A 138,019-nucleotide genomic window follows, 5' to 3' on the forward strand; every position below is an offset into this window, starting at 1 on the left:
CATACTGTAGGATTCCTTTTATATAACATTCTCAAAATGATAACATCATAGAAATAGAAAATAAATTAGCAGTTTCCAAGACTTATGGATGCTAGGGCAAGGACAGAGGACTGTGACTTATAAAGGAATAGCATTGGAGAGACCTTTGCAGTGATGAAATCCTGCACATGTGGAAGCAAAAGTCCTGGCCGAAATTTTTCATTCAATTCCACTTCAGATGATTTTGTTTCCTACTGTGTGCTGAGTATCTAAATTGACTTCTCAGGTAACTTTCTAACAGTCCCATTACCTTTTATTGATTAAATCTATATTTCCCTGATAACTAAAATTGCCTCCTTTATCACAAATTAAATTATCACACATTCTAAGGCTTGAGAGTGATTATTCTGTTTTATTGATTAGCTAGTCCATTCTTTCACATGTACTAAAATATTTGATCTATTGTGGCTAAATAAAATGTTCTAGTAACTACTCTGGCCAGTTCATCCTCATTTCTGTGTTTCCACTTTTTTTTTTCTTCTTGCAATACTAAGCTTATTACTTATTCCAGGTAAAACTTTGAAATTCTTTTATGGAATGAATAATCCCCATAGTCATATTGGGTACTATCTGGAATTTCACTGAATATGAATAAATTTATAATGATTATAAGTGTCAACTTCCTATAATATTTGGCTTTCTCTATTCAGACACATTTTATCGTCATTTATTCAGCTCACACAAAGTGAATTCTAATTCCAACTTAATTTCTGAATTTGGGCTGAATGACAAAATAAAAATTAAAGATTAATTTCATGGACATGTGTGCTAAGATAAGGTGAAAGAATAATGCAGTGTATTCATGGAGAAAAATTAAAAGATATGGGCAAAAATAAAATTACAAGATAAGGAAAGACTCGAACAATATTTCTCATTTGTTGGGAGAAACCATTCAAAGATTTTAAGAAAAAGAGTTATTTTCAGAGTTGCAGTAGAGAGAATCCATTTTCTAGCAATGGTGGAAAAAGAAAGCAAGTTTTTCCTGATCTTTCTGATTTCTGATACAGTTGGTATGTGCAGAGCTGGGCTTTCTTCATGCTTCTGATAATTTAGCACACATATCTCTCTTCCACATTTAAACAATTTCACACTTTTTTTTTTTTGTCTTTTTGCTATTTCTTTGGGCCGCTCCCGCGGCATATGGAGGTTCCCAGGGTCGAATCGGAGCTGTAGCCACCGGCCTACGCCAACGCCACAGCAACTCGGGATCCGAGCTGCGTCTGCAACCTACACCACAGCCTACAGCAACGCCGGATCGTTAACCCACTGAGCAAGGGCAGGGACCGAACCCGCAACCTCATGGTTCCTAGTCGGATTCGTTAACCACTGCGCCACGACGGGAACTCCCAATTTCACACTTTAAAAAAATTATTTATTTTCCCCTCATCGATAGAGTCAGACATCTTTGAAAACCAAACCTGTTATCTTAATCATGTTTGCAGTTTGTTTACCCAGCACAGTGCTGGGAATGTAGTAGACACTCAGTAAAATAATGGAGCAACTGAATGGGTCAGTGCTGAGTGGGCATCTGCCCACAGTTAAGTAGAAAGAGAAATGGAATCACACAGGGGTTTTAGTATAGACCGGTAGAGGAAATGAGCTAGAAAGATCATTTGCACTCAAACCTGTCTTGAATTGCTTAACATTTCACAAATAATTTATTAAAAAGATTGTCATGCTTTTTTTAATTTTTTTTTTTTTTTTTTAGGGCTACATCTGTGGCATATGAAAGTTCTCAGGCGAGAGATCAAATCAGAGCTACAGCTGCAGGCCTATGCCACAGTCCACAGCCACAGCAACGCAGGATCTAAGCTGCATCTACATCCTACACCACAGCTCACAGCAATGCTGGATCTTTAACCCACTGAGTGAGGCCAGGGATCGACCTGCATCCTCATGGATATTAGTCAGGTTCTTAACCCACTGAGCCACACAGGAATTCAAGATTTTCATACTTTTTTATATGAGAAGAAGGAATGTTGGTTATTTATTATAACTTTAAGCAAAACTTGTAATTGTATACGTTTACTGAGATCTAAATGGGAAACTGACTGTCTCTGGTTTTCAAAACTAGCTGTGAGCAATCATCTAAAGGATAAGTACAAATTATCTCCTTTCTAGGTTGAATTGTGTCCCCTCAAAAAATATAGTGACATCTTAATCCCTAGTTCCAGTGAATATGACCTAATTTGGAAATATGGTAGACGTCTTTGCAGATGTAATTAAAATGTAAGTTAAAATGAGGTCATCCTTGGAGTTCCCATCATGGCACAGTGGAAACGAATCCAACTAGGAACCATGAGGTTGCGTGTTCCCTTGCTCAGTGGGTTAAGGATCCGGTGTTGCCGTGAGCTGTGGTGTTGATCACAGACTCAGCTCAGATCTGGCATTGCTGCGGCTGTGGCACAGGCCAGCAGCTACCGCTCCGATTAGACCCCTAGCCTGGGAACCTCCATATGCCATGGGTGCAGGCCCTAAAAAGACAAAAAAGACAAAAAAAAAAATTTTTTTTTAAATGAGGTCATACTGGAGTGGGATAGGCCCTTAACCCAATATGACTATTGTCCTACAGAAGAGACCACACATGGAGACAGACACACACAGCAGGAAGACACTGTCATACATGTGGTGACGCAGGCAGAGGAAGAAACACCATGCATTGCTGGCAAAGAAGCTAAGAGAAAGGCATCAAACAGATTCTCCCTTAGAACATTTGAAAGCAGGACAGCCTGACAATATCTTGATTTTGGACTTCTAGCCAACAGAACTGTGAGAGAATAAATTTCTGCTATTTTAAGCCACCAAGCTTGTAGTCCTTTGTTATGGCAATTCTAGGAGACGACCATAAAGTCCAATTAAAGTGACACATTTTCATTCACTAGTCCAGTTTACTTAGTTCATTCTTTTAAATCAGACAAATAATTGAGCAGATCCCCAATAATCAGGTGGAGCAAGAAGAATGCATACATATTTCAACACCATTTAATTTAACAATGAAAAATGTCTTTTTCCATAATTTAAAACAAACAAGCAAAATCTGACATACAGATCCAATTTCTCACCTTTGGCCCTCTGCCATTCTTGTAGCTTATCTCAAAAAAGATGAATTCCTTCTTGGTGTTAAAGTTCTCCAGGAAGAATTTATGTTTATTTATCCTGTGGTCATAAGAAAAATAAAATGATTCATAATACAAATAAATCTATGAGTCATGGATGTTGCTAGATTTCAAGGCACATGTAGGTGAAAAGGCTGATTTATAGATTTTTAATCTGTTCCGGTATATCCTTTCAAAGAATGTTTGATTAGTATTTGATACCAAGTAGAAGTATTGTTGAAGATCCTTCTTTTCTTTTTTTTTTTTTTTTTGTCTTTTTGCCATTTCTTGGGCCGCTCCCGCGGCATATGGGAGGTTCCCAGGCTAGGGGTTGAATCGGAGCTGTAGCCGCCATCCTACGCCAGAGCCACAGCAACGTGGGATCCGAGCTGCATCTGCGACCTACACCACAGCTCACGGCAACAAAGGGCAGGGATCAAACCCGCAACCTCATGGTCCCTAGTCGGATTCGTTAACCACTGCGCCACGACGGGAACTCCCCAAAGATCCTTCTTTTCTTAATTGAAGTATAATTGATGTACGTGTTAGTTTCAGGTGTACAACATAATGATTTGACATTAAATATATTACAAACTGATCACCACCATAATTCTAGTAATATCTGTTACCATACAATATGATTACAGTATTATGTTATGCTCCTTATGCTGTGTATTATATCCCAATGATTTATTAATTTTGTAATGAATTTTGTACCAATGAATCCCTTTCACCTGTTTCACCAACCTCTTAACCCATTCTCCCCCTGGCAACCACCAGTTTGCTCTTCATATCTCTGAATGTCTTCTATTTTGTTTGTCCATTTCCTTTGGTTTTAGATTCTGCACATGAGATCATACAGCCCTTGTCTTTCTCTGTCTGATTTATTTTGCTTAGCATACTACCATCAAAGTCCACCCATGTTATCAAAATGACAAGATTTTATTCTTTTTTATGTCTGAGTAATAGTCCTTTGTGTATATATACCACATCTTATTTATCCATTCTTGTATCAATGGACATTTAAATTGTTTCCATAATTGGTCAATTATTAATAATGCTGCAATGAACATTGAAGTAAATATACCTTTTCAAATTAGTGTTTTTGTTTACTTTGGATCAATACCCAGAAGTGGAATTGCTGGATCATAAGATCATTCTTTTTTTAATTTTTTTGAGGAACCGCCATCCTATTCTCCATAGTAGTTAGACCAGCACCCAGCAATAGTGTACTATGGTGGCATTTTCTCCACATCCTTGCCAACATTTGTTGTGTTTTTGAGGATAGTCATTCTGACAGGTGTGAGATGATATCTCTTTGTGGTTTTGATTTGCTTTTCTCTAATAATAAATGAGGTTGAGCATCTTTTCCTGGTGTCTCCTGTCCATTTATATGTCTCCTTTGGAGAAATGTTTATTCAGGTCTTCTGCATTTTTTAAAAAATCAGATTGTTTGTTTTTTGATATTGAGTTGTATAAAGTATAAAGAAGTCACCGTTATTTAAAAAGCAATAGTGTGAGAAATATCTTCATGTTTTTCACTTAATATTCTCAGACCACCTTTGTTATACAACTTAGGAATCAGAATTAATGAGATCATATTAAAATAAGGAATAGTCAAGGCAAAGTTCTACAAGAATTCAAGTTATTGTTGAACAAAGTGGTGCCTGAGAAAAATCTCTTCCAAGATGTAATGTTTACTTAGTCTGACAAAACAAAACTTGTCATGTCCAATAAGTGGCCTTTGATTACTCAAAGTCTGTTAATATATAAACCATACAAAAGACATTCATCATCAGCACATTTGGATAGCACTTGACCCCCTCTTAAGAATTCCCTCTTAACAGGCACTGAGTAGCTGAGTATAAAATTAGATTGCTTCTTGTTATCAGGCATAAAAAAAGAAAAGACTGAAATAAAAGAGAATGCCTTTTGTCAAATTGTGTAAAGTAAAAGAGCACTTTTTCTTTCTTTCTTTCTTTCTTTTTCTTTTCTTTCTTTTCTTTTTTTTTGGTCTTTTTGCCTTTTTTAGGGCCGCACCCGCGGCATATGGAGGTTCCCAGGCTAGGAGTCCAATCGGAGCTGTAGCCGCCAGTCTACGCCAGAACCACAGCAACACGGGATCTGAAGCCGCGTCTGCAACCTACACCACACTCACGACAACATCAGTATCCTTAACCCACTGAGGGAGGCCAGGGATCGAACACACAACCTCATGGTTCCTAGTTGGATTCGTTAACCACTGAGCCACGACAGGGAACTCCAGGAGCAATTTTTCTATGTAATATTTTATCACTAAAACTGGGAATTCAAAGATAGATATTATTAAATACGGCTTCTTATTTTGATAAATGATTGTCAAGGTATAATTTTCAAAAGGAAAATACATATTTTTTCCTTATAAGGAAAACTTACATTCTCAGACAAATACAAAATGAACAGTAGTCAAACATTTTATTTAAGCTATTAATTAATAAAGTAACCAGTAAGATGTTATAATTAGTTCACAGAGCATTCGAAAGGCTAGGATACTTAACAGACAACTGAGCAAAAAACTGGTAGGATAAGAATGATGGGTTGCAAAAAAACAACAACAAAAAAAGGAGTTCCCATGTGGCTCAAAGGGTTAAGGATCTGGCATGGTCACTTCAGCAGCTCAGGTCACTGATATGCCCCAGGTTTGATTCGCTGGCCCGGAAATTTCAGCATGCTGCGAGTGCAGCTGAAAAGGAAAAAAAGAAAAAGAAAAGGGAAAAGAAGCTGGGTTAGATAGTAAAACTGAGTAATGTAGAACATGATGTAAAATCTTTGGGGTTATCTGTTCCACTGGACAGAAATAATTTGCATGTGTGCCTGGCAAAAATTAACAAGAAACTTCACTAAGTCTGGAGCCTTAAATCTGTATTAAATTATGAGATGAACTATGTCTATTCTGCTAGACATTACTCAGGTGGTCCTTGCTCCCAGGTTGTGTTGAAAGAATGGGCTACTCCTCATTTTTACCTTATGTGAGTTTCTGATCATTTTTCTCCCCTCTTCAAAGGTTCTTCTTGAATTTTAAAAAAGGGAATGGTAGTTGTAGCAATTTTTTATAGGTTATACAGAAGGATTCATTAGCCATGTAGGCCTCCATGAGTTTGTACGCCGTATTTAAGTCTTTAAGCCACTTTGAGTTTACTTTTGTGTATAGTGTGAAGCATTGTTCTAACTTCATTGATTTACATGTGGTTGTCCAGCTTTCCCATCACCACTTGCTGAGGACACTGTCTCTTCTCCATTGTGTATTCTTGCCTCCTTTGTCGAAGATTAAGAAGATTAATTGACAGTAGGTGTGTGGGTTTATTTTTGGGTGCTCTATTCCATTCAATCCTAGTAATTCTTCTTCTGCTTGATTTTAGGTAAACATTCTTCTTTCATGAGGTATATTTGCTTCTAAAGTAAAAAGAGTCATGGAAATACTGTCTTGATACACTTTCACAGTCTGAAAATTGTCTCAAGAGTAACAGCTCAGAAAACTGAATCCAAGAGTCTGTTCTTTGCAGTAACAAAGTTCACAGTATCTAGTGGACTAGCTTCCAGAAGTCTTCAGCAAGCATCAAGAAGCAGACATCTGCTTGATAGTAAAATTAATTAACTTTTTACAGGAACAACATCACAATAAAGGAGGGTAAAGTTTTCTGCAGGCGTACAGTGCACAGCTATTTCATTGTTGTGGTCAATGTTTTCTTAAGAGAAAGAGTATAAACAAGGAAGACATTAACAAATTTCCAGAGCCCTCACATAAATGGTACAATTTCTGAAATACTTATATCAATAACATTCTACCTACGCAAAATTAACATAGGGAAGGCTAAGTGTATCTTCCAATTTGATCATTCTCCCCGTGCAGCTCTTACACCACTAATGAGCTAGATAATAAATACAGTAAAAAAATACCCTGAATTTAATTTTTTTAAATGTAGGATTCAATCTTAGAAGGAAAAGGAGACTTGCCAAGTTGCAACTGGTATCCATATTAAATAGGTGAAACAATCCTTTGTTACCTGTCGTTTAATAAAGTGATAAAATATTTTAAAAGTAACATAAAAGAAGATAACATGGTTGTGGGTGTTCTCTGGTGACATAGTGGGTTAAGGATCTGGCATCATCACTGCAGCGTCTCAGGTCACCAGTGTGATGCAGTTTTCAACCCCTGGACCAGGAACCTCCACATGCTACAGGTGCAGTCGAAAAAAAAAATTATAATATCATGATAAAGCTATAACAAAGCAGAGAAAAATATTCTGGTGCAACATTGAATAACCACTATGGATACTGCAATGGAAAATAACTAATAATCTGAACCTTTGTCAAGAGCAAAATCTACAAAGTTGAGGGTTAGATATAGCATAGAGAAATAAAAAGGACCTCTCTCAGCTTCATTGAAGATAGTAACTATTATACTCCAAATAGATGGCCACCATTTTATTTCTAAAACCAAAATGCCATTTAACAAAGAGAAACACAAAATTTAGCTTTGCATTAGTATATTTTATATTACGTTTCATGAAGTTTTAAAAATTTTGTTTTTTGCTTGCTGCTTTTATAGTTCTTCTTTTTTCTTGCTTCTTCTCTTGCTCTTTTCCCTTGTAGGAATTTTCATACTAGCTTTATAAGTGGTGAACCTACAAACTTTACTATACACTTGCCTCTACCAGTGAGATTTTTACTTACATGTTTTCCAGTTATTGGTAAATACCGTTTTTTTTTTTTTTTTTTTTTCAGCTTAAAGAAGTCCCTTTAACATTTCTTATAAAACTGGTCTAGTGGCTTTTGCTTCAGTGGAAAGTAGAGTGCTTTATTTCTCTCCTTCAATTCTAAATGCTGACCTTGCTGGATAGTTTCTTGGTTCGAAGGTTTTTTCCTTCACAATTTTGAATATATCATGCCACTCACTCTGGCCTGCAGTTTTCTGCTAAAAACTCTGGTGATAGTTTTATGAGGGTTCCTTTGGATATAATAAGTTGCTTTTCTCTTGCTGTTTTAAGATTCTCTCTTTAACTTTTGATACTTTAATTATAATGTGTCACGGTATAGATGTCTTTGAGTTCATCTTATACAAAACTTTCTGTGCTTCCTGTACCTGGATATCTGTTTCCTCCTCCAAGTTAGGGATGTTTTCAGCCATTATTTCTCAGATAAATTTTCTGCCTCTTTCTCTCTCTCTTCTCCTTCTGGGACTCCTATCATGTGAATGTTATTCTACTTGATGTTGTTCCATAGGCTCCTTAAACTATCTTTTTAATTTTTTTTTCTCTTTGCTGCTCTATTTGGGTCCATTCCACTGCCTTTTGGGCCACTGCTCTGATCTTCTGTTTCACCTAGTCTTTCCTTGATCCCCTCGAGCATATTTTCAGTTCAGTTACTTTATTCTTCAGCTCTGTGATTTCTGCTTGGTACTTTCTCATATTATCCATCTCTTTGCTGAAGTTCTCACTGTGTTTATCCATTCTTTCCTAAGTTCAGGGACCATATTCTGACTATGACTTTGAACTCTTTGTTAGATAGATTACTTATCTCCATCTTATTAGGGTATTTCTCTAAAGTTTTGTTGTCTTCTTTCCTTTGAAATATCTTCCTCTGTTTCATTTTGCTTGACTCTGTTTGAGTCTCTATGTAGTAAATGAAACTATTAACTCTCCCAGTCTTAAAGGAGTGAACTTATTGTGTAGGAGATGAAACTTATCATTGATCCTTGTCCTAGCTCTTGGTGTCTCTCAAACCTTTGTGATCGCCTAAGTAGCTGGCTTTATTCTTAATAGATCCCAGTGTTGAGAGTATTTCAAGGCTTGTCAGTGTTCCAAAAGAGTGACCTAGTTTCAGGCTCACTGAAAGCCAGGTCTTCACGCAGCAGCTTTTAAAATATGTAAATACATATAATCTTGTGGTCTGCAGTGGTAGACCCTGCTGACTTCCAGGCCAGGAGATTTGGGTCGGGGTGGGGGACAGTAATCCTCTGGGTAACAGTTGCAAAAAATGGACTTATACATAGGCGTACAAGCAAGCTGAGGCAAGGCCAGGGGAGAATGCAAAGATGGTGTCTTCCCACCCAAGTTCCCTACGAGTATATCTGTAGTCCTAGATGAAGGGCTGAAGCCTGTCTCTCAGGTTGAAGCTCCTGGACAAGAGAATCTCTTTTTCACAGGCAGACTGGAATTATGTTTCATTCTGCTTTCTGTGCACCACCTAGATGTGGTAGCCTGCCTAGAACTGTCTTTCCAATTGTTAGAGACCTGGGGGGAGGAGGGGACTGGGAATGTTAGTCCCTCTGGCCACCAAACCAGGTGCGTGGTAAGTGCAGACTGTGCTTACCTCCCAACCTTAGCAAGGCTGCAGGAGAACATGGGGGACGGGGAGCATCTGCAGCTTTAATGACACAGAGGGAAAGTGCTGCAAGTAGGGCTTGCCTGCAGCTTGAGCAAGGCCAGGAGAGAGTGCTGGAGGTAAGGCACACCTGCAATTTTAGCGAAGCATAGGCACTTTTTTTGAATTACCTTCTCTCAGGGCCTCTTACTCAATCCACTGTCAAGAAGTCCCCCTAAAGTTATACCTCACTCGGTCCCAGAAATGAATCTGCCTTCAAGAAGTTACCGCGTAGTGACATGTTCTGTGACCTTTAAAGGCAACTTTCTTTGAAACCTGCTGATAAGAATTTTGAAGGAGTTAAAGAAAGGTGAGTTAAAAGTCCCTCATCAGGAGCTCTGCTGTCAAAGTCAAAGAAAGGTCATTCTTACTAGAATGTAAATGTTATCCTCTGGAAATTCTTCAGAGCCTGTCAGAGTTTAGCCTTGAGGGTAATAAGGCAATCACTGAGAGCATCAACCCTTTCAGGAGAATCTGTGCCCAGCTGTGAACTCTATTTTGGGTGGAGCTTGTTTGCAAATAGCAGCCACATATAACACCTGGTAAATCTGAAATGTCTCAGAGAGCAGGCAGCAGGCAGGGAGAAACGATACCTGCGATTTACTCCTCGCCATGGAGAGAGACAGATTTCTTCATTCGCGTCTCATGCTGTTTCTCCTCTCCCTATTTTCTGCCAATGTCTCAGATTCTGCAAAACCGTAAGTCTCCCTCCAAGTCCCTTGCTCAAGAATCTGTTTTTTATTTCAGTCTCTCCCTGATATCTTTGCCTTGCCCTTCCTATTAAATGCTACCCTTCCATTCCTTAAGGTAAGTTACAGTTATAATAGATTAATACATTTTTTCATTCATGTACCCTACATTCTTGAAATAGTGTTTTTCATTGAGTCAATAACAGTCATAAATACAATAAGTAGTCACTAAGAAGCATGATTTGATTAGACACTGAAACCACAGACCTCACTTTCACAGAATTGTTCTTTCAGATGGAAGGTGCTGACTATAAAAATACTTAAGATGTACAGTTTGGAGTCATTTGAACTCATACTGTAGATTCTATGTGTACAGAAAGTAATAAAAGTGTTGTTATATCATGAGCATATAATTTACAAAATTCCTACTGTGGAAAACTGACAAGCAATTCAATTTCTCTAACAAATAACTGTCTCAGAAAGAGAGGAGAGCAAGCCTACGGAATTAAAGAGATTGAAAAAGTATGTCAATCAATCATAATGTATAAACCTAATTTTGATCTTGATTCCAAAGACAGTTTTTTGAAAAACATCACGACATTTTCACAAAAAAGTTATAAATGTGCACTGGCTGGATATTTGAATATTCATGATATTAAAATACTTTTGCTAAATGTTTATGTATAATAAAATAATGTGTGTGTTTTCTTTTCTTTTGGAAATACATACTGAAATATTTATTTGCTTCAAAATGATAATAGGAAAGGTGAATTGGTGAAGAAAGTAGATGGGAATGTGGATGGGATGTAGGTAAGGCAAGAGTGGACACAGATTGTCGGCCATTAGAACTGGGTATTGTGACTCTAGTAGTTTATTATGTTCGTATAACACTGTGGATATATTTGGATTCATTACATTACTTTGTCTAATTTTATGTACGTTTGAAATTCTCCATCATAAAAACTTAAAAAAAAAAAAACAATGAAAGTTACCAATAATTTACTATGGAATAACAATTGAAACGTAATATATCAAAATACCTAGTTCATTTGTTTAAATATCTGATACACACAGAAGTATTTTACAAACCTTAACTAACTATATGAATTGAAAAATCAAGACTGTTAAATGGTTGGAATGCATGAGAAAAAACCTAGAAAAATGGAAAAAAAAAGAAAACATTGACAGAGAAATTGTGAAAAACAGAAATTAATAAAACAGAAGCCAACAAAATGATATAATTACAAAAACAAAAAGTCAGTATTCTAAACATTAATAACGTAGTAAATTGAAAGCCTAGCCGAAAAAAAGACAGTACCCTAGAAGAATGAAAATTGTACAAATTATCAAAACTAACATTAGATTATTTTGAAAAATTGAATAAACCAGTGACCTTAAAAGAAAGTGAATTAGGAGTAAAGAGTATTCCTTCACTTACAAAAGACTTGTAAAAATAATTTTGTATTTTACCGAAAAGCTTTACCAAGCTTTCAAGGAAATGATAATCCCTATCCTAAAAAGGCTATTGAGAAAGCAGAAGAAGAATACCCATACAATCACTTTAGAGTTTAATATCAGAGATGCTATTTGGGAAAGATCCTTAGCATTCTCCTTACTTGCTGCAAATAATAATAAATCCTTCCTTTTTCCAAAAAAAAAAGAGTTTAATATCATAAGGATTATAATAAAGAGAAGAAAATTAAATATCAGTCTCACTTATGAACATAAAAGTAAAATGCAAAAGAAAATATTGCCAATTTTTTCCAGTTGTGTATTTAGTTGATTTTACATGAGCTGCTATAACAGCTCTAAACTCAGTGAAACTCTAAAACTCAGTGAAAAAGCACAGTAACCCAAGCAGATGGAGGCTTTGTCATTTTCAGGGTGTCACTTCTAAAGCATACTCATCCAGCAAGCAAAGAATAAAAGAAAGTGGAGTTCCCGTCGTGGCACAGTGGTTAACGAATCCGACTAGGAACTATGAGGTTGCGGGTTCAGTCCCTGCCCTTGCTCAGTGGGTTGACGATCCGGCGTTGCCGTGAGCTGTGGTGTAGGTTGCAGACGCACTCGGATCCCGAGTTGCTGTGGCTCTGGCGTAGGCCAGTGGCTCAGCTCCGATTCAACCCCTAGCCTGGGAACCTCCATATGCCGCAGGGAGCGGCCCAAGAAATAGCAACAACAGCAACAACAACAAAGACAAAAAAAAAAGAATAAAAGAAAGTGAAGGCGCCCATAGGAAGTTTAAATATGCCAAACCTGGATGTGATGTACATCACATTTACTTATACTCCATTAGCCAGAATTCAGTCACATGATGAGACAGTCAGTCTATCAGTGTATTCAGGAGGAAAGGGAAAGAAATTTGGTGTAGAACTAGCCAGTCTCTACTACAAGTCAAGTAGCTATGTGTTCCAGTTATATGTCTAGAATGCAATGAATTAAAACAACCATTTATTGTTTTTCTTTTAGGGTTCTATGGTTTGGCTGGGTTCACTCTACAGGGCAGTATTCGCTTTGGTTCTCCCTTGCAGTTGATGTTAGATGTTGACTAGCGCTATGGTCCTCTGAAGATTCAGTTGGACTAGGTGTCCAAAATAGCTCCCCATGGAGCACATAGTTCATGCTGGCCATCCCCTGGTGGCTTATCTAGAAATGTTGACCAGAGTGTCAACACACATCCTTTCCAGATAGTTCAGGAGCCTCACAGCATGGCAGCAGGATTCCGAAACAGAGGGTCCCAAGTACAAGCATTCCAGGGAACTAAGGCAGAAACTGAAAAGTCTCCTAGGACCTAGCCTTGGAAGTCACTTAGTATCACTTCCATTGTTGACCTGTTTCCAAAAGCAAGTAATAGGGCAAGGTCGAATTCAAGGGGAGGGAATTATATAAGGCCATGAATACGGGAAGGCATGGTTTATTGAGGAATCACCTCTACCCATGCTGCCTTCCAATATTTGATGCTTGGCATATAATGACAATAGCCTCAGGCTTAAAATCCAGGATCTTGCCATGTAAATTAGGTCCAAGTACAGATGAGACTCGCTGGGGTCATCTACCTTAACTGCGGTTCCTCAAGCATAGTTTATATCCATCTGAAGACCTGTATATAGATCACTGCCCCTGGTTCCTGTCACAGAGCTCCCAACCCTTGTAATATCCTAAGTGATAAGAGTACTAGGCGTTATCTTTTGTTCAAATATTTGGTCTTTGACCCTAGTTCCTGATACAAAGTTCCTAAATCCATTGCAATCTTTTAGGTGATAGGAGGTCTTTTGTTCTAATGAGGCAACGTTTGGTGGGCTCCTGGATAGCTTCAGGGTGCAGGCTGGTCACCAGAAAGAGCAAGCCATGAGTAGAATCTATTCTGCCCAAAACAATGGCTTCAAGCTTTACACCTCAATGTTCTGGGCTGCTGTGCCCTCTGCTGTTTCAACCTCATGTCTGTATAATTCTTCATTCAGTTGGGTTGATTTACAAAAAACATCTCCATCAACCTGATGGCGTCATCTCTCATTTACAGTCTTACTGTGGATCTCCGTCTCTGTTTTCAGCATCCTGTAAACGGGCCATTAGGAAAAGGAAAGGAGCAAAATTGACATTCGCTTGATTCAGTAGCCCACTTTTGTTTCAAGTCTGTACTTTTGGTCAGAGACTTCTCAACATACTTGTGAAGGAATTTTGTCCATTCATTTTTTAATTTTACATGGGTTTTCTCTTCTTCTCTCTTTTTTTTAGTAGGAAAATCAAATACTGATGTGATTTTATATTTGCATGGCATTTTTTTTTTGTCTTTTTGTTGTTGTTGTTATTGTTGTTGTTGTTGTTGCTATTTCTTGGGCCGCTCCCGCGGCATGTGGAGCCTAGCTCCCCAGGCTAGGGGTTGAATCGGAGCTGTAGCCACCGGCCTACGCCAGGGCCACAGCAACGCGGGATCCGAGCCGCGTCTGCAACCTACACCACAGCTCACGGCAACGCCGGATCCTTAACCCACTGAGCAAGGGCAGGGACCGAACCCGCAACCTCATGGTTCCTAGTCGGATTCGTTAACCACTGCGCCACGACGGGAACTCCTTGCATGGCATTTTAAACATCTCAGGGATTTTTCCATACATCTCACTTTATCTAAAATGTTCCAGAAAAAAAGCCAGAAGCCATGTGAGAAACCATTCTCTTTGGCCTTACTGTAGCCCACTATCACAAGGCACAGTGTTTCACAAGGGGAAACTTGGAAAAAATCTTTGAAGATGATCCAACAGATCTGAATTAGAATGTGAGAAAGAATTTTGTACAAAACAAGAGATTTCTCAATCACAGGAATTACACAGGCCAACAGGATGGAAGGCAGGAGGTCAGGCCAGCCAGAAGTCTAAGAATTCTCTTCCTAATCCAGACCACTTTTCGATTCCATCTTCATGTTTTCCAAAGAGAGAAGAAACTGCGTACTAATCACTTCCCTCAAATGATGCATATAGTACTACTTATTACTATGCATTTTGATCCCTTTCTCATGATATCAAGTATTGCTGACTCATTTTTTTTCATAAGGGATGGTGGAAATAGAAAACAGAGATCAGCACATTTTCCCAACATCTCACTGCTCCAAGAAAGCAAGTTTAGTTTCAATGCTGGTACTCTTTACTGAATCCTCGGATTAAAATTCCAGATTTCCTTTACTTAAAAAACTAAATACACAACTACGTGTGATCCAGCAATCCCACTCCTGAGAAAGCCATAATTCCAAAAGATATATGTACCCCAATGTTCACTGAAGGACTGTTCACAATAGCCAAGACATGGAAACAACCTAAATGTCTGACAGAGGAATAGATATAGAAGGTGTTGCGTGTGTGTGTATATACACACACATATACATACATATATATACACACATATATATGTATATATACACACTATGGATTATAACTCAGCCATAAAAAAGAATGAAATAAAGTCATTTGCAGCAATGTGGATGGAACTAGAGATTGTCATATTGAGTGAAGTACATCAAACAGAGGAAGACAAACATCATATGGCATCACTTATTGTGGGATCTAATAAAAAAGATACGAAGGAACTTACTTATAAAACAAACTCACAGATTTCAAAACCAGTCTTATGGTTACCATAGAGGAAACCATGGGAGAGAGAGAGGAATTAGGAAAATGGGAATAATACATACACACTACTGTATAAAATTGATGATTAATAAGACCCTACGGTAATTTGAGGGAAACCTACTCAATAGTTTGTAATAACCTATATAGGAAAAAAAAGAATGGACATATGTATGTGCATACTGATTCAGTTTGTTGTGCACCTGAAACTAAGGCAACAGTGTAAGTCAACTATACTCCAATAAAAATTTTTTTAATTAAAAATAATTTCCAGATTTCCAGAACTATATTTTTGCTTGTAAAAACAGAATATTTATATGTGTGGGTAGGAATGGCATTATTGAATAAGGACCAAAGAAGAAATTGGGAGATGAGTAATTTTATTCACTGTTGTATAAGAAAATCCTAACCTAGGTGCCTAGCAACAGAAGTCTCTACATGTTTTTATTCAATTATGTGAGGTTATGGAGATATGGAGATTCCCATGTGAAAATGGAAATTTCCCAAATAATATCAAGACCAGCCTGCTCTTCCCCCTCCATCTTTTTTCTTTATTCCCCAAAAAAGTTCACACAAACAAACCTTAACTGAACCTACACATGCTCACTTTTCTTTTCCCCCAAAAACAAGATACCTCTGTTTTCCCAGCACTTTCCCTTTCCTAATATGGAAGAATAATTTACTAAAATATTAACAAGTGTTTTGGTTTCACTGCTGCAAAGGATTTAGAAGGAATGTGATCTGTGCTGATTCTTATCCTCTGGTATTTTCTCTTCCCTTTTTCAAAAGTGGAGCCAAGTTCTTGTGTCCTTTTTGCCTTAAGAATTTTCAAGGTTAGAAACAGAGGGTGCTTAACGATAACTTTGTGAAAGCCCTGGTTACTTGGGCAAATTACACGCTCCTGAGGAAAAGGAAAAAGAAGCCTTTTGCAGGGAGGTTAGAGGAGAAGCCCCACTGGAAGGAAATATTCGAAACCAGGAGGTGGGTGGAGGTTTATGGGACCCAGGACAGTGGGTACCTGGGGTCCCCTGCATCATTATATCCAGGGTAAAAGGCAGTATCTCTAAATGACTGTGTGAGGTAGACTTTAGGTCACAGAGCTCCCAGTCTCAGGAAATAGTCTTTTGTCCAAATACAGCATCGAAGCAGCCAAGCAGCCAGGCCTCCAAGTGGCTGAGAAGTTGGACAATGGCATGGCCATATCAGGAGTGATCAGGTTCAAGCAAAGACTAAAGCAACTTCCCAAATATTTCGCTCCACAGACCCTCACGTGGGGAAAGCTCTAACAAAAACTAAGATTAATTCTCACTAGGAATCTTAGAAGAATGGGAACAGAGTCAGATTTAAGTCAAACTAAAGAAAATGAAGCAATGTTATATTGAATTGAAGTATAAATGACCTATAATACTATGTTGGTTCCAGATGCACAACCTACTGACTTGATATTTCTATGTCTCACAAAATGATCGCCATGATAAGTCCACTTACCACCTGCCACCACAAAAAGTTATTACCATATTATTGATGATATTCCCTATGTTTTACATTTAACCTTCATGACCCATTTCATTTTCTAAGTAGAAGAGTGTACTTCCTAATCTCCCACACCTATTTCACTAATTCCCCACACCCTTCCCCCACGGCAGTCATCTGTTCTCTATATCTATGAATCTGTTTCCAATTTGTTATATTTGTTCCTTGTTTTTCAGATTCCACATGAAAGTGAAATCACATGGTATTTGCTTCTCTCTGTCTGCCTTATTTCACTTAGCTTAATATCCTCTAGGTCCATGCATGCTGTGACAAATGGCAAGATTTCATTCTTTTGTATGGCTGAGTAATATTCTATTGTACATGTATACCACATCCTCTTTATCCATCCATTTGTCAATGGACACCTAGGTCGCTTCCATATCTTGGCTACTGTAAATAGTGCTACAATAAACAGAGGGGTGCATATATCTTTCCAAATTAGTATTCTTGTTTTCTTCAGATAAATACCCAGGAATGGAATTGCTGGATCTTATGGTAATTCTATTTTTAATTTTTTGAAGAATCGCCACACTATCTTCCATAGTGGCTGTACCAGTTTACATTCCTGTCAGTCCCAGAAGATTCCCTCTTCTCCACATCCTCACCAAGACTTGTAATTTTCCTTTTGATAATTGCCATTTTGACAGGTGGAAGATGATAGCTCACTGTGAGCGCCTCCATCCCCACCATGTATTCTCTAAAGTAACCATCTTTAAAGTGATCCTCTAAATATTTAAAATAGTACTTATCTCAGTCATAACAAGAGACAAAACTTTGCAATAGCCTAGGGGCCCTACCTGATCTGTGTCCCATCCTCCTCCTCCTACCCTCTGACTTATAACCTGCTCTCTTCCCCTCAGTCATTCCGTTCCAGCCTTACTACCTTCCTTACTCTTTCTCAAACACACCTGGACACACTTCCATTTATGCAATTTGCATGTTTCACACCTTCACTTCCTTGAAGTCTTTGTTTAAGTGTCATCTTTAAGGAGGATGCTCTAACCACACCACATACATTTTATATATATATGTATATGTATGTATATGTATACACACACGTTTGCATGCACGCATGTGCACACACAGGCACACCCACTCCTTATCCACTTTATCCTGTTTTATTTTTCTCTACTGCATTAACCACCATACACACACACACACATATATATATCCAGTTTACAATTTTTCTCTCTCCACAAGAATAAAGTGCCGTAAGAATAGGGATTTTGTTTTACTTACTGATGTATCTTCAGACTCAGAACAACCCCTGGGACATAGTAGGCACCCAATAAATACATGCTGAAGTTAATACTGCTTGAGTTCGAATACTGACTTTAATACGTATAACCCGCGTGATTGTCAACTCAGGTAGTTCAATTTTCTCATCTAAAAAGTAGAGGTAGTAACGGTAGGAACTTTGTGGTGCTGTTTTTTAAAAATTACATAATTCACATAAGGAATTTAGCACAGGAAGTCTCAGTAAATTTAGCTTAAATTAATTAAAACAAAAGAAAATGCACACACACACAAACCCATTTATCATTATATTCACGCCCCCTGGCAGGGGCAGTATCTATGCCCCACTAAGAAACATAGGGTGTGCCTTAGGCATTTAGGTGGAAAAGGCTGGATTCTGTAAAATCCCGAAAATGGATTGATTTGACTATTTGATTTCTACCTGTTAGAACAAACGACACAATGAAGACTGCCACCACCAAATATACATGGCCTCGTGAAATGCCCAATTAAAATTACAAATAGCAGAAAAATATGTGGAAAACAAAATAAGGAAAAAGAAAAGGGCGCAAATATAAGACTGTAAAAATTGTGACAGATATTAAATCAATTATATCAATAATTATATTAAAAGTCAATAGTCTAGAAGTTCCCGTCGTGGCGCAGTGGTTGACAAATCCGACTAGGAACCATGAGGTTGCGGGTTCGGTCCCTGCCCTTGCTCAGTGGGTTAACGATCCGGCGTTGCCGTGAGCTGTGGTGTAGGTCGCAGACGAGGCTCGGATCCCACATTGCTGTGGCTCTGGTGTAGGTCAGTGGCTACAGCTCCGATTCAACCCCTAGCCTGGGAACCTCCATATGCCGCGGGAGCGGCCCAAAGAAATAGCAAAAAGACAAAAAAAAATAAAAATAGAGGGAAAATTATAGCCTTGAGTGCATACATTAAAAAGGAATAAACGGGAGTTCCCATCGTGGCGCAGTGGTTAACGAATCCGACTAGGAACCATGAGGTTGCGGGTTCGGTCCCTGCCCTTGCTCAGTGGGTTAACGATCCGGATCCGGCGTTGCCATGAGCTGTGGTGTAGGTTGCAGACGCGGCTCGGATCCTGCGTTGCTGTGGCTCTGGTGTAGGCCGGTGGCTACAGCTCTGATTCAACCCCTAGCCTGGGAACCTCCATATGCCACGGGAGAGGCCCAAGAAATAGCAACAACAACAACAACAACAACAAAAAAGACAAAAGACAAAAAATAAATAAATAAATAAATAAAATTTAAAAAATAAAAAGGAATAAACGTCTAAAATCAATAATCTAAGCTTTTATACTAGGGAACTAGAAAAAGAAGAATGGATTAAATCCAAAGCAAGCATAAGAAAAATATTTTTTAAATTAGGGCAGAAATCAATGAAATTGAAAAGAGAAGGAGTTCCCATCGTGGCTTATTTTATAATAACTATAAATGAAGTATAACCTTTAAAATTTTTGAATCACTATAATGTAGACCTGTGATTTATACAACATTGTACAGCAACTATACTTTAATTTAAAAGAAATCTGGAGTTCCCATCATGGCTCAATGTTAAGGAGCCTGACTAGTATCCATGAGGATGCAGTTTCAATTCCTGGCCTCACTCAGTGGGTTAAGGATCCGGCATTGCCGTGAGCTGTGGTGTAGGTTGCAGATGCAGCACGGATCTGGCATGTTGCTGTGGCTGTGGCATAGGTCAGTGGCTACAGTTCCAATTCAACCTCTAGGCTGGGAACTTCCATATGCCACAGTATATGGAATTTTCTACAATCTCTTCCAAAAGATAGAAGAGGAAATACTTTCTAACTCATTTTATGAAACCAGCATTAACCAAATACTAAAACTGTACCAAGACAACATGGGAAAAGAAAACTACAAACCAATATCTCCATGAGCATAAAAATCTTGAAGAAAAAAAAAAAAAAAGGAGTGAAGCAGATCCAATAATGTATAAAAGAATGGTACACTATGACCATGTGGGATTTATCCCATTTATGCAAGTCTGTTTCAATATTTGAAACCCAATTAATGTAATCCATCATATCAACAGGCTAAAGAATAAATTGATATTATATGATTATATCGATAGATGCAGAAAAAACATTTGACAAAATCCAACATCTACTCATAAGAAAAAAAAAAAAAAAAACCTCTCAGCAAACTATGCATAGAGGAGAACTTCCCCAACATGATATTTTAAAAAGCTTACTAAAAACCTGCAACTAACATCACACTTAATGGTGAGAAACTAGAACTATCCCACTAAGAACAGGAACAAGGGAAGAATATCCCTATTCATCATCCATTTCCAACATCACGCTAGAAGTCCTAACGCAATAAGACAATAAAAGAAGATAAAATCACACCAATTGGGAAAGAATAAATAAAATTTGCTTCGTTCAGGAGTTCCCATCGTGGCTCAGTGGTTAACGAATCCGACTAGGAACCATGAGGTTTCGGGTTTGGTCCCTGGCCTTGCTCAGTGGGTTAACGATCCGGCGTTGCCGTGAGCTGTGGTGTAGGTTGCAGACGCGGCTCGGATCCCAAGTTGCTGTGGCTCTGGTGTAGGCCGGTGGCTACAGCTCCGATTGGACCCCTAGCCTGGGAACCTCCACATGCTGCCGGAGCGGCCCAAGAAATGGCAAAAAGACAAAAAAAAAAAAAAGTAAGGGATCTAGACACAGACCTTACATGCTTCATAAAAATTAACTCGAAATGTAGCATAGACTTAAATGTAAAGTACAAACCTATAAAAACCTAAAAGACAACATAAGAGAAAATCTAGATGATGTTGGTCATGGTGATGACTTTTTAATTTTATTTTTAGTGTTATAATTGTATGTTATTTAACTAACAATAAATCAAGTGAAAAATATAAAAATAAAGCATCCCTTCAACAGAGCTGGTAATGACTTTTTTAGACACAACACCAAAGGCACTATCTATGAAAGAAATAATTGATAAGCTGACCTCCGATACCATTAAAAAACTGTTTTGTGAACAACTTTATCAAGAAAATGAGACGACAAGCCACAGACTGGCTGTTCTATTTATTTTAACTAGATACTAATTAAGCAACCTCTGAAGGAATTGAACTTAATTCCCTCACAGAATGAATAGCATTTTACCAAGATAATCTTATCTCTCTAGGCTTGTCAGTTTATTTTTCCTTAATTCCTTAATTTTGCTTATTTTACAAACAGTACATGTGTGCTAAAGTAAATTTGGGAAATGTCACAACCACATAAGTAAAAATCAGCTCTCCCTACCCCTTTCCTTCATTTTCTGAGTAATTCAATCTAATTCACCACTAGATGGGGCTAGATCAGATGTATGTCACATTGAGTTGAAGACAATTAAGACAGTAGACAGTGGGGTGTACCACTCTGACAAAGGAGGGTAGCCTACTCAGAAGGTAGCCTTTGCTCTGTCAGCCAGAGCAAAATGAGGAGGGGGTTCTTACAGAGGGGCAGTTTATGTGTGGGACATCAGGAGCCAAATGGAATATGTATGAATTTATATATATATATACATATGTATACATATATATATCTATGTTTAAACATAACTCTCTAGCTCTATTTGCACATAGGAGTAGTGACACCCCCAAAATAATGGGCATGTCCACAGCCCAGTTCTTGATTTCTAAGGTCAGTTGCTAAAAAAAATTAAAAAAAAATCCTCAGAGAAATATTGATTTCAGGTCTAGAGAAGGAAAATTATTAGATGAGCCTGAAATATTTTGGACCAGAAGATAAATAATTGCTCAGGAATGATCAGGATATGTCAAAAGGACTCAGAAGCCAATTTAAACGGAATTTTATTGGCCAAAGCTGGGATAATTTGAGCCTCACAATAAAGAATGGAATACAGATGATAATCCATTCAATAAAATAGGAAAACATGACTCTATACTGGCAAAAACAAATAAGTGCATTGAAATTTTGATGAGAAGTAGGACATTTAAATGGTCCGAGCACCTCTCCGTAAAATATTTATTAGTTACAAAGGAAAATAATAAACTTATAGATCAGAAGTCTGGCACATATCACCTTAATCAAGTGATCGGATTTAACATCACCAAAAATGGAAGAAAATGAAACGTATGCCAACTGATAGGTTACAATAAGAACACAGCATCACCCTGGGGTATTCCTCCTGAAGATGTAGATGCCTTCTGGACATCTCTACCTGCATATCTTATAAACACATGAAACTCTGTGCCCTCCTCCTCACTTTGCCTCATAGTTCATAGAAATATGAACTATCTTGGCAATGGGATTATCAACAATCAGCTAAGTTTCCTCCCCCTTCATTCTAAACCCTAATCTGAAGCATCATGATCTCCCACCACGGCAAGAACAATCTTTCTGTGTGACAGCAGCATCACAGTGGTGTGAGATGCTCTCTTTGTCTCTCTCCTTCACTCTACAACCAGGAAAACATACACAACTCAACAAAGATACCTCTGCCCAACATACCAGGACTTCAGAAAATTCCAAACATCTGAACACCTAAAGGTGAGTGGACTGGGACAGGTAGAGGAGGAAGAGCCAGGAGAAGCCTGGAGGCAGTGCCTGCTAGCCTGGACCAACAACCTGAGTGGCTGAGCCCAAAGCCCCAGACAACCTGGTAACATCAGGGGAGGAAGTGCACAGGACACTGGCCTTCATGCTGCAGGGGTGGCCACAGCCACAGGAATTGGACAGCAAGGGCAGCAGGGCCTGTCACCCTGTCCCTCCAGCCACAGACATGCCTGAAACTCTAGCCCTCCCCCACCAGAGTTTCAGTGTGCATGAACCCAACAAACTCATTCATGGCAGAGACACATATGACCCTGGATCCTCCCCCTCCTCCTCCCCTTACAGCACCAGAGCCTACAACCCAGGAGGCTCTGGATATGGCAGAGGCACCTGCCGTCCTGGTGCTCCAGGTGGTGATACTAGTGACACCACCAGCAGCAAGGCACAATGATCCTGGAGGCACAATCGATGGCAACTAGGACCCAGGGCAGCACCTCTGACAAAGGCAATGCGGGTGGAAAGTGCCGATTCTCAAATATAAATGGAAGTAGTTCCGGCAAGAAGACCCAAACACTTGTGCTATCGTGCACCCATTCAATCTGTTGAATGTTTCTAATCAAGTTAAAAATAAAAAGTTTTACCTAGAGAAGAAAGGCGTTTGCTACTTCAAATATGCTGGCAGAGGAACAGCTCATCCAGAACCATGAATAACCACGGTAACATATCACAAAATGAAAACTATCTGACAGAGAATTCAAAATAGCTGTTATGAAGAAGCTCAAGGAGCTACAAAGAAATTCAGAAAGGCAGTTCCATGAGCCCAGGAATAACATTAATGAACAGGGGGAACACTTTACCAAACAGATTGAAATTCTATAACTCTATAGGCAAAGAGAAACTAGAGACAACTCAATAAATAAGATGACGAATGCATTAGAAAGCATTGAAAATAGAGCAGACCATATGCAAGAGAGAATCAGTAAGTTAGAAGATAGAAATCTAGATATGGTACAAGGGGAAGAGAAGAGAGAAGTAAGATCTTTAAAAAAAAAAAAAAAAGAAAGAAAGAAAGAGTTCCCGTTATGGCGCAGTGGTTAACGAATCCAACTAGGAACCATGAGGTTGCGGGTTCGGTCCCTGCCCTTGCTCAGTGGGTTAAGGATCCGGCGTTGCCGTGAGCTGTGGTGTAGGTTGCAGACGCGGCTCGGATCCCACGTTGCTGTGGCTCTGGCGTAGGCTGGCGGCTACAGCTCCGATTCAACCCCTAGCCTGGGAACCTCCATATGCTGCAGGAGTGGCCCAAGAAATGGCGAAAGGCAAAAAATAATAATAATAAAAAAATAAAGAAATTTTATGAGAATTACCCAACTCTGGTTCTCCTGTATTTTCCAAGTATGAAATTATCTCCTGTTCGAATACTGATTTTACTTTTTCCTCTTATAATCAATACGTATTTTATTTTATTTGTATTGGCTGAAATCTATAGAAAAAACTTGAGTAGTAGAGATCGCCTTTTTGTCTTATTTCTGACTCACTGTAAGTACTTTAATGTTTTCTTATTAAGCATGGCACACCTCTCTGGGGATTGTCAAATGCCCTTCCTACGTTTATGGGAATAAAATGCATTTGATCATGGCATAATATTAGTAATTCTTGGATGTGCTGCTGGATTACATTTACTAACTTTTCATTTAAGACATTTTATCAGTATTCATAAGTGACATTAGTCTCTTTGTGTTACCTTTGCAAGGTCTAGATACCAATGCTATACTCAGTTCATGAAAAGAACTTTGAGTTCCTTGTTTTCCTGGTACTCAGAAACAATTTTGATTTTATTGGAATTGTCACTGGTAATTTGCCGTAAGAAATTGCTCCAGCAGTGCCGACTGTCATGTTTGTTGAAGTCGTGTTCAGGCTCCAATGGTCAGTGCTTTGTTTAGTCAATATTTTACACCCACTCGAGTTCACAAAGAAAGAATCCATTGCATTTCTGGGAAGAGTTATTCACTGTGAATTCAGTGTGTGTGCAATAAATATTATGGATGGAGAGATGGAAATAAAGGAAAGGAATAAATTACTGATAGCATGGGAGGATGAGGTGGCCATTGTCTAATGTAATATAGGTAAAGAATCTAAAGAAATCACATCTTTATTTTTAAAAATATAGGGAAATGTGAGTCATGTAGTTGTCAGTAGATTCATAGCTTAGTTTACAATCAAATTACTACGCCTAGGATGGTGATAAATACATCTTAACTTGGAAAATGTTCTCTAATAAAACACTTCAAGTTCTTACTACTTAGTTTTTTCAGCTCTATGTGTTCTGTCAGTGACTAAACACACAAAAGGAAGTGCTTATCAGTTTTGCAAATAACAGTGCTGGGAAAGACAACTCTGTGGACACTGGAATCACACTTGAAAAACTGAAAATAAAGACCAACATTTGCCAACAGAGTATTATTTTATATTTAAATTTTAGTCATTTATTCTTTCAGCAGTTATTTATTGAGCACCTAATATGAAGATCTGGGCATTGATATGTATATATATGATATAAATTGTGTGTGTATGTGTAATATCACATAGGTACGTGTAATATCACATAGGTACATGCAATATCTTATGTCATACAATCATTTATATTTATATATAATGTTATATGGTCACACATATATATATGTAACAGAATATGTGTAGCAGAAAATATTTACTTGAGAAGATACATGCACCCCAATGTTCACTGAAGCACTATTTACAGTAGCCGAGACATGGAAACAACCTAAATGCCCATGGATAGAGGAATGGATAAAGAAAATGTGGTACATATATAGAATGGAATATTACTCGGCCATAACAAAGAATGAAATAATGCCCTTTGCAGCAACACGGATGGACCTAGAAATTATCCTACTAAGTGAAGTTAGTCAGACAGTGAAAAACAAACATCATATGATATCACTGTTTTGCAAGTAAGAAAAACAGAAACAGACTCACAGACTGAAAACAAATGTATGGTTACCAAAGTGGAGAGGTGGGGGGCAGGGGCAGGGATGGACTGGGAGTTTGGGATTGGCATACGCACAGTGCACACCGTGGTAGAGGGAATGATTGGCCAGTGGGGACTTGCTGTACTGCACAGAGAACTCTGCCCAATGTTCTGTGATAATCTATATGAGAAAAGAATCTGAAAGAGAATGGATGCATGTATATGTATAACAATCACTTTGCGGTGCAGCAGAAATTGTTGCAATGTTGTAAATCAGCTCTACTTCAATAAAACTCTTTAAAAAAAAGAAATGTGCTATGAAGATAAAAAGCAGGGTAAGGAAACAGAGGACAATATGTAGGGGACTACTATTCTGGCAGAGTGGTCAAGAAGGGCCTTTGTGAGAAGGCCGTGGAACAGAGAAATGAATGAAGTGGAACAGAAAGCCATATGCACATCCCAAGTGCCCAGGAAGAGAAAACAGGGAGTGCAAAGTCCTGAGGCAAAAACGGGAATAGGAAAGAGACCGGTGTGACCACAGCAAACTGATTAGGGCAGAGCCAAGCCATGAAAGACGAGATCAGGAGTTCCCACTGTGGAACAGTGGGTTAAGGATCTGGTGTCTCTGTGGTGGCACGGGTTCGATCCACGACCCATCTCAGTGGGTGAAGGAATCTGGTGTTGCTGCAGTTGTGGCGTAGGTAGCAGCTGCGGCTCAGATTCAGTCCCTGGCCTGGGAACTTCCATATGCTGCAGATGATGGCATTAAAAAAAAAAAAAAAAGGATGAAATCAGACCATGAGGGAATAGCAAAGTCCTGTAGGGTCTTGTAGGCTTTGGTAAACATTTTGGAATTATTTTCAGGATCATGGAGCACTGTTAGAAAAGTTTCCCAGGGGATGGCATAATTAGATTTTTATTTTGGAGGATTTATTTTGGCTTTTGTGAGAGAATGTATTAAAAGAGATCAGTGGAGTTCCCATCGTGGCGCAGAGGTTAACGAATCCGACTAGGAACCATGAGGTTGCAGGTTCGATCCCTGGCCTTGCTCAGTGGGTTAACGATCCAGCGTTGCTGTGAGCTGTGGTGTAGGTTGCAGACGTGGCTTGGATCCCACGTTGCTGTCGCTCTGGTGTAGGCTGGCAGCTACAGCTCCGATGAGACCCCTAGCCTGGGAACCTCCGTATGCCGCTGGAGTGGCCCAAGAAATGGCAAAAAGACAAAAAAAAAAAAAGAGAGAGAGATCAGTGGTAAAATGTGGAGCAAGTTAGGAGACTTGCACTAGTAGAGGCAAATGTGTTTTAGACTAGAATTTTGGTAGATAAAACAGAGGAAAGTGAGCCTATTAAAAATATATTTTGACTTGCTGCTAAACTTTAGGCTGGAAGTCGCAGAAAGGGAGAAACCAAAGATGAATCCACATGTTTTGGCCTCAGCAACGGGTTTAATGGAGACACCAGTTACTGAGAGGAAAGGTACTGGAAAGAGAAGAGGAATCAGATGTTTACTTTTGAACATGTTGAATCTGAGGTGCCTGGGTGACTTCGGTAGAGAATCAAAGTAAGCCATTATAAATATGATTCTGAATCAGAAGAGAGCAGTTAGGGATCATTTGCAATGAGAAATTGTTTGACAGGGAGATTTTAAATATTGTCTAAATAGCATATTTAGATCCCTGAGGCAAGGCGAGATCCCTTTGGAGAGAATGTGACTTGAGAAGAGAGGAAGTCAGAGGACCCAACTTTGAGACACAGGTAGGTTTAAGTGTCAGGAAAACAAATAGTAAAGGATTCTGAAAATGATTGCCAGAATCAAAGACGTGTGGGGTATTGAAATTCAAGTGACAAAATTGCTTCAGGAAGGAGTTCAAGAACAGAGTGGGCAACTATGTCAGCTGCTTCTGAAAGACAGAATAAAATGAGAACGGAGAATTGGCCACTGAGGTCGGCAACGTGGAGATCACGGATAACTGACAAGTGGAGATAAAACCTGTTGGGAGTGGGTTTTATGAAATATGAGGAAAAGAAGAAATGGAAGTCATAAGTTTGGACAAATAGTGAGAGATTTGTGGAAAGGGGAACCCAAAAATGGGGTGGTAGATAGACCGCTATGCATAGTCAAGATTTTTGGGGTTTTTTGCAGAAGAAATATATATTTATATGCTGGTGAGAAAAATGAAATTGAAAGGAGAAATTTTATGGTGTAGTAGAGAGAAGAAAATAAATTTAGTAATGAAGTTTTTAAGTGTGCAAAAAAGAATAAATTCAGGTTTTTTTAAATTTTTTTCAATTATAAAAAATAAAAGAGTTCCCTTTGTGGTGCAGTGGAAATGAGTCCGACTAGTATCCATGAGGATGTGGGTTCAATCCTTGCCCTCACTCAGTGGGTCAGGGATCCAGTATTGCCATGAGCTGTGGTGTAGGTCGTAGACGTGGCTTGGATCCCACGTTGCTGTGTCTGTGGTGTAGGCTGGCAGCTGTCGCTCCAATTCAACCACTAGCCTGGGAACTTCTCTATGCAAAGGGTGTGGACCTAAAAAGCAAAGATAAAAATGAAAAAATTAAATGATGGCTTGGATTTAGATGCACACACATTCATCCAGTGCAACACAGGAGAAGACAGAGTACACAGGTACAGATGCTGAGGAGCTGGTAGCTTCAGTATTGAGGGAAGATGATGAGAAATTTCACTTTTGATCACTTCCATTCTTTCTCAGTGAAATAAGAAGCAATATCATCAGTTTAAAGAAAAGGAAAAGAGCATTGATTACAAAAACAATGACCTGGGAGAGAAGGATATGGCAGCCCTGCATGGAGGCTGTGTTTGTACCAGACTGTCCTCAGGAATTCAAAGTGAGATCTGTCAGTGTGCTCACATGTTTTTCACCAGCCACATTTTTAATTTTGATGCCAATGAAGGTAAACTCCCCAATGGCAGACACATATGGTTTTTGTTAGCCACAGAACAGTGTCTGGTACAAAGTATGCATTAAAATATATGTGGGCTGACTAAATAGTATCCATCCTCTCCACTTGACTGCTTTGCTTGCCGAAATACGCTCACTACTCAATGCAAAGTCTGGTTCATAATAGGCTTAAATATTGACTGAAATGGATGAAAGACTCAATTAATCAATCTCTATTTTTCCTTAACTTGTGAAATTTATACCCAACTCCCTACTGAAAAGCTTCACTGAATATCTCAAGAGAGCCTCAAACTCAACATATCTAAGACTCTACCTCATGGTTCCCCAACATCTCTTATTGCAAGACCATCCATACATTTGCCCTAGTGAGAAACCTGTAGTCATCCTCTATTTATCACCTCTAAAATGGAAAAATCCATAACTATTTCATAAATATTTGAGTAAAAACAAGTAAATCAATCAAAGTAATGTGCTTAGCACAATGCCTAGAATATAGTGCCTTTAAATATTAGCTATTATCAGATTTCAATGATTCTAAGATACACATCTTTTCACATCTCTTACAATCTATAGTGTATCATAATTTAATTAGATGAGTTTTATCCTTTAAGAAAAAAAGATAAATGTATTAGATAATGGTGTATTTTATCAATAGTGTATCAGTCAAGATAAAATGCAGTAATATAATCCTTCTCTCCAATATGCTCATCAAATATTAAGCTAATAATCAAGTCATGTCCAGTATGCTTCAAATCCAAATTTATCTCCCTCTTCACATTGTTGCAACATTACTTTAAGTCTTCGTTTTCTCTGTCTATTGAGAATGCATTGTGCGTTTGTCTGTGTATAATCTAGGAATCCCTCTGGCAATAAATAACAGAAAAACAACTAGCAATTGCTAAATAAACAGGGAAGAAGGCCATAGGTTGACATTCCAAGGTTGACACAATTATGCAATAATACTGGCAGAGACCAAGGCCCTTTCTATCTTTTGGACTTGCTTAGCATGCAGACCTTGATCCTACTGCTCGTTGCTTTGTCAACTCAAGAAGCCATTGAAACCTCCAGCATTACGTCCATTTTCCATGCAGGAAGAATAAATAAGAACATTCAGTGATGTGCCAATTTAAACTTTCTCTTTTTATTAAGAAAGCAAAAGTTTTCCATAAACCTTACCCAGAAGTTTTCCCTTTATATGTCACTCGCTAGACTAGATCAAATAGTCACCCACCGTTTGAGAGTGGCTAAGGAGGAGGATGCTGTGTGAGTAGTTAAGCCACTGAGAATCATCTGCCATAGTTTGGCAAATATCCTCTCAATTTTTGAGACTTAGTTCAAGAGGTACATCTTGAGAGTTCCTGTTGTGGCTCAGTGATAATGAATCTGACTAGCATCCATGAGGACACAGGTTCAATCCCTGGTCTTGTTCAGTGGGTTAACAATCCAGCATTGCCATGAGCTGAGGTGGGTTGCAGAGGCAGCGTGGATCCCACATTGCTGTGGCTGTGGCATAGGCTGGCAACTATAGCTCCAATTCAACTCTGAGCCTGGGAGCTTCTCTATGCCACAGGTGCAGCCCCAAAAAGACAAAAAAAAAAAGTTACATCTTATCTATTTACTTTTGTTGGGTTCATTATATGTTTATCATTTATTTAGCGCCTAGTACATACCAGGTATGGCTGTGGGCACCAGGGATTCAACAATGAGCAAAATCCTTTTCCTTGTGAAACTTCTATCCCAGCCTTGAGACTCTGAACCAATATTTTTATTTCCAGTAATTTATCTTAAAAACTACTCTTCAAAGATAGACTTGCCCATTGAAGCAATCAATAGAAAACAAAAGTTGATTATTGATAGGGTATTGATTAATTATAATATGTATATATAAAGTAGTGATTTCAAAAAATATATCTCAACATAGATATTTATGCTGAAGTGGGAGGTTATCTCCAATATATATAGTAATAGAAAAAAACTGCACACCAAAATTCATAGTATAGTAAAAATCACAATTTTTAAATAAAATCCATCCTAAAATTCATTTGGAATCTTGAGGGACTCTGAATAATCAAACAATTTTGAGAAAAAAAATGAAGTTGGAGGATTCACACTTCTTGTTTTCAGGACATTCCAAAGCTACAGTTACCAAAATCGTGTGGTACTGGCATAAAAACAGAAAAATAGATCAGTGCGAGAGAATAAGAGAGCCCAGAAACAATCCTCACATATATGATCATATATCTTCAACAGCAGTGGCAAGACCATTCAATGGTGAAAACATAGTCTCGTCAACCAATGGTGCTGGGAAAATTGGATAGCCACATGCAAAAGAGTTATTCTGGACCCTTATCTTACACCATGAGCAAAAATTAACTCAAAATGGATTTTAAAAAACACATGTATGACCTAAAAGTATAAAATTCCCAGAAGAAGGAGTTCCCTATAGTGTTGTGGGTTAAGGATGTGACAGTGTCAATGGCCCAGATCACTATTGTGGCCAGGGTTTGCTCCCTGGCCTGGGAAACTTGCACACACTATGGACACAGCCAAAAAAAAAAAAAAAAAAAAAGCAACCTCCCAGAAGAAAACAGAGGACATAAGCTTTATGGCATTGGATGATTGGATGCACCAAAGATTTCTATGCTACCATAAGGACAGGCAACAAAAGCAAAAATACATGATTGGGACGACATCAAACTTAAAAACTATTGTATATCAAAGAATACAATTAACAGAGTGAAAATACAACCTATGGAATGTGAGATAATATTTGCAAATCATATATATGATTAGGGGTTAATATCCACAATATATAAAGAACTCCTACAACTCATCAGCAAATAATCAAATAACCAGATTTTTTTTAATGAGCAAAGGACTTGAATAGGCATCTTTCCCAAAGATGATATACGAATAGCCAATAAGCATATGAAAGGATGTTCAGCATCACTAATCATCAGATAAATGCAAATTAAAACCACAGTGAGGAGTTCCCGTCGTGGCGCAGTGGTTAACGAATCCGACTAGGAACCATGAGGTTGCGGGTTCGATCCCTGCCCTTGCTCAGTGGGTTAACAATCCGGCATTGCCGTGAGCTGTGGTGTAGGTCGCAGACGCGGCTCGGATACTGCGCTACTGTGGCTCTGGCGTAGGCCGGTGGCTACAGCTCCGATTCGACCCCTAGCCTGGGAACCTCCACATGCCGCCCAAGCGGCCCAAGAAATGGAAGAAAGACAAAAAGAATAAAAAAAAGTTTAAAAAAAAAAAAAACCACACCAAGATATTATGTCACACTCAATAGGCTAGCTACTACCAAAAAAAAAAAAAAAAAAAACAAGATATGGAAAAATCACTATGCATGCACGATTGGTGGGAATGTAAAACAGTGCAACTGCTGTGGAAAACTAGTTTTCACTTAAGAGACTCACCAGATGAAATAACATTCTTATTTTGGAAAACAAAATCAGTGAAATATTAAATGCCTGTGGCTAATAATAATCTCTAAAATCCTCACACATATTTGCTCCTAACAGTCAGGCTTACATGCTTACTCAGAATCATTGTGGTATATTGCCAAATCTGTTTTTCATTACTACAATTACAAATTAAATAGTAAGAAATTGCATAATCTGGAGTTCTAGTAAGATACTTTATAATCTGGAGTCCCCCTTGCGGCTCAGTGTGTTAAGAACCCAAATAGTATATGTGAGGATGCAGGTTTAGTCCCTGCCCTCACTCAGTAGGTTAAGGATCTGGCATTGCTGTGAGCTGTGGTGTAGGCCGTGGATGTGTCTCGGATCCCGTGTTGCTGTGGCTGTGGTATAGACAAGCAGCTGCAACTCCCATTTGACCCCTAGCCTGAGAACTTTCATATGCCTCAGGTGTGGCTCTTAAAAAAAAAAAAAAAATTACAAGAAAAAAAAATGGAGTTCACACTGTGGCACAGTGGAAACAAATTGGACTAGTAACCATGAGGTTTCTGGTTCGATCCCTGGCTTTGCTCAGTAGGTTAAGGATCAGGCGTTGCCGTGAGCTGCGGCGTAAGTCACAGATATGGCTTGGATCCTGCATCGCTGTGGCTGTGATATAGGCTGGCAGCTACATCTCTGATTCGACCCCTAGCTTGGGGACCTCCATATGCCGTGAGTGCAGCCCAACACACACACACACACACACACACACACATACACACACACATTACATAATCTAATAAAATATAAATATGAAAAATCTCGGTTTTTATCTAAAAATTAGGTTGAAGTCATTAGAAAGACTCAAATGAAGTTAATATTTTAAAATGCCATTGATTAGCCCCAGAGAAATTAACTATACATTTTAAAGAAAAAGGTGAAGAATTTAAGAAGATTCATAAATCCAGTTGCTTCACAAAAAGAGAGAGACTGAAACAAGAAACATGATGTATAGACGTGTGATTTATACAAGACAGATATACTCAAGATGTAATCAGGTCATTTAAGCTCCATTTATAAAATTAAGTCACAAAACATTTATACCAAAACCAAGAAACAATCAATTTATTTCATCTAATAAAAATGAACATTTTTTTACTTTCTAATAAAAAATAAAATGTGTGAGTGACATCACAAGACGGTGGGATAGGAAGTCCCCAGTCTCACAGAAATAACCATGCACAAATAAAAATGTCTTTGCAGAGGAGAGCTCCAGGATCCAGGTGGAAAGCTCTAACACACAGCAGTGGCGTCCAAGGGAAAAGCTCCTTAGAGAAGGCAGGCCCATACCCAGGCAGCAGACCCACTGACTGTGGACCTGGCTATAGATCTAGATAGGCAACTAAGTGAAATTCCAAAAATAAAACATGAACAAAATAAGATGTTCAATAAAGAAACAGGAACTATTTTTAAAAGAACCAAACAAAAATCTTGGAATCTAATGAATACAAAGAGTATAATAACCAAACTGAAAGTTCGAGATAACTTCAAAGGTAAAAATTAATCAGGCAAAAGACCGAATCAGCAAATTCAAAAACACGTCATTTGAAAATACCCAGTAAGTGGAGTTCCTGTGGTGGTGCAGCAGAAACAAACCTGACTAGGAACTGTGAGGTTGCAGGTTCGATCCCTGGCCGCGCTCAGTGGGTTAAGGATCCTATGCCGCTGTGGCTGTGGTGTAGGCCGGCAGCTACAGCTCCAATTCAATTCAACCCCTAGCCTGGGAACTTCCATATGCCGCAGATGTGACCCTAAAAAGCAAAGAAAAAAAAAGAAAAAGAAAGAAAGAAATTACCCAGGAAGGGGAACAAGAAGAGAAAAAGAGTAGAAAAGAGTGAAGAAAGGCTATGTGACTTATAGAAGCTTATAAAGCAAAACAATATACTCATGATGAGAATCCCAGGAGAAGAGAAAGAGAAAGGGGCTTTAAAGAAATAATGACAGGAGTTCCCATCATGGCTCAGCAATAACGAACCCAACTAGTATCCACGAGGACTTGGGTTTGATCCCTGGCCTCACTCAGTGGGTCAGGGACCTGGATGCCATGAGCTGTGGTATAGGTCCCAGACACAGCTCAGATCCCATGTTGTTGTGACTGTGGTATAGGCCAGCAGCTGCAGCTCCAATTCAACCCCTAGCCTGGGAACTTCCATATAGCACATGTGCAGCCCTAACTGAAAGAAAAAAAGAAAAATAAAGAACGACAGACATTTTTCCTAATCTAGGGAGGGAGAAGTATATCCAGATTTATGGAGCCCCCCCAAATCCCTCATGGGTTGACTCCAAAGAGATGTACACAGAAATATAATTACATTGTCAAAAGTCAAAGACAAAGATCTTGAAAACAGTAAGAAAAAAGTGACTTGTCGCATACCAGGAGGACTGTCATCAATTTCTCAGCAGAAACTTTGGTGACCAGGAGAGAGAAGGGTGACATATTCAAAGTACTGGGGGGAAAAAAAATGCCTGCAAAGAAGACTTTACCCAGAAAAACTGTCTAAAACTAAGAATAAAGGATAAATAAAAACTTTCCCAGACAAAAAAATAAATAAATAATCTGAGGGAGTTCATCATCATTAGACCTGCCTTATAAGAAGTACGAGAGTTCAAGTTCAAATAAAAAGATGCTCAGCAGCAACATACAAGTTATGAAAATATAAATGTCATCACTAAAGGTAAATATGAAGTCAGAGAGTACTGCAATGCTGTAAGAGGGGCACCTAAATCACTTTTAATGCTAGTGTATATATACTAAAAGAAGAAGTAATAGAGTAACTATAACCAGAGATTTCTTAATAGAAACACAATAAGAAAGAAGTAAAACCTATCAACTGCATAATGTGTGAATGGGATTCAAGTATAGAGCCTGTGATTGCAGTTAAGTTGTTATTAGGGTAAAACAGACTGCTCTAACTCTAAAACGTTTAATGCAAGCCCCATGGTAACAACAACAACAGAAACATATATAGTGGGTATAAAGAGAGAAAGAGAAATGAATCCAAATATCCCACCACAAATAAATCATCAAACCACAAAGACAACAAGAGAGGAACAAGAAACCTACATAATATAATAAACAAAATGGCCAGAGTATGTCCTTACCTATCAGTGATTACTTTATATGTAAATGAACTAAGTTCTTCAATCAAAAGCCATAGAGTGGTTGAATGGGGAAGACCATTCTGTATACTGTCTACAAAAGACTCACGTGAGATTTAAGGTGATACAAAGGCTAAAGTTAAGGGGTGGAGAAAGTTGCATGCAAATAGGAATCAAAACACAGCAGAGTTGGCTGTATGTCAGACAAAATGGATTTTAAGTTAAAACCATCTCAAGAGACAAGGAAGGTCATTATAAAATGATGAGTGTCAACTCACAGTGCAAGGAGACAATTATAAATATATGTGCATCCAACATCAGAGCACCTAAATACATAAAGCAACATTGAATTCTACGGTCTGCAGTAAATTGCTTTAAGTCAGAAACTAATTTCTCTGCATCACAACATAGTAAAATAGATTGTGAATATAGAAACCTAGAAGAACTAGTGGATTTTAATTTAAAAAATAAAACACTAGGAGTTCCCATCATGGCGCAGTGGAAATGAATCCAACTAGGAGCCATGAGGCTTCGGGTTCAATCCCTGGCCTCGCTCAGTGGGTTAAGGATCCAGTGTTGCCGTGAGCCGTGGTGTAGGCGGCAGACGCAGCTTGGATCTGGCGTTGCTGTGGCTGTGATGTAGGCTGGCAGCTGTAGCTCTGATTCCACCCGTAGCCTGGGAACCCCCATATGCCACAGGTGTGGCCCTAAAAAGCAAAAAAATAAAAATTGAAAAATTATAAGTAAAAAAATTAAAACACTAATATTTTGATAATTTTGAGAAACTATGGCAAGCACATTGTTTAGAAACAACCTGAAGATATACTTTCAAATATTTCCCTCGTTAAAAATTAGAAGAGGCATTAATGAAATAGCACAAATGAAACACTCTGATCTTTGAGAACATCTCAGTAGCGTCATGTTGCCTCAACTCCAAGTTTGCCCAAGATATTTCTGCACAGGTAAAGCAAGTATGCTGTCTGATAGAGGGAATGTGGCATGCCAGTAACTGAGCTTCCTGCTTCTGAAAGTGGTTAATATGTAACCAGCTAAAAATGTTCTTCATTATCATTTATCAGGAACTATTGGTATCCTCTGTGCAACAAGTGGTGCCATTAGAGAAGCTACATTCAATCTCTGATAAACACTACAGCAACATAGGGGAAAATTTTTTCTATTCATTTTTATTAAGACCCATATACTTCCTAATCATGGAGTTCCCGTCATGGCTCAGTGGTTAACGAACCCGACTAGTATTCATAGGACGAGGGTTCGATCCCTGGCATGTCACAGTGGGTTAAGGATCTGGCGTTGCTGTGAACTGCAGCAACGGATCCCACGGTTGCTGGGCTGTGGTGTAGGCTGGCAGCTATAGTCTCGATTCAACCCTTAGCCTGGGAACTTCCATATGCTGAGGGTGTGACCCTTAAAAAAGACAAAAGAAAAAAAAATCCAGAGCATATACTTCCTAATCTTATTTATTTTCTCAACTCCCAAATGATATTCTTTTGTTCTAAATGGCTTTTTCCTGCATTTTGCTCCCTTACTTTCTTTTTCATAAACAGCCTTCTTTCCTTCCCTTACCTTCTTCTTTTCTCTTACCCCTTTACCTCTGCTTTCTAGCAGTAATTATTTACTAAAAATATCAAAATTGTATAGAGCTTGTCAAAGGTGTGTGTGATCATTTCCATCAAGAGCTTGTTATGCAGGAAACCTAACTTCCTTTTGATGGATGCTGTCCTATATCAAAACCCAGGCCAGAGAGATGAACCCAGACCTCTTCCTCAGTCATTAAGATTCAAAATGCACATATTAATTTTGACCGGTATCGTAAGTTTTATAGTTTTTAAAACCCTGGCATAGAGCATCTTGTGTAAAAATACCCCCTTGGAACTTATGGCACAGATATTACTAATCCCATATTTACTGGTGAGGAGGCTGAGGCTCAGAGCAGATAAATGAGTCATCCAGGACCATGTAATGAGTCAGAACTAAGACTCACGGGTCCTGACCACTGATAGTAGTAAGGAAAGAAATTATATTAGGATACAAGTTTTACTGCTCAAACAAGGATATCTCACAATGGGAAGGCTTTTAAATAGGAGAAAGTTTTTTTTTTCTTTTCTTACATGAAAGTCCAAGCCAAAATGTCTTTTGGATAATTCAGGGACCCAGTCTGTGCCTTGCTTGTCATTCTTCCTCCTTTTTCACATGGCTTTCATCTACCTACAACTGACACTGTGACCACAGTCACCAGGTCCACATTCCAGCCAGTGGTAAGGAAGAAAAGGGAAGCCCTGAACCTAACCCTTCCTTTTTAAGTCATGAACTGAGAGTTGTATATATCACTTCCACCCACACTCCAACTGCCAGAACTTAGCCATGTACCATTCCTCAAAGGAGAAGGAAGTAGAAGTTTTCAGGGAAGCAGTGTGTGCCCAGTGAACACTTTGGTGCTCTTTTATTAAAGACAGAGTTGGAGAAGGGGGTAATAGGTCACAACCAAAAGTTTCTGCTGTGTGTATGTGAAACAGATGTTTCCAAAATCAATAATGTCACTTATTCTGTTTGCTATACTCTTTTCTGTTTTATTATAACCTATTACATTTTTTTCAATCTTGATCATGGCTCACAGATCATAATATTGTTACTCACCATAGATGGTGACCCCCAATTTGAGAAACATTGCTTTGGCACTCCCTTCATGGCTCAGCGTTAAGAAACCTGACTAGTATCCATGAGGATTCAGGTTCAATCCTTGGCCTCACTCAGTGGGTTAAGGATCTGGTGTTGCCATGAGCTGTAGCGTAGGTCACAGATGTGGCTCGGATCTGGCATTGCTGTGGCTGTGGTGTAGGCCGGAGGCTACAGCTGATTCTACCCCTAGCCTGGGAACCTCTGTATGCTGCATGCGCAGCCCTAGAAAGACCCCCCCCCCAAAAAAAAAGAAAGAAAGAGAGAAAGGAAGGGAGGAAGGAAAGAAGGAAAGGAGGGAGGGAGGAGAAAAGAAAAACATTGCTTTAAGCCTGATATGTCTAATATGGTAACCAGCCACCATATAGGCTACTGAGCCTTTGAAAGGTGGCTGATCTAAATTTACATTTGTTGTTAAGTATAAAATCCACACCGTATTTCGAAAACTTAGTAATAAAAAAAGTAAAGTATCTCATTAACAATTTTTATAGTTATTAAATGTTGAATGATAATATGTTGGCAATACTGAAGTAAGAAAATTATATTATTAAAATAATTTACTCTTTTTCTTTTTGTTTTTTAATATAGGTACTGGAAAATGTAAAGTTACATAGGCGGCTCACCTCATATTTCCCTTAGACCACACTGCTCTAAGCTCTACATGCAAATATTAAACTCTCTATGAATAGTACTACTTGAATATCCCACAAACACTTTCTAAAACTAGAGTTTTTGGAGTTCCCGTCATGGCGCAGCAGAAATGAATCCCACTAGGAACCATGAGGTTGCAGGTTTGATCCCTGGCCTTGCTCAGTGGGTTAAGGATTGAGCATTGCCATGAGCTTGGATTGGCAGATGCGGCTTGGATCTGGTATTGCTGTGACTCTGGTGTAGACCAGCAGCTGTAGCTCCTCTGATGAGACCCCTAGCCTGGGAACTTCCATATGCCTCAGATGTGGCCCTAAAAAGACAAAAGACAAAAAAATAAAATAAAATAAAACTAGACTCTTTATCTTCCCAATCCTCAGCCCTCTGTCCTCCTTCTGTTTCACCCTGTTTCCTCTGTTTTACCTAATCAGATAAAGGCAACACAAGTCACTCAGTAACCAGCCATGAAAATTAAAAAGCACATTCTCCTTGGAGTTCCCACTGTGGCTCAGTGGTTAGTGAATCCGACTAGTATCCACAAGGACATGGGTTCAATCCTTGGCCTTGCTCAGTGGGTTAAGTATCTGGCGTTGCTGTGAGCTGTGGTGTAGGTCACAGATGCAGCTCAGATCCCAAATTGCTGTGGCTGTGGCATAGGCCGGCAGCGACAGCTCTGATTCAACCCCTAGCCTGGGAACCTCCATGTGTCTCGGGTGTGGCCCTAAAAAGACAAAAGACCAAAAAAAAAAAAATCTGTCAACATTTTTCTAATCTCACTAAGAACACCCTATCTCAAAATACCATCATTTCTCACCATTTTAATTGTGCCTGCCGCACACCTCCTTCTAATCAGTCTTCCAAATTTCAGTAAGAGTGATCTTTCCAAGAAACAAATCTGGGGAAGTCACTTCATTGATTACTCCCCAAATACCCTATAGTGAGGCCAACAAGTTATTTTTATTTGAAGTAAGCTTGCCTCACCACTTTTTAAGTGTACAGGTATTTTTTGCCATACCAAACATTTCATTTTACTGAATGTGTCATGATTGTTTTTGCTACCTGTGCCTTTGATTATCTCATTCCTTATGTGTTTAGAATGTACTTCGCATCCCCTTTTTTCCTCTGGCTAACCACTACTCACACTCTAGAACTTAATTTATATATTACCTTCCCTTAGATTTTCTTTCCAAGGCCCAAGTTTTAATTGCGTGCCCCTCTCATGTGCTCCTGGAGCATCCTGAACTTCTCCAACAATAATAACGTTTGGCTACTGTATTTGTATTGCTTATTTGTCTGCTTTCACACCCAGAAAAATGTGTAATCTGTTTCTACATATTTCATCATCCCATCTCCATGATTTTGCATGGTATCTATACTAATGAGGCTCAATAAGTACTTATAAAACAATCATATAGTTGCATGAATGAATGAATAGATGGATGGATGAATATATGTATGGATGGATGCATGGATAAAATTGCTAGTATGATTAAAGATTGGAAGGGAGTTGCATATTTACAAGGCAGTAACAAAATCCGGTTATGGAGTAGACGGCAAAGGCAACGAAGATCTTTGTTATGCAAGTACGTCAAAGCTTGTTTTTTAAGGTCCTTCTAGTTCTCCTTTCATCTTTTCATTTTCTTAATACAGGAAAATATTTCTGTTATCATTCTTCCAGAGCCGGGCTCTTCATCTGCAATCCAGTAATATCCCCAAGGTCAAAAAGCTTTTCTTTTAATCCAATATCATTTCCGTAGAGGGCTACGAAATTCTGAAATCAGTTCAACATTTGAGGTAGACGTATCTGATGGAGGACTTGCAGGCAGACAGACTTGCCATGACAGACTTGCCATCTATTTTGAGGCTGTCCAGTGTTGCTTAAATTATAGCCTTCCCCACAAACGATTCATGCAAGAGATGCGAGGGAAGCCATAAAAGGCATGATGGGGAAGTAGAAGGAGGGAGTAAGAGAGAGAAGGGGTTGACAAGCCGATTAGCTGCTTTACGCTAAAATCCAGAGAAAGTGAGCACTAATGGGAATGTGGATTTTATCCCTCCAGGAATCCTATTTAGCCTGCTAGGAATTAACCTTGACTGTAATTAGGTCCCTGAGAGCAGTGACCCTTCCAGAGAATGTTCAGAGACCTCTATTTTGTTTAGACACCTTGTGTGGGTGGAACTTCCTGTTTACACAGAGGGCAGCATAAAGCCTAGTTGCTCTGAGGAATGTTTGGGACCAGATCAACTGCAGGGAATAAGGTACAATACAGTCTGGTCTCCTCCGGTTGCCTTCTCCCTGCAGCATGGAGAGGAACAAACTCCTCCATCCAAGTCTTACTCTCCTTCTTCTGCTCTTCCTGCCTACAGATGCCTCAGTCTCTGGAAAACCGTGAGTGTCACATAAAGTTCCTTTCCTTTATTTCAGAGTCTCTTTAAATTATTCATTTGTCTTTCCTATGAAACTGTGACCTTCTCATTTCTAAGGTCTCTTCCCACAGTGAGATTTTATAAATCTAGTTTATTCAATCTTCTCTTATTTGTAACCATTTTTCTCCAACTCTCTGGATCTCCGAATCTCTGGATCTCCGAATTTTCTGGGAATGTATGAAGACATTCAAAAGGGCATTGGAAATTGTCACTTGTAAAGGAATCCCTTTTCAGATCCTCATATCCATCCTGATCTGCTCGAGATCATGCTATTTACTCTTTCTTATGCCCTCTTTCTAACTGCCCATCTTCCACTTTGAAAGAGAAAGACAGACCTCTCCCCCAGTCAGACGTTATCATAGAGCATTGTCCTGGAGGATAAAAATCTCTAGGGCACCAAAGAAAGGAGCAATTTGAAATATTGATGTTGGTGTGGAGAAAGCAAAGGCCTCTTATGACAGGGGAGAAGATCTTTTTGCAGAAAAAGATTCTTTGCTTCAACAAAATTGAAGGACAATCTAAGGGGAACACCAGCCGATAGATGATTAGAAGCAATTCTTGATCATAAAACACTGGGTGATTTTTTCAGAAGGAGTTACAAGGACTGGTAAAAATGATATAATTGTTTCATCTGTCACTGATTTACTTTTATGTGAACAGTTTTTCATGGCACATATAGCTACACAAACCAGAAATGGCAACAGAGTTCATGTTAGACCTTGTTTAACTCTTGCGATAAGAATAACCATCCATGGATACATAGAAACAGCTCATCATTTTCATTAATATTATGTGCTTCAAAAGTATTTTGATTTTATATATCTGCATCATAATTTGTAATATATTTATTTGGTTTTGCTCAGCTGTACACTAGTAAGACTTTTGAAAATAATTCAATCCAGAAGAAAATGTTTAACATTTACAACTTTACATTAAATTTAAAAATAGAGTCAAAGCTAAATGTATCTACTCATATACGATAGTACATATTTGTGTGTAGGTGTGGGTGCATATATACATATATATGTAAATAAAGAAGAGTGATCCATAAAATATTTTGAAACATAAAAATCTTGGTATAAATGTATGTAGCAAGAGGCATGAAAATTCAAATCCAAGGAGGAAAAGGGGGAAAAGAGGCTAAATTTCGAATCATTACAAAAAGAACATTTTGGAGTATTTTTTACATAAACCATGCTGAGTATCTTATCACTATGACATTTAAGATTCACAGATTTATAAAAGAGTAATGTAAGTTTTAACTTAAAATATCATCAAAAAATACATTTTGTTTTCGTTTAAATTCATATTTTAAAAAGGAGATGTTTACTTGAAAATATGTAAGGAGTGGATAGAGTCTAAAAATTATTTTAGGAATTCTGTGAGCAAAAATGTTTTGAAACTGCAGGGTCCATAAATATGTATGAGGATATTGGGAAAGTTTCTCTTCTGCTCATGAGTTACCAGGACCCCAGATTCAATCTCCAGAAGACCATTCTTGAGCCCACCGTTTTTTGTCTAAAGCATGTGTTGAAAGGCAAATATTTAATATGCAAACATCCAGGGTTAGGCAACACACTAGGATTTCATGAGTTGCTCAACCCACTGAGACTTTAAACCGAGGATTCCCTTAAAGCTGCAGATTCCATATCTTTAAAGTAGAAAGCAAATATTTGCCACACCCTTTTCACTGGCTTGTTGAGTGAAAAGTTCTGTAAAGCAATTGGTTTTTGTAGTGTCCCACAGGAGAACTCATTTGTTTTTTCCAGCTGCCCTCATGGGAAACTGATGTATGGCATGAATAAATATAATTAGCATATTTTTATTTGAATTCAGATGCTCACTTATCTGGGTTCCTTCGGGGGGGGTTGGGGGGGAATACTTGCAAGTGTTAGTCTCTCCAAGGCTCACTTCAATTAAATGTTCGCTGCCATGGCACTGACAATAGAAAAGGGGCTAATTCTCAGGCCTGCCATTCAACGGCAGAGATCAATTTCATGCTAATCAATATGTCTTCTCTTGGCATAGAACTAAGGATAGTAACAAGAGCTTCGGTGGGAAATAGTGCAGCTAATAAGAGTGACTTGCCAGAGTTCCTGTGGTGGCTCAGTGGTTAACAAATCCGACTAGGAACCATGAGGTTGTGGGTTCGATCCCTGGCCTTGCTCAGTGGGTTAAAGGATCCGGTGTTGCCGTGAGCTGTGGTTTAGTTTGCATATGTGGCATGGATCCTGTGTTGCTGTGGCTATGGTGTAGGCCAGCGGCTACAGCTCCGATTCGACCCCTAGCCTGGGAACCTCCATGTGCCACAGGAGTGGCCCAAGAAATGGCAAAAAGACCGGAAAAAAAAAAAAAAGAGTGCCTTGCCTCCTCTACTCTTCTCTAACTGGGCTCACCCATTCCCAGGCAATACCTGGTGCTGGTCCCCTCCCTGCTCCACACTGGGACCCCTGAGAAGGGCTGCCTCCTTCTGAGCCATCTGAATGAGACAGTCACTGTAAGCGCCTCCTTGGAGTCGGTCAGAGAGAACAGGAGCCTCTTCACCAACATAGAGGCCGAGAAGGACTTATTCAACTGTGTCTCCTTCACAGTAAGTATGGATGTTTGATCTAACATACTAGGTCTTACCGGTTAGGAATATAGGGATTCAGCCAAGGCTTTGAGAGGCTGGCAAGGACTTCAGGAGGGAATCTAAATGGAGTGACACAGTGTAGGAATTAAGAAGCCATTCCTGGAGTTCCCATCATGGCACAGCAGAAACAAATCCGACTATGAACCATGAAATTTCAGGTTCAGTCCCTGGCCTTGATCACTGGGTTAAGGATCTGGCCATGAGTTGTTGTGTAGGTTGCAGACGCAGCTCGGATCCCACGTTGCTGTGGCTGTGGCGTAGGCCGGCAGCCGTAGCTCCCTTTAGACCCTAGTCTGGGAACCTCCATATGCCGTGGATGCGGCCCTAAAAAACAAACCAAAAAAAAGCAAAAATAAATTAAAAAAAAAAGCCATTCATGAATTTCCAACCATGGTAGACAAATATTTATAGAGATATTAATAATCAACTTAATTATCAGAAAAAATTCCTATTAGCCAGAAGAAAAAAGAAATCAGTATGCACTAGACAAAGGGAAAACATGACTTCTCCAAATTAAAATGAAAGAAATACTAATAAAGCAAACTAGGCCGATATTCAACATATGCTCCAGTGATAGACTGATGGAAACACATTATCCCATTCTCTTTCTAAGAATGAAACTGTAGAAATCCCCAGGAGTGAATATCCAGTATCTTTTCAGAGTTGCCCATACATAAAATGCTTACAGTCTGCAGCCAGCAAAATAGGGCAATTTTCTTTCCCATAGCCTTGAAAGATGTGTCTGCTGTGTTACTTCAGCACATACCGTCAGTTTGGTAAAGTTCAGTGTATAACTGAATCAAAATTGCATTGGCAGAGTTCCTATTGTGGCTCGGCGGGTTAAGAACCCAACTCGTATCCATGAGGATGCAGGTTTGATCTCGGGTCTTGCTCAGTGGGTTAAGGATCTGGTGCTGCCACAAGCTGTGCGTAGGTCACAGATGTGACTTGGATCCGTTCTTGCCACAGCTGTGGTGTAGGCCAACATCTACAACTTGGATTCAACCCCTAGCCTGGAAACTTTCATATGCCGTGGGTGTGGCCCTAGAAAGAAAAAAAAAAAAAAAAAGCTGCACCTGCACTGGCTAATCTGTAAGGAGATGTCACTTATGACTTCTCTTTTTTGGGGGGAGGGGGCTTTTTTTCAGGGCCACACCCATGGCATATGGAGGTTCACGGGCTAGGAGTCCAATCGGAACTACAGCTGCCGACCTACACCACAGCCACAGCAACGCCAGATTCAAGCCGCGTCTGTGACCTACACCACAGCTCATGTCAATGCCAGATCCTTAACCCACTGAGCAAGGCCAGGGGACGAACCCGCAATCTCATGGTTCCTAGTCCAATTCGTTTCCACTGCGCCACGACAGGAACTCCTGTGATCTCTCTTTCTGATGCATTTTCCTTCATCGTATGTTCCGTCTTAATATCATAAATAATAGAAGTCCTTCTGTCCATAAATTCCTGTCCCTGCCAACTTTCGCTGGTGAGAAAGAGAGAGGGAAATTAAGGAAAAAGGACAAGATCCCCAGAGAGAAGCAGGACAGGGGATGGAGAGGAAACTTCGGAAACAAGGTTCTCAGGATCTCTCCTACGTTTCAGGTCCCAAGATCTTCATCCAATGAGGAAGTCATGTTCCTCACTGTCCAGGTGAAAGGAGCAACCCAAGAATTCAAGAAGCGGACCACAGTGTTGGTGAAAAATGAAGAGAGTCTGGCCTTTGTCCAGACAGACAAACCCATCTACAAACCGGAGCAGACAGGTACCAAGAGGCCTGTAATCCCGACAGCATCAAAAAAGAAAAATCTTGGGAGTTCCCGTCGTGGCGCAGGCAAAACAAATCCGACTAGGAATCATGAGGTTTTGGTTTGGACCCCTTGGCCTTGCTCAGTGGGTTAAGAATCCGTGTTGCCGGGAGCTGTGGTGTAGGTCACAGACGTGGCTCGGATGTGGCATTGCTGTGGCGGTGTCATAGGCCAGCAGCTGTAGCTCTGATTTGACCCCTAGCCTGGGAACCTCCATATGCTGCCGGTGTGGCCCTAAAAAAAGAAAGAAAGAAAGATTTTCCTCCCCCTCATAGCCCCCAAAGGAATGCTGGTTCCTTAATAGCTTGTAGGCCTGGCTTAAGGTTTCTGAGACTCATAGGAAACATTTCTGTTTCAGTGATGTTTCGTGTTGTCTTGTTGGATGAAAATTTTCACCCCCTGAATAAATTGGTAAGTATATATATATATATTTTTGGGGAGGGGGTACCTTTTCTAAAGCCACACTCGCGGCGTGTGGAGAGTCCCAGGCTAGGGGTCTAATCGGAGCTATAGCCGCCAGCCTACACCAGAGCCACAGCAACGCCGGATCCTTAACCCACTGAGCAAGGCCAGGGATCGAAGCCACAACTTCATGGTTCCTAGTTGGATTCGTTAACCACTGAGCCACAACAGGAACTTCAGTAAGTCTCTTAATATCTATTTTGAATTATAACTTATCTATATAAACAGGCTAGGAGCAGGTTTTTGGTGTTGGAGGAGGACCAGGGAGAGGAAGAATCTGATACTGATAACAGTATTTTCAGCCATCACCAAAGTGCAAGACCATCCTTTAAAACAGTATCCTGGAACAAGAGAGTAGTTCATTCTTTCTTGGTAATGGCACTCAATCGGCTGTCACACAATTAATCTTCCACTTCTGAAAATTCTTAATTAATTAATTAATTGGGCAAATTAGAAAGATATACTAAAAAATAAATAAACTACCAAAAAAAAAAAAACCAACCTGTTCAGGGAGTTCCTGTTGTGGCTCAGCAGAAACGAATCCAACTAGGATCCATGAGGATGCAGATTTGATCCCTGGCCTTGCTCAGTGGGTTAAGGATCTGGCATAGCCATGAGCTGTGCTGTAGGTTACAGAGGTGGCTCAGATCCCGTGTTCCTGTGGCTGTGGCATAGGCTGGCAGCTGTAGCTCTGATTCACCCCTAGCCTGGGAACCTCTGTATGCCACAAGTGCAGCCCTAAAAAGCACGCACACACACACACACACACACACACAGTGTTCAAATAACTTCTCAAAGATTTAACAGTTTTGTAAACACACTACCAACACCTCTCCTATAAGAGAAGAATGTAATCAGTGTTTGTTTTTCAAGACTGACACCTGATTAACACCTTTCAAGATTAATGCAGGACTAATGAAACCAAAGTCCTAATTTTTCTCCCCAAATTCTATTCTTCCTCCACATTTTCTTATCTTAAAAAGAGGAAAATTTCAATGAAAAGCCAGGGCCTCTGTTTACTATAGCCCTCCCATCTTCCTTTTCCCCCTCTTAAAAATGGTCTGCTTCCCATGCCCTGGGGGCAGCAAGATGGGGGTTGCATCAAGACTGCAGACACCAAGTTGCAATTCTGGCCTGATCCTGATTAAACCCATCTTTGCTAGGTGGGGGAGGGGAAGAGGACATTTTTTCCTGCAGCTCCTAAAGCAGAAGATTAAGGCATAATCCTTGTTTTGTCTCTTTCTCTCACATACATACCCTTTCATCAGAAAATCCTGTTAGCTTAAAATATATCCAGACTATGTTTTACTACCTCAATTACTACAGTCTTGCCCTGCCCAATATCACCTCTAAACAAAACTGTTGCAATAGCCTTGAAATTGGTCTCCTGGTTCCTACTTACACTCTTCTACCTAAAATCAAATACCCCATCCATTACTCCACCACCTTAACTCTACTTCATTTTTTTTTTTTTTTGGCTGCACCTGCAGTATGTGGAAGTTCCTCGTCCAGGTATCGAACCTGTGCCACCGCAGGGAACTGAGCCCCTTCAGGGATGACACCGGATCTTTAACCCACTGTACCACAAGGGAACTCCAACTCTGCTTAATTTTCATTTCTTAACATTTACCACTACCTAATATACATCTCAAATATATGTATATATCAAATATATAAATACATGTGTCTCAAAAATATGTCAAACATATCTCAAATACATATTGATATATATCAAAAACATGTATCTCATATGTGTATGTATCCCATGTATCCATCCCTATTAGGATGTAAGCTCCATGACAACAGATATATTGTTCTTTTGTGCTTTGCTGTATTCGTAGCACCTACAATGATACATAGCACATGGCAAGCACTTAATAAATATTAGTTATAAAAATGAATAAGTGTTGATAGTAGAAGAGCCATTCCCATTCCTCCCTATTCTTAGAACTACCTAAGACTTCTGTGACCCACCTTAATATTTGGAAGTGAACCTGGTTAAATAGTTCCTTAAGTGTTTATTTCTCAATCTGTGAAATAGCATGGCCACAGGAATGTTCTTCACTGGGATGCTGTAAGCATATCATATTAATAAATCCCATTCCTAAAGAATGGCACGTATGCATTTGCAGCTGACAACACAGTAAATACTTAACATTATTTATCAATTGCTTGTAATAGATTAATTAAAAGTTCTGTAAAACTTTATCTGGAATCCATCTATGTCTTACTACAGATAAAGTTATTCTTCATAAAGCTGGCTTGCTTCTCAATCAGAAAACAAAACTCCTTTCTCTCTCTTTTGTCTTTCAGATTCCGCTAGTGTATGTGGAGGTAAGCAACATGAACCATTGAATCATCAGACATAATGTAATACATTTAGGGGAAGTGTTCTTATGTGAGTCATTCTTACACTATTTCAAAAATTCATTATTAAGGGAGAAGCCTTCAAATTCATATAACACGAGATGGTTCTAAATCCTCTCCCTTCCCCACGCCTCACCTCATCTTCGCAGATAACACAGGAGTCCCCATCCATTCCCTTTATTGTCTCTAATATTCAAGGGTATTTTGTAAATTACAATTACTCTGTCTCTAGGACCCCAAAGGAAATCGCATCATGCAATGGCAGAACCTCCAAGTAGAGAATGGCCTCAAGCAACTGAGCTTCCCCCTGTCCTCAGAGCCCTTTCAGGGCTCCTACAAGGTGGTGGTACAGCAGGAATCAGGTGAAATGGCAGAGCATCCCTTCACCGTGGAGGAATTCGGTATGGATTATGAAAAATCATAGAATGTTTTTCCTATTTAAACTTCCAGGGCCTAGAATTTGAGGATATTTGGAACCTTTCTGTTTCCTATGGGTAAAACTGGGCTTGGAGTGGAACCAATTATATCTAAATTCATGCAGACCATCAGTGATTCGTGAAAAGGACTTCACATAGCTTTTTTGTAGCAATTATTAATCTCCAAAAAAAAATACAAGACATTCGTATTCTAATGGCGTCTTTCATCATTCGTTAAGGTTACACTGATCCATCTTTCAAGCAGGATCTCCTTTTGAGCAAAAGTGGATATATTGGAAAGGAGGGCTACTGTTTCAGAGCCCTAAAATATTAATAGGGAGTTGTTACTGAGAACCTGGAAATACCAGTTCCCCCAAAGTTGGAACCCTATCACCAGCTTTCTTTATCTCCAATCAACAGTGCTTCCTAAGTTTGAAGTACAAGTGAGAACACCACAGATAATCACCATCTTGGAAAAAGCGGTGGATGTGTCAGTGTGTGGCCTGTGAGTTCATACTTTTAAAAAAATCTTTGGTGGGGAGGGGATTATTTGAAGGAGCCTCACCACTTAGGATATTTTGCCTTGGTTAAGAGCAGTGCAGCCCAAATACCTTACATACCTGGGAACATCCCCATCTCTAGAACTTTCCTCTCCTATTGCTTTTCTGTTTTCCTTCTTATTTTCTTTCATGTCCTGACCAACATAATGATTATGGAGCAGGCAATTCTTCCTAGAGAGGCTATGTTACTCGGATTGATTTTGAAAGTAATAAAACTGCACTTGTGGACACGTGTGCACACACACGTACACACACAAATGAGATAGTGTTGGAGGGCAGTGACTGTCCTTCACCGGGTTATAGAGAAAATCCAGTCATCAACAGATCATTTATCCAACCTTGCAGACACAGTGGAAAAGTAGCTGAGATTCAGAATTTGTAGAGATAGGCATATTACAGAAATCTTCTCTAACTCATCCATCTTCCTAAGGCATGGCACGTAGCTCTGTGCCCTGCCATTTCATGGGGGAAAGTGGGCATGGTCTCTCAGATTGTTCCTTTCCAACCTTGACAATTCATGGTTCTAGGATTTTATGCTCCCATCTCCAGTGGCCCAGCAGTAGCAGTAACAGAAAGAACAGGCAGAGTGAAGAAACTAGTTCTGCCTAAAGACCACATGTGTCACGCACCCACTGTTCTGCTGGTCGTGACCCGAGCACTGTCTCAGAGTAAGGCCACCAAGCTCTTGATCCCAAGTAGCTAGTAAACCAATACTCTTGAAAATAGAGATATAGAGGATATTTTAATAGGGAAAGACAGTGATATTCTTAAAAACACAGGAATGATCAATGACATATTTATGGCACAATCCCAGTTTTGTAAAAAGTAAACAAAATTCTACACACACAGCTACACATAGGGAGAGGAAGATGGAAGGAGAGACGCCATCACATCAGTAGTTTATACTCCAAGGTAGAATTGAGAGCACTTGTTTCTTCTCTTTGTTTTGTTTTGTTGGTATTGTTTTTCCTCTCTTTAAGAGCTGGGGTAGCTTTGTCAGTAAGCAAAATATTCTTTAAAAGATGAAACTGGGAGTTCCCATTGTGGCTCAGCAGGTTAAGAACCTGACATAGTCTCCATGAGAATGCAGGTTCGAGCTCTGGCCTTGCTCAGTGGGTTAAAGATCCAGAGTTGCTACAAGCTGTGGCACAGCAGATGTGGCTCGGATCTGGCGTTGCTATGGCTGTGGCATAGGCCTGCAGCATCAGCTCCAATTCAACCTCTAGTCCGGGAATTTCCATATGCCGCCCATGCGGCTGTAAAAATAAATAAATTACTTAAATAATCACACTGACACTGAAAGATTAAGAAAAAAGAAGCAGTAAAAGAAGACTATAGGAAATTTCAGCAGGTAACTTTGGAAATTTCTAAAAGAGAAGTGTCATTACTTAATTTACCTGCCCTTAATATGGCATGAGCCCTGCAGAAATTAGAGAAAAGTACAGAGCGTAGAACTCTATTATGGCTAAAGGGGGGCTGTAGACCAGTAGAAAATGAGTATGTCCAGGGTCTGATTTGATTCATTTGGCAATGGTCTTTGACAGATACACTTATGGGAAGCCTGTCCCAGGACATGTGACTATAAGCATCTGCAGAAAGTACAGCAACCCTTCTACCTGCTTTGGTGGAGAGTCTCAAGCTATCTGCGAGAAGTTCAGTGGGGAGGTATGTGGGAAACTCTTCCTTCCAGGGACTAACCACCAAGGCACTTTTGATGACCAGCAAGTTACATGCAACAGAGAACTAACTCAGAAGGAGACCAATCCATAAGAGAATTCTATGCTAGCTATAGTAGGTTTGTTAGTTTGTTTGTTTGTTTTAAAATCAGTTACTTAGCACAATAGGAATTATTTCTTGTCATTGCCCATTGTGGGTGTTCCTGATGCACCAAGCACCCATAATGGTGGACGTTAAACCATCTCTAGAACCTCATATCCAAAGCTGCCTTGGGTATCCAATGGCATAAAGGAAGGAGAAAAATATATATACATCTTAACCACCTTGGCTGGGAAGGGTATCAGTTTTTCTTTTTATGAAAAAGGGCTTGTCGCTTCTACAAACAAGAGCTTGTCACGTGGTCCTGCCTAGATGCCAGGGTGGTAGGAAACACAGTTCCCAGATGGGCAAGCTGCTTCCCAGCTACAGCTGTGAACTCTGGCAGGGGAGCCAGACTTCAGTGAAGAGTTGGCTGCCTGCTATACCAAGACTACCCCCAATTTTTAAGGCATTTCTATCTCAGAAAAAAAAAAGAGAGAGAGAGGGCACACCAGACACTAAGGAATGCACCTGTGAATTATAAGCCAGATACTGTTATGAGATGTCATGACAATCACTCCCTAGAGAATATTCACTGTGTTCTTATCATAGAAAATGCCTAGGTTATGTTGCCTCAAAAAAAAAAAAAAAATCCCACCAGATTAGCTGACCACTGATTTGTCCATTGTTACGTTTTTGTATTTTATTTCCTCCCTTCCTAGCTAAACAGCCAGGGATGCTTCTCTCAGAGTGTGGAAACCAAGGTCTTCCAGATGAAGAGACAAGAGTTTGAAATGAAACTCGAAGTGGAGGCGAAGATCAAAGAGGAAGGAACAGGTTGTGTACCTCACGGGCAAGGAAGGAAGAGCAGTGGACACTGATTTATTTCCTTTAGCAACTTCGGAATGGAAAGAAAAAAGTGGTAAAAGTGCAGAGAGAGCATCCTTCCAAAAAGATTTGTATTTTTTCCTTCTTTTTCAGAGGTGGAATTAACCGGCAAGGGGTCCACTGAAATAACAAGAACCATAACCAAACTCTCGTTTGTGAAAGTGGACTCATATGTTAGACGAGGAATTCCCTTCTTTGGGCAGGTGAAGCATTTTTCAATTCACAAATCAAACTGTACTCTCAGCTGAGATGCACAGCATATTCTGCGAAAACCATACCTGGTTAATCTTATCTGATGATCAATATAATCAAAGGTATAAAACCGCAAAAAAATTGATTTGTCCCTCTGCAAATTTATACATCAAATCCATAAAATCATCTTAAAGCACTATCAAAATCAGAGGGGTTTTGGAACAGCACTGCTGAAGGCACTCGATCTTTTTCCTAAGGTTTACCAGGCAGTCTCAGATTCCCGTACCATGTTCTCACAAGAATCTCAAAATTCATGGAGTCCAATTGTATTATCCTTCCAATATTAACTTTGTCTGGAAAGGAGTAAGTAGGTGGCCTTAATTTTTATTTGAAAATATAAATGATTCTCCTGAGTTTCTTTCACGGATATATATTTACGTTGCTTTTTCTTTAACAAAAAGTATATTTTAAAAACAATACCATAAGGGTAAAAGACTGCTATTTAAGGTTCCCAGATTTTAAAGATAGAAATTTTCTCACAGAGCTACAAAAAAATTCTTCTTTTGTTCTGCTTCTATTATTTATAAGCAGATGTGCAAAAGGATCTTTCGGACTCCAGAAGTCTAAGATAACAGTTGTATGCACCTCCAGATGTAATTGCTGTGCATCCTGGTTTGTTTGTTCCCTGCCCCCGACCCCGTTTTAGGGCTGCACCTGTGGCATACAGAAGTTCTCGGGCGAGGGAGCCAAACTGGAGCTACAGCTGAGACCTGTGTCACAGCCATGGCCACACTGGGATCTGAGCCACCTCTGCAACCTACATCACAGCTTGCAGCAATGCCAGATCCTTACCCCACTAAGCAAGGCCAGGGATCAAACCTGCATCCTTCCAGAGACAACGCTGGGTTCTTAACCTGCTGAGCCACAATGGGAACTCTTCTGCATCCTGTTTTTAATGGAACATCATAAGATGTCAGCTGTGAAGCGTGTGAAAGACAGAGAAATTAGACCCCACAAAAGAGTGGTGGGATAAATTTTAAAATGTTTCGATTGTGTTATGACAGCAAACATATTCAGAAACTTTGGTCACTTTCTAAAATGAAAGTGTATAGTTCACTTTTTTAAATTTCTCAGAGGTATACTGCACTTTTTTTGAGATTTTATTCCTGCATCTTGTCCTATTTGTCATAAGACTCTCATCAAATGAGAAAAAAAATCAGAATATTGTGCCTATTCTGATCGTCACATGCAGCTGACATTTCATTGGTAAACTTAGTTTTTCGTTAATCAATGACAAACACTAATCCAAGTCTGCTGGCTGTGCTTCCTTCTACCCAAAGTAGCTTATACTAGGAGAAAAAAAATTACCATCTTTGCAATCTAAACTGAACTACTCATCTTCTGAGTTGGATAGTAGCAGTAATTTGACTTTAGGCCTTCATTTAATTTTTTGTGATTCTTCTCAATGTTACATTTTTCAAATGTGAAGTGTCTCCTAAAATCTGCCTACCTTGCAAAATTCCATCAATCTGGGTTGAGAAGCAGATATCACCTATAAAACTACTACAGAAACACACAGGACAATCTATCAGCAATTGCTTACGTATGCACGTATGAAACCTCAGAACACAAATCCATAGAAAGTGGATGGTCTGCCAAAAAACAATGTTTGAGATGCAATGAAATTTGGCTAATGGGTTAAAAATTTTCATTGCTATAGGGCTCTTGTGGTCTGTGACTCTCCAAAAGTTACACATAACAGATGGCATTTTAGGTCGCCTCTATTGTCATCTCCAACATTCTCTATCCCTTTACACCAGTTTTCATTTTAGCACTGATTACCACTAAATAAGTGTATGGTACTGATGCATTTCCCCAGCATCTCTCCCTTTTACTGGACTATGCATTCTGTGCGGCAAGGAACTTTTGGGTTCACTGCTGTGGCCTCAATGCCTGGAACCATGTCCAACAGAGTATACACATTCCATAAATATTTGTGACAAAAGGAATGTTTGCTGTTAATTGGATATTTAGCCATGTAACTGACCTGCCGTTTTTACTCTTCAGGTACGCCTGGTGGATGGGAAAGGTGTTCCTGTGCCAGACAAAGTCATCTTCATCACCGCAAACGAAGCCAAATATGAGTCTAATGCCACGACTGATGAGCACGGCCTGGTGCAATTCTCCATCAACACCACCGAGATCACGGGCACCTCGCTCACTATCAGGGTACGTTTGGAAGGAAATTACCAATCACGTGAAGTAGCCTCGGAGCAAACAACTAGGTTGTAAGTTGCAACCTACAACTGATGACATTTCCAACTTGTATTTTCTCCTATGGAGAGGGGGAAAAAAATGAGAAACTAGAAAGCCATGTAAGGTCAATTTGGGAAAAGGATTAAAAAGGAGGCAGTGTTGTAGTAAAAAGGGAGGGTTCTACCTGTGAGCTCTTGCCGGGAATATAAAATGGTGTGACTGCTATGGAAACCAGTCTGGCAGTCCCCCAAAACTTAAAAATAGAGCTCCCATATGATCCAGCAGTCTCACCTCTGAGTACATGTTCAAAAGAACTAAGGAGGTCCTTTCATGGCTCAGTGGGTAATAAACCGGACTAGGATCGATGATGAGGATGTGGGTTTGATCCCTGGCCTCGCTCAGTGGGGGGTTAAGGATCTGGCGTTGCCGTGAGCTGTGGTGTAGGTTGCAGGCGCAATTCGGATCTGGCGTTGCTGTGGCTCTGGCGTAGACTGGTGGCTACAGCTCCGATTAGACCCCTAGCCTGGGTACCTCCATATGCCGTGGGTGCGGCCCTAAAATTACAAAAATACAAAAATAATAATAATAATAATCACCTTGACAGCCTAGGAAAGGTAGACTTCAACTGTTTCACTAACTCAATTCATGAACCAATACTGTTTACAGAAAGTGTTCTCAGACCCCGTTTGCAATATGACATTTATTCATATTACCCACTTGAAACCCATCACAAATGAGCATCTACTCTCTGAAATGTAAGTCTTCAGTCTCTGAAGATTAGTTGGTCTCCTCAAAGAGGTTTCCTAGCTCCAGTGTCTCGGTGGGAATAGGTAAAGCAGCCAAAGAAATGTAGAGCAAGCTGATCAGAGCAAAGGAGGCCTCCTTTTATGTTCTTCAGAAATGTAAATACCAACCCAAGGAGCCTTTGACTTGCAAAGGCCTGCAATACAGACAAACAAAATAAAGGACCCCCTCTCTCACTTTTTAGTGTGGAACAGATTTCTAGGTTAAAGTAGCATAGTGAACTAATGCAGTTCTGTGAGGACAGTGATTCTCTATGCTTATAGATTACAGTACGATCAATAAGATCGTATTGTCTTTCTATTTCATTAGGTCAAACACAAAGATCACAGTCCCTGTTACGGCTACCAGTGGCTCTCAGAAGAACATGAAGAAGCGTATCACACTGCGAATCTCGTATTCTCCCAAAGCAAGAGCTTTGTCCACTTGGAGCCGGTGCCTCAAGAATTGCCCTGTGGCCAAACTCAGACAGTCCAAGCACATTATGTACTGAATGGCCAGGTCCTGCGGGAGCTGAAGGAGCTCGTGTTCTATTACCTGGTGAGAAGGAAGACCCCTGCTTTGACTCCTCTGTAGATAAAAGCACTGGGTGGGCAAAGATTTAGGAAGCTCTTTAGATATCCCTCCTTTGACCTCCTATCCATGCTCCTTTTGAAGGTTTGACTTCTCTCAGGGCTAATTATTGCCAGCAGGGGCTCAATAAAACAAGTATATCATGTGGAGGACCAGACTTGGGGTATAAGATCTTCATCAGGCAAATTAAATCCCTTTTCATTTCCTTTTTGGCAGATAATGTCAAAGGGAGGCATTGTCCGAGCTGGGACTCATACACTGCCCGTGGAGCAGGGAGACAGTGAGTATTTCCATTATTTCCCATTTCTGCCCTACTCCACCATCATGCAAGGCCTTACACTGCAGACATATCAGGAACAGTTTTCAACAGTTTTCTTCGCCTTCAGGTTATCCTGTTCTGATTATTTATTTAAAATGTTGAGTCGTTTCATAATCTATGCTTATTCCACATTTTCAGACCATAAATAAATCGTCATGGACCTTCTTCTCAAAATGCCATTTCAAAACTGTTTTAGACACTGGAGAGAAGGTAAAACTTAGGAGTGTCTTCTATATATTGTCTTGGGCTGAGTCATTTATATTTTTATGTCATATTTCCCCTTTGAAGATAGTTATGATTTATGAAGTGGTAAACTAGATATTCCCACCATTGAACTGGACTCTCCCCAGGAACAAATGTGGAACAGTATAAACCTCTGAAGGTTTCTCCTATCCTAAGGGAGTCTAAAAGACCCCTTATAAGAAAACTATCGGTGAACTTCTCTTTGGTTCCTTCTTTGTAGCAACAGAAAAGCTCAGTGGTAGACTCAGAGACATTTCAGGCAACTTCCAAAGAATCTACACAGACATCAAAAAAGAACTTTCAAAGGAGCACAGAACTCCTCTTAGGAAGAAAGACTAGGATATTTGGTTCATAGATAGTTAAAGGGGACATGAAGGTTACACTCTTACTATCCTATTTCAAAACTTCAAGTTCTCCTTCCCTCCAGTGTGAAGTCTAGATCAAATGGTAGCCACGTGGGCATCTCCACATCCTTAGATAACATCAGTACTGTATAGATGAACTCAAACTGAACATTGGGGATTATCATTATGTGATTTGGAGAGAAGAGAGGATAGTGATAAGGTTGGTGTTTTGCTTTTTTGGTTTTTTATTTTTTGTCTTTTTGCCTTTTCTAGGGCCGCTTCCTGCGGCATGTGGAGGTTCCCAGGCTGGGAGTTGAATCAAAGCTGTAGCTGCTGACCTACATCACAGCCACAGCAACACCAGATCCTTAACCCACTGGACAAGGCCAAGGATCAAACCCACAACCTCATGGTTCCTAGTAGGATTTGTTTCCACTGTGCCACGATGGGAAATCCAAGTTGTTTTTTTTTAAGCCAGGGTTCTTAGAGATAGAACATTTACTACAGCTTTTTCTTTTTCTTTTTCTTTTTCTTTTTTTTGTCTTTTAGGGCCACACCTGTGGCATATGGAGCTTCCCAGGCTAGGGCTCCATTCACAGCTGCAGCCACCAGCCTGCACCACAGCCAGAGCAACTCTGGATCTGAGCCGCGTCTGCGACCTACACCACAGCTCACAGCAATGCCAGATCCTTAACCCACTGAGCAAGGCCAGGGATCGAACCCGAGTCCTCATGGATGCTAGTTGGGTTCGTTAACCGCTAAGCCACGATGGGAACTCCGGCAGCTACTTTTTCTTATATCTGTTATACCTACTAATAGAAACAAGCATTAATGACACCAGGCTCCCCACGTGGCTTTGTACAACACAAAAACGTCATTTCAACCCTGAACAGTCTAACTCACGACCACTTCCTCAATCTCTCTCCAGTGAAAGGCTATTTTTCTTTGTCATTCCCCGTGGAGGCAGACCTCGCTCCCATCGCTCGGCTGCTCATCTATGCCATTTTACCCGATGGGGAAGTTGTTGGGGATTCTGCAAAATATGAGGTTGAAAACTGTCTGCCCAACAAGGTGGGTGTTTTATCTCATACGATTTTCAACATTTCAAATGAGAAGTTACTCTTCCTATCAATTATTTTCTACTTGAGAGCATTGAGGCCCAAAGACGTAAATTCCCCGGAGATTTTTCAGCAAAGTGATGGCAGAGTCACCCTAAGAGGCCATGTCACTTGACTCCTAGGGCAAAATTCTCATGAGTTGTCTCTTACCACATGGTACAGTTCAGAGCACCTTCTTCTATGATGATATGTTGGGAAATATGTAACCAAGTTCATAAGACTGTAGAAGAGCCAAAAGAAAAATACAAGAGCCTCTAGAGTCATTTGCATTCCACCCAGTTAATGAACACCTCATCAAGTAGCCAAGGTAAAAGACGGTGCCTTAAATTTAATAATTTATAAAAATAGATATCGTTCTCATGGCTCGACTGATTCCTCCGAATCAGAGGGGTGCGGAGGGGGCAAAAAGTCTCAAGACTCATCTGGCGCCAACTACCACGAAGTCAGAAAAGTGATTATACGTTGAACATGAGGAACACTCAGGAGATACTGGTGAATGCACGGGTAAATCAGGAAATTTGTTCCTCTGACTTGGTCCCCAATTCCACAGGTGGGTTTGCACTTCAACCCAGCACAAGGTCTCCCGGGGTCCCACGCCCACCTGCAAGTCACCGCTTCCCCTAAGTCCCTCTGCGGCCTCCGCGCTGTGGACCAGAGTGTGCTGCTCCTGAAACCCGAGGCCGAGCTCTCCCCCACCACGGTGAGTTCTGTCAGCCCCAGGCATCAGGAAGGGCCACGCAGGGGACTCAGAGCAAGGAGAAACCTGAGTGGAATAGGACTTGTTAAAATTATATTTATCTAGGAGTTAGTAGTAATGAGCTCTTTCATGTGCACTTTTGTTTGGTGAGGAAGATGTTACATACGCATACATATGTATAAATCATGCACCATCCAAAATCCCTGAAATCTTAGAGCTTCATGAAACCAATAATGGGCTTTTTGGGGGGTCTTTTTAGGGCTGTACCCGGGGCATATGGAGGTTCCCAGGCTAGGGGCAGAATTGCAGCTATAGCTGCTGGCCTACACCACAGCCACAGCAAAGTGGGATCTGAGCACATCTGTGACACACCACAGCTCACAGGAATGCCAGATCCTTAACCCAAGGCCAGGGATTGAACCTCTGTCCTCATGGGTGCTAGTCAGATTCATTTCTGCTGAGCCACGATGGGGACTCCCGTAATAGGCATTTTCCAACTAGCTCAATATTTCAAAAAGTTTAACAAAAGTGGTACATACACCTGCACTAAGACTGCACAAGCCAGGCAAAATATGAAATTTTTATTTTTATAGGAACTATACCAGTTGAAACACTGCATTCCCAAGATGAACACAGTTTCTGAAGGCAGAGCTGTATTGTCTCTGATGAATAAAAATTAGGAAAATTTAATTACTAGATGATAAATGAAACCTTTTAAAAATACCAGGTTGGGAGTTCCCATTGTGGCACAGTGGTTACGAATCTGACTGGGAACCATGAGGTTGCAGGTTTGATCCCTGGCCTTGTTCAGTGGTTTAAGGATCCAGCATTGCCGTGAGCTGTGGTGTAGGTCGCAGACACGGCTCGGATCCCACATTGCTGTGGCTCTGGCGTAGGCCGGTGGCTACAGCTCTGATTAGACCCCTAGCCTGGGAACCTCCACATGCCGCAGGAAGCGGCCCTAGAAAAGGCAAAAAGACAAAAAAAAAAAAATGCCGGGTTAATAGGGAAAATAGCAGAAGGTATGCTGAGTGTAACAACGAGAAACTTCTTAAATTGTGCTAATAGTAGTTTGCTCATTTCTTCAAATTTTTAATGAGGCCAATTGGAATAATCTCTTACTGAGGTTATTTTTGACTATCAAAATTTTATGAAGGGAAAGGTATGTTTTTACTTCCCTAAAAGAGACATTTATAAGAAAATATCTCTTACTTTTTGTCCTTCCAATGGTTTTTTAATTAGCAATATTCAAACACTTTTAAAGGAAATATTAAGAACATAGAGGAAGGAAGGGCATATGTGGGAAACTAACATTAATGTTTTATGTTTGTATAATATAATTGTATAGTTCTCAAATTTTTTTAATTATAACAACCTTGACGGATGAATAAGGCAGAGAATTTTATCAATTTATTAATAATAAAGGAGACGCTCTCAGGTATTACCCTTGATAATATTTCACTAATGAAATGCTTTGCATCTAGTAGTGTGTCAGTCATTCAGTGCATGCTTATTTAGTGCTTACTGTGTTCTGGGGAATCTCGTAGTGAACTACTAGAAAGACAAAAATCCATGCATTTTCCATGAGTGGGTAAAACACAGAATAATTATGCTTTGGACAAGAATGAAGCAGAGGAGATGGAAATGGCAAGAGGAAGCTGTCTTTGAGAAAGTGATTTCATCGTGCTACTCATTTTTCTGATCTATTCTTGTCAAATTTTGAACCCCTATAAATAAAATACAGTGCACCTATGAGATTTTTTTGTTCGTCTTGTTCTTCCTGTGTAAGTGAATTTGAAAGTCTTATTTTTAGTATTCTACAGTTAAAGTTTTACTTATTTTATAAAGATTTGGAGCATTTTGTTCCTATGAATAATACCTAAGAAAATACTATACTGACCTTGACAGAGGATGCATACTTCTCCCTGTGCCTGCTTTTTTTTTAAGGTTTATTGAAGTATAGTTGATTTACAATGTTGTGACAGTTTCTGCTGTATAACAAAGTGATTCAGCTATACATAAATACACATCCATTCTTTTCAGATTCTTTTCCCCTATAGATGATCACAGAATATTGGGAAGATTTCCCTGCGCTATACAGCAGGTCCCTGTTGGCCAGTCATTCCACATACTACAGTGTGCATATCACGTGCCTGTTTTGAACATGCATCCATTTACTTTGTTAGACGCTAAGTCAGTTGCTAACCACAATGCAGAGATGAAACTATTCGTTCTATCATCCCAAAGCATTACACCATGTCTCCAATATAGCAGACCTCAATTACTCTTAATTAAGGTGTTTGTTTTTTCATTTCAGAGTCAGGGGTTTGCCTCTGAACTGTATAACAAAGTATTATGATCCTCGAGTACTTAGATTGGAACGTTTTATTTATTTCTTTCCTAAAGTTATTAAACTTCTTCAAAATCATCTTCTCTATAAATTATCCGATGGAGCCACTCAAAGAAAGACTGGTAGTGACTATTCTTTTCCTTTCTCTTTGCACTTAAGAAAAATAAGCCACAAATAAGTGTATCCTTTCATCCTTTGCATTTGCACAGGTTTATAACCTGCTACCAGTAAAGGACCTCAACAGTTTCCCTGAGAGTTTAAATCATCAGGAGGAAGATAATGAAGATTGCATCAGTCAACATAATGTCTATATCAATGGGATCATGTATTCCCCAGTATCAAATACGAATGAAAAAGATGTCTATAGCTTCCTACAGGTAAGTCCTTTATGCTGTTGATGGTCAGTTCTTAAGGTTCACAAAGTATTATATATGAAAAAAATACTTCTATATCATAGTTGAGGATAATGGGACATAGAGAGGGCAAGTGACATCTCCAAGGTCACCAACAGTAGCAGATCTGCTAATAGCAACAGAGCTAAGACCAGAACTTTAGAGACTAGTAGGCAAGTTTTTTTCCTTTCTTTTTACCAAAATTCATTGCCTTGTGATATTTATAAATATCACATATATAAAATAATCACTGCTGAAAGATTCCTTAAAACAGAATGAAATTACCCCTCTATCAATTTCCTTTCTAGTCATGTGAACATTAAAAGTTTTATATTAACCTAATGGGATTATTTGTTAGACTCAATGAAAAGTATGTGTCTAGACAGATTTTATAATACTTATGCACTGATTCAGTGACAATTTCTTTACAGGATATGGGCTTAAGGGTATTTACCAACACCAAGATTCATAAACCCAAAATATGTTCACCACTTCCATTATATGAAATGCAGACATCTCGAAGGCTACTAGCTTCTCCAGGTAAAAATAAAATAATAATAATAATAATAACTAGTTGTCTAATATCTTGAACCAAATAAAATAATTCTTTTTTAAAATATGATTAAAATTAACCAAAAACAACTTATGATTCAGATATATTAAGGTTCTTGCTCAAGGACACATAACGAGACAAACCAAAAAATTCTGATCGTGTCCAGTTCCCACATCTGCAAAGCTGGAAAGAACACGGGGCAGATTGTAAAAAGTGCTATGAGACAGTGCAGATCTGAAGAATAAAAGAAAGGACTGATTCTGATTGAGGAATCAAGAAAGTCATTCATAAAGAATCTGCTTCCAGTAAATGGAGATGGGTGGAGTTTAAAAGGGAAGAGAAAGTTTCCAGGCATAGGATCAGTGCAAACAGAAATAGAAATGTTCACGAATTGGGACTCTCTTCTCTACAGTCAAGTACAGAAGCTCTTTAACTTCCCCAACACATCAGCCAATATTCGTATTGAAATCACACTCATTTCGGGAGTTCCTGTCGTGCCTCAGCAGTAATGGCCCCAAATAGTGTCCATGAGGACGTGGGTTCCATCCCTCGCTTCACTCAGTGGGTTAAGGATCCAGCGTAGCCGTGAGCTGTGGTGTAGGTCACGGGTGAAGCTCAGATCTGGCGTTGCTGTGGCTGTGGTGGGCAGCTGTAGCTCTGATTCAACCCCCAGCCTGGGAACTTCCCTATGCTGCGCCTGTGGCCCCAACAAGAGAAAAATAAAAAGAAATCACACTCATTTGTCAATGATATGGGTTGCTTCTTTGATGAATCACGTAACAATCAAGCATTTATGTAGTTATAGTCTGATATTGCCAAAACATGGATGAATAAGGGTTGCATAAGCAAAAAACAATTAATCAAAAAGCACGGAAAATATTCAATGAGAATCAATTGACTGTATGGAACTCAAATAAAGAACATGCATATTTTTATGATTATTTATAAATTACATTCTTTAATCCTCTATCAGTAAGATTTGTAGTGCATTTATGTATGTGCAAGTGTTGAGATGCCCCAGATTTTTCCCAAGATGCTGGTTGTTAAATATTTACCAGTACACCATTAACAGAAGGTAAAGAGGGTGAGAGATCCTAACTGATCTTCTGACACCTTTGGGAATAAAGACGTTTTTTTACTTCTTTGTCCTTTCACACCTATAGATTGTTTCTCAAAGGCACTGTCATAATGTCTGGGTACAGTTTTTCTTTGCCCCCCAGAGGGGAAGGGACCACATCCCAACCCCACCTCATAACACGCACCGCTCCGTATTCTGTGCGGTGGACCCGAGCCTCCTTTCTGCTCCACTGTCAACTCAAGACCCTTTCTGTCTCTAGGTCTCCATGGCTCGGCTGGGGCTTCTCCTCCCCCAGCTCACTCCTAATTGTTATTCTAATACTTCATTATTCTAATTGTTATTATTATTCTATTCTAACTATTATTCTAATACTTCAGAATTTACCTAAAATATCACCTCCTCAAAGACCCTTTCCCTGGAAAGCTTCCTACCACAGTGTCCTCTCCTGGTTCCCATCTATTCCATCACCCTATTTCTTTTGTAGCACTTCTTATACAATCTCTCATAAGCTTAATCTTTATTGTTTCTGTCTCCTCCATAGCCTTAGCGGAAATGGATAGAGGAGGCCATGCCCTCATCAACATGGTACGCGTGTCAGAGCCTCTCGCCACGGAGACTGTGCGCAAGTACTTCCCTGAGACGTGGATTTGGGAGTTGGTGCCCGTAAAGTGAGTAACTTCTCTTTCATATAAGAGGCAACAATATAGATTCCTCACAATTTTCAATTCTTAGCTGATTTTTCAATACACAAATATGCCTGTTAGGCACGTTGCTGTATTCGGAAGCGGTTGAACATCATACCCCTATAATGACATCTCACTAATCTAATTGTAGCAGAAATTTTGCACAAATTTAATTCTGAGATTTCCAGAAGATGCTCGTAGGGACTAAATATAACCAAGCACTGTAGAGTAACAGCTATAGGAGCTCCTTCCTTGATCAGCAGTCCTGAATTAAGCACAGAATCAGTCAAGCCACCTATACACAATAACAGTAGAATTAAAAAGGATAAACCTGGAGTTCCCGTCGTGGTGCAGCAGAAACGAATCCTACTAGGAACCATGAGGTTGTGAGTTTGATCCCTGGCCTTTCTCAGTGGGTTAAGGATCCAGTGCTGCCATGAGCTGTGGTGTAGATCACAGATGAGGCTCCGATCTAGCGTTGGCTGTGGCTGTGTCGCAGGCGGGCAGCTACACACAGCTCTGATTGTACCCCTATCCTAGGAACCTCCCTATGCCATGGGTGTGGCCCTAAAAAGTAAAAAAAAAAAAAAAGATAAACATTCCCTCTGGAACAGTACCTTAGAGAGAAAAATTTAAGAACAATCTAAAATTACATATTTTGTTTACAATTACATTGTCTATAACAGATTTTACTACAACCATATATGTATAGGAGATTCTGATACAGACTAGAAATGAAAACAGAGTTGGAAAAAAAGGACTTGCACATTTGCATTTCAAACCTTGATTATACTCTCCATTATTGGGATTTCTACTGAGTGCATTCAAGTCGTGACAATAGAATTTATAGGGGTTCTCTTCCTAGAAAAAATTTACAGACACACCTCAAAGATGTTGCAGATTTTGTTGCAGACCATCCTAATAAAAGGAGTATCACAATAAAACAAGCCATACGAATTTTTTTACGACCCAGTACGTAGAAAAGTTACATTTACACTGTAGTCTATTAAGTGTGCAGCAGCATTATGTTTTTCCAAAACATACATACCTTAATCCAAAAAAATACTTTATTGTTATAAAATGCTAACCGTCATCTGAGCCTTCAGCAAGTCATAATCTTTTTGCTAGTAGAGGATCTTCTTCCACGTTGATGGCTGCTGACAGACTGGGGTGGTGGTTGCTGAAAGTTGGGGTGGCAGTGGTAATTTCTTAAAACAAGATAGCAATGAAGTTTGCCACATTGGTGTAATTTTTCCTTTCACGAACAATTATCCATAGCAATCAGTGGGTTTTGATAGCATTTTACCCAGGAGAACTTCTTTCAAAATTGGATTTAATCCTCTTAAACTTTGCTACTACTTTGTCAACTAAGTTTATGTAATGTTCTAAATCCTTTGTTGTCTTTCCAATAATCTTCAGAGCATCTTCACCAGGAATAGATTCCATCTCAGGGAACCACTTAGTTTGCTCAACCATAAGAAACAACTCTTCATCCATGAAAGTTTTATCATGAGATTGCAGCAATTCAGTCATATCTTCAGGCTTCGCTTCTAATTCTAGTTTTCTTGCTATTTCCACCGTATGTTGTTACTTCCTCCACTAAAGTCTTGAACCCCTCAAAGTCATCCATGAGGGTTGAGATCAGCTTCTTCCAAACTTCTATTAATCTTGATGTTTTGACCTCCTCCCATGAATCATGAATGTTCTTAATGACATCTAGAATGGTAAATCCTTTCCAGAAGGTTTACAATTTATGTGCCCAGATCTATCAGAAGAATTGCTGTCTATGGCAGCTATAACCTTACAAAATGTACTTCTCAAATAATAAGACTTGAAAGTCAAAATTACTCCTTGTTCTGTGGGCTGCAGAATGGCTCTGTGTTGGCAGGCATGAAAACAATATTAATCTCATTGTATGCCTCCATCAGAGCTCTCAGGTAACCAGGTGCATTGTCAATGAGCAGCAATATTTGGAAAGGAATCTTTTCTTTCTGAGTAGTAGGTCTCAGCAGTGGACTTAAAATATTCAGTAAACCATGCTGTAAACAGATGTGCGGTCATCTAAGCTCTGTTCCATTTATAGAGCCCAGGCAGAGTAGATGATGCACAGGCACAGCTCTGAAGTAGGGCAGTCAAAACACACACAACATTTATCTGTCAAATTTGCCGTCTTATACATGCACAGTTCATGGCACCCCAAAACAATTAGAGTAATAACACCAAATATTATTGATCACAGATCACCATAACAAATAGAATAATAATTTAAAAGTTTGATATTGGGGAATTGCCAAAATGCAACATCAAGACATGAAGTAAGCAAGTCTTGGAAAATGGATTTGGAAAAATGTCACTGGAGTGCCCACCATGGTGCAGTGGGTTAAGAATCCATCAGCAGCGGGTGGAGTCGCTGCAAAGGTGTGAGTTCAATCCCCAGGCCAGTGCAGTGGATTAAAGGATCTCTTGTTGACAGAGCTGCCACAGCTGCCACTGTGGTAGGTCACAGCTGTGGCATGGGTTTGATCCCTGGCCCAGGGAATTTCCATATGCCATGTGTGTGACCATAAAGAAAGGGAAAGAAAAGAAGAGAAAGGGGGAAAAATGGCACAAAAGACCTGTTCGATGCAAGGGTGCCACAAACCTTCAATCTGTAAAATATGCAGTACCATTAAAGCACAATAAACCCAAGTGCCATGAAATGGGTATGCCTGTCTTTAACTGCTTACTCTTTGTTCATCACACTGCCATCCTCTGCAGCGCCTCAGGTGTGGCTGAAATAGAAGTGACCATCCCTGATACCATCACTGAGTGGAAGGCAGGGGCCCTCTGCCTGGCCAGTGACATTGGACTTGGTCTCTCTCCGACTGCCTCTCTCCAAGCCTTCCAGCCATTCTTTGTGGAGCTCACAATGCCCTACTCAGTGATCCGTGGAGAGGGCTTCACGCTCAAGGCCACTGTGTTCAACTACCTTCCCAAATGCATCCGGGTAAGGACCTCTCTTTACTAAACTGAGCACACCGTAATAGTCAAGGAAAATAAATGTTGCATTCCTGGGGATACTGACCAACTCCTATGTATAAAACGGGCTCACCAGGGGAGTAGCAGCATCAGAGATATTCATATGTTGTATGATTATGGTTGCTGATATCTCCAAATACTGTATTGTAACTTAACACAAGTTTCTGACCCTTATCATAAGCCTTTAAAGTTAGGAAGTTTGTGTAGTAGGAAGATTTCTGACAGGAACAGCAAAAACCAACATGCTGATGCTCATGTCTTATCCTAAGGTTTCAACCTCTACATTCCCATACTTTTAACTTTTCATATATGATTAATTATATTAAACTTTATTTTTAAAGTTGTTTAGGTACATCTTACTTCTGCTGAAACATAACTGGTTATAAGTCTTGTAGACTCTGCTGGGAGTCAAGACCCTAGGCCAAGGAGCAGAGCTCCCACAGGCAACAAAGATATCATCATGACATCTCCTTACCTCTGTCCCTGCCACACACAAAAAGCAAATTATCCCAAGACACTAATATTCGGATGCCAGATCCACCTAAGGTGATATAAGATGAGGTCTTTGTTTACATCACCTTCTATATGAGGCAACCTGAAATCTAACCAATCCCCCAATGTGCTTTATTTCAAGCCATTCTCCCATTGGTCCCCTCTCCCTCTGGTCTATTTGTCTCTTTGTATCGCCTGTGTTTTCAGGTCAGTGTGCACCTGACGGCCTCTCCTGCATTCCTAGCTGTCCCAGAAGAGAAGGAAGAAGAGGCCCACTGTATCTGTGGGAATGGCCGGCAAACTGTGTCCTGGGCAGTAACCCCAAAATCATTAGGTGAGAGACAGTCTCTTAGAAGCAGTTCTCTATTCAAAGATTGTATCTCTTTCTAACTTACTTCACTTAGTATAAGAGTGTCTAGTTCCATCCATGTTGCTGGAAATGGCATTATTTTGTTCTTTTTATGGCTGAGTAGTATTCCATTGTGTATATATACCACATCTTCTTAATTCAATCATCTGTCGCTGTACAGTAGAAAACTGACAGAACACTGTAAACTAGCTATAATGGAAAAAATAAAAATCATTCTAGAAAAAAAACAATGTCTTGAAATTCCCAAGAATTATTCTATATGAGATAATAATCATAAACATATAAAAGGGAGTCCCCTATAGCTCAGTGCATCCATTTCTTGTGGGTTTCCTAACTATATTAATTACAAATCTAAGGTTGCCTTTTGTTGGCACTAAAAAAAATATAGAGATAATAATAATGAAAGCCTCTATGTTATTATTAAAAACCTCAAATTATTTAAAAAAAAAGATTTATCTATCTATTGAATCCTTATCCAGGCAAAGATTCTCCCCATCAGAGGGTAGAATTGTTTTCCTTTGTCTTTCATTCTAGGATCTTGGATTCTCAGAATCATTAGCCTCTAGATTACGTTGCTTTCATTCATGGTCCTATGTTTTTATAGAACAACCACCAAAAAAAAAAAAAAAACACAGGTCACAAAGATTTACATATTTATAAATTGTCGGGTTTGGCGGCATTGAGAAAGAGGGAGATGATGCTCATCCCTGTTGGCCCCTTTTTTCAGAGAAGGTGAATTTCACAGTGACTGCAGAGGCACTGTCGTCTCAAGAGCTGTGTGGGACTGAGGTGGCTATGGTCCCCGAATATGGAAGGAAGGACACAATCATCAAGCCCCTGTTGGTTGAAGTAAGTAAGCCTTCCCATTTGATGGGTCACAATGAGTCAAGAAAACAGTAGTGAATCTAATCGGGGCTCCAACTTTTAGGTAAAAATGCCTAAATAACATATGGTCATGGTATATTTCACAATATGATTCTCTCCACCCCCACTTAACTTCCTAATTTTCCCCTCCCTTTCTCATTCATGAACCTCTCTCCTTCCTATTGCCTACACTTCGAGAATTTTTTTATATAACACATTTGAAAATCAGTTCCAATTCTTGTCTTCACTGTCAAGAATCCTATAGTTCCCCTATCAACACACATGTCTTGAAAGTCAGTCCTTTCTCTCTATTAACTTTTCTGTTTTTCCCACCTAAAGCCTGAAGGACTAGAGAAGGAAGTAACATTCAACTCTCTGCTTTGTCCATCAGGTAAGACTCACCTCTCATAATTAGTAATTAAAATAACATTAACCAAAGTTGGTATAATATTTGAAGTTCAAAGAATTTTATGTATACTTTGCCTATAAGGTAAGTTAGGACCCGGAGAATCATCAATCCTCTTGGTAAGTGAGGAAACTGGTTCTTAGAGAAGGCAAGTAATTTGATTAAGAGACCATCCCTAGATCTTTATTTCTTTGGGGTCGGTGCAAACATCAAAATGTCTTTCTGAACAGTGTATGATGTGGTTATAGGTAGAAAGTGGGTAGAATCAAAACGAATATTGCCAGAGAAGCGCATTTCTTGGATATTTAAAACAACACATGGGTAGCTGGATTCAGGCCATCCCAGCACTGAGTTTTGCATAGCTAACCGTATTTGATGACAGGACTGTGATTTCCCTAAGAAAAAGTTGCCATAGCTGCAACATTGTCATAGCAATATTCATTTGGTGCCAATCCTGTACCTAAAACCCGATTGGGCATTCTAGAAGGGGCTAAAGAAGCTTACAGTAAAAGGTGTAACTTTATCTTTGTGGAGAGTTGTCTAGTCTAAATATTTAATATTGTAAGTATTTTTCTTCCATTTGGTAACTTGTCCTTTTGCTTTGCTTATGTCATGTGTTTTCTTACAAAGTTTTTTTAAGGTAAGAGAGTTTTTTGACATACAGATAATGTGTACATAATTCACATAACTATGTACGTATTTTACATAATTATGTATTATACTACATGATAAAAGGTAATTACATGACTTATGTAGTCAATATAATTAATAATGCATACATAATTAATATATATGACTTAATGAGTTTGGAGATAAGTATACACCTATGAAACCATCCCCACGATCTATACCATAAACCTATAGATCACTTCCAAAGTTTCCTCCCACTCTATTATTATTATATTTTTATAAGAGAAGATCAATCCTACTAGCAAATATTTCAGTATACAATACGGTGTGGTTAACTGTAAGCACTGTGCTGCACAGTAGACCTCTTGAATTTACTCATCTTGCATAACTGAAACTTCATTCCCTTTGACAACTGTTGTATTATTAACCTTATGAGGATGGGATGCAATTGGAAAATAAATATTACATTTCTCTTTTTCATCTTCATGTAATTCACCAATATTAAAATCCCAGAAAATGTATGCTTATCAAAAGCAATCCATTTCTTTTCAATGAGTCAAACACTGTTCATCATCATCACTAGGCCCATGTCTAGAGCTTCCATAAAAATACTGTCTTCAGGGAGTTTCCTTGTGGTGCAGCAGGTTAAGGATCCAGCATTGTCACCGCTGTGGCTCAGATCACTGCTGTGATACAGGTTTAATCCCTGGCTGGGAACCTTCACATGCCATGCGCATGGCCAAAAAAATACTATTTTTCTATCTGATAAAATTTGATGGAAGTAAAGACAGAGCATTATTATAGAATTCTGGAACTTTTTGAAGATTTTTCCTTTGCTTATATATACATAGGGGGTTTTTTTCATACAACTGTTTAGTAAGGTGATTGGGAATGGACACTAAATATATGATCTTGTGATAACCATCTTGTGTTAGCCATAGGATGACTACAACAGAATCACAGCATCACAGGCACCTGTCAGTATGTAGCCTTCTTTCGGAGTGCAACTCTATGTACAAGGAGAAAAGATGGTTGGGGAAGGAAAAGTTGTGGAAATCTCAGAATCCCATTCATATATGTTGAGGATATTTTAAAAAGCTGGAATACTAAAAGAGGGGCAACTTTTCCAAAAGAGTTCAGGTTGCAGGGCATAGCTCTGGCCTCTAGGTCTTGGAGTTCTTCGGGAAGATACACAGCAGAAATCATTTTCATTATGGCTGATCTGTTTCTCTCTCTAGATGCTGGGGCGTCTGAACAATTATCTCTGAAGCTACCCCCAAATGTGGTAGAAGACTCTGCTCGTGCCTTCTTCTCAGTTTTGGGTGAGTCTGCAGCCCTCGTGGACTATCACACTATGTTGACCAGGCCTACTACATTTTTTTCCATATATACTTTCTCAAAATAACAACTATAATTTTAGCTTCTTTCTTCTCTTCTTTTTTGGACTGGTTTAGTGCTTCCCATCATACTTATGTCTCTAGAAGACTCACCCTTCTTAAAAATATTCATGTCCTTACCTAGGTTAATTATTCACTTCTTAATGATCCTGGTGGGTTACAATCTGTAAGCTTTTATGACTTCCCATCTTTCTCATTTCCTAGGAGACTTATTAGGCTCTGCCATGAGAAACACACAAAACCTCCTCCAAATGCCCTACGGCTGTGGAGAACAGAATATGGTCCTCTTTGCTCCTAACATCTATGTTCTGGATTACCTGAATGAAACACAGCAGCTGACTGCAGAGATCAAGTCCAAGGCCATTCACTACCTCAACACCGGTGAGTATTGAATAAGTGAGTGAAAACTTCCCAGTGCTATTTTCACCATAGAAGGGATTTCCCCATAGGCTTGAGTTACTTGTCGATTCCATGATATGTAAATGTCTCATTCTATGATGGTCACAAGAATGAGGATACTATGACCATTAATTTCATGTGACCTATCCAGTGTCCAACCTCTAACAAAATGTGTAAGACTCAACCTCCTTACATATGACAGAAATCTGTAGGAAATATCACAAGATGCCAAGGCATTTTAGTAATGTCTCTAGCCACAGAATGTGCAGTCTGTCATGTTGCTTCTCGAACCTTCCATTCCAGGTTACCAGAGACAGCTTCTCTACAAGCACTACGATGGCTCCTATAGCACCTTTGGGGAGCACTATGGCAGAAGTGAGGGCAATACCTGGTAAGGACAAGATAGGTTCTTTGAGCTCCTATTTTTGTGTCAACTCTTTTATGTGTATTATCAAAATTATATTCCCAATAACCCAAATACATATTATTAAGCCTATAGTTGATTATACAAGACTAGCAAGGTAGCAAGCAGAAAGGCTGAGATTCAAGTACACATGTGTGAAACATGTCCCCAGGAGTTCCCATTGTGCCTCAGTGGGTTAAGAACCTGACTAGGTCCATGAGACTGCAGGTTCGATCCCTGGCCTCATTTAATGGGTTAAGGATCTGGTGTTACCACAAGCTGCGATCCACAAGTATGGATCGCAGATGCAGCTCAGATCTGGCATTGCTATGGCTGTGGCACAGGCCAGGAGCTGCAGCTCCAGTTCGCCCCCTATCCTGGCAACTTCCATATGCCATGGGTATGGCCCTACAAAAAAAGAAAAATGTGTCCCCAAAATTCATCCTGTTAATAACGCACCAAGTTATTTTTCCTGAAATAGCTCTTTTTTCTAAAATAGCTCCCATAACCATGAGTTTTTTCATAGGTAGCCAGTGAACATCATATAACTTCCAGATAAACCATGTTAACTTCAGCGTGTATTGTTTTTTTAACTCATATTCATCTTGACTGAGAACATATTCACTAATAGGAGGGAAGAAAGGAGATGGACTCAGTGATATGAAACCTTGTTTTAAAATCCCTAATGGAGTTCCCTTCATGGCTCAGTGGTTAACGAACCCGACTAGCATCCATGAGGATGGAGGTTCGATCCCTGGCCTCGCTCAGTGGGCTAAGGATCCAGCGTTGCCATGAGCTGTGGTGTCGGTCGAAGATGTGGCTCTGTTCCCATGTTGCTGTGGCTGTGGCGTAGGCAGCTGCAGCTCTGATTCAACCCCTAGCCTGGGTACCTCCATATGCCTCAGGTGCAGCCCTAAAAAGATAAAAAAGAAAAAAAAAATCCCGAAGACGAGACAGTGTTAGAAGTCACGGCATGTAAGGACTGCCTGTGTGAAGATTCTGCCATCTACAGAAGAAAATCACTAAAGAAAAAAAAGATTTAAAGACTTACTGAAATAAATAGGAAAAAATAAGTAACATCAGAAGTACAGTTGTGCCTTGAAAAACATGCAGGTTAGGGTGCTGACCTCCAGGAGATGAAAATCCACATAACACAATCCACATTCACCCCTCTGAATCCCCAGTTGTGCATCCACAGACTCAACCAAGTGGGGATCATGTACTCGTGTAGTACATATCTAGTGAAAAAAGCCATGTCGAGGAGTTCTCTGGTGGCTCAGGGGGTTAAGGATCCAGTGTTGTCCCTGCTGTGGCTCAGATCACTGCTGTGCTGTGGGTTCCAGATCCCTGGCCCCATGAAATTCCACATGCTATGGGTACAGCCAAAAAAGAAAAAAGAAAAGAAAAACAAAACAGAAAGCCACGTATAAGTGGATCCGCACAGTTCAGACCATGTTGATCAAGGGTCACCTGCACTAGATCTAGCAGATTCATCAAATTAAGGGGGTAGGAGCTCTAAGTACCCAAGAATTCCTGTCAGATGATGCACACCAAAATACATGTCCTAGGAAGCCTGTTGCTGTGAGGTGGTTATAAAACCATTATAGCAACATAAGTATCATCATGTCTTCCTCTCCTCTCAGGCTCACAGCCTTTGTAATGAAGACTTTTGCCCAGGCTCGAACCTACATCTTCATTGATGAAACGCATATTACCGAAGCCCTCACCTGGCTCTCCCAAAAGCAGAAGGACAATGGCTGTTTCAGGAGTTCTGGGTCACTGCTCAACAATGCCATTAAGGTGAAGTGTTCTCGGAGCTAGTTTTGGTTTCTCCATTATATCTACAAGGGTGAGGACAGGTAGTGATACCATAAGAATTCCTTCAGGGGAGTTCCCCACCGTGGTGCAGCAGGTTAAGGATCCACCTGCAGCAGCTCCAGTCACTGTGGAGGCCCAGGTTTGATCCCTGGTCCAGCGCAGTGAGTTAAGGATCTCGTGTTGCCACAGGTGTGGCAGGTGGAAGCTGCAGCTCGAATTCAGCCCCTGGCCTGGAAACTTCCAGATGCCTCAAGTGTGACTGCCCCCTCCTAATCCCCCCAGAAAAGAATTCCTTCAGGAAGGTTATTGGAAGAAAATAAAACCTGAGTAGTACCAAGAAAGAGAGTGGATGGAATGTAGGGTGATGGTACTGTTTTTCCCATGGGGATGAATATGCATAATGAGAAATTCCATGACAGCAGAACACCAGGAGATGATAAGAGTGTTCTCAGAAGTTAAATTACTCACATATCTCTCTCTCTCTCTCTCTCTCTCTCTCTCCTCTCTCTCATATTTACAGGGTGGAGTGGATGATGAAGTAACCCTCTCTGCCTATGTCACCATTGCGCTCCTGGAGATTCCTCTCGCTGTCACTGTAGGTACCCTTGCTGAAGCCTAGTTCTAGATGCAGTGAAACTGTGGACCTGCTGTCTGAAACATCACCCCACTAAAGCCACTTGTCAGCTTTCCTTCTGTGCCCTGCCAGTGCTTCCCACCTCAATAGGGACTTTGGTCAATCCATTACGGAAGATGTACATTTTCCCACCGAGGCCCCGAGGCTCTTTCTCCCCCGGCAACCTCACCACCACCATCACACACATATGAAATGAATTCTAAAGATATGGCCTGTATTTCTGCCTTAGGAATGTGAGAATGACAGATGGTTATAGAAGCGAGGGAGGGAGGAAGTGGGATGGACAGGGAGTTTGGGGTTGGTCGATGCAAGTTTTTATATTTAGGAGGCCAATGCCTTATCCATCAGGCTACGGGGGCTGCTGCGTGTTTTTATATTTAGAATGGATAAGCAATGAGGTCCTTCTGTACAGCACAGGGAACTATATCCAGTATTTTGGGATAGAACAGGATGGAAGATAGTACAAGAAAAAGAATGTGTATATATATATATATATATATATATATATATATGTATGTATGACTGGAGCATTGTGCTGTATAGCAGAAATTGACACAGCCCTGTAAATCAACTATACTCTGAAAAAAAAAGAAAAGAAAGTCCTAGGAGTTTCTGCTGTGGTTTAGTGGATAATGAACCCGACTAGTATCCATGAGGATGAGGGTTCGATGCCTGGCCTCCCTCAGTGGGTTAAGGATCCAGCGTTGCGGTGAGCTGTAGTGCAGGTTGCAGATGAGCCCAGATCCTGTGTTGCTGTGGCTGTGGGGTAGGGCAACGGCTGCAGCTCCCATTTGACCCCTAACCTGGGAACTTCCATATGCCACAGGTGCAGCCCTAAAAAAAAAAAATCTATATTATTCTTTCTATCCATAAGAATGAGACTAGAGGGACCAATGCCTTCGGTAAACTTCTTTGCCTCTGCGCTGTGGTCTGCGCACTGACCTGGGAGCGCCAGCCCCCCTGTGACGCAACTCATCCACTTCCCGTTCTCCTTTCGCAGCACCCTGTCGTCCGCAGTGCCCTGTTCTGCCTGGAGACAGCCTGGAAGTCAGCCCAGGAGGGATCCCAAGGCAGCCATGTCTACACCAAGGCACTGCTGGCCTACGCCTTTGCCCTGGCGGGTAACCAGGAAAAGAAGAAAGAAGTGCTCCAGTCACTAGATGCGGAAGCCGTGAAGGAAGGTGAGAGCACCCTAGGTCTCCTTCCCATCTCACATTCACTGGACCAACCACTCCACGGCAGAAAGCCCCCGTGACAACCTCTAGGGATCCCTTTCCCCTCCATTCTTGTGTTTATATCTTTCCAGATTCTAGGATTTCTCACTCCCGTCACACATCCACAGATAAAAGGCAATAGACTGTTATAGTGAGAAGCTCAGCCTCTGAAGACCAGCTCCAAAACGTATTGCCTATGTGGGCTTGGACAAGTCACTTAACTTGTCTGTTTCAGTGACTTCATTAGTAAAATGAGACTGATAATAGTATTTATCGCAGAGTAAATAGTATTTAACTCCCAGAATTAAATGAGTTAATGCATGTAAAGCATTAACTGGAATATATAGCACAGAGCAGATGCTATAAAGTATTAGTTACTATGATTAAGATATCAGTTCTTGGGAGTTCCCGTCGTGGCGCAGTGGTTAACGAATCCGATTAGGAACCATGAGGTTGCGGGTTCGGTCCCTGTCCTTGCTCAGTGGGTTAACGATCTGGCGTTGCTGTGAACTGTGGTGTAGGTTGCAGACGCGGCTCGGATCCCGCGTTGCTGTGGCTCTGGCGTAGGCCGGTAGCTACAGCTCCGATTCAACCCCTAGCCTGGGAACCTCCATATGCCTCGGGAGCGGCCCAAGAAATAGCAACAACAACAACAACAACCAAAAAAAAGACAAAAGACAAAAAAAAAGATATCAGTTCTTAATATTTACCCAGCCCTTACCTAGGGCATCGTATCATCTTAAACATAAGACAAAACTGAAGGGATAATCTGATGAACAGGTTCTTATATTTTAGGCTCATTTCACAAGACTGATGATGTTGACAAATCTATTCATTATTCATACAACACTTCTGTGTGTACTGTGGCCTGTGTAAGGGGTCTAAAAGTAGAAAATAAAATGCAAATGATAATAAGGTATCCAGGGAGTTCCCACTGTGCAGCAGAAATGAGTCCAACTAGGAACCATGGAGTTGAGGGTTCGATCCCTGGCCTCACTCAGTGGGTTAAGGATCCAGCATTGCCGTAAGCTGTGGTGTAGGTCACAGACGCATCTCAGATCCCACATTGTTGTAGTTGTGGCGTAGGCCAGTAGCTGTAGCTCCAATTGGACCCCTAGCCTGGGAACCTCCATATGCTGCAGGTGCGGCACTAAAAAGAAAGAAAAAAAAAAGCAATAATAAGGCATCCAATAAAACACAGTCTACCTTAAAAAAAAAAAAAAAAAAAAAGGTGTTCTACCTTTCTCCCTTGACAGTATCAGTAATTGTTTATCCTTAAAGAGTATTGGGAAATATTTCAGATATACAAGAAAGCATACAGAATAATTAGCAAATACCTTTAATACCTCCCTTCCAGTTTAAGAAACAAAATATTACTAATGCTGGAAAAATCCCTGTGTACCACTCCCACCCACAAAAGCTATCATCCTGAATTTGTCATTACAATGTCCATGAATTTCTTTTCCTTTTTACTGCATACATATCCCTAAATAATATTCAGAATATTTACATTTTTCATCTTCAGATAAGAAGTATTGCACATCTGAGTATTTCTGCCTGTTTGCTTGTCAGTTTATTTGCCTTTCATTTTTTTAAGTTCAGCATGATGAAGATAGGAGTCCCCTGTACTCCTTGCTCATTAATTTTTTTCTGCTGCATAATACATTACAACATATAAAAAGGTTATAATTTACAAAGAGTCTCTCCCCTCATGGATCTTTTCTTGTTTCTTATTTGTTGCCATTGCAAACTGTGCTCCAAGGAATACTCCTCATATACGTGTCTCCTTGAGGGTTTAGGTGAATTTCTCTAACTTGCACTTAGAAAGCATGACTGCTGGTTAGTGGACTAAGCACATCCCCCACTTTGCTGGGTATCACCAAATCACTCATCAAAAGGGTTATACTTCTAGGAGTTCCCATCATGATGCAGCAGAAACAAATCCGACTAGGAACCATAAGGTTGCGGGTTCAATCCCTGGCCTCGTTCAGTGAGTTAAGGATCTGGCGTTCTGTGAGCTGTGGTGCAGGTTGCAGACGCAGCTCGGATCTGGCATTGCTGTGGCTCTGGTGTAGGCCAGCAGCAACAGCTCCAATGAGACCCCTAGCCTGGGAACCTCCATATGCCGCGGGTACAGCCCTAAAAAGACAAAAAAAAAAAAAAAAGAGGGCTATACTTCTGGAGTTCCTGTTGTGGCTCAGCAGGTTAAGAACCTGACATCGTGTCCGTGAGGATGCAGGTTTAATCCCTGGCCTCAATCAGTGGCTTAAGCTGCGGCATAGATGGCAAATGCAGTTTGGATCCAGCGTGGCTGTGGCTGTGGCATAGGCCAGGAGCAGCAGGTCCAATTTGACCCCTAGCCTGGGAACTTCCATATGCCACAAGTGTGGCACACACACACACACACAAAAAAGAACTTTACTTCCCACAACAGTATAAATCGCTTCCCATTATTTCACCTCCTGTCAGCCTTTGGTATTTTGAGGATTACTCTTTTTTCCTGATCTACTGAGTGTAAACTCCATTATCTCATTTGATGGGATCTTCATAAGAAATCTCTAAGGATAGTCTTTATAGAAAATTTAACTAAACCTGGATAACATCAGAAATAGGAAATCATCACAGCCAGTCAGAGAACGTGCTCTGTTATTTGTCTCTGCCACCAATACAACTATAGCCACCTTTGGAAAACTTAGATGCCTGTAGGTTTCAGACTCCAGCAACACGACCGCCTTAGCCCAGCTGAAACAAACCAAGTTCAGCTTTACCTAGAAGGAAAAACAGCTAGGTAAGGCTTAAGAGATTATCACTGAAACCCAACCCTCACTTCAGCTCCGGCTTGTGTGTTTTTTTGTTTGTTTTGTCTTTTAGGACCACACCCATGGCATATGGAGGTTCCCAGGCTAGGGGTCGAATCAGAGCTGTAGCTGCCGGCCTACACCACAGCCACAGCAACGCGGGATCTGAGCTGTGTCTGCAACCTACACCACCACTCACAGCCACGCTGGATCCTTAACCCACTGAGCAAGGCCAGGGATCGAACCCGCAACCTCCTGGTTCCTAGTCAGATTCATTTCCGCTCTGCCACGATGGGAACTCCAGGCTTGTGTACATTCACCTGAAATTAAGTATGACTGTGTCATCATTTACAAATCTTTTTCTCACCTCCAGATGATTCCATCCACTGGACGCGACCTCAGAAACCTGAGGCACCAGTGCAGCATTTTTACAAACCCCGGGCGCCCTCAGCTGAGGTGGAGATGACGGCCTACGTGCTCCTCGCTTGCCTCACAGCCCAGTCCGCCCTGAGCTCGGAGGACCTGAACCTCGCTACGTCAATCATGAAGTGGATCACAAAGCAGCAGAATTCCCAAGGGGGCTTCTCCTCCACGCAGGTCTGTGGCTGACCAGAGCCTTTTACTTCCCCTTCGGGTGGCAAAAGGTTTGAACAAGAGACAGGAAGGAAAAAATGAAGAGGAGAATAACTTGAAACGAGGGAAGTGTTATTCGTATTCGAGGATGGTGAGACATAAGGAGAAAGGAGAGTCAAAGAGGGCTGAAAAGAAAATGTCTAGAATTGGAGTTCCCGTCATGGTACAGTGAAAACGAAACCGACTAGGAACCATGAGGTTGCGGGTTCAATCCCATGGGTTAAGGATCTGGTGTTCCCATGAGCTGTGGTGTAGGTTGCAGACCTGGCTGTGGCGTAGGCTGTGGCGTAGGCTAGCGGCAATAGCTCCAATTAGACCTCTAGCCTGGGAACCTCTACATGCCGAGGGTGTGGCCCTAAAAAGACAAAAGGCAAAAAAAAAAGCCTATAATTCTGGTCCCCCCCACCCCATATTATTATCACAGGCTCCTATTCCCAATAACAACCCTACATCCCTAAAGCAACAACGGGGGACCAGGACCCTGTACACAAGGGCCACGGCAGAATGAATTTTAAAATCTACCATTCTTCTGGAAGTTCTGAGTTCCTTTCAAATTGGCCCCAGAAACATGACTCGGAACGCAACAATCTCTTTTTGCAAATCCCTCCTTTTCTAGGTCCACCTTTACTGGCTTCTTTTAAAGATCAAATCATTTCATGCTTATTCTTCCCACCTGTTAATATGCAGGCATTTGTTCATCAAAGCATAAAGAACTATCTTTATTCATCCAACCTCCTGAGACTAACTGTATAATCTTAAATCTAAAAGTTTCACCAATCTAGACAGAGCAAGGAGTTTCCACTCCAGAGAATTCAGAGGTTAGGCTAGATACACCCTAAAAGAGAAGGAGAATATGACAAAATGACATCCCATCCTTTTTCCATTGTATTTAATCTCTTATTTTTCAATAAGAATGGAGAAAACAGTTTTGTGAGAACAGCGACCATTCGCTTCTTAGAAATCTATTATTTAGAAGATGGTTCAGTTGAGACTGTGGCATGCCAGTGGGGAGCCAAACTTCTGATAAAAGAGAGAGTGCCAAGTAAAAATGTCAATAAATCAAAATATAATTGTAATTATTCATCTCATATGTCCTCTGGAGAAAGTGTAGCATGACTCTGATCATGACTGCAAAAGACCCTGGATTTTCTCAGGCACCGATCTCAGCAGCAGAGAAGAGTTTAGTTCAGGGTGAGAGCCAGTCCAGTCCAGACTTAGTTGGGAGGTGACAGATATGACCGCAGGTGTCTAGAAAGACATCGTAGGCAAATAGCTAATGCTCATAAATGATTCCCATTCAGATATGTCCTCCACAGTGCATATTCCAGATGTAAGAGAAAGGATCGATTTTCTGAGAAATATAATAAATGTCTAAGGCATGTAGTCCAAGGCAGATATGTGAAAGTTTATGTTTCTGTCATCTGTCAAAGGATTAAAGTCAATCCTGAAATTAGGATGCCATATTTAAATAGTGAGGGAAACAGGAAATCAAAGCCCCTTTGGGGGCAGCTTGCATGGGCCATTGGGTGTTCAAAGGGTTTTCATGCTTCAGCGGGTTCTCTCAACTGTCTCTTCCAGGACACAGTGGTGGCTCTCCACGCTTTGTCCAAATACGGAGCAGCCACTTTCACCAGGACCGGGAAGGCTGCAGAGGTGACCATCCAATCCTCAGGGACATTCTCCAAAAAATTCCAAGTGAACAACGACAACCTCCTGTTACTACAGCAGATACCATTGCCAGCAGTGCCTGGCGAATACAGCATAACAGCAACAGGAAAAGGATGTGTTTACCTCCAGGTGAGATTTTTGGGGACAGGTGGGGGCAGGTGGCGGCAAGTTGGGGCAGACGGTTCAGAGGACCCCTTCTCGCTGAACAGTCCTGACTCAGCAGATGATGGGGCAGGTCAGAGAAAGAGTTGAAGAAGTTGGGAAGAATCCTGGGGAAGGACAAAATCACCAAATTTTTGTCTCTGATGTTCCACAGACATCTCTGAAGTACAATATTCTCCCGAAAAAGGAAGACTTCCCATTTGCTTTGGAGGTGCAGACTCTGCCGCCAACGTGTGAACCCAAAGCCCACACCAGCTTCCAGATCTCAGTGAATGTCAGGTAAGACCTCCCACTGTATCACTGGATTCTGGGTGATCTTCCTACTGGAATCAGCCAATCTGATTCCTACAGCCAAGCTTCCTACCAAAACTCCTCGTTAAGCAGAGCAGCGGAACAGTGAATGTTTGTGCTACATTTACTGAAAAAGCAACATGGAGTTCCTGTTGTGGCCCAGTGGAAAAAAATCCAACTAGTACCCATGAGGATGCGGGTTCAATCCCTGGCCTCGCTCAGTGGCTAAAGGGTCTGGCATTGCCGTGGGTTGTGGTGTAGGTGGCAGATGTGGCTTGGATCTGGCATTGCTGTGACTGTGGCATAGGCTGGCAGCTGTAGTTCCAATTAGACCCCTAGCCTGGGAACATCCACATGCCACAGGTGTCCTAAAAGGACAGGGAAAAAAAAAGGAAAAAGCAACGTGTCCTCACTTGACACAGAACTTCTCAGTGAAGGAAGGGGCTTACATGGTACGTCTCCGGACTCCAAAATCTATTAGTGTCAAATCTCGTTATTTAATTCCCTTCCATCATAATTAAATAAAGAATATTGCCCCTTGGCTCTAACCTGAATTCCTGGCTTTTTTCTAATGTAATGATGCATGCTAATTTCATTCTATTATAATGAAATCCTATATTATTCTTGCTCGATCCAGGACAGAGGTAAAGACTTCTTGAAAATGTGTGACTAGAAGGATGTATGACTCTCTAGTTAGAATTCCTACAGGCAAAAATTAAATCTCAGATTGTATATAAAATAATCCATTTAGAGGGAAATACATTCCTATGCAATCATATTCAAAATCTGTCCACAAGAATATTATAACCTGGTTGGGGATATTATTCAGGAAAAAAAGAGAAAGTCTACAAAACAGCTGAGATAGGTTTGCTGTCTCAAGCCCAAGCTATGTATGCCTCACTTAGAGAACTTTCTTAAAATGCAGATCATCAGAGCTCACACACATGAAGCTCTGACTCACCTGGTCTAGAGTAGGGCCTGGTCTCTGTGGCTTTAACAGCCTCTCCCTACAGATTCTCAGGCACAGCAAGGTTTCTGAGCTACTTGGGTGGGAGATTTAGGAAGACTTCCGTGTACCTTTTAGGGCTGTTGAGTGCTTACTGTGGACATAGAAAAAAGAGAATATTTAATAACACAGAAAAGCCTAATTCCTTTCTTCCCTGGGTCTTCAGTTACACCGGAAGCCGTCCAGCCTCCAACATGGCGATTGTTGATGTAAAGATGGTATCTGGCTTCATTCCTTTGAAACCAACAGTGAAAATGGTAGGTTTATTATAAGCCCAGGAGACCCTGTTTTATTGGATGTTTTGTGTAAAGAATACAATATTAATATGAAACAATATTAATATGAAAATACTGTTAAATCAACTTCTACCAAAGACATTTTACTTTCTTCAAACTCAGAAATATAATTTAGGGAGTTCCCGTCAAGGCTCAGCAGTTAGCAAATCTGACTAGCATTCATGAGGACGTGCAGTTCGATTCCTGGCCTTGCTCAGTGGGTGAAGGATTTGGGGTTGCCATGAGCTGTGGCGTAGGTCACAGATGCGGCTTGGATCCTGTGTGGCTGTGGTGTAGGCCAGCAACTGCAGCTCAGATTCGACCCCTAGCCTGGGAACCTCCATATGCTGCGAGTGCAGCCCTAAAAAGCAAAAAAAAGAAGAAGAAAAAAAAAGAAATATAATTTAGCATGTTTGCATGGGGGGTTGTTGTTTTTCTTATTTAACTTTGTTTTAATGGACCTCAAAATTCTGTGATGATTTTTGGTCAAGTTGCCATTAAAATATGAATTAAAAATGCCCATTTTAAAAACTGATAACTCAAAACTGCCACACACAGAAAAACAAACGAGCCATAAAACATTTTCCTCTCCTTCTGGTTTTATGATGTGCTGTTATCATTAACCAGTCTTTCACGACTAACTTTAGACAGTTTTGAGACTGTCCTTCAAGCTGGGGTGGCAGGTGTGCATTTAACCTTCTAAGCTTTCTGGGCAGACTTGGTGACCTTGCCACCTCCAGCAGCCTTCCCATCTACTGCTTTGGTGAGACCCACAGTGACCTCTTGTCTGTTGTCATGAACAGCACTCTGCCAGGTGGCACATCTACTAGAAGAAAATGTCAGCAGGCTCCTGCTATATTGGAGCTTAGACTCTTCAGAAGATAAAGCATATGCACATGAACTACTGAAAAAATATGAAAAAGATTGATAGACATAAACTAAAACTAGTATAGAAGTGCGGGGGGAAAGAGATTGCTACAAGTTAGAAAAAACACCAAAAAATGTAAAAAAAAAACAAAAATCTCCTTCATGAAGGAACACAATGTGAATTGAACCCTAAATATGGGTAATTCGCAAGTTTAGGATATTTAGTTGCCTTGTCTTCAAATAAATCAACTTTACACAATAGTCCTGTGTCATACTTATATTAAATCCTGTGTTCCAGTTGCCTTTCATTTTTAATCTCTCCACATTATTGTCTTTGCTTATAAAAAAAATTTGAAGACGTTTTACCCTCAGGCTTAATTTGGTAATAATAAACATTCTTCTTTTCTCTGGTTCCTCGGGGTTTTCGTCTGTTTCTTAACACTTGTGATGTCTTGATTTTCCTCAGCTTGAAAGATCTGACAACGTGAGCCGAACAGAGGTCAGCAGCAACCATGTTTTGATTTACCTGGAAAAGGTGAGCACCCAGCCGTTTCAGCTGCAAAAATTATAGATAATGATCCCTCTCTGGGAGCTCCCTGGGAAGTGAATAAAGACATTTTGGAGACATCACCTCCATGCTAAAAATTTGAGAATTCTGAGTTTCAGTGAATATGCTCCTGTACTTCTGTATTGATATTCATCTGGGACTATGAGAAGGAATGGCTGATTATAACCTTGGGATATGAATATTTCGAGGACCCCATAAGTAAATTCTCCACAAAATATGCTTCTTATGTGTACAAGTTAATTTGAAGATATGGAGTAATATAAGGAAGTAGCCACTGGGATTAGTCAATTATTATATCAGCATCACATCGACAAGACAAAAGGGGAATATACTGTCCATCTCAGCAAGGACTTGGCATAAAATAACAAGATTAAGTCCACCAACAAACCAACCTGGTTTTGTAGTTGTGTGTTGTTGCACAGTTTTTTCATTCTTATATTGATGGATATTTTAGTTTACAAATTTTACGAAACTGAAGGCTGCAGTGATCAGCCTTTTATATTCCTGTTTGAGTCAACACAAGTACTTCCACAGTTCCCGTGGTGGCGCAGTGGTTAACGAATCCGACTAGGAACCATGAGGTTGGGGGTTCGGTCCCTGCTCCTGCTCAGTGGGTTAACAATCTGGCGCTGCCTTGAGCTGTGCTGTAGGTTGAAGACACGGCTCGGATCCCGCGTTGCTGTGGCTCTGGCGTAGGCCGGTGGCTACAGCTCCGATTCGACCCCTAGCCTGGGAACCTCCATATGTCATGGCAGCAGCCCAAGAAATAGCAAAAAAGACAAAAAAAAAAAAAAAAAAAAACAAGTACTTCCACAAGCTGGAGAAGTGAGGCGTTCCCATAATGGCACAGCGAAAACAAATCCGACTAGGAACCGTGAGGTTTTGGGTTTGATCCCTGGCCTCGCTCAGTGGGTTAAGGATCCAGCGTTGCCATGACCTGTAGTGTAGGTCGCAGACGTGGTTCAGATCCCATGTTGCTGTGGCTGTGGCATAGGTCAGTGGTGGTAGCTCCAATGTGACCCCTAGCCTGAGAACCTCCATATGCCTCGGGTGTGGCCCTAAAAAGGAAAAAAAAAAAGAGAGAGAGAGAGAAAAGTGAAACTGTACTGAATCCCTGATATTTAAAAATGAACATAGCTATTCAAACCATAAGAAGCATCCATCATTCAAACAGAGCCATGTACTCACAAATTTGAGAACATACAAATAGTTTTGGTTATTTAAGAAACAATTGGGTGTGTTTTCATCTCCCCTGAGAGCTTTCGGTCCAATTTAAGAACCCTGTTAGTTGACAAAAACTTTTTCCCCAAAATAGTTCATTCTTAAACGTGTTCAAATAAAGAAGAAAGCTCCTCACTTGATTCCCTTTCGCTTTATAGGTGACAGATCGGTCCCTGAGCATGTCCTTCACGGTTACACAGGACATCCCAGTAAGAGATCTGAAACCAGCCATAGTGAAAGTCTATGACTATTATGAGACAGGTGAGTGAGACCAACTTTCCCACGGAAATTAAATTCCCAGTCACAGAAATGTATTTTTGTTTCTTTTTTTTTAATCTTATAGTGATTTTTATTTTTTCCATTATAGCTGATTTACAGTGTTCTGTTAATTTTCTGCTGTACAGCAAGGTGACCCAGTTATGCATGTATACGTTCTTTTTTCTCCCATTGTCATGCTCCATCATAAGGGACTAGATATAGTTCTGGCCACAGAAATTTAGATTTGAGCAATATATTGGGGCAATGCATGACACCACTTGTTCTCATCACTTCATTTTGTCTCCACCAAGACGGATTCTCCCATCTTCGTCTTCTCTACATACATTGTGGAAACTACCTATAGTATAAATATATTAATTGCTACTACAAAGCACCGGTAGGATATTGAGTTCCATTTCCTTTGATAAAATCAACTGTAGGACAGTATGAAATTTAAATAAGCAGAACATCTGAACAGTTACCCTTCAGGGGTTTAGAATAAAGGGAAGCATCACACACATTATTTGAAAAGACAACAATGTAAGAGAGAAAGCAACACAACCAATGAATGCTGCTGATGTTTCTGATACTATACGGTTCTTCCCACAATAAAGAGTCTTGCGTTGACTTGTGCCCCATAGATGTTTGTTTCCCTCTCACTTCATCTGGCCATTTTTGTTTTTATTCAGCTGAGTTTGCCATCGCTGAGTACAACGCTCCTTGCAGCAAAGGTAAGCAATTCACATTCTTTCCCGATGGAGTCACAACCCTTTTGGTTTGTCCTTCACATCTCCTCCATAAAAATCTGGCTAAATATTTTTCATAGATTGCATGTGCTGCTCACTGTGCAACTTATCCTAGAAAAGTAAATTTATTGGGAAAGGGCCCCTGAAAGTCAAAACTCAGACAGTTCATAGAATTGCATATCGAATAATTTTTAAGTAATGGATTTCATTTCCCACTAGACCAACTGCATTTCCTCAGGCACGATGCTGCCCAGATCTAAGGGGAGGAATATTCACTGCTCAGGAAACCCAAATACATCTTAATTTTCTATTCTTTCCACTATCACAGATCCTGGAAATGTTTAAAGGCCACATCAATAAAAACTGCTTTGCTGGAGTCCCTGTTCCACAGCTTCAGTTCTCCATATTAGAAAAGAGTGTATCTCTGAAAGCTTAATAAATAAACCTTTTTTTTTTTCTGGTCAGAGTCTATGGTGCCTTCAGTTATTCAATAAACATTTATTATACTTCCATATGATTTCCAATAGAATCCTGAGTTAAAATTCGTATCAGTCAAGGTCTAAGGGATTTCAAAAAGTAAAATACATTACAGAGACAGTGGTCAGAGTAGGCTTCATTTAGGGGTTGCAGGGAAAAAAGAAGGTATTCGATTATGTACTAGGAGCCTATAAAGTGTGTTTGATTATGGGAATACCCCAAGAAAAAGCCAGAGAGTGGATTTATGAGTGAACAAAAGGCTGATTTGACAAGGAAAGACTTTCCACATTAAAGGCAAGTAATGAAATAGTAATGTCACATTGGGAGGCAGCATAACTAATTGGGATTTGATTTGAATTGTAAGTTATGTGTCTTCAGAACCTAATCTGCATTGACCAAAACAAGTGATCAGTCTATTAGCCTTGGGCTTTAGATTCAATAAAGGATGACAGATGGAAAATACTGAAGAGGTGATTCAAGCAGAAGTGAGTTTTTCTAAAAGAAAGAAAATACAGGACTCAAAGCCCAAATACAACTGTTACACTGAAGAATCTTGTTTTCTGGGATTTTGAGCCAGAACAAAAGGATATATAAAATCGTCCATTATATGGATGGAAGGGCAGAAGCTTCTGAAGTTCAAAGAGAAGATCTTTGGAAAATCCTAGGAGTCCTAGTGTTCATTCAGTTTAGTCTGACGGAAGCCTGGATGATATAAACTAAGAAATACAAAGGACTTTGAAAATCAAGCATCCTTAGCTCTGTCTCCAAGGTAGGCAAAAATTAAAAAGTTACTATCTTTGTACTAGATTCTACTCTAAAGACCTCACTGGTATTAATATACCAACCCTATAAAATAGGTATTATTATAGCAAATGAGGAGACTGAGGCACAGAGTGGCAAAACTTGCCCAAAGTTATTCATCTAGGCAAGGGCTGAATCAGATTTCAATGCCAAGAAGTCTGTTTTCTAAATCCATACTCAAACCTCAAACCATGCTGCCCCTCCAACCCGCTTCAGAAAAGAAGATCAAGGAAAAATAATATTTCAGAGCTGAATAAATGTTTTAATTAGTATCAATTAGTATCAAACATCCATATAGGACATGAAATACAGAAGAAATTAGGGGAGTTCCCATCGTGGCTCAGCTGTAACGAATCCGACTAGTATCCATGACGATGCAGGTTCAATCCCTGGCCCCATTCAGTGGCTGAAGAATCCGGCATTGCCATGAGCTGTGGCGTAGGCCGCAGATGTGTCTTGGATCCTGTGTTGCTCTGGCTGTGGTGTAGGCCAGTAGCTGCAGCTTGGATTAGACCCCTAGACTGGGAACTTCCATATGCCATGGGTGCAGCCCTAAAAAGACCAAAAATGAAAAAAAAAAAAATCAATGTGAATAATTATGCATCTTAGTTTGAACTAAGATGAAGAATGGAGGGCCACTGAAGTTAAAGGTTCTGATACATAAGAAACAAGTACAGCATATACTAGATTCATGCCTCAGATACCAAACACCGTGGTGAAAGACCCTCTTAGATGGTCTGACAATTTTTTTTTTCCTAATCTACTTCCCCTATACTGGTCCCTGATGGGATACTTTCATATACAGTAATGAAAGATAGCCACAGGGTGGCAGCAGAGTTTTAAAATGTTGCCACTTTATTCATTGTAAAAAAATTTTAAAATTTAAAAAAAAAAAAACTTGTAAAAAGTTAAAAAATTAAGCAAAGGGAAGAGACAAGAGGAAAAAAAATAATGATGGAAACTTATAAGAAGAAGATAACAAAATAAGGTACTTGGCAGAAGTAGTCCTTACTGGTCCACAGAATTGCATTCTAAGAATAGTGATTGTGTTGGGACCCGCGGCGGGGGTGGGGGTGGGGGGTGGGAAGCAGGGAATTGGTTGGTTTTCTTAGAACCAGTATATTCCATGAAATACAACATTTCTTTGTTTTCTTTTTCTTCTTTTTAGGGCCACGCCTGCGGCATATGGAAGTTCCTAGGCTAGGGGTCGAATCAAAGCTGCAGCTGCCCGCCTATGCCACAGCCACAGCAACACCAGATCTGAGCCATGTCTGCAACCTACACTCCTGGCAATACCAGATCCTTAACCCACTGAGCAGGGCTGGGGATCAAATCCAAATCCTCACGGGTACTAGTCAGGTTCGTTACCGCTGAGCCACAACAGAACTCCAGTTCTTTATTTTCTATAAATGAAGTGGGACTCTAAGGCCCAGCCCCACTGGACTCTAGGAAATTTATCTTAGATATTTGGGGGTTCTTCCCATCTGGTGGTGTAATACAGGGTCAAGGTACTGCATCCCACTCACAGCAGTCAACTGTCTGTGGTCCACATGACTGTTTCAGATCCACCGCTCTGTGGCCTCCTTGTCATTCACGGGGATAGAAAAAGCAGCCGGACCTGGGATCCATCCAGCCTTCGCCATGCTCCATACAGACCTTCCCTTAATTTCCCTGAGGAATCCACTGACCTCTCAGCCCAGCCTGAAAGAATTGTTTTCGTCTAGGGAAATGTTTTAATAATTGAATCATTTTATTAGAAACTTTAGTCTCTTAATTGGCTTTCTTCCTTCTCAAATTCTGTCAGTCTCCTAAATGTTTATTCTTTTAACACCAAAAGGCAGGAAACCCTGCCCCAAACTTCCCTTGAGGTTCAATTCTTTCATATTTTTTACACAGACAAAGCAAGTCTGCTAGCCAACAATTTATCTCAACTTTTCTTTTTCCTTTTCCTTTTTTTTTTTTCTTTTTGATAGGCAAGAAATAGATTTATTAGGATAGGATGCTTCAACTTTTCTTTTTCTGGGAGGTTTTTCTTTTCTTCCCTTGTGTGTGTGTGTGTGTGTGTGTGTATGTGTGTGTGTGTGTGTGTGTGTGTGTGTGTAGGGCCAATCCCACAGCATATGGAAGTTCCCAGGCTAGGGGTCAAATCAGAGCTGAAGCTGCCCACCTACACCACTGGCCACAGCAATGCCAGATCCAAACCAACAACACAGCTCACGGCAGCACCAGATCCTTAACCCACTGAGCACGGCCAGGGATCGAACCTCCATCCTCATGGTTACCCCTCAGGTTCATTACCCCTGAGCCACAACAGGAATGCCTCTTTTCTTCTCTTTTGAGGGATCTTCTATCTGGATATAGATTTCTAAGTTGGTGGATTTTCTTCTGTCAATACTTTAAATATTTCACTCCACTCTCTTCTTCCTTGCTTGGTTTCTGAAGAGGAGTCCAATGTAATTCTATCCTTCATCCTCCATAGGCAAAGTTTTTCACTTTATCCCAGCTTCTTTTAAGATTTCCTCTGTTGTTGATTTTCTGTGGTTTGAATATGACATGCCTCAGTGTATATTTTTTGGTATTTATCCTGCTGGGTGCTCTCTGAACTTTCTGAATCTGTGGTTTGGTGTCTGTAAATAACTGGAAAATTCGTAGTCCTTATTACTTCAAATACTTCTTCCATTCCTTTCTCTCTTTCTTCCCCTTCTGGTATCTCCATTACATGTATGTTATAGTGTTTGTAACTGTTCCACAGTTCTTGAATTTTCTGGGATTTTTTTTTTTTTTAGTCTTTTTTTCTTTGATTTTCAGATTGGGAAATTTTTAATTCCATTGACAAACGCTCTGAATATCCTGATGCATGCCAGTTTATTGACCTGTGTGATCATTTTCTGGGATTGTGGAGCTAGGATTGAAATTGTCGGGTGAAATAATACATATAAACTTAATTTCAGCCAGAATGTGTTCTAGAATGTCTGCACCCATCCATACTCCCTCCGCTAGTACATATAGGATTCCCACTTCCACTATATTCTTATCAATATTTATCTAACTTTCTAATATCTGCACTTTTTTAAATAAAAAGTCTTGTTTTGATTGTTTTAATTTTTAGTTCTCTGATTACTAGAGAGATGGAGCATCTCTTCCTATTAGCGTTCAGATTTCTTTGTCTACAAAGTACTTATTCATGTAATGTGCATGTTTCTATTTTGGTATTTCATCAATTCTAAATTGTGGGATTTTCACACTTTAACATCCCTGAATATGGGACACATTTTATAATGGATTATATCTACTTCCTTAATTTATAGCTGCATAAAAAATAACGCCGCAATCCAATAAGTTAAAACAACAACAGCTCTTTTATATTTCACAGTTTCATGGATTGCCTGGGCTTATCTGGGTGATTCTTCTGAAGGTCTGGACAAGGGCCTCTCATGAAATTGCAGGCTGATCACGGCTGGGATTGGAATTATCTGAAGTCTCCACTAGGATTCTTGGATAGCTTGGCCTCTCTCCCTCTCCATGTAGCCTCAGGGCTTATCCTTACCACTTCTCCAACAGGGTACCTGGACTTGTTACATGGTATTTCAGAGCTCCCAAGAGTAAGGGTTTTAAGAAATAAAGGCAGAAGCTGAAATTTTATTTATGAACTAGCCCCAGCCCCAGCCTCGGAAGTCATGTAGAATCACTTTTATCGCATTTGGAACTTCACATCCCAGGGTCCGCTTATTGTCAGGAGAAAGTGAAAAAGACTCCACATCTTCAAGAGAAAGTGAAAAAGACTCCACATCTTGAGGCAGGAGAAGCAAAGTCACACTACAAAAGAGCATGTAGTTAGAGACATGTTGCAGCCACCTTTGGAAACACAATTTACTAAATCTGCCATTTGACTACAAAATCACATCTCTCCCACATACAAAATAAACTTAGCCTCTCCCCAGAAAGTCTCATCTTATTATGGATGGTCTAGGATCTCACCATCTAAATCAGGTGTGAATCAGGTTTTAGGATAAAGTTCCTGAGATATCCTCCTTAAGTATAGTACCTGAAGAAGTCTGAATTTACAAGACAAGATAGCTGTCCTACACACAAACTCAATAAATGACAAACAAAGAAAGGATAAGTGTAGCAAATATTCACAAATAACAAATACTGGAGAGGATGTGGAGATTTCAGATCGTTCTAATCCCAGCTGTGATCAGCCTGCAATTTCATGATCAGTCTGCAATTTCATTGGTGGGAATGTAAATTGGTACAACCACTATGGAAAATGGTGTGGAAGTACCTCAGAAAACTAAATATAGAACTACCATATGACCCAGCAATCCTACTCTTGGGCATGTATCCGGACAAAACTTTCCTTGAAAAAGATACATGCACCTGTATGTTCATTGCAGCACAATTCACAATACCCAAGACATGGAAACAACCTAAATGTCTATTGACAGATGAATGGATTAAGAAGATGTGGTAGGAGTTCTCTTCCTGGCTCAGGGGTTAACGAACCTGACTAGGATCCATGAAGACGCGGGTTCGATCCCTGGCCTCGTTCAGTGGGTTGGGGATCTGGTGCTGCCATGAGCTGTGGTGTAGCTCACAGATGGGGCTCAAATCTCATGTTGCTGTGGCTGTGGCATAGGCCATTGGCTGTGGCTCCAATTTGACTCCTAGCCTGGGAACTTCCATATGCCGCAGGGGCAGCTCTAAGGAAGGAAAAAAAAAAAAAAAAGATTTGGTACATATACAGAATAGAGTACCACTCAGCTATTTAAAAAGAACAAAATAGGGAGTTCCCGTCATGACTCAGTGGTTAACAAATCTGACTAGGAACCATGAGGTTGTGGATTCAATCCCTGGCCTTGCTCAGTGGGTTAAGGATCTGGCGTTGCCGTGAGCTGTGGTGTAGGTCACAGACACAGCTCGGATCCCGAGTTGTTGTGGCTCTGGCGTAGGCCGATGGCTACAGCTCCAATTCAACCCCTAGCCTGGGAACCTCATGTGCTGCGGGAGCAGCCCAAGGAATGGCAAAAAGACAAAAAAAAAAAAGAACAAAATAATGGCATTTGCAGCAACATAGGTGGAACTAGAGACTCTCATACTAAGTGAAGTAAGTCAGAAAGAGAAAGATAAATACCATATGATCTCACTTATATCTGCAATCTAATATATGACACAAATGAAGCTTTCCACAGAAAAGAAACCCACGGACTTGGAGAACAGACTCATGATTGCCGAGAGGGAGGGGGAGGGAATCTGGGGTTAATAGATGCAGACTATTGCCTTTGGAATGGATAAGCAATGAGATCCTGCTGTATAGCACAGGGAACTATGTCCAGTCACTTGTGATGGAGCATGATGGAGGATAATGTGAGAAAAATCATGTGTGTGTGTGTGTGAGAGAGAGAGAGAGAGAGAGACTGGGTCACTTTGCTGTACAGAAGAAAATTGACAGAACACTGTAAACCAACTATAATGGAAAAAAATAAAAATCATTGAAATTTATATACTCAGCCAAGAATCGAAAGAGAGAAAATAGACTCCACTTCTTGATGGGGAAGTGGCAAGGACACAGGGTAAAATGCAGCTCATCATTCTGTACACTTCAGGAAGGTGCAGTTTATGTACATCAATTATACACAATAAAGGCATTGGTGTGCTTTTAAAGAGCATGTTTGATGGGAGGCATCTTTGGAAACACAATCTGCCAGAGTGTCTTACGCAGATGCTGTCAGGTGGGCAATGCCACAACGTAGTCATCATTCCTCCTTCATGCAAGAACCTGGTTGTTTTTTTGCCCATGGACCTTCCCAATGAACAACTGTAACCTCCCAAAGCTTCAGTCAGTGAGTCATTTGAAAAAAGACCTAGAATTGGGATGGGTTTTGACATCTTCCCTTGACAACTTCTAGTAGCGTCCAAAAAGTGTTTGCATGAAGACCTACCGAATGGTTGTCAGGTTGGTGAACAATCTCCAAGACAGGAGTGAGACACTCTTTTGGGAAATGCTGCATTACCAGCAGCCACAGGATGACACAGAACACAATGGTGTGTATAATAACATGGAGTATGAAAGCGATTCGGAAGAAATGCACTCTAAGAGAAAATGTTCTAGGAATACTGAGTGCCACATGTAGCCATGGGAGAGAGGCACAGAGGAGAAAAGCTGATGTTCTAAATAAATCATTGCTATGGATCAATTAGTGAAAAATCTCATTTCCATTCTGGTGTTGTCTACAGAACAGTAAGGAAAGATTTCCAGACTTGGATAACCCAACACAGAAGGGACTTAAACAAATAGAAAAATGGATAGAAAGGGTTTTGTCTTTCAACATAGTGGAGAGGGGAGTTCCCATCATGGTGCAGTGGTTAACGAATCCAACTAGGAACCATGAGTTTGGGGGTTCGTTCCCTGGCCTTGTGCAGTGGGTTAAGGATCCAGAGCTGTGGTGTAGGTTGCAGATGAGGCTCGGATCCTTGTGTTGCTGTGGCTCTGGCGTAGGTCAGTGGCTACAGCTCCGATTCAACCCCTAGCCTGGGAACCTCCATATGCCGCAGGAGCGGCCCAAGAAATCGCAAAAAAAAAAAAAAAAGACAAAATAGTGTAGAGGGACTAAATTACATGTTATTCTTTAAGGACAGAAAAGGTTTGGGGAGCTGGCACTGTGTCTGTTAGATCCCTCTGCGATGTTTCTGAGCCATGTACTGAATTATGTACATGTGACTATGAGCCACTCTGAAAGGAAAAGATTAGCACTTGATTCAACTTCCCTCTTCTCTTTTCCCTCCTATTTTTCGGAACGTTTAATTTTCTATAGCCAAATGTCACCATATGTTTTATCCTCTTTTGTTCTTTTCTTCACTAATGAGCCTCCTACTACTGATATGCTTCCTTTTTCCTTGCTATTTAATGTTATCATGATTTTTTGTTCTTCCTATCATTCTAGGACTAGTGTCCATAATGGGCAGTGACCTGAATACGGTGTCCAGGCAATCTTGCTAATCAAATGATCCTAGGTTTCTGTCTTGAAAACATACAGTGACAAAGGCAATGATTTGCCACAAATGAACTACCCGTACCTGCAATGCAAGAATTTTTCTAGAGTCGGCGTAATAAGATAATGTTCTTTCCTCTAGTGTTTAGATATAGCAGATTCTAACCACAATTGGCCATTGAAAAACAAATCAAACAAAAACCTTAAAGAGTGTCCGTCTCTCAGTACCCTCTGAATCGGCCTTGGACTGAGTGCTTTAGTAACTGTTATATCACTGCAATCATTGACTTTGACCACAAGAGGGCAAATAAAATCACAACAGACAAGTTTTTTGTTTGGTTTGGTTTGCTTTTTAGCGCCACACCCACGGCACATGGAAGTTCCCAGGCTAGGGGTCAAATCAGAGCTACAGTTGCCAGCCTACACCACAGTCATGTCTACAACCTACACCACAGGTCACGGCGTTGCCAAATCCTTAACCCACTGAGCAAGGTCGGGGATCGAATCTGCATCCTCATGGATCCTAGTTGGGTTCATTAACCACTGAGCTACAAGGGAACTCCACAATAGACCTGTTTTGAAAGTGCATAATGTGAGGAAAGAGAAGGAACAGAGGAAAAGGTACTGTGATAGGAAAGTTTAATCCAATCTGAGACTAAATGTTAATGTTATGATTAGTTCAAAATTTCTGCTAACCTTTCCCTCAGTTCTTTTTTTTTTTTTCCTTCCTGTCTTTTGAGGGCCTCACCCATGGCATACAGAAGTTCCCAGGCTAGGAGTTGAATCAGAGCTACAGCTGCCAGCCTAGCTCAACACCGGATTCTTAATGCACTGACCCAGGCCAGGGATCCAACCTGAATCCTCATGGATGTTAGTTGGGTTCATTAACCACTGAGCCACAGGAACGCCTTTCTTTCTTTCTTTCTTTCTTTTTTTTTTTTAACCTTCCCCTCAGTTCTGATTCTTGTTTCCACAGACTAGCAGAGGGGAGGTGAGGCAGCTCCCATCCCCACCCCCAGCCTCAAGAGCAGGGAATCAGAAGAAAGGGGCAAAGTCTTTCTACTGGTACTCCTGTTTTATCTGGCCATCACTTTGTGTCATCTCACCTAGGCAACAGTCCCCAGTTATTCAATCAAACACTAGTCTAGATGTTGCCGTGAAGGTATTTGGTAGACGTGATTAACGTCTATAACTAGTTGACTTCAAGCAAAGGAGAGTATCATAATTTGGGTGGGATGGATTCAATCAGTTGAAAGGTCTTAAGAGCCGAGTTGAAGCGTCTCTGCTGAAGAAGAAATTCCACCTGTGGACTGCAGGGTCCAATCTGCTGGAGAACACTAGTCTGCCCTTGCCAACAGCTGCCCTTTGAGTCTGAACTTGCCCAGTTGGCTCCACAACTGCATAAACCACTTCCTTGCAACATCTTTTTATTGGTTCTGCTTCTCTTGTTGAACCCTGACTGACACAATCCCCAGATACTAGTTCTCTCTTGTGGGGCACTTCTGTGGGTTTTAGGAGATTCCACACCCAGATAAATATACCCCTGAGGAAATTCTGCTCTGCACCATTTCCTAATAAGTGTGATACGCTCTCAGGAAAGCTCTCTCAACTTTACCTTACCACTCAACTTTCAGCGAAGCATTCCACATGACCTCTTTCTTCTAGGGTCCCCTTACCTGGCAGGAAGTCCTCTTGAATAAAGCCCTTTGTAAACAATTCGCACCCCGTTATCTTCTTCTGCTTCCACTGGGCACAGGGCAGTTCCTATACCTACTCAACCAATAGTGAAATCGCAGCTTGGACCCTCAGCATCTACCCCTCCTTACCCTGTCATTAGGGGCAATTTCTGCTAGCCTCCCACCATCAGACATCACTAAGCAACATTCAGAGAAAAGTTTCTATGCCGTCCACAACAGGGCACTTAGGTCAAGTTCTTCCAAGCACTCTCTCTTTCTCCAATCAGCCCCACATCTATAAGTTTCCACGGTGGAGCAACATAGAGCTAGGGAGTGAGACTCTGTCCACCTCCAGCAAGCAGATGCCTTTAGTTTCCTCCCTGACCTGGCCCAGGCAGAAGGAGGGGAAACACACCAGGCCAACCATCTCTTCATGCACAAATTCCTTCAAAGAACCTGCCACTGTTGTTGGTCTTGAACTTTTCCCCATGGGGAAAACTGTCCCCAGATCACTTTGGAAAGTCCGATAGGGTGTATCTAAGGACTCTGGAATATAGGACCTCTTGTCACCTACTATACTCAGCTTTAGGTTTCAGCCAAAGTTTTGAGATCACAGGGGAAAAAAAAAACTCTAATATTCTTTTTTTAATGATTTTTACTTTTTCCATTATAGCTGGTTTACAGTGTTCTGTCAATTTTCTTCCATACAGTAAAATGACCCAGTCACACACACACACATATATACATTCTTTTTGTCACATCATCCTCCATCATACTCCATCATACGTGACTAGATACTGTTCCCACTGCTATACAGCTTATCCATTCCAAAGGCAATAGTTAGCATCTATTAACCCCAAATTCCCAGTCCATCCCACTCCCTCTCCTTCCCCCTCCCCCTCAGCAACCACAAGTCTGTTCTCCAAGTCCATGAGTTTCTTTCCTGTGCGAAGGTTCATTTGTACCATATATTAGATTGCAGATATAAGTGAGATCATATGGTATTTGTCTTTCTCTTTCTGACTTACTTCACTTAGTATGAGAGTCTCTAGTTCCACCCGCGTTGCTGCAAATGGTATTATTTTGTTCTTTTTTATGGCTGAGTAGTATTCCATTGTGTATATATACCACATCTTCTTAACCCATTCATCTGTCGTGGACATTTACATTGTTCCTAATATTCTATTACTCTCATCACTTGGGGAAGTTTTTGCACACTCACAAAAATCTGTTATTCGTAAGTGAGCTCCTACCCAGAGTTCTGTATCTTTAAAACTCATTCCCAGGCTGCTTCAGTCTCTCAGCAATGTTTTCCACTAGTGGCTCTGTTTCTGAGCATAGGAATATTTGATGAGTGCCTGAGTCTATCAGTGACTATCTCTAGTGCTGTACACTACAGATTTTTAAAGCTTCCTGGATGAGCCTTCAAAATAAACGTAATCACCACACTCATTCAGTGTTTCACTAGCAAACGCATCAATTTTCCATCCTTCTTGACACAACAACACCAAACAACAACACCAAATCCGGCTAGTTCCTAATTATGCCTTTCACTAGGGGTCAGTTGTCTTATACTTTCCCTTAACCAATTTAATCTTCGAACAGAGAGTGAAGGATTTCGAATGACATAAAGAGAACAATGACAAAAACAGAAGATTTTCTACCTGTATCACACACAAATGGCTCCTTTATTTAATATATAAAGAATGTTTTTCAGAGTTCCCGTTGTGGCACAGTGGTTAATGAATCTGACTAGGAACCATGAGGTTTCTGGTTTGATTCCTGGCCTTGCTCAGTGGGTTAAGGATCCGGCATTGCTGTGAGCTGTGGTGTAGGTTGGAGATGCGACTCGGATCCCATGTTGCTGTGGCTCTGGCGTAGGCTGGTGGCTACAGCTCCGATTCGACCCCTAGCCTGGGAATCTCCATGTGCCGAGGGAGCGGCCCTAGAAATGGCAAAAAGACCAAAAAAAAAGAATGTTTTTCTTATAAATTATTTAGGAAAAGATCAACCATCCAGTTTCTTTTTTAAAAAGGATAAAGGCTAAGAACTGTCAGCTCACAGAAAAGGATCTACAAATGGCCGGTGAGCGTGTGAAAAGATGCTCGTTATAATTCCTGATAAGAGAAATACAAATTAAAACCACAATGAAAAACCATTTTTCCTCTTTCTGATTAGCAAAGATCAAAACATTTCATGAAAAACTGCATTGGTGAAGATGTAGAGAAAATGAAACTGTCATACATTGCTGGTGGGAGTGTAAACCTGCAGATTCATTTAGAGCAACTAGGCATGTGTACAAACACTCAAAAAGCACAAAATTACATCTGTAGAAATACAGTCCTTGTAGCCCTGTTTGTAAAGGCAAAGCGAGGAAGTGACCTAAACTTCCATTAATAGGAGACTAGCTGGAAGTTCCCGTTGTGTCTCAGTGGTACCAAGCCCAACCGGTATCCATGAGGATGTGAGTTCAATCTCTGGCCTTGCTCAGTGGGTCAGGGATACCATGTTGCCATGAGCTGGGGTGCAGGTTGCAGGCGTGGCTCGGATCTCGTGTTGCTGTGGCTGTGGTGTAGGCTGGTGGCTGCAGCTCCCATTCGACCCCTAGCCTGGGAACTTCCATAAGCCACAGGTGCAGCCCTTAAAAAAAAAAAGAAAAAGAAAAAGATAGCTACATAAATTGTTAAATCTGTAAAGTAGACTTCTATCAAGTCATTAAAAAGAATGAGGCAGTTCTAATGAGTATAAACATAGAAAGATTCAAGATAAATTGTTAAGGTGAGGGGGCGGTTAAATTCAGAACAGTATGTATGCTACGACTTGAGGTATGTTAGACCTGGGAAAGGACATAAAAGTCAACTTCTTTCCTCTCCAGAGAAAGGAACTGGTGAGCTGGCAACCTGCGGTAGGAGCAGAGAATTCTTTTTCATGCCTATATCCCTCGTAACTTTTGAATTTTATACTTTGAGCAGGTATATCTTCAAAATATGGTAAATAATAGTTTGAAAGAGGTAACAAATAAGAGAATCACAAAATGTGACAAGAGCTTTGAAGAAACTAAAGTGACTCTCACCAAGATTCAGGAGATCGGCTATTTTAGATAGAATAATCATACAGTATGGCTCCATGTGGGCACAGAGAAGTTAGGCATTTTTCCTAAAGTCATACAGCAAGTGTTAAAAAAAGGATTTGAGTAAACGTTCGTCTTACTGACTCCAGCATCAGTGCTCTTTCCACAGTGTTCTCATTGCTCGCTTTCAAGAGGAGACAAAGCATTTCCTAAGAAAAATATATAATCTATGGCCATACAAAGAACCGGTGTAACTAACAGTTTTCAGAAAAGCATTTGAGCATTCTATACCTGTCACAGCCAACAGCATTTAGATGCAAACAGTTGGTTACAACTCATACAAGTCCTAGAAATTCAGGAAAAATCACTTCTGCAAAGAATAGGAAGAACTAAGGGGGGAAAAAATGGCCAGCTCTTTACTAGGGATCCACAGAGCACATTCTAGCCAAACTGTGCAGAGACATCAGGTATGTAACAGTTCAGGACGCCACCATAACTAGGACAAGCCAAAACCTTAGAGCAGTCTCAGCGTCCCTGACAAAATTTGGAATGTGTGCAATGAGGTCAGTGATCTTATGACCATGTGACCAGACATGGCCCTTTTGAAAACAGGCAGGACCTATTCTGAGGGGGCAAAGAAAGAAAATGCAACTTTTGAGAGTAGATTTAAATGGGGGGAGAAAGAGGAAGGTGCTTTAAGCAGGTAGTGTATAATGGAATTTCCATCATGGCTCAGCAGGTTAACGAACCCAACTAGCATCTATGAGGACAAGGGTTCGGTCCCTGGCCTTGCTCAGTGGGTTAAGGATCCAGCATTGCCGTGAGCTGTGGTGTAGGTCGAAGTCGTGGCTTGGATCCTGCATTGCTGTGGTTGTGTTGTAGGCCGGCAGCTACAGCTGCGATTCGATCCCTAGCCTGGGAACCTCTGTATGCCTTGGGGTGGGGGGCTGTAGAAAGACCAAAAAAAAAAAAAAAAGGGCAGGCAATGCAAAGTCCAGATGGAGCAGCACAGCTACAGTTTAAGCTTCCACGTGCAGAGCAATGGAACCAAACGAATCCTTGGCTTGGGATGAGCTCAAAGAAGCCCCAGCAGACACTTGCCGACATTAGAGCTTGACATGGGGTTGGAGGGTACAGACTGGTTTCTTTCTGTCTTGATTACTTTTGTTTTCAAGTTATACAGATAAAAGATAAAAATATTCTCACTTTAGAAGCTTTTTCTACATAAACAAAAAAAAAGAAAGGAAAAGAGGCAGTTACTTAATCATATTGATATTGATAGATATTTGAATTGCTTCCAATTTTTCCTGTTACAGAAGTGTAATAAAGTTCTCTCTATATAAATCTTTGTGAACTTGTACATACAATCCTGTAGAATCTATTTCCAGCACTGTGACAAGTCTACATATTGACCAGGCGAAAAGCAGAGAGTCACCTGATATGAGACACCATCAGTGTCTAGCCTGAGTCTGTAGGAAAGATTCATGCCTGTCCTTGGTACCTTCCGATGGGCTTGTCCCCATCCTGACCTGGGCCCCCACAATCTGCCCGCTCCAGTAAACCCTAACTCGTGTGCTCACTGTAATCCTCATACACCAAAAACAGATCACCCTATATAACAGCCCTTTATGCAGAATATTCCCACAATTCTTCGGCTTAACTACAACTCAACTGTATTTTAAATAATCATGTGCTTTCACAATGAGGCTGCCAAATTTCCCAGAATTGGAAGTGGAGTGGAAGTGCTGTTGTTGTGTGGTTGTTCCCTTTGCTAACTGTAGACTATTATTTTTTTATCACGTAAAAACGGGTCCTTGAGGAGTTCCCGTCGTGGTGCAGTGGTTAACAAATCCGACTAGGAACCATGAGGTTTCGGGTTCGATTCCTGACCTTGCTCAGTGGGTTCAAGATCCGGTGTTGTGGTGTAGGTCACAGACACAGCTCATATCCCACATTGCTTTGGCTCTGCCGTAGGCCAGCGGCTGCAGCTCTGATTAGACCCCTAGCCTGGGAACCTCCATATGCCGAGGGAGCAGCCCTAGAAATGGTAAAAAGACAAAAATAAATAAATAAAATGACTCCTTGAATAAATGGGGGGGGGGGAGATGGTTGCATAATATTGTGAAAGTAATTAATGCCACTGAATTATACACCTAAAAATAGCTAAAATGGTAAATTTAACGTTTCATAACGTTTACTGCAGTTTTAAAAATGGCTCCTTCGAGGCACAAGCCATCTACCTGCCTCATATTCTAATCCTTCTTGTCATTATCCTTCTCAAACCTGTTCCCTCCCTCAATGATCCAGGACTTCCGCCCAGAACGCAGTCACCCTCTCAATTCCAAACCAGACCTATACTCAAAACAGCAAAAGTGAATTCATGGTTAAAATGTAATACAAAATAATGATGATGATGATGTCTCAGAAAAAAATTTGGAAAAAATATATGTATAATTCCAGGTAGGGGATTCTTGACGGAAAACCAGAATCTATAATGGGGGGAAAATGAGAGACTTGACTTGATTGATTAAAACTTAAAATGTACCAAGAGAAAGAAAAAAAAAATCTCCATAATGTTTTAAATAAATAGCAGAGAGAAGAAAAATAATCGCAACACATATGACTGACAAAAGGTTATCCCCAATACACAAAGAGTGCCTATAGATTGATAAGAAATAGACAAAAAAAAAAAGATGGCATAAAGGGCCAAGGGATACAAACAGGTAATAAAGAGGAAATATAAATAAAGATTAATCTAAGCAGATGCTCAAAGACACTAGCAGTTGGGAAAACACAAACTAAAACAGGAATATACCAATCCTACCCACCCCCACACACGTACACGATAAGGATAATAATGAGCCGAAATGTAAAACCTTGAGAACACGAGGAACTGAGAAGAGAACCCACCAGCATTTCCATCATTCTCATCCATCACTAGTGAGAGCAAAAGTGCTTCAGTCTTTTTGTAACCTGCTAATATCTATAAAAAATTAAATCTGCTAAACATTTTGGCCCATGACTCTCACTTTTATGAATCTATTATAGAGAACTAGGACATATGTACAAAACTATTCGCTATAGTATTTATTTCACCTTCTATACTATGTCTCCCAGATATTTTCCTGTCCAGTATGTTCCTCACTTTGGGGTCCCTACCCTTTCAGTTTCTTGTCTACTTCTGGCTACTTCTATTTTCTGACCCTTTTTTTTTTTTTTTGTCCTCCAAAGCCTCCCTGTAGAGCCCCCACCCTTCATCATTCCTACCATTTGACTCCTCTGTTATTACAACTAGTCTGACATGGGCTGCTGTGGGTAGTCACACAATCGTGCAGACTGGAACCGCTGAAAAGTTGCAGGCTCCTGCTTCACCCGAGTGCTCAGGGCAGACCAGCAATGCTGTGTCTCTAGGCAGATGTCTCTCTTTTCCCTTGGTGATTATTCCAAATTTCTGCCTGCCATGGATCCCAAACCTCTCACCACCTCCCTCATTCTTAGCTTTACAACCTTGTCTTTTATCTCGGAGATAATGAAACGTACCAGGCAAGAGAAGTCTATTTTCTCTTCGCTGTCCCTCACACAAATGATCTACTTTCTCTTCCCTGTCCCTTACACAAAGGTCTCAGGAGCCTGGCCATCCCATCCCTTCCATGAGACAAGGGGCACTCTTTCCACCCAAGGTTCTCTCTTCCAGTTGTGCATCAGTTCTCACATTCATCTACTCTCTCAAGGATCTTGTCTTTTTGTGTGTGTGTGTCTTTTTGTCTTTTTAGGGCTGCACCCGCAGCATATGGAGGTTCCCAGGCTAGGGGTCTAATCAGAGCTGTAGCTTCCGGCCTACACCCCAGCTCATGGCAACGCCGGATCCCTAACCCACTGAGCAAGGCCAGGGATCAAACCCGTAACCTCATGATTCCTAGTCAGATTCGTTTCTGCTGTACCACAACCAGAACTCTTCAAGGATCTTGTCTTGTATGCAGTTTTAATCTCTCCCATTCAGCTGAAGTTTTCGCCGCAAGTTGGAAACATGAGCTACTCTCTCCTAACTATAGGTAAAAATATACCGGCCCTACACATAGCCCTTTATTCAGGTAAGATAATATCACCTTCCTTCCTGCCATCACTGAACTTCTTATGAGCGACTTCTAAACTCACTGTTTCCACTTCCTTCCCTGCTATTTATTAGTTGGCTCACTGAAGGCTCACATCTTTCACCAGCACACTAAGGACGGATCATGAACGTTGACTTTCAGACTCGAGTTCATGACTACTATTCCCTCATGATATTACCTTACATCTCTTTAGCATCTTATATTGTGAATGCTCCCTCCACCCTGAAAGTCACACCTTCCTCAGCTTTTATCACATCTCCTTCACCCTCTTTCCTGTATGTCAGCACGGGGCGGGGCTCTCCCCTCCCCTTCATTTCCTTCCCCATCACAGTGCTCATATGGAAATAAAGACTTTATTATCATCAAACTTTTGCTAAGAGAGAAGATCGTTATTAGCAAGGGTAAGATCTGTCTTATAAATGCCCCACTGTGAAGAAACGGAAAGACCTTCTCCCAAGCAAAATCTCATTACCCTTCCAGAATAAAGTCAGGAGTGGAAAGTTATCATGAGGTTGAGGAACCTGGGGTTCACTTCACCTTTGCTTGATGAAGGTATAGAGAAATAGGTCCTGTAACTTCGTACGCACTGCTGGAGAGTTTAAACTGGTGAGGCCATTTGAAAGTACCCAAAGGCTCAAAATCCCCTGTGATGTGTTCATACATGGGCAAAATCATATATGAATAGGACCTTTATCTAAAACCTACAGGAAAAACCATAGGACCTAAAATAACTAAAATAATTTTTCAAAAAAAAAACCAAAATTAGGAGTTCTCGTCATGGCTCAGTGGTTAACAAACCAACTAGTATCCATGAAGACATGGATTCAATCCCTGGCCTTGCTCAGTGGGTTAAGCATCCAGCACTGCCATGAGCTGTGGTATAGGTTGCAGACACGGCTCAGATCCTGCGTTGCTGTAGCTGTAGTGTAGGCCAGCAGCTACAGCTCTGATTTCATCCCTAGCCTGGGAACCTCCATATGCCATGGGTAAGACCCTAAAAAGACCAAAAAAAAAAAAAAAAATCAGAGGACATAAGACCTGACTTCAAGACTTACTATAAAATTACATTGGAGTAGAAGTAAAAGGATGAGACATATAAATAAATGGAACAGAAGAGAAAATGCAGAAATAGACCTACATGTATATGATCATTGATTTGATTTTCAATAAAGGTATCCAGGGAATTCAATGACAAAAAAGCATAGTTATTTCAATAAATGGTGCTAGGACAATTAGACATCTGCGAGAGTTTTTAAAAAATGACCTCAAGGGAGTTCCCATTGCAGCATAGTGTGTTAAGAATCTGACGGCAACAGCTTGGGTCACTGACACAGGTTCAGCTCCCAACCCAGTGCAGTGGGTTAAAGGATCCAAGCTGTGGCTTGGATTCAATCCCTGGCCTGGGAACCTCCATATGCCACAAGTATGGCCATAAACATAAAAAAAAAAAAAAAAAAAAGACTTCAACCCAAACCACATATAAAAAAGTGAGATCAAAATAGATCAGAGGGAGTTCCCATGTGTCACAATGGTTAACAAATCCGACTAGGAACCATGAGGTTTCGGGTTCGATCCCTGGCCTTGCTCAGCGGGTTAAGGATCTGGCGTTGCCATGAGCTGTGGAGTAGGTTGCAGACATGGCTTGGATCCTGCATTGCTGTGGCTGCGGCGTAGGCCAGTGGCTACAGCTCCGATTAGACCCCTAGCCTGGGAACCTCCATGTGCCAAGGGTGCGGCCCTAAAAAGACAAAAAAGAAAAAGAAAAAGAAAAAATATATATGTTCAGTTTATTGTGTGTCAGTTATTTCTCAATAAAACTGTTTTGAGGGAGGCAGCAACAAAACAAGTTGTCTCAGTAAACTAGTTAACAACCACTGTGGCTTAGACTAGTGTTAAAAGTGGAGATGGAGAGAACTGATGCAATTTAGAATACACCTTGGTGGTAGAGGTGAGAAAATATGTTGATGCACTAGTGAGTGAATAAAAAAGATAGCAGAAAGCTCTTCAGTGTGGAATCTGAACAACTGAAGGGTTGGTAGGGCCATTTCCTGAGATGGGAAAGACTTGGGAGTAGGTAAGAAAATATTCATCCCATCATCGTGACAGTGGGGAACAAAGGCGAACCAGGTGTTCACGTTAAGAGAATGGGTACATAACATGGAGTCTGCACAGCAGTTAAAGGGATGAATCGTGGACATAGTGCAATGCAGGTAGATCTCAAAAACAATGCTGCTGGGGAAAGTGAAGCAGTGAGCTATACTAGAAAAAAAAAAAGAGTTATTTAATATGAAAGAAATAAAGAAGAAACCTAGGAGTTTCACGGCTCAGCAGTTAACGAACCAGACTAGTATCCATGAGGACGCAGGGTTGATCCCTGCCTTCGCTCAGTCGGTTAAGGATCAGGCATTGCAATGGCTGTGGTGTAGGCTGTCAGTTTTAGCTCCCATTGGACCCCTAGCCCAGGAACATCCATATGCCACGTGTGCAGCTCTAAAAAGCCAAAAAAAAAAAAAAGAATTACTTTTTTTAAGGATACAAATAAGTTCAAGAAATGTATCAAACATCAAAGTATATTCCTGTGGCGGAGAGAGGAATGGAAGTGGGGGTACAGGAAGAAGGGAAGGTGAACAGAACTTGAGGGATGTATACAGACTGATAGGGATGATTTGATGAACTCTAAGCCTGGTACCTGAGTCCTAAAGTTATTTATGAAAGTATAGTAACATAGCAAAAAAAAAAAAAAAACTAAAATGGACAAGAGCCCAGGCTTTTCATACATGACAGGAATTATACAATCTTATGATTTTCACGTTTTCCTTTTGTGACCTCCTGAGAGGTTTTTCCCTCTCTGGATTTTCTTCATTCTCATTGGGTTACTCATCTTTTATTATGTTTTTGTTGTTGTTGCTGTTGTTGTTTTTTGTTTGTTTGTTTGTTTTGCTTTTTAGGGCCACACCCATGGCATAGGGAGGTTCCCAGGCTAGGGGTCGAATTGCAGCTACAGATGCCAGCGTAGGGAACCAAGCCATGTCTGAGACCTACACCACAGCTCATGGCAACGCCGGATCCTTAACCCACTAAGTGAGGCCCTGGATTGAACCCACAACCTCACGGTTCCTAGTCAGATTCGTTTCCGATGTGCCACGATGGGAACCCCCCATCTTTTATTAGCTTTAATAAACGTCTCATTCTAAACACTGCATGTCCTAGATAAGCTTCGTGTATAATGTTCATCAAAGGGTCAGCTGTCAAGGTCAAGAGCTGACAGAAAATTTTTAGTTTCTATTTCTACCAAACTTTTTTTTTTTTGTCTTTTTGCTATTTCTGTGGGCCGCTCCCTCGGCATATGGAGGTTCCCAGGCTAGGGGTCGAATCGGAGCTGTAGCCACCGGCCTACGCCAGAGCCACAGCAACGCGGCATCCGAGCCACGTCTGCAACCCACACCACAGCTCACGGCAACGCCGGATCGTTAACCCACTGCGCAAGGGCAGGGACCGAACCCGCAACCTCATGGTTCCTAGTCGGATTCGTTAACCACTGCACCACAACAGGAACTCCTATTTCTACCAAACTTTTTTTTCACTCGACAGGGTAAAAGAATTGAGTCAACAAACGACCCTAGCCCCCATAAATTAGCCTTAGGAAGAAATAAATGACTAGAAAACAAGCTACCTCTAATGTAACATCCTTAAGGGAGACCACAGTGAGGCACTAGCCCCAGCGCTAGTGACAGGTGGTGAAAATCCTGACAAGAGGTTGAACCTGCATCACAGAGGGGAGCTGCCCAGAGCCCATCTGTCCAGGGGAGAATTGAAGCATCTGCTTTGGTTCCTCTTTGAGTAAGTACATGGCCTGTGTACCCGGGTGTTGCCAGGCTGAGGCCCAGGTGGGATTGCAATCATGGCATCCTTAACCAGGTGGGAGCCGCTACCATCACGTGCTTAACCAAGAGGTACCCGGAGTCCTCAGAAGCAAAGGTAAGAGATTATAAAGAGACACTTGCCTCTGCAAATATTATACAGTCATCCCTCAGCATCCTCAGGGCATCAGCTCCGGGCCCAGAGCTGTACACAGTGTGTCTCTAGTGCCAAATACAGGCTGGTTTCCCAAGCATGTATGTATACGGTGTGAACTAGACCTAGGTGACACCAGCTCTCTGCCTTTTTAGAGCCAGCACTTGAAGGCTCATATGGGTAGGGTTAAGGGAGGATTAGGACATGCGGTGTGTCTTCCTCTTATCAACGCGTGGGCTAAAAGAAACCACGAGAATAAGAATTTTAAAACTCTTATTTTTTTTATTTATCCATTCATGTATGTCACATTCACTGATACAAGCAAGCGCTACTTTAGGTGTTTGGAAAACAAGGGTGGAAAAGCTTCAGTCCGTGTCCTAAAAACACGACAAAAGAGAAAGACAAGTGAATGTCACGATCCAGTGGCATCAATAGTACAGAATTATGGTCTCCTTCATCACTCCTTCGTCTTCAAATGACATCTGCTCTCCTTACCTATGCCCAACTGTTCTAAGGAAGAAATAAGAAAATTCTTCTCACTTTTGAGGCATGTGTGCCAAAAATTGTTTGGGGAGCAACCACATAAACTGCTTCTGTAAATTCTCCTCTATGAAAATACCTTACCAGGTGAAATAAACGTGCAAATCATATTCAGGACATGATTAGTCACACACTGGTTTATTCAACCACGCTTGTGCATTCTCAGAAAGGCTACATTCAGTTAAGGCCAGCATTTTAAGTAAGCGTGAAGAGCTGAGAATCAAAGCAACACCCTGCTCTCATCCACCTTCCACACCTCATTTTCTTATCATTAGCATTATTCTTTAAAGCTTTCTATGGAAAGGACCATTGTGAGAATAAAAATATATGATCAGGGAGGGGTAGCATACTGGCAGCAGCTCATATTTGCATAGATGTCATCAGTTCAGCTCAGAATATAACATACAGGAGTTCCCGTCGTGGCGCAGTGGTTAACGAATCTGACTAGGAACCATGAGGTTGAGGGTTTGGTCCCTGCCCTTGCTCAGTGGGTTAATGATCCGGCGTTGCCATGAGCTGTGGTGTAAGTTGCAGACACGGCACGGATCCCACATTGCTGTGGCTCTGGCGTAGGCCAGTGGCTGCAGCTCCAATTGGACCCCTAGCCTGGGAACCTCCATATGCCGAGGGAGCAGCCCAAAGAAATAGCAAAAACACACACACAAAAAAAGAAAAAGAATATAACATACAAAAAGCACACATCTAACAGAGATGATGGAGGTGGAAGAGGCAGCCTTAGGTCCTACAATGAGAAATAGGAAAAACAAACCTTATCTATTTCACAAACTTGCCTACATTCGGTCTTAAATTGTTTAGACAATATCTAAATATTCTCAAAGAGAGTCTGGCAAGAAACCATCAATCCCAGGTGTTCCCACTGTGGCGCTGAGGGTTAAGGATCCAGCTGTAGCCTCTGCAGCAGCTCCGGTTGCTGCTGAAGCAGGGGTTCAACCCCCAGCCTGGCGCAGTGAGTCAAGGATCTGGCGCACAGCTGTGGTGTAAGATGCAGCTTCAGCGAAGATTCAATCCCTGGCCCAAGTACTTCCAAATGCTGTGGGTACAGCCAAAAAGAAAGAAAAAGAAGGGAAGAAAGAAACCATTGGTCCCAGGGAGGCTGCATGAAGCTCCCATCTCCTGCATATCCTAGAAGGGCAGCACTCACCCAACATGTGCTCATGACTAACCTGATGCCCAGAGACCAACTCCCTCTTTTTAGGGAGCTACACGGCAGACTGACCACTTATCAAAGTCTGACCTTCTTACACACCCATGGCAAAGGGACTTCACAGCTAGAGGCTAGGAGACCATCTTTGCTGATGGTACCACACTTCTGTACATAGCTGTTTGAAGAAATTCTGTTAAGAAACCAGAAAAAAAAAAATCAATCACTTAAGGTAACATGCAGGGTAAAGGTAAGGCATGAAGGGATAAAAAATGAGCAAATTCTTTCTCCTATTCAGTCCCCACTTCTCTCAACCCCCAAAACAGTGATTAAACATTGCTCATTATCCTCTCTTTAAAATCTCATCCTGGGGCTCCTGTTGTGGCTCAGCATGTTAAGAACCTGACTAGTGTCCATGAGAATGTGGGTTTGATCCCTGGTGCCAATCAGGGGGTTAAGAATCCAGAGTTACCACAAGCTGCAGCACAAGTCACAGATGTGGCTCGATCCTTCATTGCCATGGCTGTGGCGTAGACTGAGGCAGCTTCTGCTCCAATTTGACCACTAGCCTGGGAACATCCGTATGCAGCAGGTGCAGCCCTAGGAAAAATTAAAAAATAAAATGTCATCTTTTTTTTGCCATTATCCACTGTTCATTTCCTTCCTTGTTCTCTATTTCCTTTCCTCACCCTTTCCTCTCTCTCCACTTGCTATCCTTGATGCATTTCCCCTGCCAGATAATTTCTCTTCCCCTTTTTTTTTCTTCTCCCTCATTCTCACTTTTTTCTTTTTTGAACTTTTGAAGCCCCTTACTTTGAGGTATTTAGGGCTGATCCATCTTCCCACCTCCAGTCAGAAGTGTTTCTCAGACCAATCCAGTAAAAGTCATGTTTGAGGAAATTTTGGATCAGTACCTAAGGGAGAAGTTGAAAGAGATGAAAAAAGGTAAGAAAAATGCAGACAAAGAAGAGATTCAGTGTCATGGTGAAGCTACCATTCTTTACAGCCTCTCTCATCACCATTATTATGGACTGAATGTTTGTGTCCCCCCAAAATTCATATGTTGAAGGTGACACCACAACGTGATGTTATTTGGAGGTTGAGCCTTTGGGAAGTAATTAGGTTCCCAAAAAAATAAATCATAAGGGCAAAGCCCTCACTGATGATGGGATTAGTATCCTGAGGAGAAGGAACCAGGGAGTTCCCTTTGTTGCTCAGTAGCAATGAACCCAACTAGTATCCATGAGGATGTGGGTTGGATCCCTAGCCTTGCTCAGTGGGTTAAGGATCTGGCATTGCTATGGCTGTGGTGTAGGCCAGCAGCTGCAGCTCCAATTAGACCCCAAGCCTGAGACTTTCCATATGCCTTGGATGAGGCCCTAAAAAGCAAAAAAAAAGAAGTAGAAGAAGAAGGAGAAAGAGGAAAAGGAGAAAGAAGAAGGAAGAAGAAGGAAGAGGAAGAAGAAGGAAGAGGAGGAAGAGCAGGAGGAGAAGGAGGAGGAGGAGGAGAAGGGAAAGAAGAAGAAGAGGGAGAAGAAGAGGAGGAGACCAGAGCTCACTCTCTCCCCACTCGGTAGGAACACAATGAGAGGGCAGCTGTCTGCAAGTCAGGAAGAAGTTTCTCACCAGAAACCAAACCTACCAGCATCTCGATCTTGGACTTCTCAGCCTTTGGAACTCTGAGTCATAAATGTCTGTCACTGAAGCACCCTTAGTCTATAGTTTATGGCAGTCCAAGCTGACTACAACAACCACATACTCCAAATAATTATACTCTCCTTTAAACTGTCATTCTAGAGATGCCTTGGTTACCGAGTAGAACACTTCCTAGAATTGAATTTCTTGTCTATAATTGCATTCTTACGACATGACAGTTAAGATAAAATATTACATCTCTGTCTTCCACGGCAACTTCTTCCTTGGTGGAGCACAAAATTGGTATTCAGATAATTTTGAAAGAAAAAAAAAAGCTAAATACTGCTGTGGAAGCAGTCATCTTTCTCATTACCATTTAATTTATAAATTATTAAACTTGTAGTGATACACTTGGTTTTTTTTCCCACTGAACTCCCATTTTCCAAGCCCTCATCAATCTTGCATATGATTTAAAAAAAAAAAAAGTTCTTAAAGAAAAACTTAAGGTAAAGTTAGGTTGGGTGTCCCCAGTGTGGCTCAGCAGAAATGAACCAGACTATTATCCATGAGGATATGGGTTTAATCCCTGGCCCCCCCTCATTGGGCTAAGGACGTGGCATTGCTGCAAGCTGTGGTAGAGGTCACAGATGAGACTCGGATCTGGTGTTGCTGTGGCTGTGGTGTAGGCTGGCAGCTGAATCTCTGATTCAACCCCTAGCCTAGGAATTTCCATATGCCCTTGGTGGCCCTAAAAAGTGAAAAAAAAATTAAAATTAAAAAATAAAATAAGGGGAGTTCCTGTCATGGCTAAGTGGTTAAGGAATCCGACTAGGAACCATGAGGTTGCAGGTTCGATCCCTGGCCTTGCTCAGTGGGTTAAGGATCTGGTGTTGCCACGAGCTGTGGTGTAGGTCACAGACACGGCTCAGATCCCACATTGCTGTGGCTGTGGTGTAGGCCAGCGGCTACAGCTCCGATTCGACCCCTAGCCTGGGAACCTCCATATGCTGCGGGAGCGGCCCAAAAAATGGCAAAAAGACAAAAAAAAATTATAAGCCTGAAAACAAAAAATTGATGAAAAACAGTTGCATATAAGGTAAAAAAAAAACTGAGTGTTTGTATATGTTTTAGAGTATGAGTGACTCTTCAAAGGGACTTATACACGGCCTAACAGATACAAAAGCTTCTGAGTGACACACAGTTGGTAAGTATAAAGGTGCCAAGTAGCACACATGGAATCATAACTGATGTTTCTCTGTGTCCTAAAAATACTGTATATATAATTAATAAGATAATTGCATAGCCTCTTCTCTTTACTGCTTACTCTAATTCCCTGAAGTCAGTGCAAATCCCTTGTGAAAGAAAATGGCAAACAAAGAAAGGAACCATTAATTTGTTTTTCTGTTCCTTCTACTTTGTTCCCAGGAATCTTGTTTTTCAGTGTGTTTGTTAGGTTGCTGGGTTGGTTTAGTTTTCCCTGAGGTAAGAGTGTGATCTGATAGATGTTAAAAAGAAGTTACCTTGTTCCCTGTCTCATATATTTCCAGACGGTTCTTTTGTCTCAAGCCTCTTTCCTGCATTACTGCTTTGAAAGAATCCCATTTCCTTTGGCAGTGGCCATCGCACAGAGTTTCCTACTCTCAAATTCAATGAACTTGACCTTTTTTTAAATTGGCCACACCACCCCCCGGCCATGAACCGAATCCAAGTTGCAGTTGCAACCTACACCACAGCTGTGGCAGTGCCAGATCCTTAACCCACTGCACGGGGCCGGGGATGGAACCCTCACTTCTGCAGTGACCCAAGCGGCTGCAGTGGGATTCTTAACCCCCTGCACCACAGAGGGAACTCCTCAATGAACTTGCTTTGATCCCTCTCTTCCCTCTGTTAACTTCTCTCCTTCAGAAGAATAGAAGCTCAAAAAACATGTTATTTCACAGTAATTTAATGGTCGGACTTGGTGTAAAATCCAAGGCCTCATCATATCCTCTACTGAGATAGTCCGTCTGTCTATAACTCATCTCTCCCTTTAAACTGTATTGCCTCTAGCCCTGAAAAAACCATGAGCTTCCTAGGAAGTGCCAAGAAACATGCGTATTCAGTAGGCTAAGAGACTTTACTTCTCTTTGTTACATCAGGCCAAAATGACAGTATAAGCACATATTATAACTTTGGATTTCAGTGTTAGTTACTTCCAGGGGGGCGGGGGGAGTCCTGATATTGCCACAGAACAGGTTGATGTATAAACAAGGATGTTTATTAAAGCTAATGCATCTCATTTCTCATTATACCCAAGTAAGGTATCCTATATCCTGGGCTAAAAGAGCGAGACCCAAAATGGCAGAATATTCCTGAATTTACTACAGGCAATCTGAAAAATCTCCTCTGGAGATTTTTGAAATATCAAAGGAAATTACTTTCTTGTTCATGTTTCAGAGGGAAAATTTTTTAACTTCCTAATTTGCTCCAAAGTTAACAGCTTAATTAGTTGCATGCTTTCAGAAGAAAATACTGGCTTGCGGGAGGGAGGTGTCTTTATAGGGCAGCACCTGTGGCATATGGAGGTTCCCAGACTAGGGGTCAAATCAGAGCTGCAGCTGCCAGCCTGTGCCACAGCCACAGCAACGCCAGATCCAAGCCACATCTGTGAACCTATACCACAGCTCACGGCAACAGCAGATCCTTAACCCACTGAGCAAGATCAGGGATCAAACACGCGTCCTCATGGATACTAGTCAGATTTGTTTCCTCTGAGCCATGACAGGAACTCCCAAAGAGGCTTATAAAATAAGTTTTGAGCATCAGCTCAGATCTGGCATTGCTATGACTGTGGTGGCTACAGCTCCAATTTGACCCCTACCCTGGGAACTTCCATATGCCACAGGTGAGACCCTAAAAAGACAAAAAAAAAAAAAAAGAAAGAAAGAAAACAAAAATGTGCCTCCATATTTTCAGCTGGAAAGTCATTGTGATAACTGTTCAGAAAAGAATCATAACGACACGATTTTTTTTAGATTTTTGGTCTATATGTCAAGAATTGTGTACAAATTTAAATGTGTACCGATCCTCAAGACAACCAATAAAATCTCAATTATGAAAGAAAAAAGATAGTGAAACACTATCCATCAACAGTTGAATGGATAATCCAAAGTTGGTCTATCCATATAATGGAATATTATTCAGCCATAAAAGGAATGAAATTCTGATACCTGCTACAGCACAGATGAGCCTTGAAAACATGCTAAGTGAAATAAGCCAGATGGAGAAGGACATAATAGGCAAATTCGGAGAGATGAAAAGAACAGTGGTCACCAAGGGCTGGGGTTGGGAGCAGGGAATGGGGCGTTACTGTTTAGTGGGTACAGAGTTTCTGTCTGGAATGATGAAAAAGTTCTGGAGATGAATAGCGGTCCCGGTTGTACAAAAATGTGAATACACTTAATATCACTTAGTGGTATACTTGAAAATGGTTAAAATAGTAAGGTATTTTTTTTGGTTTTGGGGGTTTTTTTTGTTTTTGTTTTTGTTTTTGTCTTTTTGCCATTTCTTGGGCCGTTCCCACGGCATATGGAGGTTCCCAGGCTAGGGGTCCAATCATACCTGTAGCCGCCAGCCTACACCACAGCCACAGCCACAGCAACGCGGGATCCGAGCCCCGTCTGTGACCTACACCACAGCTCACAGCAACGCCGGATCCTTAACCCACTGAGCAAGGCCAGGGATCGAACCTGCAACCTCATGGTTCCTAGTCGGATTCGTTAACCATTATGACACATGGGAACTCCTAAAATAGTAAGTTTTATGTTGTTAATGTTTACCATAGTTTTCTTATGTTGAAAAATATATAGATATCCTAACCTCTCTACCAAATGTATGCTTTGGGGTGAAGTTCGTAATGGTTACTTGATCCATTTACGAAGGAAGGGTAACAAAAGACCCAGATGTTACCAGAGTGTAAAAAACCTCCGGTGCCCCTATTCTTCTACTGTCCACCTGGTATTTCCAGCCACTTCACTCAATCTTCTGCCATATTGTTTCAAATCTCCTCAGAAGGGAGGTCCTCGAGTCAACAAATCATAATTTACTTTGCGACATGTGTCGTACTGACATTTCATGTCCTGCGAGACAGAATAGAGCTGCAGAAGTTATCTTTGACGCTGGGCTTCATTTTGAGTTTCAAGAATTAAAATGGAAAAGAAGAAAAACTCAAATTACATGATTCTGACTATTAAAATTACATGATTCTCACTGTGTGTGCCTCCATATTTTCAGCTGTGAAATTTTTTTTCACAGAGATTTTCTCATTCGATATTTGTAACAATTCTGGAAAATTTTTTTCTCTGCATAGTGTAATAGGAAATTGATGAAGTTGGAGTTCCCGTTGTGGTGCAGTGGAAACGAATCCGACAAGGAACCATGAGGTTGCGGGTTCGATCCCTGGCCTTGCTCAGGGAGTTAAGGATCCTGCATTGCCGTGAGCTGTGGTGTAGGTCGCAGATGCGTCTCAGATCTGGCATAGCTGTGGCTGGAGCGTTGGCTGGAGCGTTGGCTGGAGTGTAGGCTGGCAGCTATAGCTTGGATTAGACCCCTAGCCTGGGAACCTCCATATGCCACAGGTGAGGCCCTAAAAGAGCAGAAAAAGAACATTGAGAAAGTTCACACAGCTAGTAAGCAATTTAGTAAAAACAAACGCTTGAATATCTGAAAGAAACTATGCTCTTTCTATTACCCAGTTCCACCTTAAATTATGGAGAAAAGTGACTATGTTACCATAGGGTTTACTTCCACATCCAAGGAAGGAAACCTTGGATTTAATTAGATATAAACTCTAAAGACAAGAAAAGCTATCATCAAAATTTCAGGGAGAAGAGCTGGACAATCCCATGATCATAGACTCAAGTAGGGAACATGTTGGAATTGAATGAGAAGCTGTTAAAGCATTAAAGACTGATGATCTTATTATTATACCTCAAATTATGCTAATGAGCCAGAAAGATGTTATGGGGCAAGGAGCATCAGAACAGATGTAAGGAAACCAAGTATTTCCACAGGGAACTCTGTAGTCAACACATATTTTATTTTTCTTTCTTTCTTTTTTTTTTTTTCTGTCTTTTTGCCATTTCTTGGGCCGCTCCCGAAGCATATGGAGGTTCCCAGGCTAGGGGTCTAATCGGAGCTGTAGCCACCGGCCTACGCCACAGCCACAGCAATGAGGGATCTGAGCCACGTCTGCGACCTACACCACAGCTCACGGCAACACCGGATCCTTAACCCACTGAGCAAGGCCAGGGATCAAACCCGAAACCTCATGGTTCCTAGTCGGATTCATTAACCACTGAGCCACGACGGGAACTCCAACATATATTTTAATAACACATCAACCAATATAGGAAACAAACACTAACATCCAAAATAAACGGAACTATGTGGGGAGGGGGGAATGACAACAAAAATCAAGAATTTGTACATATCTAAGAATCTAAAGATAAATTCAAAGAACAAGGAGAGCAACAAAGAACAGATGCCATTATGTGCAACAGAACACTGAGGAAATAACAGAGCAAATCAACATAAATTTTGCTTTTATTTTCTCAAAAATAAAATAGAGCTTGAAGTCCAAGGGAGATTTTGTCTCTTTTGGAGATAATTAGTGAGCATCTCACGATTTTAAAATATTTAAATCCCGAGAGCCATATTATATAATGTACATTCCAGATTTCAAATTCAAATAACTTTCTAAACATGTATAGAAAAGAAAGGGCACCAGAGGGCAAATAATTGGAAAAGTTATCTCATTTTTCAGCAGGCACAGGATCAATTCTGGAAGGTGACAAATACAGTATTTCTGTAAGACTTTAAAAGGTGGGTTGATGTGGAGTTTAAAATCTGGCTTTGGGAGCTCCCATTGTGGCACAGGGGAAATGAATCAGACCAGTATCCATGAAGATGCAGGTTTGATCCCTGGTCTTGCTCAGAATCCAACATTGCCATGAGCTATGGTGTAGGTTGAAGATGAAGCTCGGATCTGGCGTTGCTGTGGCTGTGGCGTAGGCCAGCACCTGCAGCTCCTATTCAACCCCTAGTCTGGGAACATCCATATGCTGCAGGTGCAGCCCTAAAAACGTAAAAAATTAAAATGAAATAAAATAAAATCTGGCTCTGAAAAAAAGCCTGGCTCTCCCAGATTTGTAGCTTTAGACTTGTTTATTAACTCTTCTGAATTCATTCATCAATGAAATAGAGATGCTGAATTCTGCTTTGTAGGATACGCTATGAAAAGTAAGAAGAATAGAACAGAATACCGGTCACATAGCAGGTGCTCAATACACGGTCGTTCCTATTTTTATTATAAACTTTGCTATAACTGATCTGAGATAGAGGTGGACTGTATTTATGCATCTTCCTGAAAGATAAGTATTTAACAGTGACATTTCTAATAGCCTTGTAGCCTCTAACATAATAGCATCTTAATTCCCTAGCAGCATTCCCCCGCAGTGGATTGTCAGAAAAATTGTTTTAATAGACCCACATCCTCTTTTGATAGCTGTTCAGACCTAAGCACAATACTAGGAATAGTAACCATATCTTAAAATAGCATGTAAATCTTTCCAAGAGAATAAAAGAATAACAATCCTAGTACAAGAGACTCAGAAGATCAGATATGTCAAGTTGGTTCTCTAGAACCTGCCAAAAGCTGAGGGCCAGAAAAAGAATTAGGCCAGAGAACTAAGCAAAATTCCACAGGAAAGTCAGAAGCAAGACTTATCTGTGGTTGCTATTAAATATCTCATGGATGTTCTATCCTCTCCAGGACTGACTTGAACCATGAAGCCTCAAGAAAAAACAAACTCGTTTTGGAAATGCAGCCAGTCTAACTCTGTTCAGCCTACTCAACAGTAGAGGCAGGATTTAGAGTACATAAAGAAAGAAAGGAAAGAAAAAAATCCTTGAATACTCCTCCATTCCTCTGGGGAACCTCAGAGACACAGAAATAGCCCCAGCTCCCAGATATCCTGTGCTTCATCTCTCATTATCACCCTGTGTAATTTACAGGGGCTGCTACAGCACAATTCTCTGAGGCAGTGTCTTGCATTATGACTCACTACTCTTTTTACCGGTATGTGCCCAACACACTTTCAAGCTCTTTGCTCACTTCTGCTATTGATTTCAGTCAACCCAAGAGCTCAGAGGCAGCTATATCAGAATGAGAATAGGAGATGCCACCAAAAGATCTGGAAAGCAAGGTCATCATTACCAGATGCCATAAAACCAAGATTTCATATGTCTAATGAATATACCCCGATGCATTCTGTCACCTGCTTTAGGGAAGGCCCGAGGGAAAAGTAAGTCACAGAGGTGGACTGATTTGAAGTTAGAATCTTTGCAGAACTTCAAAGGAATGAGGATTCTTTTGACAAAAAACAAGAATCTAGATGTTTTCATCTTCTCTTAAAATAGGAAGCTGCAGAAGTTACAGTTTTCTCCAACTGCTTTAGAGTAACTGCTTACCTCTCAGAATTTCCCTAAGGGATGTTAATTCAGTTGAATTCTGAATTAATTGTTCTATGATTCTACACCAAAAAGAGGCTATAAAGCAATATCAAGGAGGTCCTATTGTGGCTCAGCAGTAACAAACCCAACTAGTATCCATGAGGACTAGGGTTCGATCCCTGGCCTCACTGAGTGGGTTAAGGATCCGGCGTTGCTGTATCAGCATGAAATGGAAGTTCCCATGTGGCTCAGTGGGTGACGAACCTGACTAGTATACATGGGGATGCTGGTTCAATCCCTGGTCTCACTCCTTGGGTTAAGGATCTGGCACTGCTGTGAGCTGAGGTGTAGGTCACAGACTAGGCTCCGATCTAGCATGGCTGTGGCTGTGCCATAGGCTGGCAGCTGCAGCTTCGAGTCAAACCCTCATCCAGAGACTTCCATATGCCACAGGTGTGGCCCTAAAAGGAAAAAAAAAAAAAATTCAACATGAAATGAGCACGAAAAACTTAACGAGGATTTCTTATGTTCTTTGTATACGTTATTTACCTTGACAAGTTAGAATCTGATTGATTTTTGTACCGGGCTACCTCAGGAATAGTCCACTCTGATGTTACTTGGAGAGGCTCTAGGATTAATAAAGAGCTGCTGGGGAGCACTGGGAACTCTGTCTAGTCACTTATAATGGAGCATGATACTGGGAGAAAAAAGAATGCATACATGTATGTGTGACTGGGTCACCTTGCTGTACAGTAGAAAACTGACAGAACACTGTAAACTAGCTATGATGGAAAAAATAAAAATCATTATAAAGTGTTAAAATAAATAAATAAATTAATTAAATAAAGAGCTTTCCTCCAGGAGACCACTCGGCAGACAGGAAGCATCTAAGGGGCCTGAAGAAGTGGAGTCTGCAAGGAATTTAAAACACCTCATTCTCTCTCGCGCTCTCTCTCTCTCTCTCTATTTCTCTCTCTCTGTCTCTGTCTCTCTCTGTCTCTCTGTCTCTGTCTCTCTCTCTCTCTCTCATACACACACACACACACACACACACACACACACACCAGTTTCCTTCCTTCTTTCTGAAACTGCTTCTTCCTCACGTCTCTTCACAGCCCCAATTGTTTCTAGCCTAGGACTTAATGGATTCCAATGAAAGAAGGGAAAACATTATACAGGAGGCATTCAAGTCTTTGCCACGCCTCCTTGTCCCCAAGCTATCTCGCTTCCCCAGCCTCCAAAGTCCCTCCACCTCTCTCGTAGGAACCTGCTGCCTCTTTATTGTGAGACCCACACGTTTCTGCATCTCCTGCTTTCTTTTAATTAGATCTCTAATTCCTCTCCATCATCCTCACCATCCTTCCACCTCCAACACAGACACACATACAGGCCTATGCAAACATCTAGGTTGCTATACCCGAGGGTTGTTTGGTGAGGTAGGCAACAAGGAAGGAGAGGGAAGAAGGCAGGGGCGGAGGAGGAAGAAAGAAGGGACAGAGAAGAGAAAAGAGGAGAGAAAGGAAAGAGTATTCAGTTTCTCAAAAGAGGATCCATGACACATCTGAAGCGGGTTCACCCACAAAGCAGCCTCCACTTGCTAAACGTTTGCATTTACCATTTCCTGATTGTCTCTAAACATAAAGAGATGTGCGTCTTTGGCCAAGCAGAATTCCAAGCTAGAATTCCAGTCCTTTTTCTCCACTGAGAAGTAGTAACAGTGGTCACCGTGCCCCATCCAGAGGTCGGGGCAGCTAGGACAGCTGGCACACGTGGAGACCGTGGAACCTAGAAAGGAAGAGGACCCGGGTCACATCTTTGTGGACCACTCAGCCTTGAAATGAAATGGGAGACAAAATGTGTTCCCTGCCCCATCACCTTTCTAAGTAAGGTTTGGAGAAAGAAATACACATCAATGTATGGCCTCAAATTAAATACCTCCCAATGTCCAACTCCGTCCCTACTACTGTCCATTCCGCTAAGCAAGGATGTGAAGGAACAGGGAAGGAAACGAGGACGGTCTGGCTGAGAACCGTGAGGAGAGTCGTTGAGCTGTGCTAGAAATCGTTATGCACATGCAATAGGCACACGACAGGTTAAATAACCTCATGAATGTATCGGTGTGCTCTTTATACAAGCTCAGTGCATACACTGCATAACTGTATAATGCACATTGCTTAAATCACGTGGAGTCTCAGAATGTCCAGCCTCAATGTGATACCCCGCATGCGTGCAAACTTATCTAGAACGAAAGATTGGGGTTTTTAATTACAGATGTGATAAAAATTCACTGGAGGAGTTCTCGTCGTGGCTCAGTGGTTAACGAATCTGACTAGAAACCATGAGGTTGCAGGTTCAATCCCTGGCCTTGCTCAGGGGTTAAGGATCTGGTGTTGCCGTGAGCTGTGGTGTAGGTCGCAGACTTGGCTCGGATCCCGCATTGCTGTGGCTCTGGTGTAGGCCGGCAGCTACAGCTCCAATTCGACCCCTAGCCTGGGAACCTCCATATGCCAGGGGAGCAGCCCTAGAAAAGGCAAAAAGGAAAAAAAAATTCACTGGAAATAAGACATACTGCAGTAAAAAGTTGTTGTTGTTTTGGGGGGGTTGTTTGTTTGTTTTGTTTTTTTGGTCTTTTTAGGGCTGCACCTGTGTCATATGGAAGTTCCCAAGCTTGGGGTCAAATCAGAACTGTAGCCGCTGGCCTACACCACAACCACAGCAATGCCAGATCCAAGCCACATCTGCCACCTATGCCACAGCTCATGGCAATGCCAGATCCTTAACGCACTGTGCAAGGCCAGGGATCAAACCTGCGTCCTCATGGATACTAGTCAGATTCGTTAACTGCTGAGCCATGGTGAGAACTCCAAAAGAATTTATTTTAGATGTTTAAAAAAAAAAAAAAAGATTTCCTGACAGAGAAGATGCTAAAGTGAAAAGTGATACAGTTCTTCTCACTGAGCTCTTTTAAATCCAAAACACTCCCATTCCTTTAAAGTGGTTGGATTATAGTTCGGTGAAAATGAAAGGGAATTGAATAAGCTTCCAAGGTAATTTCAATCAAGATTCCATAATTCTATTGTTTTCTACTTCCATGAAACATATTTGTATAAACTCCCCATAAGCACAATTCCACAAATGGCAAGTATGAGCCATTATATCTAGGGAGCCAGTGTAGATAGGTAACCTCAGAGGAGATGGTTTACCTAGTCTACATTTGGGAGTTTGAAAGTGGGGAAAGTAGTCCTTTTAATGTAAGTATTAGACAGCTTTTCTGTAGCAAGGCCTGGCCTGAGGGCACTACAGGGTTCTAGAGATCAAGCAATAAACTTGACACCTTATAGATTTGTGCTTTTTCCGTACGACTGTGACATCACCCAGCATGAAGGAGAAATTCCCAACTTCCCTAGCAGTCTCTTTCTGTCAAAAGTAGGAGTTCCCTTAGAATCTTTTTTTCTTTTTTTCTTTTCTTTTTTTTTTTTTTTTGGTCTTTTGTCTTTTTAGGGCTGCCCCTGAGGCATATGGAGGTTCCCAGGCTAGGGGTCGAATCAGAGCTATTGCTGTCAGCCTACACCACAGCCACAGCAACGCCAGATCTGAGCCGCATCTGTGACCTACACCACGGCTCACGGCAACGCAGGATCCTTAACCCACTGAACAAGGCCAGAGACCGAACCCACGTCCTTATGGATACTAGTCGGGTTCTTTAACCACGGAGGCACAGTGGAAACTCCTTCCCTTAGAATCTTAATGATTAAAGTCTATCTAACCTATCACTAACAACCATCCTCAGATAATAAAACCTGAGTTAGGACTCTGGATTGGGGAACAAAAACGGAGGTCCCTCTGGATCATCATATTTAAGGACCTAGAAAAAATAAATCTTAAAAAGTTCACTGTGTTTTATTTTTTTTAATTTATTTATTTATTTATTTATTTATTTATTTATTTATTTATTTTTGGCCATGCCTGAGGCATGCAGAAATTGCTGGGCCAGGGATTAAACCCGTGCCACAGCAGCAACCTGAACCGAAGCAGTGACAACACTGGATCCTGCCGAACCACATGGGAACTCCTAAAAAAGTTTATTTTAGAAAATGTGAACACTCTCTAAATGGAAAAAAAAATTAGAATGTGTTTAATTACATTATAACATATCTGTTATGTAAAAAGTTAACACATTATTATAATTTGATTTTCATTCTAAACATGATACTTATGTAGGAAAATGTTTATAACATAATATCCAATTAAAAAGCAATATACAGGGAGTTCCCATATGGTTCAGCGGGTTACAAACCCAGACTAGTATCCACGAGAATGGAGGTTCCATCCCTGGCCTCACTCAGTGGGTTAAGGATCCAGCGTTGCTATGGCTGTGGCATAGGCTGGTGGCTGCAGCTCCGATTTGACCCCCAGCCTGGGACCTTCCATATGCCACAAGTACAACTGTAAAAAGAAAAAAAGAAAAAAAGCAATATATAAAATTAAAAACATACTATGATCAGAACTCTAACCAGCTTTCCTGGAAAAAAAAAATGGAGCTGGGGGAGGTAAGGGAGATTTTAGAGGACTTGACTGAAATTCAGTTAAAGAAAACAAATGCTTACACAAATGCATGTACTCAAAGACTAGGAGACTATGCCCAGGAGATGCTGTTGTGTGCACTGGTGACTTGTTTTGTTGGGACTATTTTTCATTGTTCAAATTCTCTGCTACATTATGTTGCTTTCACGACACAATTTCTGGTTTAAGTCAGCACTTACCCTGGCACAGAATCCACTGGAAGAGCAGCAAACTTGCTAGAATGACACCCAGAAGCCCCAAAGCTACTGCCACATAGCAAGAGAGAGAGGATCTTGAAGAAGCTGCAAGAATAAAATCCGGAAAAAAAAAAAATTCTGAGTCAGAATAAAAGTTTAAGGAGAAAGGGTCAAAGAAATATCTGATTGGAACTGAGATCCAGGCCTTAAAAATTCCTTTCCTGGATCTGTCAGGGACATGCTCTGAAGTCTGCTGTCATCTTTATCAGAGAACATACCTTACTTATCAAATGAAAGATATTCTTCCTTTGAAATTGAGGCTTGTACAGTCTCACTCTTTAGTGGTAAAAACATAAATTGGTACAATCTCTTAGCAGGGCAGTTTGGCAATTTCCCAAAATTGCAAAGGCATGTACCCTTTGACTCAACAATTTCTCTTTGAGAAATTTTTCTTGCAGCTATTCGCACATGTGCAAAACATCTTATTTTTAAGGCTATTCGTGGCAACAATATTTGTGGGAGGAAAAGACTGAATTCAACCTAACTGTCTATCAATAAAAGGCTGGTCAAATACATTCTGATACAGCCATAAAATGAACATGCAGCTTTTAACAAAAGAATAAAGACCTTTTTTTCCCCACAGATGTGGAGTGATTTTTAAGGTATACAGTTAAGGGAAACAGTTAAGAAAACAGTTTTCTGTTCACAGTTATGCCAATACATATCTCTGAAAATAGACACGTGCATCTGATAACACTTTTTGCCTCTGGGGAGGGGAAAGAGGTCAAATGGGGACAGAGAAAGGAGAAAGACTTTTTACTTTATTTTTTCCCATACTTGTTGAATTTTGAACTGTATGATGTATGACCTTTCCACAATTGAAACAAATACAGTTTAAAATAAAAGGAAAATAACTGACATCTCAGAAGTGCTTTGGAAACTGTCATTACTGGAAGAGAAATAAGGTTAGGTTGATAACTGTTTCAGGATGGGACAGTACTTTTTTTTGTCTTTTTTTTTGTCTTTTTGCCTTTTTCTAGGGCCGCTCCCGAGGCATATGGAGGTTCCCAGGCTAGGGGTCTCATCAGAGCTCTGGCCGCGGCCTGCGCCAGAGCCACAGCAACTCGGGATCCGAGCCGCGTCTGCAACCTACACCACAGCTCACAGCAACGCCAGATCCTTAACCCACTGAGCAAGGGCAGGGACCAAACCAGCAACCTCATGGTTCCTGGTTGGATTTGTTAACCACCGCACCACGATGGGAACTCCCGGACAGTACTTCATCTTAACTACGTTGCATACAACCTATATCTAAGAATGTTATTTTTTTATTTGAAAAATAGAAGTATTTTTTGCCTAAATTTTTATTTTACAATTGTAGTGGTCCCATAGTCTAATGTGTTGGACTTCGGTGCAAAGAGCAAACATCTACTAAGTAAGATATTTAAGTTCTAGTTTTAACGCCTTTATTAGGTAACTTTTAACTTGGAAATCGGGAAAATAATTTTGGGTATTTAAATATGTACTTTCATGTTTAAATTTTAAGTAAAATATATCTGTGTATATATCTATGAAGCATTTTGAACATCTTAGAAGAAATAAATGCATGGGGGGAGATACTTTAAAATGAGAGAGTTCTGCATGATAAATATTTGGACTGACAAATCCAAAACGCTTCATTTCTAGTGACATAAAAAAGTATAGCTGCACTATAGAATAATATTTAATGAAATGAGTGTTGATTTTAGATACTATATGAAATGTAAAAAGGTATTAACACATAATTGTATATGTGTAACTACAATCCAATCGCACAATCCAAGTGAAATTTAATCTCTTTCTAACATACTTTAAAAATATGCATAATAAAGCTTCCTAGTGGAGAACATAGAGTAGACCCAGCACAGAAAAGCAAAAACATATCAAAATGATAATAGCGATCATCGCCACACTGTAAAATTATTAGTGATTTTTATTTTCAGCGTATATGTGCCCTCATATATCTCTAACACCTTTTTAAAAAGACTTTTAATACTGTTTTAACACTCCTAAACTATTCTCATTCCCAAGTAGAACACCCCAGAAAGCTGGTGTATGATGGACCATACTGGCAAAAAATAAGAACATGCAATGTGCACTATATATAAAGAACCACTTGCCTAGAAATCAAAATAATTATACTCAAGTTCCAACTTATCACCAATTGTCAGTTTGCACTTTTACCTTTTTTTAAAATGACTTTTATTTTTCCATTATAGTTGGTTACACTTGCACTTTTATTTATTTATTTATTTATTTTGTCTTTTGTGTTTTGGGGGCTGCACCAGTGGCATATGGAGGTTCCCAGGCTAGGGGTTGAATTAGAGCCATAGCTGCCAGCCTACACCACAGCCACAGCAATGTGGGACCAAACCGCATCTGTGACCTACACCATAGCTCACAGCAATGCCGCATCCTTAACCCACGGAGCAAGGCCAGGGATCGAACCCGAGTCCTCATGGATACCATTTGGGTTCATCAACCACTGAGCCACGATGGGAACTCCTCCACTGATACTTTTAAAGGTACATTCTTTTCAGCTTAACTTTCCTATTCCTTAGAAATTAGCACAGATATGACCCCAAAGAAGGAAAAGATATACAGATTAAAAAGTCAAATGCTGCATAATTTATAGTGATAGCAATAAATCTAAAAGTCTAAGTATACAGAAATGATTTAGTAAATGACAGCAATGCTTTCAGAGGACAATACTAAAATTTGTAATAAAAAGACTGTAGCAAAAAGAAAGTTTATGGAATTACTCTAAAGAACATACCCTATGGAAGTTTACTGCCTAAGATGTAAAATCAAATATTAATTTTGGCGCTTATCTGTTATCTGCCTGTCTCAGAAAGTATTTTCTCAGGGCTTTATGTAAAAATGTTTCATTTTCAAATGTGCAAAGAGTCACAGGATTTACTAAACTGCAGCGTTCTCAATACCTTCTTCCTACCCTGTCACCATTCTGGTACCACGCTGTGGGGGAAAAAAAACCTAGGTCTATGCATTCGTTTCTTTTCTGACAAAATCTTTACTGTTACCCAGTCCCAAAATTACTGATGTCCTCCTCCTCCTCATTTCCTAGTCAGAACAACAGAGATACCTAAAACTTAAACAACTGGTTCCAAGTTGCTCTAAACGCCACTGAGGAGATGAAGGTCTCCTAACAACATTCTCGCTTTTATTCAGGAGCAGGAAGGAGTAAAAGAATTGCCCCAGCTTGTGTTTCATAGGTGCAATAGTAGAAGTGAGTGGTTAAAAGAGAATTTATCTGCAATCTAACATCAGCTCTTCAGCCATATACCATGTCTGCATATTCCAACTCTGGACTTCAAACTCAACCAAGAGCATGTCCTCAAATTACCCTGTATTTTTCTGCATTCTCTACTCCAGATGTACTTTCCATCCCGTTCATCCTTTAGCCGGTGGTCCCTATGGACAGGTGTCCATACTAACTGGATGAACTTACCTTTCGGCTGCAGCCTGTGGTCATTTTGGGCTTGAGGTGCCGTAGAAAACTCTAATACAGAATAAATGACATTTTCAGTCATCTTCATCGAATATCTTTCACATGCAGTTGAAAGAGTGAGATTCAGTTGAAAGAGTAAAATTACAGAGGCGTGAGGAGACAGGCGTCAGTGAGGAAACAGCCCAATCTCTAAACTGCTAGCAGGAAACTTGAAGGTTTGTTTAAAAAAAAAAAAATAGTCCAGCATGACAAAAACAGAAGTAATTTTTCAGGAAATGATTCAAATTCTGGGGTTGCCTACAGAAATTGATATTTTAAATGGTGATTTTTTAAATGTATTTATTTAGTCTCACCATTCTCTCTAGATGCTCATACTCATTAATTTTTTTTTTGTCTTTTGTCTTTTTAGGGCCACAGCCTCGGCATATGGAGGTTCCCAGGCTAGGGGTTGAATCAGAGCTGTAGCTACTGGCCCACGCCACAGCCACAGCAAACGCCAGATCCAAGCCACATCTGCGACCAACACCACAGCTCACAGCAATGCCAGATCCTTAACCCACTGAGCAAGACCAGGGATCAAACCCACAACCTCATGGTTCTTAGTCAGATTTGTTTCTGCTGCGCCATGACGGTAACTCCCTCATTAAGTACATATTAAATCAATTCCCCACCTCACCTAATTCTACTGGACAAGGAGAAGTTGCACTTAAATTCAGCAATTTCAAATATGGAAACTGGAATAAAAATGAGAGTAATTCCCAACGATGAACTGATCTCAGATTTTGTATTCACTTTGTTTCCTTTCGAGAAAATAGATACATGTCAAATGGAAGAGATTTTACTGTCTCTTGGAGCTTTTGGCTAGTGTTATGTGACAGAGAAATGGACTGTGGGTGGCACGTGCCTGGAATCATGAGAGAGAGAAATGGGCTATTGCCTAGATATACGTTTTGTGAATATTTTACCCATGTTTACCCAAAACATTCTCCCAACTGTGCTCTTCTCTTTACCCTACACAGAGTAGGAAATTCCATTCAATTTTCTCTCCTTGTTCTCCTATTTTTATATGCAAAGACAATGATAAAGAGGAACAAATTAAATAAATACATACATACTAAGGTGTTAGTAAGCTATTTCTAATAGGTGAAATGTTAATAAAAAAAGTTAAAGTAAAGAAAATAGAAAAGGGGGAGTTCCTCTGTGGCCTAACAGCTTAAGGATCTGGTGGTATCACTGCCATGGCTCTGGTTACAGCTGTGACATGGTTTTGACCCCTGGCCCAGGAACTTCCACATTTGACAGGTGTGGCTTTAAAAAAGAAAGAAAGAAAGAAAATAGAAAGGGAATTGAAATTCCAAGACTAGATAAGGTAACCAAAATAGAATGCATAAAGATATGAGAGGGAAGAGAAGAGACACCAGGAGAGTGTATTAATTAAAAGCTAGGAAATTCCCTTGTGGTGTAGCAGGTTAAGGATCTGGTATTGCCACAGCCATCATGCAGGTCAACACTTTGGCATGGGTTCAGTCCCTGGCCCGAAAACTTCCACATGCCTCAGGTGCACCAAAAAATAAAAAGAGTAACAACCAAAAAAAGGATATTAATCAAAAACTAAATATCTGACATAAACCACAGCAACATCTTCTCAGATCCACCTCCCAGGGTAATGACAATAAAAACAAAAATAAACAAATGGGACTTGATTAAACATAAAAGTTTCTGCACAGCAAAGGAAACCCTAAACAAAATGAAAAGACAACCCACAGAATGGGAGAAAATCTTTGCAAGTGAGTCGACTGACAAGGGATTGATCTCCAAAATTTATAAACACCTTCTGCAGCTCAATACCAAAAAAACAAACAACCCCATCAAAAAATGGGCAGAAGATCTACAGAGACAATTCTCCAAAGAAGACGTATGGATAGCCAAAAAACACATGAAAAGATAACATCACTCATTTTTAGAGAAATGCAAATCAAAACCACTACGAAGTATCACCTTACACCAGCCAGAATGGCCATCATCAAAAAGTCTACAAACAATAAATGCTGGAGAGGGTGTGGATAAAAGGAAACCCTATTACACTGTTGGTAGGAATGTAAATTGGCGCAACCTCTGTGGAAAACAGTATGGAGATTCCTCAGAAAACTAAAAATAGAAATACCATTTGATCCAGCAATCCCACTCCTGGGCATCTATCCAGAGAAAACCGTGACTCAAAAAGACACCTGCACTCCGGAGTTCCCGTCACAGCACACCGGAAACAAATCTGACTGGGAACCATAAGGTTGCGGGTTAGATCCCTGTCCTCACTCAGTGGGTTAAGGCTCCACCGTTGCCGTGAGAGGTGGTGTAGGTTGCAGACACGGCTCGGATCTGGGGTTGCTGTGGCTCTGGCATAGTCTGGCAGCTGTAGCTCTGATTCGACCCCTAGCCTGGGAACTGCCACATGCCGCAAGTATGACTCTAAAAAGCAAAAAAAAGAAATGAAAAGAAAGATACTTGTACTGCAATGTTCATTGCAACACTATATACAATAACAAAGACATGGAAACAACCTAAATGTCCATCAGCAGAGGAGTGGATAAAGATGTGGTACATATACACAATGGAATATTACTCAGCTATTAACAGGAAAGGAATAGCAGCATTTGCAGCAACATGGATGGACCTAGAAATTTTTATGCTAAGTGAAGTTAGTCAGACAGTAAGACACCAACATCATATGCTATCACTGACATGTGGAATCTAAAAAAAGGACACAATGAACTTCTTTGCATTACAGATGCTGACTCACAGACTTTGAAAAACTTATGGTTTCCAAAGGAGACAGGTCAGGGGCGGGGGGGGGAAATGGGCTGGGTTTGGGGATGGAAATACTGTAAAATCCGATCATGATGATCATTGTACAACTATAAATGTAATAAAATTCACTGAGTGATTTAAAAAAACTGAATAGTTCTGGGAGTTCCCCATTGGCTCAGCAGGTTAAGGACCTGGTGTTGTCACTGCTGTGCCTCAGGTTCAATCCCTGGCCAGGGAACTTCGGCATGCCATGGGTATAGCCAAAAAAAATTTTTTTAAACTATATGGTTCTTTTTTTTTTGTATTTTTGTCCTTTTTAGGACCGCGCCCAGGGCATGTGGTGGTTCCTAGGCTAGGGGTCGAATCAGAGCTATTGCTGCCAGCCTACGCCAGAGCCACAGCAATGCCAGATCTGAGCCGCGTCTGTGACCTATACCACAGCTCATGGCAACACCGGATCCTTAACCCACTGAGTGAGTCCAGGGATCGAACCCTCAACCTCATGGTTCCTAGTCGGATTTGTTTCCTCCACGCCATGACAGGAACTCCCTAAAACTGTATAGTTCTATTCCAGGTCATGACAGGGTGATACTGGACTTGACCTCTGGCCAAAACACCATATGTGACGAAGTCAGATCACATACATGAGGTAATGGTTTTTAGCAAGAAACAGGCAGCACTGAGAGAGAACATAACGCACAAAGATGAGTTCTGTGATCACTGTTATTCTGCCTGGGGCCACTTAACAGCCCAATGCAGGAAAATGTATCCTAAACAGCCCAGGAGTCTCATGAAGCTGAGGAGGCAGAGACCCAAGTTCTGAGTTGCTTGCGGGCCTAGAATTTACAGCTCAGGGTGACTGGTAAGAGAAAACTGCACAGAGAGGGGTGTCCAGAAGACGTCACAGATGCTCATCCTAGGCCCCTAACTAAGACCAGGTGCACAGAGGATGCGACTCTGCAGTCCCTGCTGAGATGGCCTCCTGCATGGCTGACAGCTGAATACTGCAACCAGCGGTGGTTCAGTGCTAACCAGTGTGAACAAACAAAGAAAAACAGTCTGAGAGAACCAAATAGATCCTCCAATAATTTAGCTGCCTGTGAGAAAAAAATGCTGATGCCCTTAAAAGGAAGACAACATAAACAAAATGTGGTCTATACCATAATATGTCAGGGAAGGGGAAATTTCCCCCATTACCCCTCTAGAGTTCTTGTGGCTGGACTAATAATAAAATTGACCCAAGATAGATTAACCTGAAAAAAAGAAACGAATTTTATGTCACGCACATGGAAGTCTCATAGAAATAGGACCTAAGAAGTGGCCAAAGCAGGCAGCTTTTAGACTTTACAGGCAAAGAAACAATAAATTTGTAAGGAAATGACAGGACAAAGAAACTCAGGTTTTGGGTGTCCCATGAAGAGTCTAGACAGAGTTTGGGGTGGGGTCGTAAATTAAAAAAGTAACAGGCTTTAATTTTTTTTTTTTTTTTGGTCTTTTTTGCCTTTTCTAGGGCATATGGAGGTTCCCAGGCTAGGGGTCAAATCGGAGCTGTATCCGTGGGCCTACACCACAGCCACAGCAACGCGGGATCGGAGCCTCATCTGTGACCTACACCACAGCTCATGGCAATGCCGGATCCTTGACCCACTGAGCGAGTCCATGGGTCAAACTCACAACCTCGTGGTTCCTAGTCGGATTGGTTAACCACTGCCCCACGACAGGAACTCCGGGCTTTAATTTAATTCAGGTTTTTTGGCCCCAAACTTCCTCTCTTTGGTGATAAGGGTAGATTTCTACCTCCAGATGCAGGAAGAGTACCTTTTACATGGCAGACAGCTCTTGCTTTCTAAGCGACAGAAGGGAAGGTCACAATATCCCTCTTACATTGGCCATTTCTTAAGAAATTTTAATTCAGAATAATCAATGTGCCACTGAGGCACATGTAGGGGTGGCCTATTCTGGGCCCCAACACATACAATGGAATATTACGCAGCCTTAAAAAGAAATGCTGTCCTAGCCTACAACCTTGAAGACATTAAGCTAAATGAAATAAACTGTTCACAAAAAGACAAATGCTCTTATTCCACTATTATATGAAGTATCTAAGGTAGTCTAATTCAGGAGGTTCCCTTTGTGACTCAGTGGTAACAAATCTGACTAGTATCCATGAGGATGTGGATTTGATCCCTGACCTCACTCAGTGGGTTAAAGATGCAGCATTGCTGTGAGCTGGGGTGTGGGTGGCAGACGTGGCTCTGATCCCGAGTTGCTGTGGCTGTGGCATAGGCTGGCAGCTACAGCTCCAATTCGACCCCTAGCCTGGGAACTTCCATATATCCTGGTTGCAGCCTATAAAAATAAAATAAAAAATAAATAAAATAGTCAAATTTAGAGAGTTCCCTGGTGATTCAGTGGATTAACGACCCAGTGTTGTCACTGCTGCGGGTCTGGTTACAGCTGTGGTACAGGTTCGATGCCTAGTTCAGGGAACTTCTTCATGCCACGGGTGTAGCCAAAAAAAGAAATGAATGAAATAAAGTAGTCAAATTCGTAGAAACAGAAATTTATTCTCTCACAGTTCTGAACACTGGAAGTCCAAGATTAAAGTGTCTATAGGTCTATAGGTTTGGTGTCTGGTGAGAACACCCCTCGGGTTGCAGTATTCAGCTTCTCCCGATAGTCTCACATGGCCCTTCCTCAGGGCATGTGTTCAAAAGAGAGAGTGCTGGAGACCTCTCTGCTGTCTCTTCTGGGAAAGGACACATTTTGAATTTGAATATGATCAGATCACTGCCCCACCTTTTTTTTTTTTTTTTTGTCTTTTGTCTTTTCAGGGCCATACCTGCGACATATGGAGGTTCCCAGGCTAGGGGTCCAATCGGAGCTGTAGCCACCAGCCTACGCCACAGACACAGCAATGCTGGATCCAAGCCACTATCTGTGACCTACACCACAGCTCATGGCAACACCAGATCCTTAACCCACTGAGTGAGGCCAGGGATTGAACCCGAAACCTCGTGGTTCCTAGTCGGATTCGTTTCCGCTGCGCCACGATGGGAACTCCCCACCATTTTGATCTCACTTAACTTTAATTACTTCCTCAGAGGCCCTTCTCAAATACAGCCACACTGGAGGTTAGGCCTTCAACATATGAATTTAGGGGTGGGAGGGGGCATAAATATTCAGCCCATAACAATACTTAAAACTACTGAACTACACACTTTAAAAATGGTTTAAGGAGTTCCCATCATGGTTCAGCGGAAAAGAACCTGACTAGCATCCATGAAGACACAGGTTCGATCCCTGGCCTCACTCAGTGGGTTAAGGTTACAGCGTTGCTGCGAGCTGTGGTATATATGGAAGATGTGGCTCAGATCTGCCATTGCTGTGACTGTATTATAGGCAGGCGGCTACAGCTCTGATTTGCTGCCTAGCCTGGGAACCTCCATATGCTGCGGGGGCAGCCCTAAAAAGACAAAATAAAATAAAATGGTTTAAGATTTTTTTTTTTTTTGGTCTTTTGTCTTTTAGGGCCACAGCTGCGGCATGTGGAGGTTCCCAGGCTAGGGGTCCAATCGGAGCTGTAGCTGCCAGCCTATGCCACAGCCACACCAACACTGGATCTGAGCCACTTCTGTGACCCACACAACTCAACACAGTGCCGGATCCTTAACCCACCAAGCGAGGCCAGGGATCGAACCCGTGTCCCCATGGATACTAGTCCGGTCCGCTAGCCACTGGGCCATGACAGGAACTCCTAAGATGATTAAAAAAAAAAAAATAGGAACCAGGGCTCCTTAAGAAAATGACTAATTCAAGGGCCAGGACAAGAAACATACAAGGTGATCCTAGAGCATCGTTAGTCTTTTAGTGCTAGAAAATAAGGAAGTACTCAAAAGCAAAAGAAAGCAAAAGATGAGGGCATGTCCAGAAAGACTCAGGAATCAACCTGGAAAAGCTCCCAATGGCTAAAATGAAACAATTAGAGCAATAAATACATTGGATTCTAGGAGTTCCCACTGTGGCTCAGTGGTAATGAACCTGACTGTTATCCATGAGGACTCGGGTTCAATCCTTGGCCTCACTCAGTGGGTTAAGGATCTGGTATTGCCATGAGCTGTGGTTTAGGTCACAGAGAGGGTTGCGATCTGCTATTGCTGTGACTGTGGTGTAGGCCAGCACCTATAGCTCTGATTTAACCCCTAGCCAGGGAACTTCCATATGCCACAGGTATGGCCGTAAAAAGACCCCCCCCCCAAAAAAAAGAAACACAAATATTGGATTCTATTGTAAGTATTGGATGTATTGCATTATGACCCAGGAATAAAAAAAAGAATCTATGATCCACATTGATATTCTTGATAAATAAAAAATGTATATATTTAAAATATACAATGTGGAAGGGTTTTTTTGTTTGTTTTTTTGTCTTTTGTTGTTGTTGTTATTGTTGTTGTTGCTATTTCTTGGGCCGCTCCCGCGGCATATGGAGGTTAACCACGGCGCCACATCGGGAACTCCTCAATCCATTTTAAGTTGTTTTTGTATCTGGTATAACTTCATCCTTTGACATATGGACATCCAGTTTTTCCCAACATCATTTATCTAAGAGACTTTCCTTTCCCCATTGTATATTCTCAATTCCTTTGTCAGAAATTAGTTGATTGTACATACATGGGGGATGAAATGATGCAGGCAATATGAAACTGTTCTTCCTACCCTTTTTGCATGTTTATTCTCAAGTTTTGGGCTCCAGTGTGTTTCTGACGCTTCTTAAGTGAACTCCTGAGGTCTCCCAGAGCAATTTTCATTAGCTGTCTAATTGTGGTTCTTTGCGCGGAGGGCAGAGGCTATAGTCTCCCACTCTGCCATCATGCTGATATCACTCCTCTGAATCCGTACTGTTAAATAAGTGACTGAATAAATAAATAAATGTGGGAAAGTTAAAAATTTTCCGTACAGAGATTCCAAATAATATATGGAGATACTCCTACCTCATGATGTGCATTTTAATCTTCCTCCCCTTGAGTGCTGGCAAACTTAGTGACCCACTTCCAAAGAATAATGTATGCACAGGGGGAAACAGTCATTGTACACCAGAGAAACCTGGCAAACACAACCCAACCCATGAATAGTGTTAGCCATGTGAACCATGAAACCATCATGCACCCCCACCACCGTCAGTGGGAAAGGCACCTAATCACTAATCACTATGGTATGTTTCACAAGACCCATAACCTCAGTTTAACATGAAAAATAATAAGAAAACTTCAAATTGAGGGAGTTCCCGTTGTGGCACAGCAGAAACGAATCTGACTAGGAACCATGAGGTTTTGGGGTCAATCCCTGGCCTTGATCCTGGTCGAGGATCCAGGGTTGCTGTGAGCTGTGGTGTAGGTCACAGACACAGCTCAGATCCCACGTTGCTGTGGCTCTGGTGTAGGCCAGCAGCTACAGCTCCAATTGGACCCCTACCTACCCTGGGAACCTCCATATGCCATGGCGCAACCCTGAAAAGACAAAAAAAAGAAAAAGAAAACTTCACATTGAGAGGTATTATGCTAAATATCTGACCAGTACTCTCCAAATTCACCAAGGTCACAGAAAGTAAGAAAATACTGAGATACTATCACAGACCAGAGAAGATTAAGAAAATACGAAAACTAAATGTAAAGTGTTTAGATCCCCGTGTTAGATCCTAGAACAGGCAATAATAATAATAATAATAATAATAATAATGGAAAACTGGTGAAGTTCAAAGAAAACTTGGAGTTAGTTAATAATAATGTAGAAAGTTTATTCCTTGGCTTTGACAAATGTACTATAATTATTGAAGATGTTGACATTAGGAGGAATGAGATGAAGGGTATAAAGGATGATCTCTACTATCTTTGAAACTTTGAAGAATCTCAGAAGATAAGTAGAAACTAGTTTTTTTTTTTTTTTTTGGTCTTTTTGCTATTTCTTTGGGCCGCTCCTGCGGCATATGGAGGTTCCCAGGCTAGGGGCTGAATCGCAGCTATAGCCGCTGGCCTACGCCAGAGCCACAGCAACGCGGGATCCGAGCCGTGTCTGCAACCTACACCACAGCTCACGGCAACGCTGGATCCTTAACCCACTGAGCAAGGGCAGGGACCGAACCCGCAACCTCATGGTTCCTAGTCGGATTCGTTAACCACTGCGCCACGACGGGAACTCCAGAAACTAGTTTTTTTTTAAGTGAGGGAGTTCCTGCCATGGCTCAGAGGTAACAAACCCAACTAGTATCCACAAGGACTCGGATTTGATCCCTGGCCTCGCTCAGTGGAGGTGTTGCCCTGAGCTGTGGTGTAGGTGGCAGACACAGCTCGGAACTGGTGTTGCTGTGGTTGTGGTGTAGGCCGGCAGCGACAGCTCTGAGTCAACCCTTAGCCTGGGAACCTCCATAGGTGGTAAGGCCCTAAAAAAGACCCCCAAAAAGTGAATGTTCTAAAACAGAAAAAAAAACAATATCCATATTTTGACCATGCCCACTGCACGTGGAAGTTCCCAGGCCAGGGATCAAAGCCACACCACAGCAGTAACCAAAGCTACAGCAGTGACAATATGAGATCCTTAACCACTAGGCCACCAGGGAACTCCAACATCCATAATTTTTTTAATTTAATACTTTTAATAAAAGAATGGAATTAACAGCAAATTGAAGAGCACAGGAGAAAAAGTTAATGAATGTGAAGATATATTGCTAGGAATTATAGAATATGAAGAATGGAAGAAAAAGTGAACAGAGCTTCAGTGACCTGTAGGACAATATCAAGTAGTGTAACATCAGTGCTATGTTTACGAAGTTCTAGAAATACAAGAGAAATATAATAGAGCAGCAAAAGAATTTGAAGAGTTAATGGTCAAATAATTCCCAAATTTAGTGTAAAATTTAGAGCTGAGAAAACAACCCCTAATTAAGATAAATATAAGGAACATCACATCTAAGAACACCATGACAAAAGTGCTAAAAACCAAAAATAAAGAGAAAATACTGAAAGCAGCCAGAGGAAAATAACACATTAACGGAGGGGAACAATGACATGAATGACAGCTGAATTCTCATCAGAAACCAAAAAGGAGGAGTTCCCGTCGTGGCGCAGTGGTTAACAAATCCGACTAGGAACCATGAGGTTGCGGGTTTGATCCCTGCCTTTGCTCAGTGGGTTAAGGATCCGGTGTTGCCGTGAGCTGTGGTGTAGGTTGCAGATGCGGCTCGGATCCCGCGTTGCTGTGGCTCTGGCGTAGGCCGGGGGCTACAGCTCCCATTGGACCCCTAGCCTGGGAACCTCCATATGCCGAGGGAGTGGCCCAAGAAATGGCAAAAATACAAAAAAAAAAGAAACCAAAAAGGAGAGAGATAATGGAATGCCATTTTTACAATGGTTAAAGAATAACCTCACGGTACAGCTGCTACAGAAAACATTACGGAGATTCCCCCCCAAAATTAAAAATACAACTACCAGGTGATCCTGTAATCCCACTTCTGGACATGTATCCGAAGGAAATAAAGTCACAATCTCAAAGAGATATCTGTTCACTCCTGTTCCTTGCAGTATTATTTCCAGAGCCAAGACATGGAAATAACCAAAGTGTCCACTGATTAATGAATGGATAAAGAAAATGCGAGACACAGGGAACTATATTCAATATCCTATGATAAACCATGATGGAAAAGGATATGAAAGAGAATATATATATATGTATAACTGAATCGTCTTACTGTACAGCAGAAATGAACACATTGTAAATTAACTACACTTCAATAAAAATTTTTAAAAAGAAAATGTGAGACAGATTACATATAAATGTGTTTATATGAATAACATATACATATATATAGTTAATCATACACACACACACCATATATATAAAATCCAGCCATAATAGAGAAGGAAATCCCGACATTTGTGACAACATGGATAGACCTTGAACTCATAAAAACATGGTTGCCAGGGGCTGGGGGGTAGAGGCAATGGAGTGAGGCCAGTCAAAAGGTACAAATTTCCAGTTATAAAATAAATAAGTTCTAGGGAGTTCCTGTCGTGGCGCAGTGGTTAACAAATCCGACTAGGAACCATGGGGTTGCGGGTTCGGTCCCTGCCCTTGCTCAGTGGGTTGACGACCCGGCGTTGCCGTGAGCTGTGGTGTAGGTTGCAGACGCGGCTCGGATCCTCGGATCCCGAGTTGCTGTGGCTCTGGCGTAGGCCGGGGGCTACAGCTCCCATTGGACCCCTAGCCTGGGAACCTCCATATGCCGCGGGAGCGGCCCAAAGAAATAGCAAGAAGACAAAAATAAAAATAAAATAAAATAAATAAATAAATAAATAAGTTCTAGAGGTGTATTGTGCAGCATAATGGCTATACCTAAAAATACTGTGTTGTATATGTGAAATTTGCTGAGAGTAAATCCTAAATGTTATTACTACAAAAAAAAGGTAATTTATATGCCCTGATGGATGTGGTAACTAATCTTACTCTGGTAATCACTTCACAATGTATTTGATTGTATCAAATCATTAGGTTGTATACCTTAAATTTATACAATGTTATATGCCAATTATAGCTCAACAAAGCTGGAGTAGGGGTGGGGGGGAGAATAAGACTACCAGAATAATTCAGAATTCTATATTTAGCACAAACATCCAGCAAAAATGAAGAGAAAAAAAAAAAAAGCACTTTTGTAGCAAAAAAAAAAACCAGACAATTTGTCCTGAGCAGTCCAGCACTACTAAAAATAAATGCTAAAGAAAATTTTTCATGCTGAAAATAAATGCCACAAAATGAAAATTTAAATCTGTAAGATTGAAGACACGCAGAAATAGTAAATACTTAGATACATATAAAAGACTGTATTTTTATTTTCTCCCCTTAATTTATTTAAAAGAAACAAAAAAGGAAAATAGATAATACAGATTGTAAGCAAATACCAAAATGACAAACCTAGAGCCAACCATATCAATAACTGATTGATAACGAATGGACTAAACATATCAAATAAATGTCAGAGATTGTAGCACTAGATGAAAAAGCAAGAATCAGCTATATGTTGCATATCACATACACTTTAAATAAAATGACACAAAGAAGTTTAAGGACTCTATGGAAAAAGATAAACCATGTAGCAGTAGACAAAAGAAAGCTAGAGTGATATATTAGTTTCTTGTTGTTGTAATAAGTTGCCACAAATACAGTGGCTTAAAATGATGTGTATTTATTCTTTCACATTTCTGTGGGTCAGAAATGTAAAATGAACCCATTTCCTTGATTTTTCCTGCTTCTAGCAGCTGCCTGAATTCCTTAGACTGTAGCCCCTTTCTCCATCTTCAAAGTGCATCACCCCAATCTCTGTTTCTATTGTCTCATCTCTTTTCTCTGAATTTGACTCTACTACCTCCCTCTTATAAGTATGGCTGTGATTACACTGG

At 40.8% G+C, this 138,019-nt stretch overlaps 2 protein-coding genes across 6 annotated transcripts; one reads left to right on the forward strand and one right to left on the reverse strand.

Moving 5' to 3' along the window:
• The first annotated feature begins 10,084 nt into the window (after window positions 1–10,084).
• A2M (alpha-2-macroglobulin) lies at window positions 10,085–85,994 on the forward strand. 2 transcript variants are annotated; one of them, XM_047787590.1, is made up of 36 exons: window positions 10,085–10,234; window positions 43,315–43,498; window positions 45,143–45,302; window positions 45,704–45,756; window positions 48,121–48,141; window positions 48,407–48,575; window positions 49,011–49,095; window positions 50,695–50,815; window positions 51,628–51,742; window positions 51,887–51,996; window positions 54,053–54,214; window positions 55,355–55,582; window positions 55,832–55,895; window positions 57,450–57,592; window positions 58,190–58,339; window positions 60,896–61,063; window positions 61,510–61,618; window positions 63,251–63,377; window positions 66,150–66,378; window positions 67,110–67,236; window positions 68,000–68,121; window positions 68,476–68,527; window positions 70,411–70,494; window positions 70,774–70,950; window positions 71,272–71,359; window positions 73,015–73,171; window positions 73,710–73,784; window positions 74,824–75,004; window positions 78,209–78,432; window positions 80,047–80,265; window positions 80,453–80,577; window positions 81,762–81,852; window positions 83,204–83,272; window positions 84,685–84,787; window positions 85,474–85,515; window positions 85,859–85,994. In XM_047787590.1, exons 1-36 carry the CDS (start codon window positions 10,149–10,151, stop codon window positions 85,873–85,875), a joined length of 4,437 nt encoding a protein of 1,478 aa, XP_047643546.1. In that variant the 5' UTR covers window positions 10,085–10,148; the 3' UTR covers window positions 85,876–85,994. The 2 variants fall into 2 exon arrangements, with proteins under 2 accessions (XP_047643546.1, XP_047643545.1); XM_047787589.1 differs by lacking the exon at window positions 10,085–10,234 and adding an exon at window positions 40,470–40,870.
• Window positions 85,995–106,931: 20,937 nt separating this feature from the next.
• KLRG1 (killer cell lectin like receptor G1) lies at window positions 106,932–125,960 on the reverse strand. Of its 4 annotated transcripts, none has more exons than XR_007135882.1 (6): window positions 125,769–125,960; window positions 122,264–122,365; window positions 119,116–119,285; window positions 109,188–109,288; window positions 108,397–108,567; window positions 106,932–107,049 (listed from the first exon to the last, which is right to left on the reverse strand). XR_007135882.1 is itself a non-coding variant. In XM_047787592.1 (6 exons), the coding sequence occupies exons 1-6, from the start codon at window positions 125,854–125,856 to the stop codon at window positions 107,038–107,040; spliced, it is 561 nt and encodes a 186-aa protein (XP_047643548.1). In that variant the 5' UTR covers window positions 125,857–125,960; the 3' UTR covers window positions 106,932–107,037. The 4 variants fall into 4 exon arrangements, 2 of the variants coding, with proteins under 2 accessions (XP_047643548.1, XP_047643547.1); XM_047787592.1 differs by having other exon boundaries at window positions 108,480–108,567; XM_047787591.1 differs by having other exon boundaries at window positions 108,468–108,567.
• Between the last annotated feature and the right edge of the window lie 12,059 nt (window positions 125,961–138,019).

This window comes from Phacochoerus africanus, chromosome 7 (assembly GCF_016906955.1).
Source record: "Phacochoerus africanus isolate WHEZ1 chromosome 7, ROS_Pafr_v1, whole genome shotgun sequence".
Lineage (NCBI taxonomy): Eukaryota > Metazoa > Chordata > Mammalia > Artiodactyla > Suidae > Phacochoerus > Phacochoerus africanus.

Excerpts from the sequence above, each read along its gene's own strand:
- A2M (XM_047787590.1), top strand. The coding sequence starts at position 10,149 with ATGGAGAGAGACAGATTTCTTCATTCGCGTCTCATGCTGTTTCTCCTC. Across the intron at positions 70,951-71,271 it reads CATTCACTACCTCAACACCG|GTTACCAGAGACAGCTTCTC; the intron begins GTGAGTATTGAA and ends CTTCCATTCCAG. Across the intron at positions 83,273-84,684 it reads TTTTGATTTACCTGGAAAAG|GTGACAGATCGGTCCCTGAG; the intron begins GTGAGCACCCAG and ends TTCGCTTTATAG.
- KLRG1 (XM_047787591.1), bottom strand. The coding sequence starts at position 125,856 with ATGAAGATGACTGAAAATGTCATTTATTCTGTATTAGAGTTTTCTACG. Across the intron at positions 109,289-119,115 it reads TTAGAGACAATCAGGAAATG|GTACTGATCCAAAATTTCCT; the intron begins GTAAATGCAAAC and ends CTTCTCCCTTAG. Across the intron at positions 108,568-109,187 it reads TCAGCCCTAAATACCTCAAA|AATTTCTTCAAACAGCTATG; the intron begins GTAAGGGGCTTC and ends GTTTCTTAACAG.